The sequence below is a fragment of the Toxotes jaculatrix genome, chromosome 9 (genome assembly GCF_017976425.1).
Source record: "Toxotes jaculatrix isolate fToxJac2 chromosome 9, fToxJac2.pri, whole genome shotgun sequence".
Classification (NCBI taxonomy): Eukaryota; Metazoa; Chordata; class Actinopteri; family Toxotidae; genus Toxotes; species Toxotes jaculatrix.
Window position 1 is genome coordinate 12,384,169 of NC_054402.1, and position 140,661 is coordinate 12,524,829.

Consider the following 140,661-nt stretch of genomic DNA (forward strand, 5'->3'; position numbering starts at 1 on the left):
GCTTTCATGCTTTAAAACTAAATGAATAGTACCTTGCTGAACTTTGCTGTAGAGTCATGCCATTACACGAATAAATCCACCTTAAATATATGGTGAAATGTCTGTTTTAAACTTCATTAAGTCAAGTTAATGATCTGCTTGGTCAAACCTTTTATGTCACTGGTCACCTCTCATCTCTGTTCTTGAATTAGGTGGGAAAGTTGAGATTTTTGTGCAACACTACAGCAGCCAAAACTGCTTTCTCTGTTTTTGTCACTGCAACATAAGCAGGGCTGCTAATTGGAGAGAGCAGGTTTCCATGAAGCTGAAACAATGTTTTGTCTCCCGTGTGGCTCTCTCACACAAGAAATCGCATGATTAATTCATAACATAAAACTGAATTTCTAATATTTACAAATTCCAGTTACACTAGACAATTACTTGAGTTTATACTAATAATAACTATCAGATAGGGTGATTTAAATAATTAGATTGTGCACAGTTGCTGAGCCTATATGCAAAATGCTATGGAATGTTTTTAACTTATCAACAGGTATATGATCATAAACACCTACACCACAGAGTGATGTGTGCACCTGTCGAACATTTTGCAATTCAGGGCCTACCTTTATTGCAATAAGGCTGTTTAAATCACAAAAGCATAACACAATTTTTGCTTCATTTGCCCAGGCAGTCTTGTTCGCTTTATGAGAAACAGGCTAAAGCATCTTCAGTCTCCCAGTGCTCCCACTCAGCCCACCCACGCACATCTGAGCCATACAGCACACTGCACAAACTCAAAACTGCACATGCATTCTCACACAGGAAAAACACAACCCCAACTTTAGTATGCAGCTCCCACTGAAGTCACTCATTCTCACACACACGCACACACACACGCACGCACGCACACACACACACCGCTTCTTGGTTGTGTCACCAGCTGCAGAGGTAGGACAACCAACATGAGCCTTGCTCTCAGTGGTTTTGCAAAGCCAGAGTGCAAAGCACTTCCTTCTCAGACTGACGTCCCTCCTCCGCCACGCTCTCATAAACATCCTCTATGGGTTTTATATGGACCTATTCTCTCTTCTCCTACTCAGTCCCAGAGGTGCCATGGCCACGTTCTCCTGTCTCTTTAATGACTGTGGGTGAACAATCAATATGCTGCACACCTCCAAACATAGCACAACACCCACTTGGTGCTGTAGATTGAATTCTGAGAGTGAGGGAAGAGACAGGTTCTCAAAAAAATGAGCCTGAAAATCATGTTAGTGAGGGTTTTAATAGATCCTCGTGTGAGTCATGTGAGCGAGTTTGCAAAGCACACGTTAGCCTTAAACCTACCAGAGAACAACAGCTCAGTCCCTTCCTTTTACAACTTGTTAGACTTAACTGGACTATTTTAGGTGCAGATCATAGGAAAGATCAGCTTGGCTGGTTCGTTTTCTTTCTCAGACAGCTTGTCAGTGAGATAAGATCTCTGTGGTCTCCTGGGTGATAATTAGAGATGGATAAGCCAGGACAAACAGTAGGGGGCGCAATTATCTACTTTCCAGTTGTTATGCCTGTGGCCTCGCCATCTTAGGATACACTATTTCTGATACACCTAACAGTAATGAGACGATGTAAAAGACAGGGCTTCACTGCCACAGTTGCATAGACACCACCTGACAGACCATCATCTATCATGCTGTAAAATGGAGGAATCCCAGACAAGAAATGTGATATCAGTACCCTGGTGTATCACATTGTAAAGATACACTTTGTCACATCTGTATGTCTGAGTCACCCAGGACGGCATCAGTCTTGCTGTGGACTAAATGTGACAATGGTTTCTGTCATAACACATGCACCCAAACTGACAGAGACACACAGGCCCCGTCTGTGCCCCGTCTCTCTTGCTCTATTGACTGGAAAGTGTCCCCCTTGATTTAGAGCGTGTTAGAAGATGATAGGAAGAGGGAGGCGCCACTTTTTGCGAGGGCAGAGGTGGAGGGGAGAGGTTCGGCTTTGATGGCTGACTACACAGGAGTCTGAACCCTGGGAGAGTGGTGGCGAACAGCAGCTGTTCCCACAGTCCTGGAGCTTTCTATCAACCATGCGTCCTCCTCTGCATAAAACCTCCCTTTGTTGTCAAACAAAATGCTCTAAAACCTCAACAAAAGACTGCTTTCCTAAACTGGGAGAGATGACTTATAAAGCAAATGACTCATCAGTGCACACAAACTAATGCCTTAATCTTCAAAACACAGAGAAAAATCACTGATGTAATATAATGAGGTCTTTACACACAGCATCATGTCTGATTTAATTAAAAGTGACATTGTAACTTACAAGAAATTAGAACACTATGCTAAATGGGCAGTCAAGAGAAAGATGTACAGCTCTAAAATCTTTAATTCAAACTGCTATATTTTGTTTTCATTGTCAGACTTTCTATCTTCTTGTTGAAGAGCACCCTATCTTTTCTTGGAGTTTTATTTACTCCTTTTGACCCATGTGTTGGGCTCCTTTTTCGTTTTTCTTGTGCACAATGGATATTTAAATGACAGGAAAGAAAAAGGAGCAAAAGTGTAGCAGTGTTACAAATCACAACTTTAAAGTCACAACACGGTCAACACTGTGGGGTTGGCAGTTTCTCTCAAAATTTTTCCTCCTTCTCCTCATTTCTTCAACAGTACATCAGTTTGCTGCCTCAGTGTAGCTTCTACACCACCTAGAGGACAAAATATATACATATATATATAAGTCTTTTTTTCTAATTTTTTCCTCTTATTTTTTGGCATTGTTATCAAGCAGCTCTCAGCCAGGTACAGTACCCCTGGATCATAAACCTGACAGGAAGTGTAGCAACAAAATGCTTCACGGCTGAATGTGTTTGTGTGTTTGCGTTAACAGCAGGGTTGGTTGCTAAGAGACATATTGTGAGGCTCCAGTCCAGAGAGAAGTTTGCACAATGCAACAAAAGTGGGCCAGGGAAGGGGGGCAGCGAGCTGTTTTTCAAACTCAGACATTTCAGAGCTTTAAGTGGGCTCCTAAAGTACAGTAGTTCTTCCCAGCAAGAATTCTTGCAAAGTAGCTCAACTCAGTGTTGATTTAAACTCTTTAATGGTTTATTTAGGGTATAAAAAAAGAAGGTAGTATTGTAATGCTTTTGTTTTTGTTTTTTGAGGAAGCTTTAAAAAAAAAAATCAGACGCTTTAAGATAAATAACCATCTAGAAAATCAAGCACTATTTTCTTTGAGCTCCTTTCTGAGCGGGCAGTGTGGAGTGGAAGAGGGGAGCTCATCTACACTGTGTCTCTGTCTCACTCAAACATACTCACACAATCACACATGCACACACACACACAATCACACATGCACACACACATACACACACACAGTTGGCTGTTGTTGGCTGTGACTGAGGTGCTGTGTGGAGCTCAGTGTGACCAGGCAGAGGCCAGTGTTGCAGGCAAGCAGGCAGTGGAGAGAGTGTTGAGCCACAGAGACGTGCCTAGGGTGGATAAACCATGCTCACTAAGTGGGAGAAAGACTCTGCCCAGGACACAAGATGAAGGTGGAGAGGAAGACCTCCTCTACCAGAGACAGTTTCACTGACATTCCTGCACTACTGACGCTCCTAGGCCTCCTCCTCCTCCTCTTCCCAGGTAAGTCCAGGCATTTGTTGGGCTATCCAGAGATTAGAACATGAAGAATTTCCTGGAGACTGTTAACTGCATGTTTCAGATAACGACCAAATAAGTGGATTTCTCTTAAATTGTGAAATGTTGGCAGTTTATTAACAAGCACCTAACTGGGGCTTTTATGAGTAATTATCACGTTTAGTAACATCTTTTTAAATTACAGTCTTTGGTTTACTCTCTTTGTGTCAGTTAAAAACCAGATCACAACCTTAATCCTTAGTCTTTTGGAAGTAAAGTTAATCCAGGTTAAATCAGTCGAAGATGCTTTTTTTTCTTCTTCTTCTTGTGTCCCTGCACAATGGATTCGCTCATGGGTGGTGCTCTGTATTGGGCCCCCATCAAATGCTCAAAGGAGCGTGGAGTGGCTATTGAAGGTGCGTAAGGAGGGGACATGTAGGTTAAGTGTGATGATATCAAGTTTTGTGAAGAGCTGTTGAAAAGGGCAGGGCCTGCTGTTTGTGTGTGGGAAGCTTCAGACGAGTTGATTTGAGAGAAAAAAATGATGTCAGAAGTTTAACATTTTGGTTTGAAAATGTTTGATTTGATTCCTTGGCCGTACCAAGGGTCCAGTTTACCCAACCAGGCCAGTTCTGGTAGAATCACTGGATCCTGTGTCTATCTCCAACTTCACCAGTGACAAAGAGTTTTTCTCTCCCTCTCCCTCTCTAACTCTCTCTCACTCCTTTCAATGGAGGAAACTGGTTCCAACAATCATGCCCTTTGTCTTATTGCCTTGGCAACCCCTGTCAGGCGGACCAAATGGTTTCCACGGCAATGAGGCGATGCCCTGCTAACTGCCTCGCTGCAAAGAATAGTGAACAGTGCAACTCTCTCCTCTCTCTCTCTCTCCATCCTGGGTCAATTTTTCCATCGCTGAGGCCTAACAGTAGGATGCCCCTCACAGGCCCGCAGCCAATGTTTAGACCTCCATGTGTCCAGCTACAGCTGAGTTATAGGAACCTCCACTGTGAACATAATGGCTTTGCTGTGTTTGGTTTCCAAGACAAGGCTCCTCCATAAAGGATGAAATGTGGCTCACACTGTAATACCTTATCCCTGTATCTCTGTGGGAGGTGGAGAATAATTGGGGTGTACAAATCAAAATTAGTTATTACTTGTTCACTACAAGGGGTCATGAGGAATTCCTGGGGGCAGTTTCTGGGAAACAGATTAGTGATCAAAATATGACTAGACCTCGTTGGCCAGGGTGAAAGCAAAGGAAAGCAGTGTGTGTGTTTGTGTGCATGTGAGTTTGTTTGTGTGCATGGTATAAGCTGACTAATGGCTGTTTTAAGGCAAAATTGCACAGAATTTCTCAAGAGGAGGAACCTGAATTGTAAATGTTTTATTATTTACAAGCAAAATGAGTACATTGTTTTGCAGTTAGGGAGATGAAAATATAATGTGTACCCATGAAATCAATTGGTTCATTCAAAGAGTTTGTGGAAAATATTTTTCATGTAATCTAAAAGAATTGAATTTAGTGACATGTAATAGAAAATTGTTTATAAAGTGGATTTTGCTCAAAAAGCAGTATTTAATATATTACTGTGTCTTGTGTTGAATATAATATATAATATAGGGTGACTGCATTCACACTCCTTCCCTGCTCTGAGTTTTCTTTGTGCTGTTTGTGCTGGTAGTAATAGTAGTAATTAGTCAAGCAGTAATTAGTGTGTTTTTTGCACAAGTCCTCTGTTGTTTCACTGTGTGTGTGTGTGTGTGTGTGTGTGTGTGTGTGTGTGTGTGTGTGTGTGTGTGTGTGTGTGTGTGTGTGTGTGTGTGTGTGTGTGTGTGTGTGTGTGTGTGTGTGTGTGTGAATAGTTGATTCCTCTGATCTCTGCTCTGTGGCAGGGCATCAAAGGCAGCATAGAGGCTGTCCTCAAACAACCCCACACAATCCTTGTACTCCCCTATGTCTGCTCTTCAGTTTCAGACTTCACCACTGTCTCTTTGCCTTTTATCCAGGTGAGGTGTCAGGGGTGAATGTGACCAGCCAAACCCAGGTGGTGAGGGGCACAGTGGGTAAAGAGGCCCTGCTGTCAGTCAGCTACTCCAGCAGCAGCTCCGACAAGCCAGTGATTAAGTGGCAGCTAAAGAGGAACAAAGAGAAACCTATCACCGTTGTGCAGTCCATAGGAACAGACATCATAGGGAACCTGAGGCCAGAGTACCGCAACCGTATCCTGGTGTTGGAGAATGGGTCACTGCTGCTTCACAACCTGCAGCTGTCAGACGAAGGGGCGTACGAAGTGGAGATCTCCATCACAGATGACAGCTTCACTGGAGAGCACTACATAGAGCTCACTGTGGATGGTATGCAGAATTACCTTCCTTTTAAAGAGCTGGTTTCTCTCATATTTCAAAATATATGAGCAATCAGAGCAGGACACTGAAGAGGAGTTATGAGCTAAAACAGAATCAATACAAGTTGAAAATACGTTATGTTTCCCAAGAGAGTGTAATTGTAATACTGAAGTTTACTTTTTCAGAGCACGATGCAGAGTGATTCACAGTGTTGGTGGTGCTCTTTTTAAGACTCTATCTGGGATTCCACTTACCAGTTTTTCTTATATAACTAGACGTCAACCACCCTCTCAGATTTTCAAATTTCAATCTCAAGCCCCCTGCCCCTCGTGCCTTTGCCCTGTCATCCTCAGTTCCTGTGTCCAAACCTTATATCCAGATGATGGCTTCGTCTGTCCTGGAGTACAGTGAGTACTTCAACCTGCACTGTTCCCACGATAACGGCACAAAGCCCATCTATGGTTGGCTGAAGGGAGGCAAGGTGCTGACCAATGACTCACGCCTGCTGCTTTCACATGACCAAAAGGTGCTGACCATCTCACGTGTCCTGATGTCAGACGATGACATTTACACCTGCACAGTGGAGAACCCCATCAGCAGCATGAAGAGCGTGCCTGTCAGGCTCACTGTCTACAGTAGGTGGCATGTTACACCGGTAGGATCTCAAGTTATACACGTTTACATTAAGGAAGAAGAGATGATGGTGTAATAACGTCAGATGGGTTTTAAGCCAGGGTGGAAGAAGTATTTAGATGTTTTACTTGAGTAAAAGTAGCAATACCATGGTGTAAAAATACTCCTATTGTACCTAAAATGTCAAACTTATTATAATACTTGGTTATTATTGCTGCAATCATCTATAAGGAGCATTTTAATTTTGTACCTGATTGACGTGGAGTCACGATAAACTACTGTACACACTGTTGCGTAGTTTTGTTTTATAAAAAAAATGCATCATATTTAATAAGAAGATGTTTTGTGTGTATAATGTCATATGTAGTGAAATGCATACGTAGTTGTCAGACAAATATTACATTATTACCCTTTGAAATGTAAAGTGTGACAAAGTTTAAAGTAGCATAAAATTTAAATACTTAAACTGGAAATAAGTCCAGGTACCTCAAAATTGTACTTTAGTAAAATACTTAAGTAGAGGTACTTAAATTCTGTCACTGGTTTCCAGTTTTGATCATTTCTTTCAAAGTACCCACCAAATTTAAAATGTTTTCCATAATCTCATTATGAAAACTGTAAATATTTGGTCTCATTGTTCAACAGCCATCCATTTTCAGAAGCAAGCAGAAGCAATTATCATCTCATGCTGACCCATACACAAGCACGTCTGCCTCTCTAACAATGTTGTTTACAACAAGTGCAAATCCAGGCTGTGAGTGCAGCAGAGTTGGCTCAGAGCGGCTGTTACTGGGCGCCAGTATAGAGCCACATGTCAGGCTGAGAGAGAGGGAGAGGCAGTCTAATCCAATGAATGGACAGTTATTTATGTGGAGGGAGCAGAAAAAGAAGGCAGGTGGGGGGAACGCTTTGCCTCAGTGGACCTCAGTAATCCTGACTTCATTATTGCTGTACTGTGATGTGCTGCATGAAGAGACAGCTTCAGGCCCTCAAACTGCTCTCTGTTCCCTCTGCGTGGATAGCGGCACGGCACAAAGTCTCAAAGTGACTACCCTAATGTGCTACTTCACAGCGCCTTATTCATGCCTAGCACACTCAAAAGACTTGGCAAGCAGCAGGGGGGGGATTCGAATGTTCTGCATGCTCCATATTCTGGCCATGTTTCATTGTAAAAGTCTGAAAGTAAAAATAAGAGATTTGTTGCCTTGAAGACACAACTTCATCTGCTCCTGCAAATGTTACTTCCCAAGTGTCAAAGACAAAAATAGGAAAAAAGTTGACAGAAGCTTTGCATCCTATATAGTTGTAAAGCTTTGAAGTTTATGTATTCAAAGCAAAGGTATGAGTCAGTAGTTCAGTGGAAGGGAAATTGCATTGCCCTGCTGTTACTGACACAAGCCTCTCCATCTTTCTTTCTTTCTTTCTTTCTTTCTTTCTTTCTTTCTTTCTTTCTTTGTGTTCCCGTCTACCTCTCTGTATCACTCTGGTTTAGGACGGAGCTCGCTATACATCATCCTGTCCACCGGGGGCATATTCCTCCTAATCACCCTGGTGACAGTGTGTGCCTGTTGGAAACCCTCCAAGTGAGAGCTACTCTTTCTTCTTCTCCCTCTACTCGCTCTGTGTCTCTCCCTCTCTCTCTCCCTCTCTGTCTCTCATTGGCTTTGATTTTGCACTTGAAGATGTGACTAGAATCTCAAGTAGCTCAGCAGTTTCACAATATTCTGGTACTCTGAACATGTAGTGGAAAATTGGTGAACACAGAGACCTACAGCTTGTATAAACCACTGTTGTGGAGCAAAGTTTAGATTGTGATTTAAGAAGTTGTTTTTTCCTTGCTGTAGAAAGAAGCATCGACCTGTCCCCCAAAGAGCTCCAATTTATATAGAGCAAAGTGAAAACGGCCATGATGGTGAGAAACGGTTCCAGAGTTTATTAGATGATACGTCTTCTTTAAATGTGTTCAGCATACATATATCCTTTAACACTTTTTAACCTTGAACATGTCACACAATAATAATTTTACACATTTATTTAACTAGTCAGCAGAATGTCAGCCATTTCTGAAATGACTGTTTCTTTGCAGTTGATGTTGTACCCAAACCAACTACACTTGGTCGGAGGAGTCCCATGCCTCTCTATGTTCTAAATGAAGATGTAAGTAACTTTTTGTTATCTCTGAATTTCCATTTAGCATATGAAGCACTAACTGCTTTATAACAGTGAAACAAGACTAAGAGTAACTAAACCAATGGTTGTCAAAATATCTCCCTAAAAACCAAAAAACATTCATTTCAGTCGTTAAGATTCATCCTCCTTGGATCATGAATGTCTGTAAAAACTTTCAAGGCTAACCATCAGATAGAGATAGTTTATGTTTTGGTAAAAGTTATGGCTTCATTAAAATGAGTATCATAGATAAAACACTACAGATGATTGTAGCACTTGTATCTTCTTTTTTCAGGAGACTCTGGAGCGTTTGGAAGAATGTTCTGGCAATGCTGTCAGCCAATCAGAAATGAGTATCCCTGCTACCTATGCTCCAGTCCTCCCCCCCTCCTCCAACAGAACTGAGCGGCCCATCTGGTCTGCCCCACGCAGGTACCCCCGCAGCCCTTCTCCACTGGCACAACCTCTCCCACAGCCCCCCCAAGGTCCTTCCCTACGCCCTGTTCGCTCACCTGCTCACTCCCCTGGTTCATCTCCACGCAGTTTCAGCCCTATAAGAAAGGTCCGTCCTCCAGTAGGCATCCCAACCAGCCACCTGCCTGTAGAGGCAGAGCATCCAGATCCCAGCGATCAGACTCACTGTCCATCACAACAATGACGACAGCAGGTTTCTAAACATTCCTGGGACATATTCTTTCATTCTGTGAAATGTAAAGTATATAGTTTGTTGGTCTTGTGTTACATCCTGAGGATAACGAGGATTATGAATTTGATGCACTAGGACAAGAGATGAGTTCCTTTCAGCTAACCCTTTGTCTCCATATTCCATTATTTATCATTGATTTCTCTATGGCTATGCACAATATTTCTGTAGTTTTTTTCATGATATCCTGTGATATGAAAAATTATATCCTGTCTGCCAGCATGTAGTATATCATGTATATGATGCTGAGACAGTAAAGCATTTCCAGCTTTGGTAAATATTTTTCTTCTTGTTCCAATATGAATTTTTCTGGACACTTTTGATAAGTGCTTGTACATATGTAAGTTAATTGTTTTAAGGGGTTGGGTGTTTGTTTGGGTTTTTTTTGTTTTTTCTTTTTTTCTTTTAAAGAATTAAACCACACATTGTATTCATATTCTACATTAGGTCATTGCATAACCTAAAGTAATAAAACAATTGAAATAGTTTGTATTTTGTCATCAATTTTGCAACAATGACTAGCACATTTTTTGTTGCTTTTTTTTTTTTTTTATTTCTAGGGTAACATTATGTTGTTACCATTGTTATAAGCACCACATAACAAAGTCATAATACCACAAACCTTCCGTTTACTCTCTCTTGTCTTTCTTTTCTTGAGAGTGAGCGCAATTCCTGTTTAGACCATTAGATGTCACCCACACATTTCACCATAATACTGTATTTCAGTGCACACTTGACAGAAAACGTTCCAAAGAGATAGATTTACTTTCAAATGTATATTTACTTTTTTTTTTTATCCATAAAGTGTAGCTGTTGACATGTGACCTGTTTGTTTTACCTAAATAAACACCCATGAACAGGTGGTTAACTAATGGCAAACTGCCTCTTGCTCTTAAATTACTTGATATTAGCAGATCAGTGAGGATCAAGCTGTGCTCAAACCCCCAGTTATACTTTAATCATCAACAAAAAAATATATACATATAATCTAAATATAGAAAATGTGAGCAATGGATGTCAAGAGGAGGCTATTACGTGCGCTCAAAGAGTCAGTCTGAATTAATGCAGGTCATTCAGTCTAATCATGCAGCCTCCAAAGGATTTCCTCGAAATAATCTCTTCTTGACTATTTATTGACAAACCGTACCTAAAAATATGGCATCTGTATCTATGCAGAATGGTGATTACTTAATAAGGGGTTGATTTTATCCTCACTATACTGCATGATGTTTTTTTTCCACTGTGCAAAAACACTGACAGACAGCATGGAATATAAAGACCAAAAAAAGATGAGAGATTAAAGGACGTGCTGAACTGTATTCAGTTCTGAGACACAAAGTTGTGAAAGAGTGTACTAATGCACAAAAACACACACAGAGACACAAAGTGGCTTGGTCCATCACGATTCTCAGGATAATGTACTCCCTTCAGACGACCAGCTGGACATCTTTTGTCATGAAAATCTGCATGATTTTATTTGTTGCTTTTATCCTGAAATGTATCTTCCGTTACTGAAGGTGTGATGAGTCTTCTCGTTACATAAGCAAATCAGGTTCCGCCTGTTTTGATCTGGGCTTTGTGGTCTTTGTTCTATTTGAAACACCATTTACAGACTCATGAATACACATGCAGCATCATGGGTACACACAAGCACAAGTAAGCAAGCACACAAACATGCGCATAATCACTTGTGGCTTACAGTAAGTGGAAAATGAAATGTCCTTAGATAACGAATGTGAGCTATTCTTACTGAGGTTGGACATGGATTTTAATATATTTTGATCTCACATTTTGTATGTTAGTCATACAGTCTATTCCATCATGTTCCACCTCTCCTCCATTGTGGCAGAGGAGCCTGGAAGCCCATTCAGTAATTAGACCCTGGGGAGCATCATCACATCTGTGTGCATACAGTACGTGTGTATGCGTATGTGTATCTGTGAGTGTGTGAGGAGTAGGTGTCCTATGAGTTGAATCGAGATGATGTATGATGCTCTCCATCTCTAATTAATTACCTCCTCCTCCTGCCTGGTCGAGCCTTCTCACTAATGTCCTTGTTCACACCAGCCTGTTGATGTGAAATTCCCAGAAGAGGAGGGTGACTTTATTGTTGGAAAGCTCTTATGTAGGCTTTTTGTGTCTAGGCCAGGACCTGTCAGTGTGCCACAACAGGTAATTCCCCCCGTAGTGCACCGGCTTTGGTCTCGATGTAGGTCAATAAACAAAAGAAGAAGAGAGGAGATTTTGTGGTTTTATTGGATATTTGTGGCAGAAGGAAGTTACTTGATGTCTTCTCTGATTCACAGTCTTTAGGGTCTGAAAACATATGACACTTAATATTTACTTAAAATAAATGTCTCTGCATTTACTGCTCTACGTTTTTTGGATACTTTCCTGAGTATTTCCATTTCACTCTACTGTGTATTTGTACTGCAATACTATGTTACATAAGCAAACACTTTTTCTTCAACTACAGTTATTTCACAGATACAATTGCTGGTTACTTTTCAGATTCAAATTTCATCAAAAGACATAAGTTTATGAAATAAAATGCTTTAAAGTTTGTGACACTTTATAAAAGACAGCCATGTCTAGTGGGGTCATTCGTCATGATTCAGATGTCCATTTTTTTTTTTGGCAGTTCTGCCAAACAGAGATGTCTCCCCTCTAAACCTTTCAGATGGTTTTATGAATATAAATTTCACAAGCTTTCGGATTTGCCTCATAAAGGTTTATCGCCCTTTTTCCCTTAAAGGATTTTTGTGAAATTTTCATTCGTTAAATTGAAGGTAGGGCAAGAGGTTGCCATATTTTGTGCGCACGATAAAGAGATTAGAATTGACCTTGCAAGTCTTTAACAGTTATTGTCCTTGTTCAATTATAAATCAATGCTAAAAATAAAATTAACTCCAACAAAATCTCCTCAAGAGCTCTACTGAACTCATCTGACCAGACCATCTGCTAGACCTGTTCTCAGCAACAGAGTGGGTGAGTGGACTGGGGAGGATAACACACACACACACACACACACATACATAGAAAAACAAACATATCTGATGAACATGATGCACTTCCACACATATGTACATTCAAATTTAGCAGTCACGCAGATCACAGTAAGAACAAAGCCACTTAAAATTAGGCCCCCCCTCGGTTAGAAGTGGGGCCCCCCTGATAAGATATAATTTTCCAAGTGCTGTCGAGTACTCTAATCAGTGTTTTGATTGTGCATGGTGTGCCTTTTAGGGCAATAATAATTGCTGTTTTCAATAGAACACAGGTATAATATAATTCTCCAGCCAGGTTACAATCAGATAGATATTTAGTAAACAAGTTATGCTCAATATCTGATAAAGCCATGTTCAGTCTATGTAGATAAAACGCCTGTGACCAGTACAGGTAAAAGGCCTGCACCACTTAAGATGTTAGAGCTGTTTTTTTTCCCATAGTAACAGTCCCCTAGCAACCAGTAAGAGTGCCAGTTATATTCGTAGTACTCCATACCCCTCTGGCTCCCTCACACATACCCTTCCTCGCCTCCTCTATCACCCACAGCCTCTCTCTTTTCCCCATAGCTTTCACTTTGCGTATGTGTGTTTGTGTCTGAGTGCGTCTGCATGTGAGTCAGCTGCATCCTCAGCACCTGGGACATTACCTCCAGTCTCCACAGGGGAAGCTGCATTGCCAACACTGTGAGTTTAACCGATGTGCTGTTGCTTTTCATAAATTAATTTCACTAATTATTTTTTTATTTAACTGTCATGTAATGTATATAGTTATGGGTTTTTTTTTCATTCTAATGAAAGTAAATGTTTTACTATTTGATTGCATCATGGAGCTGTGGATTAAATGCATGTAAATGCACAGTTTCTTATTATTGTATTTTATGCATGAGTTAACAGCTTCCTTGGTAATGTTTGGCAAACGGACACCTGTGAGTTTTTATTTGTTTTTTCATTCTTCTTAGCAGGAGACTGGCAACAGCAAGAACATGATAGTTGTGTAATTTAATTTTTTCTGTAGTTACATATGATTGTGTATGTTTATTATCCTCATTTGCTGATGTTCTCTTCATTTCTTATGTTTTTTTGTTTTTACTAAGACCCTTGTGGTCAGTTCTTCAGGTTGTCAGTCGGGGCTCCAAGCCGGAATCTCTGCTGGTTTGTAAGAGAGGAGAGGGAGGTCAACATGGGCTCCAGCTCCTCCTCCTATGCCCCTAAAACCATTTACCTGGATGTGGATGGGAAGGTGCAAAAGGTAAGTCCAATTCCACTGGAAATGTTTTAATTCTTGGTTCTGTTTCACTGGCAAGAATGCCAAAAAATATGGATTCATCAAGATTTGGATATATTGGACAACTACAGATTTAATACACTCTAATAGTAATAATCTTTAACATATACAGATTCAGTTTTCATTAATGTGGCTATAAAGATGTCAGCTGTATTAAACTGTAACTGTATGGACATTAATAGCACTTAGATTATTTCTTATATTCATCAGAACTGTGTTTGCACAGTGTGGAGCTATGTTTCTTTGGTTGTTTATGGGGGAAAAACATGTTAATAACTGTCAGTGTTTGAACTCAATCCTGTAAATCTAAATTCTTTTTTGCTATTTCAGGACATTAATCAGAATTTGATAAGGAGCTTAAAGAAAATTAAACTTTAACCACCTTAACTATGGCAATTGAATTGTTCAGTTTTTAATTAATCTCATGCAACATATATTCCCCCGTGGACTAAACTCACCTGAGGAGGAGCTAAAATTAAACAGTGATGTAGAGCAGTTTGCCTTACAGGTGTCACTGACAGAACCAAACACCTGTTATTAGCAGCTGACACACCAGCATTAACTTCTGCTGCCTTGCAGCTCCAGGGAAATTACAGATTTGATCTATTTCTTTCCTTACGCTTAGGTTTTTACAGAAGCAGCAATCAAGCAACTAATCAGAAATACAGAAAATTAAAAATTTGGAGTACAACACTCATTTATTACGGGTTTTTAATTATAATAACAGCAGAGCATCAGTTTAGTGATCATTTATGTAATCATGGCAAATGATTTCAGGTTCCAGATTCGTGTTTCAACATTCCAAACATACTGAGGTACAGATAAATGAAACACTTGCTGATCAGGTGATGTAGAGTGCTTCAAGTAGAGAGCTGGCAATGACACATGTCTGTTCAAGAGCCCCAAGCCCAAGGCCTGAGGCTGATTGTTTGTCTGCTACACCTGCTCGCTTCAAGATGTAAGATGACTGTTTTTGCTCAGGGCATATGCGCCCACTCTTAGATACGAACCCTCCAGAGACAGAATTTGTACACTTATACAAGTCATGCAGCGTACTGAGTCTTGTAAACTGGGCTGATTTGTTTTCTCATGACAGGCGTGGATAATGTTGCTCCATGAACTCTCACCCTCCAGCTGTCCTTTTCTCTCCCTCATTGGTCTTGCTGCCGACTTGACCGTATTCAGCCACAAAACAAACCAACCCTTACTTTACAGTCCCGTGTGACTTGGTTGTCTAAAAAACACATGAAATTTGATAACCTTCTTACCCTGTCAGAACACCGAGGCCTTACATCAAAAACCACAGCAGCTGTTTGTGTGCAGGTGTGCCTTTGGAAACCAGATAGACACAGACTGCACTATGTTGGTTTTGTGGGCCACAGAAAAGGTTTTCTCAATAACGTATGCAATGATAGTAATTCATACCACTACTATCTGACATTATTCCCAACAACCAACGCATTCAATATAAATCTGCTTCCTTCCGTAATCATTTCCATCACATGTGTATGAATTAAAACAAACAGGAACCAAGTTTGTATCTGAATTAAGAAATTACTAAAGAAGCTATGTGTATCTCACAGGTGCTGTTCAGTCGGCACTGCAGTCCATGTGACATCAAGGAGCTTCTGTGTTCCTCGTCTAACATCCCCAGGTTTGTTGTTTTGTTTCCTCACTTGTTTATTTGTTTGCTCCTCAAAAACTAAGAACCATCACATAAAGCTGCACAAAAATATCATACAGCACAGCAAGACTATCATGCAGTCACAATACACCATGTTAAATTAAAAAACATAAAAATAAAAACATGTTGAGAAGCTACACACGGTAAAGCAGAGACTGATGTACTAGGAACACATGCATGTAATAATCAGACAGAAATTCTAGGCACTGTGCACATTATGTAGTGATGTGTGTGCTGCCCATAAACTAAAATAAATAGTCAATTCCAAAAACCCTGTAGAAACAAGGAAGTTTGTACTATTCAAATATATTTTTGCCCAAATAATTTTATTTTCAAAATTGTTCAAGAAATAGTGTAAGAGGCGAAGGGGAGTGATTACAACTCAGGTGATTCTATTTTCTCTCTGTTCCTTTCACGACAGGAACACTGCCATCATGATGGTGGACCCAGAAGGTGCCTTGGTCTCCATAGATCCCACGATGCCCACCAACTCTCCAAAGTAACAAACCTGCACTAATGTGTTGTTTTAGAAATAACATCACAGCATTTCACTTAGTTCTGCATTAATAATTGCACGTCTGATCTCCTCACAGTTCTTTGTACAAAGTTGTCCCCCTGTCTACTGGTCAGCTTGGAGGTAACCTGTCTGTGTTGTCAACAAACTTGTGAACACCTGCATTCAATAATCAATAACACATCTACTGTTCAAGTAATAAATGATTATGAAAACACCAAACTTGACAACATGACTGCTGTTCACAGTGATTCATCAGGATTGTGTTTATGTCTGCAGAAAAGGAGGACATGTTTCAGAACGTGTTGTCCCAGGTGGCTGAGCAGTTCAGCAGGTAACACCTCAGTTGTTTATGTTATGTTATGGCTGAAGCCTGCCCTTCCCTACCCTAACACATAACTCACACACATGGCTGGCCCCAGTGCTTTTCAGTGCTAATACCTGCTGCAACCCATGGAGGCAAGTTAAATTAGACAAGTTCTTCCTCCTTTGTCATTTATTTTTGCAGGTTGAATTCAAGTTTAATTTTGTCATTATAACCAATGAACCATGTGAGGTACATGATGTTCTCTTGTTTTTTATTCTTATGATCTGGTTTTCTCTCACAGAGCCTTTCGCATCAATGAGTTGAAGACTGAGGTCACCAACAGGCTAGCCATGCTGGAGAAGAGAGTGGAATGTGAGTTGTACGTTTTATACAGAGTATCGAAAAGGACTTTACAGGAAACCCTAATTTAAAGCACTATAAGCAGTGATATCAATAAAAAATGAAATAGTTCTAGTGGAAACATATTCCAAAAGTAAGCTGAACTGTGACATGACTTGTCATTTTGTTCCAGTGGAGGGATTGAAAGTGGTGGAGATTGAGAAGTGTAAAAATGACCTGAAGAAGCTACGAGATGAGATGACTTCAAGAGGTGGTGGCAGGTGAAATGAAGTTAACACTCCATGGAAACTCAATTTCAAATGTAATATCAAAATCAAATAAAATTCCCCAAACTTTTTCCCTTCTGACCTCAGAGTAAACTGTCCATGCAAATACAACTTCTCAGACGATGGGAAGAAGGTCACTCCTAGACGAGACGTCCCCAACTACCCAAAGGCATGTCCACTGTGATGGATCCTTTCCTCGTTATTATAGAAAAGCTGAAGTCTGATTTTCTAAAGCTTCTTTTGATGTTCTGATGACTTTTTTTATTTGTCATATCCAGTACACGCTGTCTCAGGAGACTGTTGAGGCTCTGAAGAAGCCAACATTTGATGTTTGGCACTGGGAACACAATGAGGTTTGTTGATGTCGCCACTCAGCTCCATCAGCCGTTTTCATTCCATGCTATCCAAGTGACTGATTTCTTTTCTTTCCTTCTTTGTTGCTGCAGATGCTGAGCTGTCTGGAGTACATGTACCATGACTTGGGGCTGGTGAAGGAATTCAACATGAACCCCATCACACTCAAACGCTGGCTGGTAAAGTTAAAGCAGCAAAGGACATTCTACAAACTGCAGTGCATGTGATACAGATTTCAAACCAGCTTTTAAAGAAAAAGCAGAGGTTCTTCTCAGAGGAGTATCAGTGTTCTGACACAGATAACATATAATTTATCAAAAGGGTATGAGGCTAGAAGCACTTTTGATTAAAGATTCTACATCGAGTGCACTGAATGAATAATTCTCTGTCTTCTAGTTGGCGATTCAGGAGAACTACCGTAACAACCCATTCCACAACTTTCGTCACTGCTTCTGCGTAAGCCAGATGATGTATGGCATGATTCACCTCTGCAACCTACAGGTAAACTGCATGTTTGTCAGAACGGTATGAGTTCATACATGTCAAAGACATAATTCACTGTGAACTGTCCACCATTTAAAATGCCACCTTAAAGAAATAATTGATAGATTTGGTTAAGTTACAAGTCATATTTTTTGGGATAGAATCATCTCTCTTTGAAATTACCAACCAATGAATTTCCAGACCGGACATTTAGCATTTTCTGATAACACTGTTCCTATTTGCTGTTGTCCAGGAGAAGCTGACTCTCACAGATATGGGCATTTTAATGACAGCTGCAGTGTGTCATGACCTGGACCACCCTGGCTACAACAACACGTAAGACTCACTATCCTGTCTGTAGGGGTGTTGACAGATGTGTAGTGCAGTGCAGATGTCCATTGACCCCTAGTGTGTTTTGACATCCTCTGCACAACACTGTTGTCAATGAACTGTGAAACTAGTTCAGCATGGAGAGAGTTCTGGTATGAAAACACACTGATTCAGATTATCATGTTGTTTTTGGTTGGAGTTTCGGGCAGGCAAGGACCTCTCTTATCAGGGAAACTTCATGAGAAAATACAAGCAATACATCATTTATCATCTGTCATCCATCTATCAGGTACCAAATCAATGCCCGCACAGAGCTGGCGGTGCGCTACAATGACATATCTCCGCTGGAGAACCATCACTGTGCTGTGGCCTTCCAGATCCTTTCTCTTCCTGAGTGCAATATCTTTGCAAATGTGGATCCTGAGGCATTCAAACAGATCCGACAGGTGAAAAGTGCAGTTAAATCCCTAATTACTGAGCAGCACAGCTCTTAAGTAGAGACAGGGCTTTCACAGGGATCTGTTCATGACAATTAACCTGAAGACTGTTTTGATTTTATGACTTAGAATGAAGGCAAATGTGGTGCAAACTTCTCATGCAAGCTTTGCCTTTTATATTTTCAGGCAATTATCACCCTCATTCTGGCCACCGACATGGCCAGACACGGGGAGATACTAGACTCCTTTAAGCAAAAAGTGGACAACTTTGACTTCACCAACGAAGAGCATGTGACATGTGTATGTATATGTCTTTCAAGCTCACATTGCATCCCCTCCTGACATCAGCTGTTTGCAGTACTGTACATGCAGGATTTGACCTCAAAACAAAAGGGCCTTTATTTGTTGTGTGTGTTGTAATCAGCAGAAGCCAAATGGATTGTATTAGTGTAATTGGGAAAGCAGTCACAGAAATACAGTAGATGCTGTAAGGCAACCCCGTGTGTATAACTGTAGTGATGAATAGGCGTCTTTGTCTTCAGTTTGTGTGCGTATTGGACTTGTGTTTGTACATGTGTATGTTTGTGTTTTCAGCTGAAGATGGTTTTGATCAAGTGCTGTGATATTTCCAACGAGGTGAGGCCGACTGAGGTAGCTGAGCCATGGGTGGACTGTCTATTGGAAGAGTACTTCATGCAGGTGAGCCCAGCTGAAGCCCTGACTTTATTTCACCCCTAAATCCATGATCTAATGTTGTCACCTTGAAGAAATGGGCCAAGTACATTGAACTGAATGACAATATTTACACTATTGTGCTTTATAGAGTGACAGGGAGAAGTCTGAGGGTCTCCCAGTGGCTCCTTTCATGGACAGAGACAAAGTCACCAAGCCCACTGCTCAAATCGGATTCATCAAGTTTGTCCTCATTCCAATGTTTGAAACTGTCATGAAGGTAGAACTCTGTCTTATGACCATATCTCCATGTCTCATATCAACACGCTCTCTTTGATTAGCAGGTAATGTTCATACTGGGGTGTATTTCCAACAGCTTTTCCCTCAGATTGAGGAGATCATGGTTCAACCTTTGAGAGACTCTCGTGACCACTATGAGGAGCTGAAACAGATTGATGATGCCATGACAGAGGTAGAACCTATTCTATCTATCTATCTATCTATCTATCTATCTATCTATCTATCTACCTATCTATCTATCTATCTATCTACCTATCTATCTAGCAAGGGGTGGGGGTTTGAGGTGGGTGGGTACGATGTACAGTCAAGCTTTGTTCAAACCTATACATCTTCATGTTAAATTCCAAGAGGTGTGTGCGAATGCATCCTGTATAGACACAGATGGAGCACTGAAGAAGCTGCTGCTGCTGCTCTGATAACACGCTGCTCAAGCTAGGCCTCCTGTGTAGACACAGTGTGAGGCATCAGCCAGTAGCCTGTTAGCGTAGCTTAGCATAAAGAGTGGAAAGAAGGGGAAACAGTTAGCCTGGGTATGTCAAGGAGCAACTTTTTTTCACCAACACCTCTAAAGCTCACAGATTAAAACTGAAGGCAAGAAATAACAGTTTTGGGGGGGTTTGTTCTGGACTGTTTCTTGGCTCTGACCAGTTGCAGGGAAGTGAAGTTTATTCATACATATTTTACATACAGTACTTTCTATCCTTAGACTCCTGAAGACACTAACAGAGACTCCAGGAAGTTAATGGTCCCAGCCAAGAAATAGTCCTGTACATAAGCTCTCACAAAACTGCAGTTTAGAATAAAGAATGAATAAGTAGGTTTTGAATTAAATTATTACTTTTTGATTCTAGTAAAATTACCACAGTAACAGAGTATTATTGCTATTATGATATTTTTGTTAACAATCATACAATAAAAACAGTAAAAATTTCATAATGTGACCTGAGGTGATGCGTTGAACAAGGCTGGGATCCAGACTGGTTTGAACCTGCAAACACCTGCAGCAAACAAAGCTAAAAGTGCTCCTTCTTTATGGTCGTAAACCTTTGCCTGTGAGGACTTGCCAAATTAGGACTGCTGAAATTAAAAGGCAGATCAGAATGTAACAGGGTTAAAAAAAAATGACAGTCATATATAATTCCTTTGGTGAGAAAAAGGTAAACACATCCAAGCTGCAATTTGTTTCACATGGGTGGGGTTACACACATACACACACACACACACACACACACACACACACACACATCAAACCACTTGCTAACATAAAGGTGTGTCTTTTGTTCAATGAGGCACAGAAGAAAAAAACTGAAAATATGTCATTAGGCGGGAAGAAGAAGTAAGCTCTGCAGTGAGTGAGTGCAGTGGTATCTGTGTAAGTAAAAGTAACTGACTCCTTGGTTGTGCTTTAGTGTTTAGTGTTAGTGTCACAAGTGCTCTCTGTCTCTGCCTCTCTCTGGCCTGTCCACAGCAGCTGTCCTCTGTACTGAACTCTGTCTTCAAAAGCCAGACCTTTAGGAATGTGCTGCACTTTCATCACTTTGGATTCTCTTTTAAAGTTAACACAGAGGAGTTCATGTCAACTAACAAAAAAAAAAAAAAAAAAGAAAAACCAGCTGGGTTATCCCATGTAGTCCGTTCAAGAAAAATTGTCTTAGCAAGTGTGTAGCTCTCGCCTGTCGTCTTTGTAAAAAGAAAGAAATCCCATGAAAATTATTTAAGTTAATATAGTAAAAGTCAAGAATTAAACCAAATCAATGCAATAGCATAATCAAGCACAATCTTCAAACAAAAGTATTGTGATTTTTGATATTATACCTTCTTTTGATTTCTGCAATGTCATGCCAAAATATGACTATGTAATATAAATTTTATTTTGCTGTTATCGTTACAGAGATGCTGAAAACAAAGTGGTGAAATTGTCGCTCATCTGTTTCCCTCTTAAACACCATGTTTTTCTGAATTGAAACTAAAACCTCTTTTCTTTTACATTGAACTTCTCCGCAGAAATAAAATGAAGTAACCGCTAGGGTCTGAGTAAGTTTTGACTTTCCACAGAGGGAAGCCAAAGTTCACTCACGGCTCTATGGCAACTTCAATCAAAGAAATGTTTTATTTTACATGAACGCTGAGGTGGATGATAATGGATGGTTTATGCTGATCAAGCCACAGTTCTCTTTCAGTGACTGGTTGTTTAAAACTAGTTTTAGTTTCAGCTTTCCTCCTTAAGGTCAAACTGTGTCTCTCTGCCTAAACCCAGCTCTTATTATTATTTTTTTATTTGTTTATTTTTTGCAGGAGTCTTCTTTTGTGATCAAATTCAGGAAAGATTAAACACTGAAGCATCTGTGAAGACATTCTGCGCTGTGTTCTGAAGATAACAGATGCAGCAGGAGGGAGAGAGAAAAGAGACAGACTGCTTGGCTACATACTGAACTATACTTAGGCATCAAGGTGGCATATCTTGAACTTTGACTTAGACTTTTGCACTGGATGTAACAGAGAGGGACCTGTTGACCTCACTGCATATTTATGTTGTTTCTGTTATTCTCTATACGCTTTTTTTTTTTTTTTTAAATTTCATAGCGCCTCGATATTTTTTGAATGGTCATTGTGCATTTTAAAATACATACACCAGCTGCAGAATTGGCATCAAAGACCAAAGGTTCAGGAAAAGATTTCCCACAAATAACAAATGATGGACCCCCCCCCCCCACCCCACCCCACCCCACACACACACACACAGTTTTTTCATTAGAAAAATAAAATGCACCAAAGTGGGAAGTTTTCACCTGACTGTAGCAATACATTTTTTGACTAACATGGCACCTTTACTTTTTTGTTCACACATAATGAGCAGTTCATTAAACCAACACAATTCTAGATGTATTGTCTTTTGTTGAACACTTTTTAATAAAATAAAGCCACATAGGGGCATGTACTTATTGTTTAAGGTGTTTGACACAATTTGTCCTGTAAAAAAAGTTTTAATACCTCACAATACACGTAAAACTGTGTTTTGTATGTCTGTTCCTCTGTCACACCCTGTGAGTCCTTATATATAAAGGTTAGATAACACACATTTCAGAGTGTCTTGTATCTTAAAAGGGGTAAATGTGCATCCACAGTGAGTCAAGTCACTTTGTGTAATAAAAACAGATGTAAAAATGTTGCCAGATGTTTCCTGGAAAAAAGTTGAAATACACCTTCGTAATTTAAATTACCATAGGAAGCACTGGGTGGGTGTGGGAAGCCAACACAACGTGAAGACCGCGGGCCAAGGGGGTGGCTGGGTGGGTGAGCCTCCTAGCCCCCAAATTGGGAATTGCTGTGCGGACGTTTGAGCTATGCACATCTTCACCGCCTATTGCCCTCATTGAAATACATTTTATTGCCACATTTTGGACTTGAGGGCAAGAATACCGTGAACACGTGTTGAAATATGACTAGTTATTTAGTTATGTACCACCCAAAGGTGCCACTTATCTCAGCCTGCAGCACGCCTCTCTCTCTCTCTCTCTCTCTCTCTCTCTCTCTCTCTCTCTCTCTCTCTCTCTCTCTCTCTCTCTCTCTCTCCACAGCTTCCCTTTGAGCCATTTCAGATCTGGGTGGTTTTCCTCCAGCTACTCCACAGTGCTTTTATTACTGTGTTTTTTGGCAACATACTCCAATTACTCTGGAGCAGTTATTGCCTCACCTGCTGGCCTCATCTCACACTCATCAAATACCACCAACATAGCTCTAAGGAAATCATATTAATAACACAAAGTAATGCACAGTATGAATCACCCAAGATATTATTTGTGCTGCATCTTTTTGTTCAGGTTTGTTTGTGCATTCAAAAACCAGGTAGGAGAATTATTCAACTTCTGTTTCACTCCTCCATACTCTGTAGCTTCATGTGATAAATGTCACCATTTATTCATATGTTAATGATCTGATGGCTTTGTGTGTGTATGCTACTGTAATTGTCATTCCATGATCTCAGAGCAACGGGAAAAAAAAAAGGAAACAGTAGACCACATGTTATTGTCACAGCTGAGATGGGAGAAAGTGAGTAAACACATCTGAGTGCGTGTGTTGTTTGAATGAAGCTAATTACCCATCACCTTCTCCACATAGCGTGACAAGGGTGTATTGACATTAACCTACAGGAATGCTCTGATTAAACAACATGCTGTCTTATCATAAAAGGATACTGAACAGCTCTCTGCTGCACGGCCACTGAGCTTCAAATAAATAAAATCAGTTTCTTACTGACAAGTTGGGACAATGTGCCTTACGTATTATATTCTATTTTAGTCTCTCTTATTGACTTGCTTGTTTTAAGAGGAACTAAATAGAGAAAGTTTGTTAAACTGCTTAATTCTTCTCTGTGAGTGACTGACAATGTTCTTCATCAAGCAGATTTTCTTTTGAACGCGTCCAACATGCGAACTTGTCACTCAGTAGACCGTTAGATGTTTTCATGAGTCCATCACTATTTAAAGTAACTGATATCTAAAACCCTTTATTTATTCTCTTTGCCTTGAGGCTGGGTGTTACATCATGTTAAACTGCCACAGTACTTCAACAGGCCGGTTTGTCAGTGTGCAAGTGAATACTGTATCTATTAGAAAGGCACCTTGATGATGGTTGAACGAGCAAGTGTTTAATTTTTCTTTCATTTGACTTGCATGATATTGGACCTCTGCATGCAACAGAAGGTGTGGCAGTTTTTCCACTGACATTTGATCAGGGCCTTGGTACAAAATCAATCTGATTTACAGTCAGTATTGTAGAAGTTTTATTTACTTATTAGCATGAGTGCAAAGGTTCATTTTCAGAAATGCTAATCCATGCCAGTGTTTTTCCTACATAGAAAAACTCCCACCAAAGCGAATCCAAATTTTAGACGAGCAAAATAAATACTTTCTTAATGTATTTTGTTGACAACATGTCAACACTCACATTTTCTAGACTTTTGGACCTCTAAATAAATAAGTATCATTGTTTTATTTTATTATTCTAGTATATCCTCATGTGTTATTGGACAGGCCAGTTCACTTTGGCTCACACTGACATTATACTATCATTTCCACTGACTCATGAGAGAAATAATGGCTGAGCGCTGCCAGCAGCAAACCATCTGCCAAGGAAACTCTATATTCTTTGATGTCCCTGAGAGATCTGCTGGTTACAGGGGCGCTCCAGCAATTTAGCATCTCAGAACATTAGGAGACTCACAAGAATCACTTTAAAAGGGAATATTCCAAATTGAAGCAGGATGACAAAGCCATATATGCTTTGCTAAGCCATGCGCCCTTATGGAAGGGGCTGTGAAAACAGTATTCGCATCTATGCAAATGACTTGCTTTATCTATATGAACTGTGCAGCTACAGTGCCTCCCACAGATTTAACCGCACTCCAAATCATTGATCACAGATCTGAACTGTTGGTCTATCAAATCCTAAGGCTTCAAGAGACAGGTAAGGTAATTTGAGCAAACTTAAGTCTTTCCATCTAGTTTTATCATATACAGGAATGCTGATCAAAACTGATAAAATGCTCAGTTTGCAAAGCGGCTCAGAGAAGAGAGAAAACACACCTAGTGTCTGTTGTGTCTGCAGTGATACTGCCCTGTAAATGTTTGTGCTGTGCTGTGAGCCTGTTTTGACTTGACCACTGTCATGTTACAGTAATGGGAATAGAAGTGGACAGAGCTTAATGCAAAGCTTAAGGCATCTTGGAGAAATATCTGAAAAGCTCTTTTCAGTTTAATTGTCTTCTCAAAAATTCTCGTTGAATGATATAGATCTACAGGTGAAGTTAAGTTTTCTTCCTTCTCTCACTCACTACTGTCCCAGACCAGATTGCATGGTGTAGAATTCCTCCCAGCATGTACACTTCCAGGGGTTAAGGTAGGGGGCATTGAGTGTGTGTACATGTGTGTGAGTGTGTATGTGTGTGTGTGTGCTGTCAAAAGGCTTTCCAAAATTGAAGTCTTGCAGCAGGAAGCCATGGATGATCCATGGCCTAGTTTCATGGGAAGTTGCGTAAAATACAAAACACATGGCGCAGAATAAATTCTGACTGTACCACTACCTGGCAGTTTTATTGCCTTATTGTCCATTAATCTGTTCTTCATTATGCTTCTTCTAACTAGTCCAACAGTTTTTATAGTCATCTGAATGAACTGTGTGTAAGCAGAAGGATTCTCTCTGTGTAAACACATGCAGATTCGCCATCTTTTGTCGGACCACAGATTTGACTGCGGCGTTGGTCAGAGGAATGAGTCAGACACACAGCCTTTTCTCTGCTGACCAGACTGCTGCACAGCCCAGACCTGTTTCATGTGAGCAAACACATCACACAGACAAAGCCATGCTTGTGGGAAGAAGCAGTTAAATCATCATGGATGTCCCCTTCCCCTCACTCCCACATTCACAAGAATGCCCAGTTCCTTGTTTGACCACTGGACTGTGAGGACACAAGCTGGATTTACTGAAGACAGTTACATCCCCGACAAGAATGGCAAGAAGTCAAAGGTCAGAAGTGAGAGTAAACCCTAAATTCCTGCATGTTTGTGTCAGCAGCTAAAGACTCTGTGGCAGTGGAAACAAAGAGCAGTGTCAGGAGGTGTAAATCTGGGCACCAAAATTGTTTTCTTTTCTTTTTCTAGGAGAACTCCAAATCAATGTCTCTTTATTTTAGGTTCTTGCTCTCTCCTCATTGAGAATGTTTGCTAGTTAACAAAACAACCTGATCCAAAAAACTCAGAAGAGCCTGCTTAACAGCTACTCTTGTTTTTTTCTTTTACAAGGTTAGGAAGACCTCACACTCTCTGCCACGAGGCTCTGAGACACCTGCACTACATACTGATGAAACAGGTCTTAAATTTAATGTCCATGTGTCCATGAAGTGCTGTCATCAGTAAATAACTAATTTAAGTGAAAAATAGAAGGCTTTCTACTCTTTAAAAAAAATTAAGCAAAATCACAATACTTTCATATTTTAAAAAGAATAAATTTTGGTGTTTAGTTTGTACGAATGAAAGAGTAATGTTCTTTAAAGGTGTGGGAGTTTCATTACAGATAAACATTGATTACAATCACCGTTTAACACCACACCTGAAGACACTGTGTACATGTAGCAGGTGTAAAGAGAAATGTGTTTTTATTTTATGTACCTCATAAAAACTTTCAGTGGATTTTTCTTCTCCACTTCCACTCTCCACTTTCTCCACTTCTTCTACCCTTCCATTGTCACATTGCTTTCATTGTGGCACATAAGGGCACCAACCATCGGCTGATGCGTGATACTGCCCTCTTCATTCAGATTGCATTACACCACCCTCATGCTCGTCGTGTACACGTGTCCACCTTTATGTGCTGGTAAAGAACAAGGTACAAACAACATAGGGGCAAGCTCATCACTGAGTGGTCAAAACCTCCACAATGTAGCTTTAATTTGACAAAAGCTTTACTTTCTACTATCTATTTTGCATCGTTGTCCGGATTGTGTTATGGCCAGCTTATTCAGTGACTACATTACTACATTATGAAATCCCTTATCAACGTCAATCCATGTATTTTGTTCTCTTTTAGGTCACAGCAGCTTAACTATCAAAGGCAACACTGGCTTTATGTAAATATTGAAAGATCTGATTTCCAAAGAGTTGTGCACATAGAGGTTATCTCAGCTCAAGTATCCATTTCCTGCATACCAGCATCTTTTAGTTAACATTGTTGCTTCCTCAACTGCCTGATGCAGGCTAGACCCCTAGAACAGAGCAACTGTTGCTCTGCTGTGGTGGTACATGTGGTGGTACATGTTGTGAGATAAATGCTAAGCCTGAATGCTCTGTTTGTCTTGGCTTTTCTTTTTCTTACTGTGTTGTTTTTGGTTGGCATTAAGCAAGAACCTGAACTTTAAACTGATATTTGTTTTTTTTTGGAAGAAAAACAAGAACAGATTGGAGATCACTGGTTTAAAGCAAATATTAGAAGCATACAAACAAAAATTGGGACATGGAAAGATATTTGTTTTCCACAGGCTGTCAAGGCTATTATGAAACACTAGGACACATCTTGTTTCACAAACTCTGTACAAGAGAACAGTGCAAAATCTTGCATTTGCCGTCCCTGTGGTTATTTGTTCATACTTAAATATTTTGTATGTGTTGAAACAGGAGCAATTATTTTAAATTTACCATTTACAGGGTTATGTTTCTTTAGTTTAATTAAACTTTGCACACATAAAAACAGAGGCTCAGAGTCATAAAACACAGCCTTAATGTTTCCCTCATTTACAGTTTACAGTCATCCAAAAACAGACATTTTACTGGTTTACTGCTCTTCTCGGGAGAAGCAGTGAGATTAATAGTTCCCCCAGTCAAACAGAGCACCAGGGAACCAGAGATGAATGATGTGGATCCAGAAACAACATCAGAACCATATATATATACATAATATATAATGATGATTACAAACATGCTGATCAGTTAATACTTTCATGGAGCAAAATGTTTGGCCAGGATACTTGTTTTTGTTTATCTAGTTCTTTTGTTCTAGACATATTTACTCAATATGTCAAGAGAAAAGTAGTGAACCCAATCTGACAGCAAATGCTAATCCCAGTGCATGAAAGAGGCCTGACAGTTCTCAGAGGTTTGTTTACAGCGTGATAATCTGGAGCAGGCATCTTGATTGTGTGTTGGCAGAACATCGGCAGCAGTGCCGTGACTGTGAGGCCACACAGCAATTACACTGGCCTCTTATCTGTATGAATAGCAGGCCTGTTACTTCAGTAAAGCAGGCCTAATGACAGATGGGCAAATGGAGTATGGCTACAAGAAAAAAAAAAGCCACTGGCACAAAGTACCTTAAAGTCTTTTCTCTGTAATCTCAGTCTGTGTAATATCATGGGGATGGAGTAGAATTATGTTAAAGTGGGAACAGACAAAGTTTTTTTTTTTTTTTGCTTTAACGTTTTATAATGAATTATGTGTCGCTGAATAATTAAGTGCTACAGAATAATCACACCATCAGTGTTTATATAGGTTCCCTATGCAGTTCTGTCTGCCACCAGGTGTGAAATCTTCCAGGAAAATGAAGGCTTGATTTACGGCACAAGGGAAGTGTGTCTGCCATTGTGCAACCAAAACAGGAAGAGGATAGCACTTTTGTTTTCCCTCGATAGCTTTCCCCAGGTAGCAGAAATGCCAGACGGGGGAACAACTGAGGAATTCTACCCAGCAAAAGAAAAAGCAAAGCAATGCTGTCGGTAAAATGTCTGCAAAGAGGGCAAAGAAGGAGAGTGATAGGAACCCAGGTAAAACAAGAACCTTCCACTACTAGATTAGTAAGTAAAAACTCCCTTATTAATACAACCAGGTGTCTTACAGTTTGTTTGCTTTGGACAGCAGCTTGCAGAAGCTTACAAAGGAGACCAGGTCAGAAACATACATTGTCTGTTAACCATGTGGTGCTGAACAGGTAGTGTACAGTTGTATTTTTCACTAAAAACAGCTGCTCTCTGTGGCTGAAAACAACATTGGGGGAAGTGAACCAAAACACTGAAGTTGTGCTGAAATGCTCCATAGAGCTGAGAAGAACTGCCTGAGTACAAATAAACACTTATTTAGAAGCCAAATGCTCATGTTTTGGTTGGCATTATTTTTCTCTCAGTTTACGTTTGAAGACACTTTGAAGTCCATGTTGTGTCATGTTGGCACACTCAGTCAGAATTCCCTTTGTGCTTTTGTTCACAACAGAGTCAGAGTCAGTCACAGCCCACACTGTGGCTCAGTTCACTTCTGTTAGCTAGCTGTGTTGGTTCAAAGTAATGCTCTCTTTTTTATTAACCTTTCGGCCCTTCTTCTTCCCAGTTTGAATGGACCATTTTCCCTGTACTGAGATCCTTTTCACGGCAAACTCCACTGTTGCCCTGTATAGACAACCACATACCTCCTTCAGTAGCCTATACGTTGAAAGATGCTTCGCCGGGATGCTGTAGCAAACAGAGATCAAAACTATGAACTAATCTTGAAATTATGAACCTATTATATGCTGTGGAATTTTCCACCAAATATGTTTTCATTTTGGTGGAAAAGACCTTGAGCAAGTAAGTGATACTGGCTCAGTATTTGTGTGATATTGGCATGATAATTGTGTTGAACGTCTCGCTTCACTTCTGGAAAACAGTGGGATGACATTACTTAAAAAACATTACTTAAAATGAGCACAACTGTACGGTCATGCAAAAATACGGCATAAAGAACTAAATTCCAGGTGATGTTCTGGCATCTGATAGAGCGGCACAGACTGCAGAACATGTGTGTTGTAACCACAGCTTTACTCACCACAGGACACTCTGCTTAGTGATTCACCTCTGAATGACTCAGAGCAACCTTATTAAAACCCCACACCCCCACCCCCACCCCAACTGCGAATTAGCAGGAATTTCTATTTTAACCCCAGCAGGCCAAGAGTTGGATTAATTAAATACCAAAGAGACCTTCCCTGAATTCTGAACAGATGTTTTCTGAGTCTTGTGTTTCCTTAGAACTGAGACTTAAATCACCATCTGATGAGGGAAGAGCTGCTGGAGATTATTGGCCAAGCATCATCATCTGGAAGCTCCACATTTTACCACCAACAATATGTACAATGGTTACAGCTTTCATTTCTGGAAAATTAAACTATTCATGTTTGTAAATAAGGCTTGGCAGATGTTTGCCTGATGTGTACACACAGGCAGTATAGGACAGACTTCTTCTGTTCTGCAATTACCATGAGTGCATGCAGTAGATGCTCAAAGAATTTGTAAATGTATTTTTTTAGAAAGAACGAGAGAGGTAGCTCCACCTCAGCTATTAGATCATAACAGCTTTGACCTGCCATAATGGGGAGAGATAAATGATATGTTCCTACGCCTGTGTTTAAAGTGGGATTGTCTTTCATCTCCTGCTGGGACTCTGCCAGGAAAGATTTTCACTGTGGGGTTTAATGCTCCGAGCTATAAGCCCAAACCTGTTTATTTATTATTACAATTCAAAAGAACCCTTTTTTTTCCTCCTGTATCTCGCCCTCTCTTTCTTTCCCTCTCTTTCTCTCTGTCATTAACTTTATGGGAATTTCCATGGGTTTCTTTCACAGTGCGAGTGATTGTGTGAGACGGGGAACCGTTTGTGGGGGTGTGATGCTCTTCTTGGAAAAACAGGGGTTAAGTGATCCCTCCTCTGTTATTTTACCAAGTTTTGACTCTGAACTGTGCCCCTGCTCCTGAGTAATTTTAAATAATATAGAATCATTAAACAGTATACAAATATTTGTGCACTTGAGATTGTGTAACATAAAAGTTCATCAAATCATCTAATGTTTGTACAAAGTAAGGTGTTGTTCTGTAGTGTTTTTTTTTTTTGAATTCCTAGATTCTGGAATAGCCTCTGGAAGGACCTGACATGTGCCCTGTCTCCAGTGGTGGTGGGAGTATTCAGAGCCTTCATTTAAGTAATGTAAAAATACACCATTACAAGTAAAAGTCCTGCATTCAAAATAACTCCAACTGTAAGTAAAGGTCTCTTACTATCATAGTCAAATTGCACCTAAGGTATCAAAAGCAATGCAGAGAAAATGCACTATATTATAGCCCTATTATTGGATAATTTACACTGATGCATTAATGTACAAGTTAGTTGCATCTATTCTGTTTTATGTACTGTTTGAGAGTTTCATCCATGACATTACATCTTATTATATAAGCTGATCATAAATTTTGTGTGCAAAATTTTAATCTGTAAAGTAACTAATAACTAAGGCTGGTAATAAATAAATAAATAAATGTAGTGGAGTGAAAGTATAAAGTGGCGGGAGATGAAAATACTCAAGTAGAGTACCTAACATTTTTACTTAAGTATTTGAGTAAATGTACCTAGTTGCTTTGAACACTGCCTATTTCTTTTAAAGTGCTTCTTTTTTTCTGTTTCCTTTCAATAATGTATAATACATCTTTTGTAATTCGTGGGAGTCTTCCTGTACACGTGTTGTGAATGACTTTTACCAGTAGTACTATTAATATTATCACTGCCAGTGGCGTTACCATGATTTTTTCTTCTCCTTCTTCAATCTTCTCCCTGTTATTTCTCTGCTCTTCTAAATCTTCATGTAAAGCACACTGAGGTTTTTTTTTTTTTTTTTTGATGAAAGCTTCTCCTGCTTGCTTCTAATTTCTTGTCCCCCACAACCCCACCCCCCACCCCCACCATCATCCAACTTTCCTCCTTCCGACTCTCTTTCCCTCCATGTGAACCTGTGTTCCTTGAAGGGGTTACTGTGGCCCCAGAGCCCCACATGTGTAAGGGGATATCTTCAGTCAGCGGACAGCAGGGAGCTCACCGAGCAACTGGCTGCTGCCCCAGCACACTGTAGGCAAAACATTTAAACCAAGGAAAGAAAAGAAGGGGTGCAAAGGGATGAAAATATCATCAGAGGGCTGGAAAGCAGCTTGATTTCAGCTCCTGCAATCCTTATATAAATACTGTTCACATTCTCAAAGAGCATGCACACACACACATATCTGCACACAAACACTTCTGGCATCTGTCTGGAGGAGAGATCAACTACAGATCAATCCCAGAGCTTGGCTCTCCCCCACAGGCTGTCTTCATTCTGTAGTGCTGTAGCAGTGAAACATCATCAGCTTGTTGGTTTTGGAGGCTTTCTGATTACCTCTGAATACTTTGTTCAAGCAAACCATTATGGAGGAAAATATTACGGCCATAAAGGGGGTATTAGGGGTATTACTGTGGGGTTGCATGTGATGGTGATCAACCCACAATGCAAATATTGTCTTTCTCTATCTGAAGTTTTCAATCCCTACGATGAAAGCAAAGTGCTCCAGTTGGGGAATATACTCTTATTCCATCCACTGCATTTATTTCAAATATGACAAACTTGACGAGTTGCAGAAGAGCTGGACCACTCTTTCGTTCATGTTCTCTGGCAAAAAAAATTGCTGTTTTGGTGAAAAGCTCTATCTGGGTGGCACAAATCCCCTGTCAAACGCAAACCGTTTTAAGCTAACTTTGTGCAAGTCCACGCACATGCACACACATAAACGCACACACGACTGGAATGCAGTATTAACACCCTGGCTGTAGTCAAAGCCGAATACCTCGCAAATAAGCACAATTGTCCCTCATCAAAGGGCGGAAATACTTCTCATTTCTAACAGTAAAAGTGGAAGTGTGCGCAAAGGCAACAGTTGAGGATTATTTCACAAGCATGTCACCCACATAAAATCCCACATTACTGTCCTCAAATAACCTAATATGCTGCTGCTTTCTAATTCTACATGGTTTCACTTTTTGAATAGTAAAAACTCTGATAGCATCTTTATTATGTATTTAATATTTAATTCAGTTGTGATTCATTTACAGCAGACTAATGTTTGAGCATAATGCCTTCTTTGTTTTTGTCCTCTTTAAGAAAAGCTAAATAGTTACTGACATGCTGCGAAGTAAACAAAAATAACTTAAAAAAGCCTATAATTCTTTACCACATCATAACTAGAGAGTCAGCAAAGGGTGAGATATAAATTTGTTTTCTTATTTCACATCTACAGGAGAATGCAGAGATTACATGTGTTTAGATAAGGAAACTTTTGCAGCTGTGTTGTTCGGATGAGAAAGCAAACACGTACAGGAGGCTACAGGAGACTGACCAGACGAGACCACGGTGTCTGTTTCACAGGCTTTTGCCTTTAGGAATGCAAACATCTTCTTTTCTTTACTTCAGCTGGAACAATCAAAAGAATATTCCAGTGCATTTTGGAATTGCAAAACCGCAATGAAGACAGCACAAATCAAGTAAACAATGAAAGGAATATGATGAAATTTAAATTCTATTAAATTGTTCTACTATGATTTGATGATGTGGAAATGCAAAGCAGATTCCATGCAAAATTGAACCCTCAGGGTGTTTTCACTTTTGCTTTTCCTCTTCTCCGGCCCATTGTTTTATACCCGTTGAGAACAGAACACTTCTCATTTTGTCTGTAATTTTACGCAGTTGCTAGTTAATGATTAACTCTGCACACTGCAGCTTTGCTCTATTTCTATGTGATACAGGCTATCTGCCTGCATCACTGCAGCCTCACAGTGCTACTGCACTTTGGACTGCTGTTATGGGTGGATACAGCATGACAATTCAGAGTGAAGCAAATGCAACAAGCAAGCACGTGATTCAGCTCTGAAACGGTTGTTGCTCCTGATTATGGAACTGGAGAAGGGTGGAGCTGGATTTACATGTTTGCTGACAGTTTAGGAGGTATTAAATTGTTGACTTGTGAAGATTTTGTAAAATATTAGATGCTGACATGGATCCCATAACCTATTCTTGGCTCCAAGTTTGGCCTGAAGCTATTTAAATGTTCTTAAGATGTAGCCGGAGAATACTTGAGGACTAAACTCCATCACAAAGAGGTGTGTTTGCCTGACCTCCGCTCCTCCAGTCTATCAGGGTCCAGGGCCCAGTTTGGTTTGTCAGGCCCAGCTAACAATGTTTGCTCTGCTTTATGGCCTCTCTGTTTGTTTTCCCCTTCACTGAAGCGACCACCTCTTGGTCTCAGCAGCACTCAAGTACTGCCACATTTGGGGTCACCAGCCGGGGGCTTAGCCCACCCAGAATGCAGTGCGTCAGGCGATAGAGATAACACACAACTGCTCAGGTGGTTTTAGTGCAGCAGGGATGTCACACACACACACACACACACACACACACAGTGGTAATCTACCATTTAATGTGGCTGTGAGATCTTTCTTCAGATAGGCAGCTTTTTTTCTGTTTGGCAGTTCTCACCTCAGGCTTGTCAAGCTTTCCCTTGAGGATATCATAAAATTAAATAACATATGTCAGGAGAATAAAAGAGTGAATATATTTTTTCCTTCAGCTGGAACCTGTGAACCGACCATATGCTGTCTACAAAGGTAACAATTACCTCATAGATTTATTTCAGAGGGGTGGTATCGCAACTGAACTCATAAACAAAAAGTGTCAGAGAGGTTAGATAGATGTATTAGATAAGCAACTGAAAAACAACAGCGTGAGGTCATAAAAGAAAATTGCGACTTACCTTAATTTTTATTTTTAACTTTGGTTCTTAAAAGTGGTTATTATAGAAGTTATGGGGGAAAAATGCAGATTGACAGAACACCCTGCATCTTTGTTTTCCTCATTAAGCTGTAGGTGGTAGACTGTAGCACGGATTTTCACAGCAAGAGGCTCCATTTCACACATTTTTGATCCAAATATACCACGATAACATTTAATATGCCAAGAAAATGCTTCAGAAGAATTTATCCAGTGACATTTCTTATGACATGGAGTCAAACAAAGTTTTGAAATTAAAGAATTTTATTAATCATATTTATCTTGATATGATAGGGGTTGTAAACTTTTTATATAAATATACAGCATGAGCTAAAATCTATTTTCCAAAGATATAATTGTTTTTGTGGGATTTAAATGGCAACTGGTTGTTGTTTGCTTTTTGATCACCACCATCTGCAGGTTATAGCCTGATCATGCCTTTTATTTATCCCTACATGGCGAGAACAACATCCACAGAGCTATGATTTACAAATCCTAACAACACCTTTGTTATAAGTGTTGGGGGTATTATCAGTTCAGCCTACTTGCGGGAGTGCAGGGGGATCACATGAGGCCTTTAAGGGGGATGGGCAGAGTTTCCAGAGGGTGGTATGGCTTTAAGAGTTTACTACCATCACGGCAGTCACTCACTCACACACTCACACACACACAACAGAAAGTTTTGAGGCCAGGCGAGCAGTGGGATACCGACGGATAGGAAGTGACGGGAGTGCATGAATTGCAGAGGGAGGAAAAAAAAAAAAAAGAAGACGGGAATATCAACACAAAGCAGAATGAGAAGCAACGTGCGATCATCGGACTGCTGGCAGTAGTGCGGTGGAAACTGAATTGCGCATGATCTTATCACCGGAGAGAGAGAGAGAAAGAGAGAGACTTTCAATGGAGGTGAACTAAACTCCCAGAAGTGAAAAGCAGAGATTTTAGTTAAGGGGATTGGCGTCTGATTTCCATGACTGTGCTTGTAATTCTGGAAAGTGCTGGCACACAGGGGACCGTATGGAACTTGCGACCTGTAAACTATAACCCCGGTTTGAATATGAAGGGAAAGACTTCACGGGAAATCCACCAAAATAGTTAGAGGATATGAACGCAGATCTTTGGATTTCACCTCGATTTTTTCCTCTGTCGGGTTCAGTTTTGCGTCTTTGGGGATGTTTGCGAGTTGCATCTGTGCGGCTTCAGTTCGGATACTGACCCGTCTCTGCGCCCTGGTGCTGGTAGTCGCTTTGGGACTCGGTTCAGAGCTGCGGGTCCGGGTCCGGCTCTCTGACGGACTGGTGACCGAGGAGGTTTTGGAGGCGGACAGTGAGAGAGACTCGATATCTCTCGAATTCAAGCAGGGAGATGGGACACTCATCACTTTTGTGGCGGACTTTAAACAGGTGAGAGGTGGTGCTGTTTACCACTTGAACTAAACGCTGTTGTGCCTTGAGGGGACGTTTTACCCCCCGTTCACTGTGACACTAGGATGAGGATTTGGTAGATACTCTTAGAAAGTCTCAAGTTACTGTACAACTGTACATTTTGCCAGAACTAGAACTTGTTGCAACTGAGCCCACTTTATGGTTCCCAAAATACAGCCTGAGGCCCATTAGTCGTCCTTGAATTCTTCAGGAGGTCCACAAGAAAAACAAGAAGATGGTTATACTGTAGATAGAGATGTAAATGCAGACACAGTTAATTCGACCATCATTGATATTGGGCAAAATACAAAATTTCATTGTTCCATGTTTTACTTGGGAGACCTTGGAGACACCTCAGGGACCACTGATGGGCCCCAGCCTTCACATTCACCTGGTGGTTTCCCCCAGGACAAAATCTGATCAAAGAAGGGTTTATATGTGGTTCACATAATCAGAAACCCCTGCTTTACCAAATCCAAGTCATGTATTGAGATGTAAGTTTGCATCCCCAAAAACCGTTTTGATATATGGGATTAGGTGTCCACTTATTTACCTTTTCCTTGTTCAGCATGTTTTTTTTTTTATGTCATGGTATCAGCCTCAGATCTATAGCCTAGTCCATCAAAACTGAAATCAAGTAACTACAATAGCCTCTTGGTTCAAGCTAAATTGATACCTTCATCTAGGATGCAGGGTCACAAATGTGAAGCTTAAAGGAAATTATTCCAAAAGCCTAAAACTTCCTGGTTTTTTTTTTAGGTACTGTGACTCGCACATAAAGTCAAGTAGAACTTTCATTCATCGTTTTCCATCTTGGCATGCGCCTCACAGAGGTCAGGGCAGCTGCCGCTTCTCAGATGTGGATGCCCAGAGACCCCAGTGGCCTTAAAACCCCTGCTGCGCATGGGTCCACCCCAGAGCAGATCATCAGCAGCCATATTTAGCATTCTTCTAAAAGTAGACAAGCTGATCAAGTGTCACTCCCTGACCACCACTGCATTCGTGATTTTTTTGGAAAGATGACACTGTTTTCGCTTTTAACAATCACTGCTCGGGGACTTATAAATGTCAGTCCTGGAAGGAAAACTACAACTGCTGAGTGTAAGGTGGGGTGGGTGGGTGGGTGTGTGTGTTGCGGGGGGGACTCACAGAGGCGCATAGAGCAAAGGCATGTGTCTGTGATGGTTGCTGTCACACAGAAGCTGACAGGCTGGCAAGATGTGAAGGGGGAGATTTACCAGGATTAAGTGGGCATGTCTGACCTTTTTGATCTGCACGTCTGGTTCACTAACCAAAACAGCTAATTTAGAGTTGAAAGAGAAGAGGCCGTCACCCCCAATCATTGGTGACACACCAATATAAAGAGACATACACTGATCTGTGAGCGGGGAGCCTTTGCTTGGTTGTGCCGGCGCCCCGCGTTGCTGCGTCCCTTCATGCATGCACACGTGTGGGAACACACACACACATACACATGCACATATGGTTTTGTTTATTTGAATAAAGCCAACAGAACCTCTTAGATCACTTTACTTTTCCGCTGCCTGATTTATCTGTTCCAGTTGTAGGTCAGCCTCTTTGCCCCCCTCTCTTTCTCTGTCTCTTTCTCCCTCTGTCCCCCCCTTCTCTGTCTCTTGCTCTCATTTCTCCTGCATGTGGTTTTTATTCAGCTCTTGTGCAGTATCTCCAAGATTTATGGAAAGTTGGATGAGCTGTCACTTCCAGCTGCCATGAGTATACAGTCCAGATGAACACGTGTGGGAAGAAGAGTGTTTTAACAGGGATGTTACACACTGGAGAGTTATAATGAACTACACAGCCAAAGGTGGATTAGTACTGTACTCGTACAAACCCTCTTTGGAGGGTTTGTTCTTGTTACTTATCAGGGAGTGAGTTTTTTTTTTTTTCCTAGAGTACGAATCTTCACTGGGATCATTTCCAAAGGAACTCTTTATAATCTGACAGTCAGCTTCTTGCCTCTTGTGCTTTTTGCTTTGTGAATACGTGGCAGAGATGCAGTGGTAAATGTTATAGCCATTAGACACTGACGGAGCGGTCTGCTGGATGTGAGAAGGAAGTTCAGCCCCATTCAAGCAATGAATCACTGTGCGAATCAGCCATGCTGTGATTTCAGGAGGGTTATATTTGCTCTGAAGGCATCTGTAGACATATGGAAAAGATGATGTGGTTTAGCTTGCTCAAGACACCTCTGCGTCATGTTGAGTTAATCTCAACATGTTGATAACACTGTCAATTAAGTTCAAGCCACTGAAGAACAATATCATTTTTTTTTTATGAAAGAAGGGCATCGTGGGAGGGAGTTAATCCTCCACTATTTATCTTCTGAGTCTGTTTGTAGGTTGTTAAACTTGCTCAAAACTTTTCAGTGTTTGTAAGTTCAGTATTTCCCTCCTGGCTGGTATCACAGTGTAAGTGTTTACAGTTGAATCCACTCTCATTTATGTAAACTCGCAGCAATCTGTCTGCAGTTCAGTGATATCCTGAAAACATGCTTAATGTCAGTGTACAATTTTGCAACACGAGACAAATCTGAACACAGATGTGCTGCTGCAGCCTTGAAGTGACAATTCCTCTGCAGTCATTTGTGAGTTGCCAGTTTTTTCCTTCAGCAACCACTGCAACAATTTATGGTCTAACACAGTCTAAGACCTTGAGCTGAACATAAACCATGTCTTGGAGATTAATCCAAGGGAAATGTCTCACATATTTGAGAGGCTGTTTTTGGGCCTTTCCAGATGTAGAGACTCTGTTAGAAAAGTTAATCAGTTTGTACTCTGTGTGTCTTACTTTCATGTCCAACTAGTGGGTTTGATCAATTCAGGAATGTGACTGATTTCCCATGCCTCTTGGCTGAGTTAACGCTTGAAGAACGTTTCATTTCTGGGATGCAATGGTGCATATCCTTTTACATGCACCTTGGCTCTATAATAAAACATCTGAGAGCTTAGTCTGAACATTTTTTATCTGTTTTAATTCATGTAAAGAAAAAAATATACCAGTAAACCTTTGATCACACTAGTGCAGAATAATTTGAAGAGGCTGTTTTAAATTTGAAAAGCTTTCCGCCCACACTGGTGTTTTCAGATCATGATCAATGCCAAAATAATGGAAAGGTGCTCAGATGTAGTCTTTTTGGGATATATAAGCTGTTTTAGCCAATAGCTTTATAACTGATGGCATGACAAATCACTGTCCATGGTATATACAAATCAGAAAATCGTTTTCAGAGGTATCCACTTTGGAGAGTTTTTCTTTTCTTTGCTGGAAAACTTTAAATGTGTCTACATCAGTGTAGACACGGCATGAGTGGCCCACTGCTGTGCTAATGGGTCAAGGGATCAACAGATGTTGGGAAGTCAATTGACACTCACACTATCTCACAGTCATGTTAAATGGGTCTGGATTTTGTAAACAATGGCACCATGGTGTGAATGAGCATCTCAGCCGTTTTTTAAAAATTAATTCTCATTTCATTTCAACCTGATAAACCGGATTGGGTTTCAGTGTTCAGTGTTTTCAGTGTTGTCCTCAGGTCATTTTTCTATATTCTGTTTGCCTTCATTGTACAGAGGCTTTACGCCCAACAATAAGAATGCATTGGAGATTCTTCACACACCCTCGTGCTATGTCAAAAGCAGAATGAGAGGTGGGGGTGGGGAGGCAGGTTGGTTGGCCTGTCTGTGTGCCCTCCCGTTGGGATACACACTATCTGTGACCTATTTTGGCAGGTGACCATTTCTACTACTCTCACAGCCTTCACATGCTGGATCACTCATTAAAATTGTTCAAATGAATTTGGACTGTAGTTTTTATTAGCCACTAAGCAAACTCCCCTGTGTGGAAAACTTGCTGGCAAATCATTTTGTTTGCGGGAAATGCCAGTGTTTGCCAAATGAAGCAACTTCCAGTTGTTTTTTTTCCCTGATTGCAGCCACTGTACATCAGTTGCAAGTCAGTACAGTCACCACATTTCATGCCTTGCTTTTTTTTTTTTTCCTCTTTTGGCTGCCACACCTTGCCTCTCACTCAACCCTGAAACACCATCCTACTGTGTCACTTGCACAAACTTGTAAAGCCTTTTTACAGGTAAGTGTCACCTGTTCCAGGAAATGTTGTTGCTTCAGACACAGTGGAGGACACATGAAAGGAGCGCATGAGTCTTACTCTCTACCACTGGGAAAGGTCACAGTGAGTCATCTGTAAGTCACCATCAGTCAGTGAAATCATTCATATGATCAGTTGTCCTTAGAGTGAAAATGAAACCCAGCGGATTTCAGTTCTTCTTCCTTAACCACAATAAATGTTGAGATAATCAAGCTCTTGTTTACATTGAGCAGTTCATCAGAAAACCTCCACTGCTGTGGCTCTTTTCCATGTAGGACAGATAAATTCCCCAGATAAGTTACTGCACAGTAAAACAGTTCAAATTTGGGATTCAGAGGAACTGCACTGCTCTTACTTGTCAAGAGAATAATCACTGTTTGGGAATACACTCTTGACTTGAGATATATATGTGCGTGTGTGTGTATATATAAAACAAGCTGTTTGTGTTTCTACTCCATACATCTATTCCATGTGTGCAGTCAGTGGACCTTTCCAAATATGAACCCGTTTAAGTCTTTCTCCTAGCCACCCTTTGTTCCTTGCTGACTCTGAATCCCAGGAAAATAGCTTCTCCTGTGGCCTTGTTGTGGCCCTTCAAGGCCCCACATGGCCCCCCTTTGGCCTCTCGTGGCCCCTTGGCCCCCGTTGATGTCTTTATCCTTTATCCTCCTCCCACCAGCAGACCAGATGCTGATCTGTAACGTTTCCCATTCCCATAGCCGTGCAGAGAGAGACAGCTATCATTGAGATTTTTTCCAGTGATCAGGGACAGTGGACTGCATGGTGCTGCAGCAACAGCCTTTGATAGACAGGGAGACAGTGGCTGTGGCTTGCATTGTGCATAGTTGTGATCACTTCTAACTACCTCAGAGGTTTTAAGATCACATTTGGCAACAACAAAGCTAACAAAGGGTTTCCTCTGCCAAAGCTTCCGTTCTGTTCTCCACACAGTGTCCCGAAATGTCCTCATGTCAAATTCATGGCTGTGTCCTTTCGGCTACCTCAGCCTGGTTACTTTCAAACTAATTTATTGCATTTGACTTCACTATGCAACCCTTGTGACAGTAAACTCAGCTCTGTTGCTAAAGTTAAAAGGGTCGGCACTGGGGATGGTATTAGACCACCCTTTTTTCTTCCCAAATAAACTGCTCTTGTGTCGCTTTTCCAGTCATAAAACATAGTTTCTATAGTAAAAGTTCTGAAAAAGAGCAAAGAAAATAACAGTTTTTCTGCTTGGTTTCCCCTTTAAAAGAAACTTTTGCAAGTGACATTTTCCAAATAGATTTTTTTACTTTTTTAACTCCGATTACTTTTTATGACAGTTTAAATGTATGAATAGAATCATGCTACAACATTATTCAAATATCTTCTTTTACAAAAATTAACAATGATATATAGTTTGAATTATAACCATTAATTTTTTTGAATGCCTTGCCATGAAATAGCTGTTTGTGTGTGCCTTGCAACAGGATATGAAAGCTGTGGGACAACGGTTAGAGGCTGAATGGGGACTGTGACTGTCTCTATTGTTTATACCTTATCTATCTGCCTCATTTCCTTCCCTGTTAGCACTCACTGTTTGTCTCCCTCTCATTTCCTGAATGCAAAGTCTCCATAAACAGTTTGGGTGTCTGGATAATTGTATCCAGATTCTGTGTGAACAAATAGTTCCCTCATTGTGGCCTGTACACATTTTGCACAGGTTTGAAGCCTTCAAAATGTGAATCAGAAGCTGTTGGTGCAGTTTTTACAGCTGTATTTGTGAGTTCATGTGAGAAACTTAAAAATTAAAACTGCAGCAAGTACGCAAAGAAAGTTACCTTCCATTGTTGTCAAGTAAATAGCCAAGCCGAATACCATTCTTTCTGTGGCCTCCAGTGTTTTTTGTTTTTTTTTTTTGGTCCATTCACTGCCACTGTTTACTAATTGCTTCGCTCTTTGGACAGCCAGGTGTGACCAGCCCCAAATGTGACTCCACATTCCTGCCTTTAGAACCTCTGTAATTAGCCTCAACTCAAGCATTTCTTAGCACAGCAGCTTTTCTCCCGCTCCTTTTGTCTGTGCGAGTCTGTCTCACCCTCTTTCCCTCTGTCTCCCAACATGATCTTTAATCCCTGCCTACACCTGTGCTTTTTGACTGGGCTCCTCTCATGCACCAAAGCAAATATCCTCCCCATCACCAAACATGGTAAATCCGTATGTTGTTTTTAGAAGGGAGACAGAGGCATTCAGGTGGGTCGGAGGTCTTAAAAGTAAATACAGTGTTTCATCACTTTTGTCTCTACAAATAAAAACCAAATGGATGATCTGGAAGGCTGTATAATGCTTATATACTTTATGAGCTTTTATGTTAGATTTTTGCTACTGTGTTACTGTGCATGCTTGGGAGCTGTTGACCAGGAAAACAAAGCAATATGTAGTTGTTGGGCAGTTTTTAAAAAAAATATATATCAGCTATAACAACTTACTCTAAAAATAATTTCAGACCACCTCAAATAGTCACATAGACCCACAGTGATCCCAAATGACTCATCAGAGTGTGGCTGACCAGCAGTCCTCCCCAGCCAGCCATCAGCCTTATCAACAGACAGGGTCTTAGAGGGGATTGGAAAACAGGAAGAACTCACTGCACAGGGGATAGCTGCTGGCACGCTGTTTGTATTTGTGTGTGTGTGTGCGTGCTTGCATTTTTGTGAGTTCTGAAGTCCAGCCATGCATGCAAGTGTGAGTTGGCACAGTTAGTATGGCATCCAAAGTGAGATTTACATGTCTTGCTGTATTTCACTACGACATTTAAACTGCTCTTAGCTGCAGAATCCTTATAGAAAACAACCTTTCAGTTTTTCTTTCAGTATAAGGCTTCACACAGCTCTCACTTTCAGAGCCAGTAAACCAGGTACACACTCTGTGAAGAGAGCTTATTTGGCTAGGTGGGTTACAACTACAGTGATGGAGAATGTTCACTGTAAATGGCACCCTTTGAGTTTCTGAATAGGCTTTTGTGCACCTCTTAAATAATCTGGCTCACCAAAGGTTTCTACCAGTGAAACCAGCCCCCACCTTTCTCCTGTTTAACAGGTCTTAGTATGACCCACTAGTCCGGTTGCATGAATACAGACTTGTGTTTGGCTGTTGGCCAGTGGTAGTTTGTCTGCAAATGGACTAAGTCCCGGGTGTCAGGGAGCAATGCTGAGGAATCTGTACTTGTGTGGATTATTTATAGCCATGCTGACATTTACACTGCTCTGGTGGGGAAAAACTCAAGGCTACACTGTCCTTTGATTATGGTATTACCCGTTTTTTTCAAGACGGGGAAATGTCACTCTTTTAATTCTTAATGTCTGTACCTGGTGATTTTCTCAAAATGTTGGTCTACAGACCTTTAATTTTATGTAGGTCTGTGGAAATGCACTTTTAGGGGGTGAATCATTTTCCTGATTTAGGCTTCAGTTCTTTAAGCGGTAGTTGTGAATTACTTCGGCTTACTCTTCATTTTCAAGCTCTGGCAGGTCCACTTCACTATGATATCCTAAAGTCGCATTCATGTTTCCCTTTTCAGATGTATCACCAGCTTTAAGTTTGTTTATTGTTTGGCAATCTGATGTATTTGAGCAGCATTTAACTGAATCTAACTGAGTCTCTATACTCAGTGCCAGTATGTTACCCCCCCACTGCTATTCCATAGGAGCCTGACACCTGCCTCTATCACTTTTGTCTATCAGAGTCTGTTCCAGTATCTACCCACACTTACAGTCTGCATAATGCTCTGACTTTAAAGAAAACATCACCAACCCACTTGGCAGATTTTAAAAGAGGTAGCTGTTGTTTGATTAGTCAGTTCAGTACTCACTCTCTCCTTGTGTTTGGATCCTGCCTGTCATCATAACAACAGGTGTAAACCCTCCTTTAATCATACCACTGCACATTTCACTTTTTGAGGCGCGTTTTCTTTTATCATACTTCGAGTGTATCTGCACAAATGAGTCGGTGTGTGAATGTGCCAGTGCTGGTTTTCGGGCAGGCAAGAGTGAGTCTAGTCTTGTACAAACAAACAGCTGAATCCACCAGCTTCTGTCTGGATCTAGATGTGGAGATGATGTCATTGTTTTGACTCTATTAGCTATTAGAAGCCAAGCTGATTATTATCTCAGCCGTACCTAAATCACTAGGATATCAACACTGATTTTTTATTGTCATTTAAAGGCCACAATTGAACATAATTTCTCTTAACAGGTGGTTTGAGACTGGCTGCAAACAGAAGTATTTCATATTGTCTTTTATCTAGTGTTACCAGTATGATGAAATATCACCAAATACGAAGCTACTATTAGCAAGCAAATGCATTTTTGTATGTATTAAATAAACAAGATCTAGCATATTAAGTAGTGAACTTTAGAGGTGATGGTAGGAGGATTTTGTTGCCTTTGGACAGAGCTAGGTTAGCTGTGTTCTCCTGTGTCCAATGCTCATGCTAAGCTAAGCAAATCAACTGCTGGCTGTAGATTCATAATTAGCATACAAACATAAGAGTGGTGTTTGTTTTCTTATCTAACTCTCTGCAAGAAATAAATAGAAACTATTCCCTTTAGATTCTGTATTATGTACAGGCGATGTCAGTTTGACACAAAGTTACATGAGAAAATGTTGTTGCCACAGTCAGCACTGGTGCCCTCCCTTTGCCCTTTTGGCCTAAATCCAAATTCAGGGCGCAAGAAGTAGGCAATCATTAATCTGGACACATGATGACACAAGAGGAGGAGGAGGAGATCTCAGCGTCTGCACTTTAGCATTAAGTAAGTTCCAAAGAAGCAGAGTTGGTGGAGCTATACCCTGCTTCTCTGTAATTACCCAGAGGGCCCTGGGGCAAATCCATGTGGCTGACATGAATGCCTTCCCCCTTCTTTCTCTCTCCCTGCCTACACACACGTACACACACAGTGTCCCAGTGTAGCGCCATGTGTCTGCAATATGGGAGGTCTTGAAGTCGTGGCCTCTGGTTCTCCCTGCACTTGAGGGGAATTGGAACTCTTGCCCATCTTTCCGTCTACATTGTACTATCTCTCCTTTACATCTCACTCTGTTCACTGTGCTATATCCATGCCTCCTCCGGCCTGGACATTCTCTTTAATCAATCAGATTTTATTCTTTCTGTAAAAAAAAAAAAAAAAGCTTAAGTACTGGGTTATTATCACAGTATGGGAACATCTGAGGTGTTTAATTTCAACTTTCTGTGTTTCTACAGTCTCCAAGTCCACATTTTCATAAGAACACTGAGCAGTTCACAGAGATGTGTGAGGGAAAAAATCTGGAGTTAACACTGCATAAAGCCTGTGAATCAATATTTGCTCAGTAATTTGCTTTCCAAAGGTCAAATAGTATCGCATGATTGTCTTGTGTAATACCCAAGCTTGTATTGTACGCCTGCCAGAAACTCTTTTCACAGACAAAAGTGGTTCTCAAAATGAGGAACCGGTGATCATGCAAAGTAGTCTATAAAAAACTACAGAGCATTGACACTTCTGAGGCAGGTTGTATTGCTTTCTTACCAGTGTGTACACTTTTGCATACAGGAAGCAGGACCAAAGAGCTTAAGGAGGACTCACTGGGGTTATCACTGGGCTTTTTTATCTGTCCCAGAGTTCCTCCGGCTCAGGGAGTGAAAGCCTTGAAACTGCTACTCCTCTGCAGCCTGTTTGCTTCAGACGGGTGTGTGAAAAGCGGAGGAGGGGTGTTTGGGACTGTGTGTGTCTGTCTTGAAGCTGAAGCCAAGGAGGGGGGTGGGTGTCTGATGAATAGGGAGACAGGTCTGCTGCTTTGCTCTCCCCACTGCTGGAGCTTCCCATCATGCTTTGCATGCCCTCTCACAGAACTCTTTATGGCCTTGGGTTTGGCGCCAGATCTCTCACACACTTGCCAACAGCAACAAGTTTTCTGTGAATTCTCCACTATCACCATTTTCCCACTTCTACAGTTCCACATAAAACAGCGTGGTAAAATTTTTCTGACTTTTATAGCATGTGAGGATCTCTGATAAGTTTTTCAAGAGGCAGGTCCAAATGACAGCAAAAATAACCAGAGCATGACTACAGCTACATTGCACAGGCTTACAGTGACAATAAAAAGTTTCAACAAACTTTCAGATGAGACTCTTTGGATGTGTTTACTTTTAGCGGAAGGTTGTTTGAACATCTTTGAACTCCACATATTGAATTACTTTGAGTGTCTGGAAAAGTGCTACAAGTACCAAAATGGAAAGAGTATTTGTTCTAATCTGTATGAACCTGCACATATAAACACTGAGTTATTATAACCTCGCCTCTTGCACCACTTCAATGTCTTCTGGGAGTCGTCTGTTTATCCGGTCAGTCAGTCATCTCTCATCCCTTGTGCCTTGCAGGATGTGAAGATATTTCGAGCGCTGATCCTGGGCGAGCTGGAAAGAGGGCAGAACCAGTACCAGGCCCTGTGCTTCATCTCTCGCCTCAACCGCAATGAGATCATCCCCAGTGAGTCTATGGCTCGTCTCAGACAGGTATGACATGTCAGCTGGTTTATTATGAGCACTTTCAGCTCAGAAAAATTAATTGAGTATCATCCAAAAGTTGAAAAACTGATTATTTTTACTGTCTGCTCAGAAAAATCCTCAGGCCATTCGCTTGGCAGAGGAGCGGAGAGGATTGGAGCAGCTGACGATGAGCGCGGCCGTCAATCTGAGTCGGGCCTTGCAGCTCAGCTCCCACATTCACAACATGTGCAGCGAGGCCCGAGAGGCCATCTACACCAGGGAGGCAGATGTCAAACACTGGCTGGACAAAGGTCAGTGGTCATCTTATCTTAGTTCTTTTGTTTAAACTAGAGTAAGTTCGTGGTTTGGGCAAAATGTCTGTCTATTCTCACATCTCTTTTTCTTCTCTCCCATCCATCCTGATTGCCTTTGTACTCTGTACCTCTGTGCTGACATTCTTTATCTCCCCAACACTGTCTATCTTCCCTGTTTCTATCGCCTAAACACCTCTTTCCACTTCATTTTAGTGATATGACTCCATATATTATCACTGGGTTTTTGGTGATAAGGCTCTGTTACTGTTCATGGTATCCATGTTTACTTTTTTAAATAGTCTCTTTACATTCCTTAAAGTTCCTTACTACATTTTCCACTTTTACCTTGAAAAAATCAGATTAAGTACATTTTGTTTATTTCTCTAAACCATCTGTGAGATACTGTACTATCCTTAAGTTATTATTACAGACTTATTTAACTATTTGGGTTTTTTTAAAAAGCCTTTTGCACTGTGATCCAGTATCTTCATAGCAATGAAGTCCAAATTGTCCAGACTGAGGAGAATCCAAATGACAGCACTATTGTCTGCTGACAGCACTGTTATAGAGCAAACAATGTTGATCGTCATGGCTCACCAAGCACTCTTTTGCATTAAACAAGCTCTGCACCGTTATCTGCAGAAGGAATCATCTCCTTTGCATAACAAAGCTCCCATTTTACTGCACCATCTCCCCTCTTTTTAGCCACTTTGTTTGCCCTCTCCAGTTCAATATGGTATTTAATTGAGTGAAATCAGAATGAGAATGATTCACACAACTGTGTGATAACATGCTTTTGTTTTTAATGCCACAAGCTCTGATAATAACACCCCTCCCCTGTCTGTGTTATAGGAGTGGACGGCTCCATATTTGAGGTCCTGCCCCAAACAACAGAGGTGCCCAGCTTTCAGGCCTGTCACTCTACTAAAGACTTGTGGCAGCCCTGTCTCTGCACATACAGCCTGCGTCTGGAGTGGTATCCGTGTCTGTTGAAATACTGCCGCAGCCGGGACACCACAGGCAAAGGGTCTACCTACAAGTGTGGCATAAAGAGCTGCAGCAAGGGCTACCATTTCACCTACTATGTTCCCCAAAAACAGCTCTGTTTATGGGATGAGGAGACCTAGCATTTTGTTCTGGAAGGTTAAGAAAAGAGAAATGCATTTTTTTTTTTCCCAGCCAAGCCAATGCTTCTCCACCCATGCTATTCAAAGTAATCACAATAACACTGGACCTCAATTTATATGATGACGAGTGAAGCTGTCTCAGGTGGGGAGTGGTGAGATCCAGATGTTCAAGCTGAAACAGAAATGAATTCAGGTTCCAAATGAGACCAAAACCTTTAAGGAAGGAGGGATGCACATCGTTCTAAGGAGACCCACAAACTTTAAACCTGTCCTGGGAAAATTACATATCATTGTCAGCTATAATGTGACTTTGCCAAGAAACTGTCACTTTTGTGCCTTTTTTGGAGAAATGATTGGAGCAGATGACAGAGACCAACAACAATAACCTCTCAAACAAGCTACAGTATGCACAAAGCTGGACAGTGCATTTCTGGTCAATTAAACACCAGCAGAGGAACAACGGAGTCCCACTCTAATCTTCCATCCTGGTGAAGGAAAATTTGGATGGTTGGATTTATCTTTATTCTAAAGGTCTGTGAAAAGCAGTTTATTGCCAGCTCAGCTAAATGCCTGTTTATTTCAAAGTAAGCTGGCTGACAAGGAAAATGCTTCACCAATGCTGGCTTTATTTATTTTAGTTGCAAAGTGAAATTATGGAGGACTATTTTTGTATAATTTTGTTAAAAATAATCTCATCAGTTTTCTCTCCTTTTTCAATTTAACAAGCTCTTAAATTTACATGTCTATACAACAGGTCCTCAGTAAGTAACAAGAAGTATTGAAACAAATTTCCGAAGATTTTAACCTCTTGGATTTTGGATGTTGTATCTAGACTCATCCATATGTCATCCTACTTTGTTGCTACGTTTTCATGGTTGTACACGCTGTGTGGATAAACAGGTTTATTAACGTATTTAATAGGACAGTTTTAGGTCTGCTTCGTCTCATCATGCCCACCACTCACATTTTCAGTCTGTTTTTAAGTGTTAAATAAACCAAAGTCAGAAGAAATACCATTAAAGAAGAAGTTTAAGTTTCTAGAAACAGGCTCTTCATTATGGTGATTTTCCATGTTAGGACTCACTAAAACTGCAGTGTAGCCTTTTAATAATCTATACTGCCATCTTCTGGTTATACAGTGCCTCAGTTTCTTGTGTTTTCTATGTTATCCCAGTGCCAGAATTCTGGTTTTTGATCTTCTATTTTGTCTGTTAATGCCAACAGTTAAATGTTTATAATTTATGCATCTCAAATCTCTGATCATTTACAAGCATAATTTAAGGAGCACTTCTTGAACTTGTGGGACCAAATTTCATCTTGTCTGTCCGTTCCATGAGGCAATAGATTACAGAATGATTTTGGTTTGTTTTTACGTCCATCTTCTTTTCAGATTTTACTGCCATATCAAAAGTTCATTTTGTGTTTTGTGTGTTGGTATGTCCTGCTAACTAAAGAACCAAATGAGTGAAACATTTCTATTTGTGGCCTTTTCTGGTGATCAAGTGCCTTAACATTTCCACTGATATCTTTGCTATGTAATTGTAGATTGAGTTGTTAAACATATTTTTTCTATGAAAGAGTTTGGAATATTCTGTTAAAAAAAAAAAACAAAAGTTGCCATAAGGAGAAAATGAAGCAATTAGGTAATGTACCATTTAAGAGTTGTTTTACATGAATTGTTTCAATAAAGTCTTTCTTTGCACTGCATATACAGTTATAAATATTTATTTATTTTGGGGGCACTTTATACATTTATTAGACAATATACAATAGAGACTTGACAGGAAATTAGGGAATACATTTAACAGGTTAGAGGCTGCATTTGAACTGGAAATGTTCCGACAATATAATCCGAATCTTAAACCTCTTGGCTACCTTTAATGTTTAACTCTAATGCTAAATTGATTATTCATTGTGCTCATGTGGAAAATAACTGTTTATTGACCCACTCCCATGAGGTCAAACACAGGTACAGATGGAGCAAGGGCTGGGACTGAATGTCTTGCTTGTGAACAGTATGGGAGGGCTTGCCACTTGGGTTTCAACCCATGTCATGTTGGTAATGTGTTCTCTGCAACCCTAAAGCTACTGTGAAGCTCCCTATGGCACACGTTAGAGTATTAGTAACGTTATTTCTGTGTAGTTCTTCCATTTTGTCCCCCCTGCTGGAGGGAAATGTGTATGTAATTTATTCTATTGACCACAAGGTGTCGCCATTGTTAACAAAAGAGGAGACACTCTCCCATCGTTGGAGGAAGATATCAAAGGGGGATGGAAACATGCTTTTTCTATTAAATATTTAATAAGCCTGCCATAATCTCTAATCTACGGTATAGTATGGGAAAATAAAACTAGGGCGCAGCTCTTGTTCGTCTTACTAGTTGCTACATTTGCATGCGCAGCGACTGATAACGGGAATTCAGGGATGCTGAGGGAGGCTGTTGTTGCTACCGGCGGAGTTCAGATAAAGGACAACAAATAGCGGCTAGTGTGTCTGCAAACAAACCGCCACCAAGAAACGCATCGTCACAGGGCACAAAACACCCAGGATGTAAGCGAAGAAGCTGCCACAAGTGCGCCTTCGAGGTAATGGTATTTTTTACTGTGTTTGTGAACGAGTTACAGTCCCATAGGAAAATGCTTTGTTAGCGCTTCGACGTTAGCCTGCTATCTGATCCAGCTAACTGGGCAGTGAGCATCTACTTAAATGAGGGATAAGCTGTGGCTTCGCTGCCACTTTCATTTTACAAACATCAGCTGCCCTCGATGTTACCACCTATAAACTAGATCAGCAAGGGAATAAAAAAAATACAGCTTGTTGCCAGCTGCTTTTCATGGAAATGCGATTAAAGCCTCATAAATGTGCACTTTTAGTTTTGTGCATCTTATAAACCTAAAAACTACCCCACTTCTCTCATTCAAATGTAAGTAAACATACAAGAGAGGTCACAAAACATACTAGACAGATTTATAGTGAATTATATAAAATCTGCAATCCATCTGATCTGTTCTGAATGCTGCTGTCTAAAGAAAACTAAATGGCAATGTACCCTGACTGGGGTGTCCAGCCTTTATGCACACCATTTCCCTCTGTGTCATATGTTATTTATTGCATGTTCACATCTGATTGCCTGCTTGGATCTGTGCCTTCTTTGTTATGTGAGTGTTTGGGAAAGTTTGTTATGACTAGATGTTTGGAAATGTCCCCATAGTGAGATGTCCCACTACATATAATGTCACTGCTTCATCTCCCCATGCCATCCCGACATCAGTGCGCCCTTACAGCCGTTGACTTGAGTTGCACGTAACAACCAAGACAACAATAAATTTCTAGGGCACATGTGATTTGGTAAGAACCCTCTGTTGCCCCTGGGAACTGTCTGGGGGCCCAGCACCTAGTAACCTCTTATCTAGTTTTGAAACTTGCTTGAAGTTGTTGAGAATCAAGTGTACATCTTGTTCCAGTCCAGTGAGGGTGGGCTTGTCTGTCTGCATGGTCACCTCCTAGTACAAACGTCACAGCAGAAGAAGAGACGTCCCCCTCACCCCACCAGACCCTTGGCCGGCCAACTATAGTGCTATTATAGTTCAAGCAAAGGCTAATTGTTGGTCACTTACAAAGGATTGCACAGTCCAAATCTTTGGACGGTAGTACTGTCTTGTTCTACTGTAAGCGATATTGCACGGCAAGATTTGCCACCATTGAATTTTTCTCTCACCGTGTAATGTGATTCAAAGTTGGCTTGATGACTGCTGACTGGCAAATTTTTGAAAGAAACTGTAAGTTGGTTTTACATGCTGTTCTCGTCTGTTTTTGTCTTCAGAAGAGAAGATGGCACTGCTTGTGGTTTGTTCACTCCTGTGCCTGTCCTGTTGGGTCTCTTTCTACTTTATCTTGTGTAATGTTAATGGGACCAGAAGCTACGAGTGGAACTGTCGCCTCGTCACCCTGGTACACGGCATCCTGGCAGTCTGCATCACAGCATATATAGGCTATGTGGATGGACCCTGGCCTTTCACTCATCCAGGTAGGACACTTGCCTTCTGTGTATTCAAATTGTGACATTATAACATTTTATGTTATAATTATTGTTAAATGAACATGTTCATTTGTGCTATAAATGTTAAGGGCTATTGTAGTTATATAGATATAGTATAACTGCTAAACTGCTGACAATTTTCTTGAATAATCATTTGGTTTGTAAAGTGTAGGAAAATCTTTAATGTTGCTCATTAATTTCCAATTGATTGATTAATCCTTTTGGATCTCAATTGCTTAGCATGTTACTGTGTATATTGATAGGACCTAGCAACTGGGACAATTTACAAAGTGTGAATAAATCGTTCAGCAGTGACCAAACAATTTTACCTTTCTCATCTTTGTTCTGTATTGCACAAAGTTCTTAATCAGAAGTTTGTTCCTGTCACAGTAATAGCTTGTTTTATTGCATGTATTATCTGGTTGTTTTTTCTTGTATTTCAGAAATAAGCTAGCTAAAACCTGTTTCTGTTTCTGTTTTGTGGATGCCAGGTACTAAGAACACTCCTCTGCAGATAAGTGCCATGGTGGTGAGCTTGGGCTACTTTATTTTTGATATGGGCTGGTGTGTGTACTTCCGCACAGAAGGACCCGTTATGCTGGCCCACCACACCATGAGCATCCTGGGAATCCTTTTGACCCTATGGTTGGGGGAGTCTGGCATTGAGTCCTGCGCAGTACTCTTCGGCAGTGAAATCACCAACCCACTCCTGCAGGCACGCTGGTTCCTCAAACAGACAGGACATTACAGGTCGCTGCTGGGGGATGTTGTGGACGTCCTGTTTGTGCTGCTGTTTGTGGTGATGCGAGTCTTCGTGGGAGGCACAATGCTGTACTGTGAGTTGATCTCCCCAAGACCCAGATTCTTTATCAAGTGCGGGGGAGTGGCCATGTATGCGCTATCCTGGGTGTTCATGGTGGACATTGTTCGGTTTGCCATTCGAAAAAGCAAGAGCTGGCACAAACAGCAGAGAGACCAGCTAGAGACAATAGCAGCTAATGGCCACGAAGGGAAGAAGGACTGATTGGCCTCTGTTTCCTTAAAGGAAATCAATTTACATTGAAAGGACAAAGAAAATCAACTTTTTGTATCTTATATCGAGATTAAAGAAGGGATATTTCAGAGTCATCATTTTCTATGTTGAGAGATATCCCGTGTGACATCTGTCTGTAAGGTCGGACACCTGTGCATTTTGAAAAAACTAATTTTTAATGCAGTCCCTGCTGCTGAACACATTAGATTATTACGTAAAAGGTGCATTTTCAGAAACAACACATGTAGTTTATGTTATTGAAAACCAAAGCACTTTCTATAAACACATGAACAGATGTTTCTTTCAGTTGGTGCGAACTTGTGCCTAGTCGTATCTGGTAGTGGGAAGTTCACTATTAGGAATGAATTTGTTTACATGTAATGCTCCATGATCCTTGTGAAGCATTTTTAGTTACATTGAAACGTTTCTTTGGAATCCTGAGTCTTTTTTTGAGGGGGGGAGGCTTTTATAAAAACTTTGAGCAGATGTGAAAGGTATACTCAGGGAGATGAAGTCATCCTGGAAAGTTGGGGTGAATTCCAGAGAAATGTGTGTGATGTGTTTGATTACTTTGTTGAATATAGTTTATAGTAAGCTTTTGCCTGCTGTCTGAAATCATATTCCAGAGCATATTCCCCAAAATAATCATTTATTTTACTTCCCTTATGTTCAGGGATACATGGAGGGGCACCTCTCAGTTACATAGCTCTACACTGGTAATACTATTTATTTTGCAGTCCATTTGGATGTATATGAAAACTATACATATCTTCAAATGCTTGGTGAATTTATATCAGAATTTGCACTTTATATAGTTGAAGTGTCTGATTTCACACTACCATCTGTGTGAACATGCGTGACTTACTTAAGACAAAAGACAGAAAAAATATTCATTCTCTGTACTAATTGCTCCCAGTTCAAATCAATAGAGTAATGTTCTGGTCTCACAGAGAACTTGTCAGCTGAGAGTTTACAGTTACAATTAAATTTATTGTGAGCTATCAGTACAGTGTTCTGACTTTTTGTCTGACTTCTGCTTCAGTCACATTATTTTGAGCCAGCACCTGTAAACCTTGTGGAGATGTACATGGTTCACACACCTGCAGGAGCACCTTTTTGTTTCTAGCCCCTAAAATGTTAGATTTCTACATTTAGTCTTTAAACAAGACAGAGGGCTGGGCAAGAGTTATCATTTAATGACTTTCAGTAAAATCGTATTGAGACGATATAATCACAATGGGTTATTGTTTTACAAAATCGTGTTGTCTAGTTTATTAATAACAAACATACTAGCATACAAATTACTATTATGAAACTTCCTCATTTTTAATTTACGTGTGTGAAGAGTTTTGTCACAGTGAACATCTGTTTTACTATTTTATGTATGGTTTTGGGTACATTTGCCATCTAGTAATATTTATAATTGGGAAAAAATATTCTTAAAGTTGTGATATTAATTCCCACCATATTGATCAGACACAACACACAAAAATATTATGGGACACTAACAGGTGGCTTGATATTAGAGATTATTATGACAGCCCACTCCAAGACTGCATTTGTTCCGTGCTATGAAAGTTACCGAACTACCAGCTGCTCAGACTTCATATCTGTTTTCTCATTATTATGACAGCATCGTATTTGTTATTTGAGTGCACATGGTTCTCTGTAGTAATGTGACAAAACATCTTACATCCCTTTGTTTCCACCTTTATGTTTGTTTGAAATTTGATGTGATGCTCTCAGACAAGGCCTGTTTACCTGGCTGCCACTATTAAAAATCATGTGAGCAACACCATTACATCCAAGAGAGAAAAAATCTAACTGGTGTGTGCCTTAGTTATCTGAATGTACTTTCCTAATTTCTTGTGTTTGTTTGTGTGTGTGTTTTTTGTCTTGTACTGTAAAGCCTGCAGCACAACAGCAGGTGTAATGAAGAACCGTTTTCAGTTTTGGGTTTCATGATTTGCCTTTGTAATCCCTGCGTAAAACGAAATAAAGCTCTGATATGTTGTTTGTATGCTTCTGAATACAATTTAAACAACAAAATTATGACTAAAACTAAAGGATAGGCCACATCTGCATTAAATGCACTGAGGCTGAAGTTACCTAAGCTGTCCACATGGTGGTGTCATATCAATTATATATGTATGATCATGAGGAAACCTGAGGGCAGTCATCTGGCAATGCTAAGATAAAGATATCAAAAGGGGAAAAAACACTTTTACAGCATTGTCAACTGAAAATAATGCCACATTACACATTTAGTTGAGTAAAATGGCAGTTTTAATTGTCGTTTATAGCATTAATTCAGCTGTTTAATTTTAATATTTTATCATTTTTATTATGTTTTCGCTCGCTGTGGGATACTAGATGTAATGCACAGTGTGTTGTATACATATATTGCAGCATTGTACAGTATGCTGTCAGCTGGCCAAAACGTAAATGATGAAGTAGGACTGCAATGCACAATACAATAAAGAGATAATCATATACAGTGTGCTGCTTCTTACATTTGGTGTGTTGAATGGTTACAGGCTTCAAACAAAAAAAAAAAAAGATCAAAAGAAGGTAGAAGGGAATAATACATTTTGCTATTGTACACAAGCATTGGCTTTTTATAAGTAAATAAGATTTGGTCATTGTGGTAGTACAAAAAGTCATTTTGAACACCTACCACCAACTATATCCTAAATTATAACATAGCTGATGTTGTGATCTTAAATACATTCTCTTTGCTCAGTTTGGTTAAATTACAAAAACAAATGTTGATCTTGGTCATGAAATCTTGTCTCCCCTGACTGTGTAGTAGTTTGCAGACGGTTTTCAAACTAAATAAACACTAAGACGTGAATGAAAGCCTCCAGATAGACTTAAGTATCTTTTTCACTTTCTCTCTCACACTCTTTCTCACGCACAGTCTGCCACTCGACTGTGTTTTCCCTCTGTTCTTCAGTGTCTTCCAAGTTTTCTCTGTGGATGAGTCAGGGACATTTCATCAGAATAGGAGTGTCTTCTTCTGTATTGTGGACAAAGGACTGGACTGTAAGCTGTAAATAATGACATAATGACAGTTCTCAAGTCCCAGACCAACCACAGACAGGGAGAGAGCCATGGAAAAAGAAACAATCACACAACAACACACTTTGTTATCAAGTCAATCAAACAACTAAAGGAAAATGCTTCCTTACTGGTAAGAAAACAAAACAATACAAAAAAACAAAAAAAAAAAACAAAAAACAGACAGGTTCGCCTGCCATGGAAAAGCAAACAATCAAACAATATCTCTCTAAACTGGGGCTGTAACTAATTATTATTTTCATCATCAGTTCATCTATTGAGTGTACAGTCGACTGGTTAATTATTTAGTTAGTAAAACCAAAAAATAATGAAAAATACCTTAATGGCTGTTTTGTCTGACCAGCATTCTAAAATCAATCAACTGTTATTGATTAATTTACTGTTGATCGACTAAAGAATTAATGGACTAATAAATATAACATCTCTTTCTCTATCTCCCTTTGGCAGAGAGACATTGTGTATGTTAAATAGTCGAATAATCAATGTCTATTGACCAATTTACTAACAGTCTAACATATAACTATGCATATTAGTGCTGCAGCTTAGAATTATTTTCTTTATCGATTAATTTGCCAATTACTTTCTCAATTCAAATGTCTGTAAATAGTGAAAAATGTCCATCACAAGTTCTCAGGGTCAGGTGATGTCTGGCCAACAGTTCAAACTAACTGTTGTAAACGACCAAAACAGCAGTTCTGTAAGAAATGCTTCAACAACTCTTAGTATGTCAAACTGTTGCCAGTTAATTTTCAGTCACAACCACTACTCGTTGCAGGTCTAATCGACTAACATTTACTGACTCTTTAGCCTACTGTATATAGTTATTTGCTATACCAATGCATTTAGAACTATTAAAATGATTATGACACTAAAATTACGAGCAGTTATTGCGTGATTGTTATTGTTGTTAACATGTTATTATTTTTCGTGTTAGTTCCAGCGCTACGCTGAAACAAAATGAGTTTTCCCATCTCCCGGCGGAAGTGGTTAGTGGAAGCGCTATTAGACTCCAACCGCTAGCTGGCTAGGGCGTTGCTAGCGGCAGAAAGTGGGATTTTTTGGTACCTTTCCGCAAGTTATATTCCTGTACAAATAACGTCTTGCGTTGGAAAAAACACGTTTGATGTTCGCTAGAAGTTTTAAGCGCCTCGGTGGTTTTTTTGTCGTTGTTTACACACAGGACTGGTTGTTACTTTCTGTCCCGTTAGCTGGCCACATAGCTAGCCTCCTTTCCATCCACGGGAATTCTGCCGAGAAACGACTGAATTCTGGAAACATGGAGTCAAGGAGCGCTGCGCTGTGCTAACAGACTTCACTGGATTTTCTTAGCTCAAGGAGACTTTTTGAAGGACACAACACGGAGACTTATCGCAAGCCAGTCAACATTCATGCGGCGTTGTATATATATTTTTCGGTCGTTGGCGGGCTCATTGTTGTGAACGGGAGTTTGCTTAGTTTGCACTCGAAACAAGAGCACACGAAGCAAAGTTTTTTGCTGAAAGAGCTCATCTGTTTTGTTAGCTGGTAGCTGGCGAGATTCAACGCCAGCCAGCTCGCCGTGAGAAAGGATTGTCTAAAAAGCAATGTGCTTTTTCTTTCTGTCTTTTTCTCTTTTTTTTTTTAAATCGACCGTCTAACCAGTTCTGTTTTTGAATCTAACGTCTTAACGCCGGTATAACATTAGCTGCCGTTGTTTTGCTAATTTGTAACACGGGTCGTTTAAACTCGGCGTTGAGCGATTCTCATGGTCACGGGAGACTCGTCCCCACAGCCACAGACAGGCATTTCTGGGAGCAGGGAATACCGAATGGGACTGGAGGAATTTCCAGCATCTTCAAAGCTCATTTAGGCACCGAGGCCATTCAGCCGAGCAGGGGTGGTGGCAGACGGGACTACATCGCAGGGCCAAGGTGTCTGTTACATTGGAATACAGATTGTTTACACATTTCACATCGGCGGAAATCTGGGATGTGAATGCAAAGGATTCACACAAGGAGTTCATACATGCACGACAACTTGTGCCAGCTGGAGCAGTATATTTATTCTTGTTGCCAAAACATTGTTTATTGCTGGGGTAGGATATCATCTGACTGTACAGCTAATACGACAGAGGCCCCGATTATTTTTTAAGGTCTGCACTGTAGATTCCTTGCTGCTGTTCAATTTTGACAAGGAGTATTAATTGACAGATACGGTATAGGTATAGTATTTTTGCTCCCTCAAGAGTTTGGACGTGCCTCGCAACAACCAAACAGTTTCCTCATATTAATTTATTCTCAGCACCATTTTCAAAATCCTTGCCTACTTCATACGGATGCCAGAGAAGGACGCTCCAGGAAATCGCCTCATCACACTCTGGAAAATGTTAATCGGATATAATTTGCTGCAAATCTAGAACCGGAAGCCCAATGAGTGACACACAGTCCAGCTTCACTGACAGGTATGGTATACAGCGACTCTTTATATTCTGTGAATGCACTGTCTGCACTCCACATTCATAAACTGAGTGCTCAGTGTATTTAAACAGTTGATTCAGTTAAAGTTTCTTGATTTGGTTATGATGCCATTAATCTGAAACACAACCCAGTCTGATTAAAAATATGTTTTACATGGTTCAAGTGAATTTTTTCTTTCAAGCGATGTGCTCTGTAATAACTGTGTTATACAATCTAATTACTAAGGGAAGGACATCAGATCTTAATGGAAACTCTGCTGATCTCAGCATGGGTAATGGAGTTCTCTGCAGACAGTAAAGTACTACTTGTCCAAGGAGTGAGAAGGCCTGCTACTGTTTGTGTGCCAGGGAACAGTCATCTGTGATACCTCTGCACCTTTCAACATCACTATTACCTCTAAGCCTTTAAAGCTAACCTTCTCCTACACCTATTAAAACAATCTCTGGATTTAGACAAAACCTTAGCTCCGTCAAGTAATCACCTTATCTAAGGCATGTGTCAACTTAAACCCAAAGGTTGGACACTGTTGCTAAGACCAGCAGGCTAAATAATGTGTCACGGCCTGAAGAAATGGTAGAGTGGGATCAGTCTGTATCTTCGTAATCCACTGATATACTGCACGTCAATATTCTTTGCGTCAATATTCTTTGCATCATTACAGGAACAAATTCCTCCTTTATTTTGAACCTGGAGAATGAAGGTTATTTTCAATCTGATGTATTCTGGCAGAGAAACAGAGGAATGAAGCTGTTGCATTACGTCAGTTCTTCCTACCTGAATCCCACATACCTGCGAGGAGAGCAGGTTGATACAGTGGAATGTGGCCGGTAGATTTAGACTGGAGGGAAGCTTATTTCACAGGTTGGGATATGAAATATCCTCATGGCTGAAGCTAGAGGCTAAAGCCCAACCCCATTTTTCATGACCCCCCTCCCCCACTGCAATGATGGCAACAGTGGCTGGCACCAACTGCTGTTGTGGTGCTGTTTATTGTTTTGGGGGGTTTTTTTTTGTGCGTGTGTTTTTTAAACAGTATTATCGCAGCACTGTGATTGGCAGCATCGACTAAACTGGCCTAGATATCATGATGCCACTACTTGCTTTTATCAATAGAATTAGCAAATCAGTACTCCTCAGTCACTTCAGTAAACCTGTAATGAAATTTAAACTGCAGATGATGACAAGCACAGAGATGCTCCTGATTCCAAGAAGCAGCTAATCCTAGGTCGCTAGCACAGTACAGTGTGGCTCAGATTTGCTGCTGCACATGCAGGCTTGAGACAGTGCTACACAAATTTGTTGTCTATTTATCTTGCTTTTTGACAGAAAAAATGTGGGTTGATATTTTTATAGCAAGTTTGTTCATCTGTTTGTTTTGGTTTCAGAAACTCTGTGTCCTGAAAGTTGCAGTTGTTACCCTACCGGTAGACTGTGGACATAACGCCATGATTTTAATGCAAATTTAACAAATGCAAAACAGTGTAGCATTAGTCTGTCAGTGTAGGTCAGGCACATCTAGATGGGCTGGTTGGAGTCTGTGGACTGTGCAGGCCACTAGCCCTGTACCTCTGTTGCACAAAAGCTAGAGTTGGTCTGTGATGTGAATCATTGTTTAGGATGCAGCAGTTTTTGAGGGTGTTTTCCACTGTGGCTGGTGAGAATGACTTTTTTGATTAATGGTGTTCTGTGTCTCCCCCACTCCCTCCTTAAGTCTGTCTGTATTTCCCTGTCCTTGCTCTCTCTCCCTCAGTCTGTGGTGTTGTGCATTTTGTTTTTGCTCAGTTGGCTATGGTGGGAGTATGCACCCAACATCCATCGGGGTTGGGCCGCCAGCCGATGGGTCAGTTTAGTGTGCTGTTAGCTCTTTGTCATAGAGTTCTGCTGATCTCCACGTTTTTTTTCCCACCACCCCCCTGAGGCCCTCCCGGGAAGTGGTGCTGGTGACATCACTAATAGTAAACAATAGCTTTCAGTGGGAGCAAACTGGCTGCCGGCTGTATGCTCCTCTCCAGGTCTGTCGGTGTAGGTCAGGTACATCTATAGGGGCTGGTTGGAGTATGTCTTTAATGAAAAAGCACTGAGTTATTTCTGTGCAACCTTAATAACAATAGGTTGCAACTAGCAAGTTTGCCTTTGATTGATTCATTGTCATGGGTTCTGCTGTAATTTTGACGATGTTAATCATTAGACATTTATTTGTTTAGTCATTATACTGTCAATTATAATGCCAAAATTCCCATCATAATTTAATTAGATCACAGGGTGATATTTTTGGATTGCTTGTCTTGTCCAAAAACAGCATTAAATTTACATTAAAATGAAACAAAGAAAACAAAATTGAGATTCTGCAACCAGTAAATGATGGTGGTTGAACTGGATAAATGATGGAAAGGATTAATTGATTATCAGAATTTTTATCAAACAATATAATGTCTGTTTACCATTAAAGTAATTGTGTCAACACCAGCTGATAATAATATGGCACTGGAGCTGATATTTTCCTTAGTGAAATTTGTTTCCTCATGATAAATGTTTTCATGAGTAGTTCTGACAGCCTGGTCTGCTTGTATGCGTCTCATGCATTTGGCATCCCTCCCTGATAATGCAGTATGCTTCAACTCCATCTAGTCAGCACTGATGCAAGGGAAGCTGTGTCAGCTGCTCTGAGCTATGCATTAAAATGAGTATCCAGAAGTCATTTAAAGTTCGTATCAGAAGTGCAACGGCTCCAGCCCAGCATGCAGGGAAGGATTTATAAACTAGCACGTGTCCTGTCACTAAAAGGATAACATAAAACTTTTGCAGCTTGGAGAAGTTGGACAAAAACTCAAGTTGAAGTCAAAACGAACTTCTGAAATTAATTGATTTTGATTGTATGCTGAGTAAGATAACTCATGTACAGTGTCAATGTGATGATTTAGTGTTATTTGTAGAGCTGCAGCGATTAGAAGGTTAATAGTTTAGTCACTTGACAGGACATTAATCAGCGACTATTTTTGTGATTTTTATGCAAAAATACCAAATATGTAATGGTTCCAGCTTCTCTCACATGAAGATTTATCACTTTTCATTGACTTATAGTAAACTGAATAACTTTGGGTTTTAAACCCTTGGTCGAACAAAAAAACAAAGACACTTAACATTTTGTAATATGCCCTATCCCACTGCTGTGGAAAGATTGATTTTCCCCAAAGGCAATTATGTTTCAAGATTGTGAAGGATTTCATTTTCTTCCTTGAGCGAAAGTCAAGAGCAGAAATGTAATCTTCTGAATAATTTCTAACAATACCATAATCCCAGTTATCATAGCTTATGGGCCTGTATTATCCATTAAAATCTTTGTCACAACATTTTTTAGATCACAGCAAGCTCTTAGGTCAGCCTGAATATCATCAGGTTGTTGCCTTCTGATGCTTCTGATCAGTTCAGCAATGTTATTTTTTACATTTCTTAGTGGAAAATAATTATGAACACGAGCAGGTGTGCCAAACTAACAGTCAAACAATACATTTTACCTACAAGAATAACTTTACAGAACACCTCACCAGTAAAACAAATGCCACCAAAAGCATACAAATTTTTTCAGTAATGCACATTAGTTCAGTATGACAGTGCATATGAACACATCAAAGCTACAGGAACACCTGTATATTCTTATGCAATCAAACAGGTAATCATGTAAATCCTGTCTTTACGAAGAGTCATGTCATATTAACAGTTGGTTCAGATTGTGTCAGAGAGATGTTGATTGAGTCCTACTCCTACTGATAGGCGTTTTCTAATGTTTTTGTCCTCCGTGGGTAAGATATTAGAAAAAGTAGTATGAAAGTTCTAAGAGATCCAGGTTCATCTGTTGCAACTGCAGAGTTGTCAGTTATCATAAGCTGATCTTGCTGTGTTATGATACAACATGAGTGGCTGTGCAAGACTTGTGTGAAAATAAAGATTTTTTATTTCCAGAAAGAAGACAGTAATATAGCATTCAGCCGCAGACACATTGATGTGAAGTCCACCAGTTATAAGTGAAATGAGCTGAGCCATAATACAGGTTCTCTTACTCCGTTCCATTATCATTTCCTTCTTACTTCAATGGTTTACCTGTATTCTGTGTTATGTCAGACTTGGCACATTAACTCCTTCTTCATAGTGATGTGAATTATAGTTTTAGAATCAACAATCAACTGGCACGCCATCCTACTGTGTACTTTCTCCATGTGCCACCCCAGAGTTATTCTACTGTTGCAGTTACAATTGTTAGTGATGCATTTAACACAACGCCCTGGAAATATGGTTTTATTATTGTTTTCATGGTGACGGTGGGAAGCTTCATGTTATCTTTGCAGCAAAGCTGCTATAATATCATCTTGACTTTTCATATGGTTCTTAGAAAAGCTCAAGGCACAGTTCCTTCATTTATTAGTTGAATTGTGCTAAAACCTAAAAATCTCAACCTCGAAAGTCTGCACTGCATGACTGACCAGATTCTTGGTCTTGTTTTATAGAATGTAAATGAGGACCTTAGGAAGTCTCGCACTTGGATGTCACTTTGGCAGGCACACACCAACTCTCACCATACTCCGTTCATTCTTGCCAGGTCCCATTTCACTCTTTTTCACACACACTCTCAATCGCATCCATCTTTTATTCCCTTCTTTGCATCAATCAGTCCCTTTCTCCCATCATCACTGCATTTTTATTATGCCTCAAGGCAGGGAGTGTTTATTCCATCAGATTTGCCTTCATCAATTAGCCAAGTACAAGTGAAAAGTGAATAGGGTAATTATTTGGAAATTATTGACCCATTCTGTGGTTTAGCCTGAATCTTTTTTGCATGTGTTGTGAGGGTGTTAATAATTCTTCTTTAGTCATCTTAGCCAAGTCAAGCCTGACTAAAAGGAAAGAAATGGACATTAAGATAATAAAGGAGAAGGAGACAGCAGAGAGGAAAGAAACAGGCTATGCCTCGGGGGTAGTGATGTTGGAGAGTGGGCGGAGTCTGGACCTTAGCTGGGGCTCAGAGTGTTGGGGGAGTTGGGGTCTATCACCCAGTCCTGTGATGCTGATGCTTGTGGACACCCTCTACAGTCCTGCTCTGTTAGCCAAGAGAGCTTCAGGGCCCAAACATTACTTTCACTCCACAAAAGACAGTATCACAACAATAGAGGCAAAAGGGGACACAGAAAGAGAGCTGTCTTGCCCAAGTGTCATGTCCTTACATGTCCATCTAGGGGCTTTGTAGTCATGAACTAGGCTACTGCCTTCAAGCTAAGTATGGCACTTGTGAAGCCATTATATTCGGCAGTGGCCCAAGAGATGTGATGGTGGCGATTTATCATGGCGTTATTGCTGAAATTGATTCTGTAAATATACAAACAATACATACATACATAGTTGTTGTAGTTGTAAGTGGCACATGTATATCTGCTGAATCTTTGATATAGTAGTAAATAGATGGTCAATGTGAAAAAGCAGCATCACTGCTGTAGCTGATTAGGTGTGATTTATGTGGTATGTTGAGACTCCTCTTCCTGGGAACGCAGAAGGAGAATACTCTAATTGAATTGAATGTTGTCACGGTGTGCTAGGAGTGGCTCTGTTGTAGAGAGAGACCAGCAACTTGCTGTTGCACTGTTATTAATCTTATGCTGCCCATTTCTGCTGATTCAGGGGTGACTCGACAGACAAACACACCCCTATTCTTTCTCTACAAGGACCAGTGTCAGAATACAAGTTCTGTTAACAACCTGCAGCCATGTTGAGTGGAAGACACTGCTTTCTGAATGACATAAATTCCTCTGATTGCCAAAAGGATAGACAAAACGAAGGTGAGGAAGAGAAGGTGTACATTATTACACCTTTGCTATAAGAATCTTTGGTGTAGGTATTGTTGTTGTCCCATAAATATCTTAATGACAAGCTGTTTCCCTTAGCAATGAGTCACTCACTATATTAAGTATCATCTTGCTTTCACCAAGCTAGTTTTTTTGTGGTAAGTATAGTGTAATAGATGGAAAATTTTATAGCTTTGGGGAGAATGAGGTGTCGGTTATGTGCGTTTACTTCAGGTTGCATCAGCTTAAATGTCATCATACGTCTGCGTCTAACAGCTGTTAGTAAATTTTTGAGATCACTGCGGGATACCAAAGAATACACACAAAGTGCTTCGTTTCAGGTGTCGATGTGTTCATGGCAGACAATTCAACATAACTTATACTGTAGTGCTAAAGTTAGGACAGTCTCCCCCAAAACCAGCCAGTACTAAAAAGGAAAGTGGTGCATGAGCAAGACTTCTGTAATTTTCTCAGTTCTTAGAAGTTACTTGTTGATTTTCAAGAAAGTTTTCAGGTTTTGTGGCAGGACTCGCGACCAGCAGCAGCGTGGACAGTGTAGCATGTTGAACCACCTCCTTTCCTTTCCCAGTGCTGGAGGACAGCAGACAGCATAGCGTGAAGAAATGTCTATCCCCCGGCCCTCATGTCAGGAATCCTGATGAGGTTTATTGGGGCAGAAAGGGCACTGTTTTCCCCCTGAGGCTGTAGCTTGAGCTCCAGAGCTATTGCTCTTGTCTCTCTAACACACACCACACCTCTCTCTCACTCTCTGTCTCTCTCTCTCTCTGTCTGTCTGTCTCATACACTCAGTTGACGCTTTCTTTCTTTAAAACCATATCTCAGTGTATACATCATGCTATGCGGATACACTGCTGAGGTCACATGCTGAGCGCGACATCAGTGTGTTTGTTGTTATTCTACACTGTAATACAGAAGGCGGTTTAAAGAAGGAGTATCACTGCGTGGGTGTAGACGACTTCTTTCTTAGTGGCAGGGAGTGGAAAGCCGTGACGTCATGCAGGCTGTGTGTTTGTGAGTGCACCCACATTGTGTGACTCAGGTATATAGATTAGATAACAAGCAGTGTGTGTGTGTGTTTGTCTTCTCTCCCATTGGCAGGCTGCAGGCATGAATCAGGCTGTTGAAGAGACTGTATCACTGCACCATTGAGATAGAATCACAGACCAGTTTTAAAAGAGCTGGCATGAATGGCTCGCTGGCTGAAAAGGTGATTGCCTGTTCCATAGGGTACTTGGCAGGCCAATGGCATGACTCAGCACAAAACCCAGCAGAGGACATCATGCCGTCACCACAGAGTTACACTCCAACTCTGCCAAGTTTTCCGTTGTAATCTAACATCTAAAAATGTGTTGCAGTGTGCAGGTTTATGTTGTATTTCACCTCTTGGAATGGAACACACCTTGGTCTGATCTCTGCAGCCTGCAGGCAACTCCCAAAACTGTCCAATCCTCTCCTAGTTTCAGACCAGGCTCCACCTCTCCCTGCCCCAACAACACCTGTGCAGTGATTTGTGTAGCCCTACCTCTGGAGGGAGTGTCCAGATTACTGCAGCAACTCTGTGTAACACAAGTTACAACCACAGCATTGTCTGAAAGAAAAAAGTCAGGATATAGCTCAGTGTATCAAGCATCCACCTACTTTGTTTCTTAGCTTGGGTACATCGGATGTACCCTGCCAGCTCTTATGGCGCTTTCACACATAGGGTTACAAACTATTTGGCAGGATCTGGCCCATCATGAATCTGTAGTTTAGGGGTTGTGTTATGTTGAGCATGTAATCTGCTTACTCTAATCTGACTGGACAACCGTTTTCTGACATACCTACTGACACACCAACAATTTTTTAATTTTGCACTAACTCATTAAAGATGTCATATAGAATAAGGAAGCCAGAGACTGTGACCATGACCTTTTCCTCCATTTTGTTTAAAGTTCCTTGGCATTGTGGACGCAAATAATAAATAAATGTGTTTCCACTTCCAGTGGAATCAAGGTGATCACAATTGTGTGGTCGTCAGAACCTGGTTGCCACTAGCACTGCATCAGCGGATATATGCATAAAGTTGAGACTTTCTCAACTCTTTTCTGTGGTGTGGCTGGGTGCTTTTTGAGCCTGTTAAGCTCTGTATGGAATAGCAGTCATTGCTGTCCCAGCTTTTTAAATCTGTACGTGTCAAACCACCAGGATCCTCATTTTTCATTCGAGGTGTCGTTTTTTTTGTGTTGGCTCTTTTAAAATATTAAATTAGTTGCCTATAATTCATCTCAGAGTTAAACTTGAGTAAGCTGTCTATACCGGCTTAGGCTGATTCTCAGAGGAAGTGAGAATAACCTGAAGTACTTCCCCTGAATCTTGCATGAGTTTGTCTACTTCCTTATTGTTCACTGTTTTCTTTCCTCTTCAGTTTGGGAGACCCTTTCACAGAAATGGCTGTGTGTCAGAGTCCTGCTCCCTCAGGGCTGTTCGTCCCTCCCTCTTTCACTACTTTTTCTCTCTCTCCGTGGTCTGGTCTGGTCCCGGCCTCTCTTGCTGCCACTGTTGCTGCAGTTGGCCCAGCTCTGCCACAGTTTTCCATCAAAACACCAAACCTCAATGGAGCATTCAAGCCCAGGCCCGCTCCACTGCTGCCCCTCCCTCCCATCCCACCCTGTTCTGACTCTGCCTTCTCTCTCCCTTTCTCACTCCCTGCACATTTAATGGCTCCGTCCAGGAAGAGGTCCTAGCTTAGACTTGAAGACTTTTACAGCCTGATCTTAAGAGTTGAATGACATGAGAAAAAACGATTCTTAAATGCTGTCTGTATGTTCTCAGAGGGGAAAATACTTTTGATCTAGCATATTGTTTTCTGAGTTTCTCTTTGATCTGCATATCATACCTGGTCAAAAAATTTTAAACCTAAACTGATTAAACTGAACACAACAAGCCCTGCAGTAGAGCTTAGCTTCCATCTTGACTTGACCCACACAATTATTTAGGCCTATAAATACAATTTTACTGTGATATCAAATTCTGAAATCATGTGCGCAGATTACACTGTACTATAACTATGTACTATTCACATTCATAAAAGATCATATAAAGTGTGATGTATTTTCTAGGGCTGCAACTAATGATTATTTTCATATTTAATTAATCTGATGATTATTCTGTTGTTTAATCATTTCATAATCATTTTTCAATCATCAACAGTTTGAAAATTCACACAAAATACTGCTCACGATGAGCACAGTTAATCAAGTAGAATAAATAAAATGTTAACCAAACATTTCTTTCACTACATTAACATTTATGATGGCTTTGCTGCATCTTTCAGACCAGGCTGAAGTCTGTTGAGTCGTGATTTCTTTTGATATTAACATGTTACTGTTTGTTATTTTAATTTGCTAAAACAGATTACAGAGGAGATTGTGTTTGTCTTTTCAGGACTCTATCAGACTTTTATACTGAAAGCAGTCATTAAAAAGTGCAGTCCCCTCTCCCTCTTATCCATTGCATTGTTTACGTTCTTGGAATTTTAGCATAGCAAGTAGATTTGCTAATCTTTGGTTTACTGTGTATATAATGCACTAGTGACTGTGTTTTAGCTTTGCAATATATCTCCTTACAATCACTGTGGTTGCCACAAAATTAAAAAGTTCAGGGCCGTGCATAGTAAAGTAAACAGGGAAATGCAACTGATGTGATAACTGCGTCCTATTCTTTTTGAATTACCAGCATGAGTTAACATGTCAACTTTGATCAGCCTTGTGTAAGTGTGTATTTATCAGGCCTTTTTGCACATGTAACGGAGAAGAAAGCCAAACAGCATGGAAACTCATGGCGTTCATGAGCCTTTCTGTTTGTCTCACCATTACCAGGCATTATCAGGCATGACGACTTTAGTTGTGAGGTGCTTTGCTAACACGCATGTTCTGTGGAGTCTTTTAGTTTGCTCTTTTTGTCAGTGTCTTAAAATAAATTTGGTGTGCCTCATTTGTAAATTCCGCATTTTCAACTAAGAGACACTTTTGCTTCCTAAATGAAAGTAACAGCTTTTCTTGATTTAACTTTATAATTTCAAAATAGCTGTCTGTCTGTCTCACACAATGCACACAGTAACCTCAGAGGAGGCATTCAATCTGGTTGGTTATAGAAAGCGCAAATCATATTTTTGTAATATTTTTTGTGTGTAGCTATGAAGACACTGGATAGATTGTGCTGTGTAAAGGCACACACGGGGGTACGTGATAAATGAGTTGAACTAAATGAAATTACGATTGCCACAAAGCTGTGCTTGTCAACTTTTACATTTTACAATTGCATATTATGAAGTACAGTTTCTAAAACTAGTGGGCCTGTTGTAGCATACTCTGCCTCTGATTTTTTATTTTCTCTACCAAATTGTGATGAAGTTTCTGTGTCTTTTTCAGACAGGTTTGACTGTCACTGTCAGTACGGCTGTGTTGTGTAGTTAGGTTGTGATGCTGGTTTGTCATCCTTTCTCATTTTCTCAGTTTCTTCTCCATGCTCAGTTTTGCTGGACAGGAAAAGTGGTTATCAACAGTGGCATCCAGGCCTTAAAGATGGTTACAGTGATCCAGATTCTGGTGCGGAAGCAACTAGGGAACTTTAACTGTCAAGCTGTGGAGTGGTACGTTTATGTGTTTTCACCAACTTCTGGCAGAGGCCTGACAAATTTCAGGATTCTGTGCAGCAGGATTTTTTTTTGGTTGGCATTTAGAAATGCTACCTGTAACCTAGGAAATGTTATTATGTCATGGTACTTTTATTATAATGGTGAAAGTATACCATGTATGATATCCTTGAAACTCACACAACTGCAGGTCCTATCACTTCAAGTACTTGTTTGCAAATCCTCATGTATGTATGCAAACACCTCATCAACCACTACACAGGCCTCCTTTCTCTCTGTCCTCTTGCTGCGATCTGTCTTCATGACTTCCTTTGTCTTCCTTGTCTTGAACATGTCTTAGGCAGGTCATTTTAAGCTATGTGTTGTGAGTACAGATGCTATTAAAACTTTGTATAGACGTACAGCATTATTTCTGAAAGCATGAGACAAGTCTTCAAGGTCTAGTTCAGCATAGACATTATAGACAGCTTGATGCATCATCTAGCTCCTTAGAACTTGGTTTTCTTGTCATGTTTTCATTTGTTCCTGTATGAGTTACCAAGAATAACATCTGAATACTCAGTTTTGCCATCCTTGAGTTTGTGTATACGCATGCCCCAGTTCAGTGTGTGTTTATGTGCTGACTTTTCCATCTCTCCAATGCAGAGGTTTCTTAGGGAGTGGGCTACTTAAAGCTAGTTTTTTTTCTGCTTGAGGCTCTGGAACTTATTACAGGCTGAGGCATTTTCATAAACGGGCCATTCAGCTGCCCCTGCATGGGTCTGAATGGGACACACTGTCGCCAGGAGAAAGAGAGTTAATGTGGACTAGTTAGTCGTGAGACCTCCCCATCACGGAAGACTGGTGTTCTGAAATATGTAGTTATTCATACTAAAGTTCTGTATTACAAGACTGTGAATTTAAAGTTTAAAGAGCACTAGTGCGGTTTGCTGCTACTTGTTTGCTATTGTTTTTGTGTATTTTACATTTCTAGATTTTACGAAACATATATCATGTAGTTAAACTTTTACTATGGCAAATACAGCTTGAAACTGATAGTGGCTCACAAAGTGAAGATGTCCTGAACAAAGAGGTGTGGGCATTATGGTGTTTGAAAATAGATAAATAAATAGCTTTTATGGGATTATTTCCTGGCTGAAACAATGAGTCAATGTTTTCCATATTTTCTACCTCATCACAATAAAAATAAATGCTAAAAGAGTCTAAATTTAGGCTTTATGATAGCTATGTAACAATATGACTTTCAGCCCAGTGGGAAGTGGATTTTTATACTACATGAAGAAGAATGGCCAAACATGGCTCCCTCTGACTGCAGAAAAACGAGCTATGCTGACTGTGCAAACCCCACCAGGAATAATGTTGAGCTGAGGGGCCACCCAGATAATTGGCGCAAATTTCATGAGTGTTCAGAAGATTTTCCATACAGTGGAAAGTGAATTACAAATAAAATAGATGATTAATATTACCCTTTAAATTGCTTTGGAACAGATCCTCTTAGATTCTGTCAGTGACTTACAGAGAGAACCTAAAACATAAATGGGAATTTTGCCCATTTTAAAGTGTGGCTTTTATGTCTTTATTCATCCTTCATAGAGTACTAGAGTTAAAATTGGTTCTTGTGTAAGAATTGCAAGGTCCAACCAGGTCACATTCTGTGAGCAGCTTACTCTTGCAGATGCTAATGCGTGTGTGCTCTTTTCAGTTCAATACAGTGTCAAAGAGAAAGACCTTTGGTCTTAAATGTAGAATTCTTTAGAACCTTCTGGGTATATAAATTTCACTCTGATCTACCTTTGAGTCCATAAGACTTAGTCCTAAAGAGGAAATCACACTCACCTACTGTGAGTATTAACAGTGTAGCATCTACTGAAATCTACATTTTCATTCATGGTGCCTCTGCCAAGCAGCAAGTCAATACACAGATCTCTAACTTCCAGGAAAACATTTCCTTTTCCAATATGGGGATGACAGTATCCCTAAATTGTTTCATCACTACATCACTCTGTGGCAGTAATCGGTCTCAGGGCAGGCTGCCTCGAAGGAAACAGGCCATGGATGTGATTACGATATGATTATTACCGTCAAGTCGTGATGTCTGTTCGGAACTAAATCACGGCACACACAGCTCAGATCTGAGGACATTTGACCTGGAAAAGGCTTTAATCTGCAGCTGAAGAACTCTGGTGTTTGATCAGGATTATCATGTTTACCACTATGTGGGTCTCAGGAGAAGCTGTCAGCTTGGCATCTTGTTTTTCACCCTCCATATAGGCGTAAACAGCTCAGCATTTGTTTACCTTATTACATTGATAGCCTGTCAGTAATTTCTGTGAGATACTGATGGTCATTCTGTTTTATCTTGCAGGTTTCCCAAGAAAGCAAACAGGTAAGAATCTTTAGTTTTCTCATAGTGCAGAGACATGCTTACTTATGAGTAGGTAATCCTGTGGCAACACACACACACACACACCAGTGGTTTGCATACACAGAGCTCCAGATGAGGGAAATGAGGCAGGTTTTACTAGGCCTGGTGTGCTGCAACACAGAAGTCTTCAGAGTTTGGACCAAACACACCCCCCCCCACCCTACCCCCCTCACTCATGTACACATACACACACAGAGTGACGGACAAAGGGGTCCCTCTTCTAAGGGCGGCCCATCACTGCCTTTCACTGTGAACAGAACAGTGGCCTTTCACAGTTGGGGCCGGTATAGGCAGAGGCAGCCATACATAGCCTCCCGAGGTTCAAGCCGGAGTCTGGCCTTGTGGCACCTCCTCTGAGGAGCGTCCTTTCTCTGGCTTTGCTCTCTGGGCACTCAGCAGAGCGACTCCACATCCTCTGTGGCTGTCACTTTATACAGTAGACACACTCAGCATGATTCATACACTAGGAGGTCCTCTTGCCACACTATTCTCAATGCTGAAGTGAACAATTGTTGATTCTGTGTGTCGCTGTAATTCCTCCTGAACCTTCACTTGCACTTGCCTGCAGCTTGTGCGTATACAGGGTAGTAGTACAGCAAGATGCATGCATTACAATGACATTGAAAAAAAAACGTCATGTACAAAAGATTACAGTGTTGAATGTGACAGCACATAAAGAACAAATGCCGTCATTTTGCTTGTTTGTGTCAGGACTGCCTTTTTCTCATGGGTGTTCCTCTTTCTCTAGAACCAGCAGCATTCTCAGTAAAGATCATCCCCCAGACAAGAAACCAAAAAGTGACAAAACCTCACTTCCCTCCAATGAGTTTGACCCTACAGGTAACTTCTCACTTTCATTTTCTGTTTTTCTTATTCACATTTGTTTTCTCTCTGACACATACTGTGCTGTTTTTCCATCCTGTCCCTCTATCTCTGTATGCCTCACTATACCTGACTGCCTCTGTCTGTGCCTCTCTCACCCATTTATTTCTCACTCTCTTCTAACACACACACACACACACACACACACACACACACACACACACACACACACACACACACACACACACACACACACAAAAAACAAGTGTGCTTGAGATGATTTGGACAAGGCATGCTGGGATGGTGAAAGGCGGTATCTGGATCTTGCTCTATGTTTTTGTGCTATATATCCATTTTTATTTGTGTTGTCTGATCTGAGATAATTGTTTGGGTCTTTTCAGTAGAGCCTAACAACTTATTAACTTATTTTGTTTTATTCAACAGTTTATGTAGGTGCTTCAACTCGTGGACATTATTATATATCTTTATTGTCTGAGTCCTAGTTTCACATTGCTGCAACAGTTTGGCAGAATCTTATGTTGCGATGCACGTTGCAGGTTTTAAGCCGATAAGCACAGGATGGTTTGATTACAGGACCTTAAAACCTGCAGCTGCATGTTTAATGTCCACATGGTTCTCGCAGTTTTATATAAATCAGTGCACTGTGGGTTTTGACAGCTCAAAGTGGTTGTGTGGTCTCAATGCATACTCGAAGGGCACAGAAGCCACTAAGCCTGTTATGCACTCCGGTTTGCAAGTTTATTGCAGGGTGAGATTGTTAAGCTTCAGAAACAGACTAGTTTGATATGGTGACACTCCCTGTTGTATTTGTCTGCAATCAGGACAGTATGATTTGAGATATGACTTCTGTATTCAAAACAAAACAGAAAATCCTCTGCACCCCATGGTGGCTTATCTCTGTATGATGCAACAGAACATAGAAAAGATGTGTTCTCTCAGTGGTTACACAAGACATGCACTGTCAGTGGGTAGCACCACACTAAAACCTTTTCCGTGTATTCGTCTGATGGTTTTTACCCATGTTGGAAACGATGCAGTGATTAAACAGTAGCCACAGAGAAGCAAAGGATGCTTTATTCCATTTAAGCCTGCGTCTTTAGGTCCTCATTAGATTATTAATTCTAGATGTTTCATTTTTGAATTTGGTGCCATGACCTTTTGCATGCCTGCATGATGTTAGTGAATATTTCTGTTCGTCTCTCTTTGCTTATCTGCACATTGCATGAACCTTTTTCCCAGTTTTTCTCCCGGTTGCCTTTTCTGTCATAATTTCAAAGTGGTTTGAGTTTATCAGGGGTGGGCAGGAGTTGTCAGATTCTCTGGAAATGGATGTTGAAACTAACATCTGAGATTCACATTTTCCAAAGAATGGATTATGTGTAGTAATTCAGTCATTTATTACATTTAATGGCATTTTTCAAAAGTATTTAGACTACTTATTTTAGTAATTGGACCAAAAACGGTTCCTCATCTGTTATGAGGTGTAACTTTGTTTTGATCTTTTTTTTTTTAGCATCATCTCCTTTACGAGAACTTGTAAAACCACCCTGGGGAGACAGCCTCACATGAATTTGCAGTTATACTAGCTGCATATTCAGGATGCTAAAATTGATTGCAAATTAATTATACCAGAGCCCTAATTTAAAATCAAAAAATTAATTAATTAAAAAAAAGGGCACTTTAAACGAAAACCAAGAAAGTTCATTTTTAGAGGCTGCACTTCTGCCCATTCCAACCATTATGTTTTATTAAACTACCTATTTGTTCATTTAATTTTTTCTTCTCCCATGATTTGTTTCTCCTTCATAATTTTCTCTTTCCTGTTTTGTGTTTCCTTTCCTTGTGTTGGTTCTTGTTTTGTTTGTGCGTGTGTGTATGCGTGCGTGTTTGCTGCTGTGCTGTCTGCGCTGTGGTCTGCGTGGTGGGGGCTGTTAGCAGAAGCTCTGGTGGTACAGAAGAGTGGCAGCAGCAGTGTGCTAGCAGAGGGGAAGCCTGAGTCCTGTGGTAAGATGCTCCTGCTGGAATGGCTGGTGTGATAGCTGCATCTATACATGCTTCAGACCCTGGTGTGAAATTGCCCCTCGTTGTTTGTTTTTATTAATCTTAATATTAGACTGCGTGGGCAGATGTCTGAGTTGAATGCCTCTCTGAGTTTAGCTCAAGTGGGATACATCAACATATTATTTACCTGTTTTGTATACAAGAACAATTAAAGTGACATCGAAGAAAAATCTATACACAATTTCAGTTAGAATAAATTACTATATTGTGTCTGAAAACTGAGAGGCATTTTATCCGTGTTCACAATGTGGAAGCTTAAACATGACTGGATGTGCTGTGACATAGGACTGCAACTAGTAGTTATTTTCTTTATTAATTAATCTGCCTGTTATTTGGTCTATAAATTGACAGAAAATAATAAGGCCCATCACACATTTGTAAAACCCAATGTCGTGTCTTAAACTTTCGACTTGAGGACATCACTCATTTTGTTTTACCCAAACTGAGAAATATTTAGTTTACTATCAAAGACAAGACATCAAGACCAAGAAAAGCAGCAATTCCTAACATCTGGAAAGCTGAAACTAGGGAATGTCTCACATCTTTGCTTGAAAAATGTTGATTGAAGTCACTCAAATCAGCTCAGCTTTGAAATATCAGTGGTAAATGGGATTATGGCTCAAGTAATTATATTTTTGAATACAGCACCAAAGTGTAACATCTGAGCAGTGCATAGTGAATCACTGTTACAAGGGTTGGCATCATCATTTTCCATATAGGATGACAGTGGTTCAAGCCAGTGCAAAACATATGCAGCCATGATTATGCGTAGATGTCTTTTCTGTTTCCAATCATCAGATCTTTTGTTTGTATTCTCGGTACAAATGGCTCAGTGATTACTTGGCCAGGTTTTAAGATATTTGGCTTTTAAAAATTTCAAAAGTAATTGAAACTATTCCAGCCACATCTTTTCTGCTGTCCATCTGGAAGCTCAGTAAATTCGAATCATATTTTTTTTTACCAAAATACAGCTAAACACACCACTTCCATCTTAACCCATGGTTGTTTTGGTAGCTGAGAAATGATCACTATTGGAATCCATTGTATAAGACCTTATCAGCTGTTCTCAGTACTACTTAATAGATAGATTTTGTATTCCCGGGATGCAGTTTTCTTTAAAACGCAAGCCCCCACATTCGAGTCAGATCCCAATATTTATGTAAATTTTCAGTTAAGCTATCATCTAGATGTGATTAAAAATCAAGCTCACACAGAGAATACTGCATACATGCTTACATGGACTTATTTTCGCTTAGAGTAAATCCAGGCACCCACTGAACAATGAGTTTAGTGACTTGTTTTCGGAATCCACACGTTAGCAGGGTCATTATGGAGCCTCTTCGCCCCCGTGGTGTGAGAGTGTCATTATAACCCTGTTCAACTGCTCCCTCTCGTGCTTCTTACATCATCAGGGACACTTTTTTTTTCCGCATTTTCACAGTTGTCGGCCACAATGGCACAAGAAGGTATTGAGACAGAAGTTGTCAAATAATGTGAGATTTCCTACCAAAGGACTTCTAATGGGTGCCTGGCTTCTCAGGCAGTGAATTGACAAAACAAATTCTTAAGGCAGCTGTCAGAGATGCCAGTTTCTGCTGATGACTAATCTAATCTCTGTCTAGGACAGAGTTTATCAAGATGAGCCTCTACTGTTATATTCAACAAATCATATTTTTGATCTCTCTGTTTGAATCAATTATCTCTGTTGTGTCTGGCCTTGCACCAAATTATAACTGAGGACATTCACAGATGAAAAGCCGTTTGAAGCTCTAAACGCTCAGACTTTGAAGAAAAATAGTCTGACCTTTGCATGTGGTATTCTAATGACTTGGGTTTCTTCTTTTTGTGATTGTGTGGGGCTAAAGGTCTGTCAGTATGAAAGGTCAGTTTATTCTCTTGAGTACATTTCCTTGTGTTTCAGCAAAGGGTGCTGATTACGGATAAGTTAAACCTCTGAATAATACATTAGCTTATATGGATTAACCTGATCAGTGATCATGTCAGCATTCCCACTCCCAATGGTTTATAAATATCAACCAAAGATCTCTAAAATACTGTTGTGTGTAGGAAAAGGCAAAAGATCAACATCTAGAGGCAAATTCACACCAGCCCTTTAACCCATATGGCTTCATCTGTTTTCTTGACACCCCCGCCCTCTCCCCCATTCCCTTCCCCCTGCTCCCTTAGCTCTACCTAACCCCCTCTCTTCTCCCTTCCCCCAGCCTGGGGCTTTTGGCCCCCCCTAACAACTCTCTGTGTTTTAGCTCCTGTTCTTTCCACTCTCCAACCCCCACCCCACCACTGTCCTTATCGATCGACTCACCTCTCTGGCTGATGCTGCACTGATCAGGAAATCTCGGACACAACAAAAAAACAAACAGTTCAAGGGTCACCTCACCCCGTCTGGTTCTCTTATGAATAGATACTCACATCTTGTTCTTGATAACATGAGACAATATTTTTTTCTGTTTAAGCATTTTGCATTCTTTGCATTGCGTTTCTTTTTGTGTGCACTGTCCTGTCAGTCTAGTCAGTGTCGGCCAGGCGTTAGATAAGCTAATCTCTTCTTGCCACGCTAATGAAACATCACATAAAGAACCTGAAAAGTAACGTTCCTCCTTCTGGCCTGTGAGACAACAAGCTTTATGTCTGGGACCATCAAATACATTATCATATGAAAGAGGATTTATTATTCCTTTATTTATTAGTTATTCTTTTCTGTTGACCAGTTGAGTTTTTTTTATATTATGTCAAAAAATGCATAAAATATTTGAGCTCTTTAAATTTTAAACTTAAATTTTTTCTGGCCAACCTTAGAACAGGCTTTCTTTACAGGCTGCTTGTTATCCTGACAACAATGTCTAGCCTACAGGAGATGAGTTAGCTGCTGATATGTTAAAGGATAGATTCACATTCACAGTGTCTCAAGACAACACTCACATGGCCGAGTGTACACTTAAAGCATTAGCCTCTTTTCTATTGTCCGTACTGGTTGCACAAACGTCCCGTTTTCAGCAATTTGTTTTTAAATGTGTAGTTGATGCACTGACTTAACTGAGTTAAGTAAATTTTTACTTTGTGACTTTTTGTGACTTCCTTGTCCCTTTGAAGACACTGTTATGTTTTTCTGTCCTGTCTGTCTCACTTGCAGGTCTGGTCCAGCGATGTGTAATCATCCAGAAAGATGAAAATGGCTTTGGGCTCACTGTGAGTGGTGACAACCCAGTGTTTGTGCAGCTTGTCAAAGAAGGTAAGGTGGAGCCTCGAACTTAAAAGGAAGAAGAAAAAGATGTTATTACAATGACTACTTTTGGTCTGAGCCATTGTAATAGAGATGTGGGCTCCCTTTTCATGCACTGACATCAAACTGTCATGGTAGTTTGCTCAGGACTCACATATATGAGGGGTAATTGGGACTCAGCAACCACCATCACTCAGGCATTTACTAGTGTAGTGAAGCCGTTTACTGTGCAATTCCTCCTCAGTAGTTTCATAACAGCCGCAGCTTGTGCTTTATCATGTTGTCTTTTAAAGGGGGGAGGGCTGCGGCAGGATACTTACATGGTCCCTGGGTGTCTCTCACTGTCTGTAGAGAATGATGTGGGCTGTTATCAGGCCACAGAAAACATTACAATGTCTGTACAGTAGTGGAGAGAGACAGAAGAGGAAGGAACTGATCGAGGACTTTAGTTGCACTGTCATCGGTGCTTGGCAGTGTTTAGCTATCCCTGTGTGGCTCTCTATTTGTGCTTTTGTTACTGACTCAACACAGAGCGCAATCTACTTAGTTCCATCTGAATAATTTATACAACTTCTTTTTCATTTCAATGTAAATTGAGAAGCAAATCAGATGTATCTTGTATCTTGCTGCAGCTTTTCCCATTTATACTTGTGTTTAGGTCACACGCTAGTTGAAGTCTTTCTAAGCCTTTGTCTGTCAGCTCACTGTGATGAAACACAATGTTTTGGTTCCTCTGAAACAGATAAAATCCAAATATCTAATCAGATATAGAGATATCATTTAGTCGCAAGTTACCAGTCACACCTGTCCTTCTGCTTTTTAACTGACGGATTACGTCTTTAGTTCAGTGAAACTGGTTCAAATTTCCATGCTAATACAAAACTGAAGACCCGAAATGCACATCGAAAGTAGTGTATTCGTAAAACTGTATGTGGTTTACAAAATACTTTAGCTGTATACTGCTGACTGTAGAGTCAGACCTGGATCTCATAATAACCTGTCTCATGCCTAAATCCTTTTGTTTGGGGTGGAGCTGTGAAACAGGTCCTTCTCGTAATATAACCACTGTTATGGTCTTTCAAAATAGCACTCAAATAGTCACTTTGCAACATCTGCTCTGTCAAGGCTATATGGTGTATTCACTGTGCAGAAATATCAGCAATTACACCATGAAGCTGCATGTCTTGTATTTTTCCTCCAGTTTCCCTTCCATTCATTTCATTCTTGCATTTGTTTTATTTCTTTTCTCTCCTATTCTGTTGCTTTAATGCGCGTTCTCCTCTGTGTTTGCCAGATGGGGCTGCTATGCGGGCAGGTGTTCAGACAGGAGACAGGATCATCAAGGTATTGTCTTCATCTGCCTCCATGTCTTTAAACTGCTGTTGAAACTGTTTTCTAGTCTAAGGCCAATGCAAAGGCTGTAGGCTGCCACCTTCTGGTCAGTCACTGTTCCTGCTCTTTCTACTGTATCGGAAAATGGAATGAATGGTCAAACTGTAAATGTGGGCCTATAATTGGAGGTTTTGGGCTTCCATACCTGTCTTTTAATTCTCATCCTAGTACAATTGCTGTCTTCCAGGTTAACGGGACACTTGTTACACATTCTAATCACATTGAAGTGGTGAAGCTAATCAAATGTAAGTTCCTCTGTATGTGTTTAAGCAAAATCCACCTTTTGAAAATAAATCATAAAATAAAACTGACAACCCTTTGTTTTCCTTTTCTAGCGGGCTCCTATGTGGCCCTCACGGTGCTGGGGCGCCCTCCAGGGCTCGCCCAGATCCCTTTGTCTGAAGCAGAGTCTGAAATGTTGGGCGTTAGCATTTCCTCTCCAAACTCTCCAGCAGCAGAACGCCCCTACAGTCCTCAGGACCGCCTCTCCTCCCCACAGCCGCAATGGGTACTAAATGGCATCAGTTACTTTTGTTGCCCTCTTTTTATTTCTTGCTTCTTCACACTTCCTTTCCTTCTTCATCCCTCTTCCTCATCATCATTCTAAATATGCTCTCATTTTTGCGGTGGCTTCAATACTCGCTTGAATGCTTCTCATCTGTGGTCTAATTCACGGTTCCTCCATTTTTCTTTTCAACTTCCCTTTTCTTTTTTCCCCACAGGATGAGTATAGCAGTGTCTGCAACCAGAAGGTTGATATCTTGCAAAAGATGCTCTCAAAAGAGCAGCAGGAGCTGGAGGTTAGCATAACAATCACTGTCATTTATTGTCTTCTCCCTTTTGTAACGTATTTTTTTTTCTTGGAAATAGCAAGGCCTTATTCCACGGTTGTGTATATCTAAACCATGTTAAGGAATCTCTTGTTATTATCTGTACTGAAAATGAGAAGATCATTAGGTAGGTAGGTAGTATGTGCACAGACCGACTGTTTTTCTTGCAGCCTACACTTCATACCAGAGTATACATATGTTCTATTTCACTTACCTGATTGTATACACATAACAGAGTACTACTGGTCCTGCTTCATTGTTTTGATTTCACCCCTCTTGTTGTCTAGGCCATGAAGAACGAGTACAGCAAGAACCCCTCCCCCAGACTACTGAAAGACATCCAGGAAGCTAAAAAACACATTCCTCAGCTGCAGGGTCAGCTCTTCAAGGCCACTGGGGCAACACAGGTAAAGCACATACCCCCCCCTTAACTAACTAATTGTAACTAAATTTAGCTCACAGAATAGGGTATCTAGGGACACTAATCTACCACCAACATCCAAGCAGTCTTTGTATGATTTTGTGTAGAGCATTTAGGGATCGTTCCAGACAAACATTAATCCTAATCTTATCAGAGGATTAGGCCTTCTCTGTGGGAAGCCACTCTTTTGTGTCTGTGTGACAGCTTATTTTATATACATCGCTCCCTGAGCCTTGTGTTAAGTGGTTATGTGCATCCGCGTAATAGTCTGCTCTCTGAATTTTGAAAGAAAGTTACATTTTATGAGATTACACTCTTAAAATACTGATAAATTCACGACGTGTTATTGTACTGATGTATTAATTATTCCCACTGTAGCCTGTAGCCGGTTGCTCTTAACCTTTGTCTGCGTTAAAGCAGCATGCTGGGCTTTGTCAGTCTTGTTATGTAATAAGGTTGCTTATAATTAGTAACAAATGTTGCTTGCATGAATCCTTAGGAGGCTGTTCCAGGTGGTGATGCAAATGATGGTAGCGTGTTTGAGACACAGCACACTCTCGCCTCTAAGGGAGACAACAGTACAGACCTGTCCTGGAGCAGCACTCCTGTAAGTTGTCGCCTAAACAGCACAATCTAAATTTCCCTCTGAACTTCATATCAAACTTCCAAGACTAGGAAAGTTGTAAGATATTAGATTCCTGGCTACATGTGTTAAATCAGTTTTAATTAGCCCTGCTGAGCTTTGGCTAAATTAGGTCTAGACAACACCAGTGCTGGCACTATTGGTGTAGGTATTGATTCTGCATTCAAATTATTGTTGGTTATTTATAATAAGTAAATGAACAATTTTGGGAACAGTTGTTCAGTTTTCTTGGTGATTTCTTTTGTGAAATTGAGAGTGATGTGAGAATGTAATGTTTTGTTCCATCCTACCTCCAGATGTCACACAGATTTGGGCCGGGATCTCCAGACAGTATGTGTCCAAGAGAGCCATCCTGCCCCAGCCCAAAGAGCACACCCAGGAACAGCTTCAACTCCTGCCACTCCCCAGAGGCAGAGGACGCCACTGACCTGGTATCTATATTTTTTGCCACTGTACAAATTCACCCCAAAATATTTACTTATTCACTATTTTTTGCTGGCGTAAGCAGGTGCAGGTATGTTTGACAAAAACTCAAAGTGCGTGGCTGTCAGTGTAAGCGTACCAGATCAGGGGATTATAATTATCCAAACTGAGATTTTATTGCTGAGAAAAAAAGAAATTTCACAAGAGATCAATTTCTTGTCCCCAGGATTCTCTGTCCCCTACCACAGTCAGCAGTCCCTCTTCCTCTCGCCTCGTCTCACAAATCATTGGAGCTGAGGACGACTATTTTGATTCAGACCAGGAACAGGTATTTTATCACAGTGCAACATTAACATTTATGCCTTATAATAATAATATCACTAAACACAGCTCACAGATAAAGAATATTTTATAAAAAAAAGACTTGTCCCTCTTTAGTAATCCTACCTAATGTTGTTGTCAAACTGTTGCATTACATGTGTTTCAGACAAATGGCCAGTGTAACAGCTTTAACAGCATTGAGCAGCTCAAGTCCCGCCCCGCCCACCTCGCAGCCTTCCTTCACCATGTCATCTCTCAGTTTGACCCTGCTCCTGTGGTAAGACCCCCCTTCCTTCACACCTTGTTAAAACCCTTTTACATATCACTCACCTGTTTTTATACAGCCCAGCAAACTCTCCAGATCTTAAATCCTATTTTTGTGTTCTCAGCTCTGCTACCTCTATGCTGACCTCTATAAGCAGACCAACTCCAAAGAGACCAGACGGGTGTTCATGGACCTCCACTCCTTCTTCATTGACCGGGGAGCAGTAAGTGCAGTTTTTGTTCCGCAGAGTGAAATATGGCAGGTCTCAACACTTATTGTTGTTGTGTGCTGTGCTGTGTGTGTGGGTTTAACCACATGATCAATAAACTTAGCTTTTTCACAATTACCACATGATGTCATGTTTTATAATCTGCATTCATATTGACATTTCATATCATTTGAAACTGTTTGGCTGGACTTTACTATTTTTAAAGTAATTTCATTTTTGTTACAGAATTTGAAAGTTGCTGTTCCTGAATCCATCTCTTCTGATCTTGGTAAGTATTTCATGCTGTGTTTTTGCTTTGCATTTGGTTGTCTGCCAAGTGTCATTTTGAGTAGGTGGGGTTTTTTTTGTGCTTCTGTTGGCTCATATAAACCATTTGGCCTTCCTCATTATACGGTCACTGTAAGTTGGACCACTTACTCAGCCATGCACATTCCTGACTAATCAGTGGTTTGGAAAGTGTTGTTTAGGCTTAATATCACCTATTTAGTGTGCACGTCCCACAGTCCCTTGACTTTGCATACAGTTTATGTGAGTGTGTGTGCATGTGTTTGCAGACCGGCGGCGGACAGAACTGATACCAGAGGAAATAAACAGACAACATGTTCAAACTCTTCAGGACTCTCTGCTCTCTGACATTCAGAAGAACCTTGAGGATTTCAGGTACACTCATCAATTATGAATTTTTTGATGGTGTGGTCATTTCTGAATAATTGCAGAACTTGAGAATTTGGTTAGTTCAAGAAAAAATAGTATCTCGCCCAGCACAGTGTCTTGTGTTTAGCCATTTTTTTTGCTGAAGCATCATCAGCCTTATTTCGGTACATGCAGGCAGAAGCGCAGTATGGGCCTAACAGTGGCTGAAGTAGAATTGACGAGACTGGACCAAGAGCGAGTCAGAGACCGTGTCACTCTGGAGCGAGAGCGCTCATATGCTGAAAACATCATCACCAAGATCGAGGATATCCTGTAAGTAGCACATATTCACACATTCATAGAACACACATGTGACACGTGCAGACATATGATGCTCAGATGCATGAATTCTATCAATCTCATGTTTTTAACCATTACTATAGAGACTTAATGTATGTCTCTATGTGTTGTTTATAGGTTAACTACTCAGACCACAGAGGAGGAGAAATGGTAAGTAAACTAATCTTGTGGAGCTTTTGGTTGATTTGTATGAAGAGTATCTCTCGAAGCATATGGAGATCACTTAAGGCTGCAAGGGCTCTCATGGCTCCTCAAACCATCTGTGCGTTCATCTCATTTACTGTCTATAATGTGTTTTATAATAATCTAAAAGAATTACCATGCCACAACATGTTTTTATGACTTTTTGGCTCTTTGAAATTATCGGTGTCATCCAAGCTCCATTCTACCTCCCCCACAGTTTATAAATGAAGCACTTGGGCAGCCTTTTAAAGAAAACATGCAGTATGTTTACATTAAATAATTCAAAAGTGTGACTGATTGAAACAGTCTAGTTTGAAATGCCATATGGTCGCAGCACAGCCCAGATGGTTTGTGTAGAAATTGTATGAGAACGACTGGTGTGACATATGGTACAAGTCACAATATGGACACTTATTCTCTTCAAATTTTTGCACTCTTTTGTTTTGTTGGTAATAATTCAGAAACGTTTGATGTCATTTAGCACTACAATACAGTATGTCATCTACACATACATGAAGCACCTTGGTGTGAGGGTCAAGGAACCTCGCAGTTTGGAGTCCAAACGGGTTCGGATCAACTTTCTCCCCAAGATCAAGGTACTTTATTTCCCTCTCTGCTCTGTGGGCCTTCTCTCTTTCTCTTTGTCCCCGGCCTGACACATTGTACTCTCTTGTTTTTAATGAAACACAGAAAAGCATCAAGACAGAAAAGGAAGGAGAAGAGAAGGTGAAGAAACCCAGATTTCCCAGCATCCTTGGACCCCAGCGTCGGCCCAGCCGCATTGAAGCAGGACCGGGTGAGTTGGGACTTTGAGGTAAGCTAAAATTATGACCCTGCTTCTAAATCTTTTCCTAAGTTTTGACTGTTCTCTCTATATTCAGTGGGTAAAGCCTTGGATGGTCGCCCCCGGCCTCAGAAACAATTGTCTCAGCCTACACTGGGGGCAAGTGAACACATGGAATCTGGTCGTCTAAGAGGCAGCCAGTCGAGCGAGGGCTCTGAACTCACACACTCCATGTCTGTCAACACTTCATCCCCAAACAGCACCATGACTAGCTCAGACACTAGCCGAGATGCTGATATGGGTGAGCTATTGAGTGAATTAAATAAATTAAAATAGAAGAAAAAGACACAGAAAGTGATTGCTTCTGACTTGTCACTTGTCTCTCAGGTGGGACTCCAACCTCAGGCACCCCCAGGCTGAGTGACGGCCTTCAGTCCGACCCTCTGGATGGGTTGCAGTACCCTACTTCGCACTTTGACCTTTACAGCCTGGACCAACTGCAAGAGGATGACAGAGAAAGCGACAGGTACATTTACAGTCAGATTTTCAGCAACACATTTGCCTCCTCACATAGAAAATATTTATGTTTAACATTGATTTTATTGTTAATATTTTTTGTAGAGCCCACGAGGGAACACCAAAGGCCATAAGGAGGTAAGGATACCTGATCATTTTGACTTTTCTAACTTAAATCCATCTTTAAAAAAAAAAAGAAGAAGTGGTGATACGTGGTGGAGAATTTTTGTTAGCCTGAGGTAAAGCTGACTTTCTTTCTTGTCCTAGGCTTGAGGGACTGGGTACTGCTGATGTCCAGAGTGAGGACGACCAGGGAACAGATTCTGAGCATGACCCTCCAAACTGGCAGCAGCTGGTGGGGCGAGAAGTCCTAGCGGTTCTCCGACCTCATGAAATCAAGAGACAGGAGGTCATCAATGGTGAGAACGTGATATTGTACGATTCATTGAATTTGAATTTCTAGTGCTCAAAAAATATGTGAGGCCCACCCTCCATGGGCTTTAAAATGCTGTTATGATATAGCACATACTGAGTAGAGGGGAGAGGGGAGATATGTTGTTACATTATGTTGAGCTACGCAAATGATCTGCCATCTTGAATTAACATCTTGCATTTTGTCTGCAGAGCTGTTTAACACAGAGCGTGCACATGTGCGGATGCTGAGAGTATTGGACCACGTTTTCTACCAGAAGCTCTCCAGAGAGGCCATCCTGCCTCCTGCTGACATCAAGAACATCTTCACCAACCTGGAGGAGATTCTGCAGCTACATGGTACACACACACACACACACATTCCTGAAATTAATTGAAAAATGATTATCTGTGCAGGACTGTTCTTGAACATTTAAGAAGCAGTAAAAAAAAAAACACTCAAAAGTTAGATAAAGTTAATAATAGTTAGAATGAAGTTTAGACAAAGGCATTTAGAATGTAAACTGCATACACACAGCACCATCACATTTTCATGCTGTCACTTACACACACACACACATACACACACTGACCGCCCATTGGTGCCTCTCCTTTGAATTTCAGTTTCAATACTTGACCAAATGGCAGCCATTCGAAAGAGAAATGAGTCTTCAGTAATTGATCAGATAGGAGACGACTTGCTCTCTTGGGTGAGTACAATTCTCAGGCTGAAATTGTATTTCCTCTTTCAAACATCTTCTGATATTGAATAAATTTCAAGATGACCGATGTGGCAGGAAAAAAAACATATTGTGCACAAAGAAATTGAACTGTTGCCGGAAATTGCTTTATAGCGAGGGGGAAAAAAAATGTTGATATTGGCATGAGATTGCTTTCCTCAGCCTCACATCTGTTTATTTTGACATATGAACAAGCAAATAGTCATGTATAGTTTTTACTTGATATGGAGGGGATTATTAGCTATTTTTTTCACGCTCAACATTACATCCTTAAATCCTACATCAAAATTCTGAACAATAAAACCTTAAACATGGCACAGAAGAACAACTGTGCTCTCCTCAGTTACAAGAAATGTTATTGCAGTGGAAGCAAACGGGTGAAATGGAAGCCATTCCTCAGTAAATGTCAAATAATACCCTAGATTTGACTGACATCTCCGCATATCAATATCATGTTTGATACATTAGATGTGAGGTCACCACATATCAGCTGGCTCCCTTGTCTAAAACATCTCTATGGGGGATAAGTAGGGTAAACGGCCCCCTGAGGGTCCAAGCATTGAGCTAGTCTGCGTTTAAACTTGAGCCGTCTCTGCTGTGAGGACTTAAGCCTGGCCCCCTTCTGGGAGTTACTGCTCATTGTAGTGGCTAAATACTAGGCATTTCCATGGCAACTACCCCTGACCTAGATCGACTAAGTGACTGATGTCCCTCTCTGTCCGTCCTGTCTTGGGTCGGGTGACTACAGTTCAGTGGTGGAGAGGAAGAGAAGATCAAGCAGGCGGTGGGGACGTTCTGCAGTAACCAGCCTTTTGCTCTGGAGATCATCAAGACCAAGCAGAAGAAAGACTCAAGGTTCACTTCGTTCATCCAGGTACAGACATTATGCTCACCTATTTAAAAAAAGTTGTTATTCAGCAGAGATAATAGCTTAGAGAAAATTAGCTTTCAATGGTCCAGTTAGCTACTGTGTAGAATGAAAAGCTCAGAATGTAGATCAGATTTATTCAAAGAATTCAACTGAAATGTCACTTTTCTCAATAAAAATCCATGCTACATTTAGTTTCTCTTATTCACTTTCAAAACTTGTTCAATGATACATTTTGTTGACTGTGTAAGTGTAACTTGTAATTTTCATTGCTTTGCAGGAGGCAGAGAGTAACAGACAGTGTCGCCGGCTGCAGCTTAAAGACATCATTCCCGTAGAGATGCTGCGGCTCACCAAGTACCCTCTGCTACTAGACAACATCGCCAAGTACACAGGTGCTGTAGTGCCACATCACGAATCACCACAGTTGACAGTGATTTGGTCTCGTTGTAATCAGCTTATGTTCACAACATTGTTTGAATGCAAATATTAGTCCATTTATAAATCACATGCTCGGTCTTAAATGAAAATAAGATGTTTGAATTAACCAAAAATATAGCAGAGATATTAGTCATGTTGAATAATTGTAGAACATGGTAGACATGACACTTGATATAATGTATAGCATACCATGAAGCACCGGCTAGCCACTAGAATTAGGTTGATGAATGGGCCAGGCCAATATAATTGCTGACATTAGCTTATTGCAGATATATTTGCGTGCATGTTGGCCGAACTAGAAGTTTCATTACAGAAATCCCAAACTAGGTTTGAAGTAATACAGAAATTGTGTCACCCTTACGTAATTTGTCCACCAGAGGGCACTAACATGAAAAATATCCATCACAGTATGTGTCAGTATTTAAGTATTAAAATGATTATCTGCCAATATATCATTTGTAGATTTTTAAAAACTGTTTATCAGTTGGGCTTTATGGTGGACACACATGGAGCCTTTAATGATGTCAACATGTCTGTAGGCAGGGCCACAAAACAGATTTGTGTATTCATAAAAACACTCTCAGTTCAGTTCATACAGGTACAGTATGAATCTCCTGCAGTCTTATTCAAACACTTCAAAGTCTGTTCCACTCAGTCACAAATACTTAGTCAATCCCTGACTCTGTCACAGGGAGAGAAACTTACTCTATTTTATATCTCGTAACCTGAGAGTGATGCTTTTGTCTGCGTGTAGTCCAGTTCACACGCTGGGTGGACAGCTGTATGGCTCGCTCCAGAAGCAAGGGCATATAGCATATCTGCTCTGATGGTTTTCATTGTCACCTAGACAAGGAATTAATTCTTGCTGGCTGCACTGCTGCAGTATCTCTGCATATGAGTGCCCTAAGTAGGAGTCCGGTTATTGTATCCAGCCTTTCCTCTCCTGTGATCTTCAAATCAATGAGATCCTGGGAGGCAATTAACTGAATATGGAAATTAATTTACTCATGTTGCGAGAAACCATGGAAACACGTAGGCCAGGAATAATACCTAGTTTGCATTTTAAATTATGAACGTGGAATAATACAATTGATAAAAATGGAAATCAACTCATGGGATAGAAGAAAAGTGGATAGAAATGGACCAAATGAAGTCTTAAGCAAGGTTCTGTGTGGCAACATGCCAGCCATTAGAGAATTACAGAGACAAATGGAGAGATTATCATTTTAATGGTCCTGGAGCGGTAGAGCACATTTTGGGAAATGTCTCGCCCATTATTTGGTCCATCATTTCAGTCTTGGCTGGGGTTCGGGTCTCACACAGAGAGAACGCACTAATGATAAAGTATAACCGGCTATTATAGGATCATAATGCCCCCCTGCTTTATCGTAATTTTTGAGAATGATGGTGTGTTAATGGACAGAGGAAATATCAATTTGCCGGACAGCCCCCTGCCGAACTAAGGAGGCCTTACTTCCTATTTGATGTCATGATATGTTTCAGACAACACAGTGGAGAAGGACAAAGTGAAGCAGGCGGCGGACTGCTGTAGGAAGATCCTAAATCACGTCAACCAGGCTGTGAAGGAATCTGAGGACAAACAAGTACAGTGTTTTTTTTTTTTTTTTAAATCTCCTTTCCATTTCATTCCATCCTTTAGACTTTTTCCTCTTCCTGCCTTCACTCTCATTCTAAGTCCTTTCTTCTTTCTTGCTCTGCCACAATTCATCTTTGCTCCCCAGGCAGTAGCTTCCTTTTAAAAGAGCGAAGAACTTACTTATCCCTTTTCCTCTATCTTTGTTTCTTTCTTTCCGTCCTTCCTCCAGAGGCTGGAGGACTATCAGCGACGACTGGACCTATCATCTCTAAAGCAGACAGATAACCCCATGATCCTGGAGCTAAAGGTAAGTTATCTACACAACCCTTTTAGCTTGAGTTAAGGTGCACTCACTTGTTTTATACCCACAAATATCTGCTTGATAAAAAAAGAAAAAAAAAAACAGAAGCACAACGTGGAAATGGCTCATGGACCCGTGGCAAATACTTATAAGAACTTGTTTTCACTTATTTCCCTGTTCCACGTCCCTCAGAACCTGGATCTAACCAAGAGAATGATGGTGCATGAGGGACCACTGTCATGGAAAGTGAACAAAGACAAGACTATTGGTTTGTAATCAGCGCTTTACAAGAGTTGTGATTATTGATAAGCAGCTCATAAAGTGCAGTATGTGACATCAGTTCTGCTGCCCAAGTTTGGCAGTTAATACATGTGTCCTCTCTGTCTCCTTTCAGAGTTGTATACACTCCTCTTGGAGGACATCCTGGTTCTGCTACAGAAACAAGATGAGCGTCTGATCCTGAAGTGTCACAGCAAAAACCTGGCAGGCACCGCAGACACCAAACATATCTTCAGCCCCATCATCAAGCTCAACACTGTGCTGGTGCGCTCTGTGGCCACAGGTCAGTTCACACCCAGTCTCTTACAAGACACAAGTGAAAAGCATCATCTTTGTCTTTCTTTTTAAAATTGCTAAAATGGCTTGAATGGCAGAACAACACTGATAAATCTCACCCCAAACCTTTTGTCCACGTTCTCTCCGGCCAGACAACAAGTCCTTCTTCGTCCTTTCCATGTCGGACAACGGAGCCCAGATCTATGAGCTAATGGCGCCCACAGTCTCAGATCAGAAAACGTGAGACCGACCACCTTTTGATTGATTCGTTTAATTTTTATTGCTCCAGTTGCGAAGTGGGCTAATAATGTTTTTCGTTTTCCTCGCACAAGGTGGCAGCGTCTAATCACCCAGAGAGCCGACACCATGAAAGTCAAACCTCACAGCGTCATACCATTACCTCAGACCGAGTATGTTACTTCATCACCTTTATAATTTGATCAGATCAGATGGTTCTCAGGGTTTGTTAATGTTACTAATATAAGATGTCGCTTGTGTGCCAGTGGGGAGAGAGACGGTGTGGAGATCATTACAGCAGGTGTTTCCAGGCTGAGTAGAGACCCAGACCGCACATCCACCGGTAGCACCCAGTCCACAGGTAACTGGAGCCACTCATTCCTTCAGTTATTCGTGGAAAAAAAAGTTTTTTCCTTATTACTGAAATATTCTGTCCTTCTTAACTGTGTAGATAATCCTTCTCTAATTATACCTTCTCTGATAACTGTAATCATACCTCCTTAGATAAAGAGAGCAGTCCAGCCTCTAGAAGTGCGATGCAGAGCTCTCTACCTTGTACTAGCCCATTTGAGGGAGTGAAGGCGGAGGAAGAAGAGGAGGAGGAAGGATTTGTGGACCCGGAGATTCCTTATCAAGTGGCTGAAGATGGCAGAGAAGGAGACTCGTTTAACATATTTCCCTCCAGAGCGGACGAAGCACTGAAAACATGTAAGCATACAGTACAGATAACTCAGAAACATGTACTACGTAGGCAGTGAATAAACCAGACCGTTGTATTTGCAGTTATCATTAACCCCTTGTCCCTCACCTGTCCTTCAGTGGCAGCATTAAAGCAGGTGTTGGTGACCCAGCTAATGTCCCAGGAAGCCGCAGAGCACACCAAACGCTCCACAGGGGCTCGTCTCCTCAGGACCACTTCTCTGCGGACCCCCGTGGACAGCCGAGCACGGGTGATGGTCCACAACGGCTCAGAGAAGAACAGCTCTCAGACAGAGGACCCAGCTCAGGACCTGGGCTCTGGGGACACGGGCTTCTTTGACTCTCCTGAAGATTATGGTGAGCACAGACAGTCAACATTGCCCTGTTGGTTTAAATAGATTGTACTTAGAGATAAATGTTTCTTAAAGCAGTCGTTGTAAGGCTCATTTTAATCTGTGTTCTTGGTTTCCTCCTGATCCTGATTCCACAGCATTAGAATTAAATGGCTCCTTTTGATCCTCTCAGCAGGATACTTAGTCCTGGAGGGTTACGGTGGCCCAGGGGAGAGCAGCACGGATGATGACATCTTGGCATCGACCACAGGGAAACAGCTGAGCACCTCACAAGGCTGTGCCGCCGACTCCGGCATCAATTTGAGGTTTTCTTCTACGTCACAGGCCGGCAGCCTCTCCTCTTTCAGCAGACAGGTCCTGTCTCACCTTAGAGTACTTCAGGCCAACCTAAACTATCTGAAGGTATCTAACATTTACACACATATAATAATAGTATGATATATATATATATATATATATATATATATATATACACTTTTTATTGTGCTGTCTGACACCAAAATGTTTTTCCCCCGCAGGAGGTTGAGGCCGAGTACAATAATCTTATACGCCAAAGGCCAGAGAGGTCAGCAGCAGACACGGATGGAAACAAAGGTATCTGAGCTCATGCTCAGTGTCAGCATACAAACCACTAGATCTTAATATATGAATCACTTCCTGTATCTGTCCTTCGTCTGATCCCAAACCTCATTTTTCCCCCCAGATAAGAGATAGTGGAAGTCCATGGCGCAGCTTTTGGCTGTGGTCCCAAAGAGGAAGTACCGACTTGTAGTCAATTCCTACTTCTTGTGTCCTGGACTTTCTGGACGTCCTATAAGCTTGTCCTCTCACTGCTGAGCCCCCCTCCCCCCTTTGTTTTTTTTCCCATCGCCGTTGCCGTCGCCCGCGGTTGCCACAGAGAATGAGAGACTTGAGTGTGAGCAGAAACATTTGAAGGGAGGAGTCATCTTTGTGATGCCGCGCCCCCAACCCTCACCCCACCTCCGTCAGCACAAGGCAATCAGGGGATTGCCCCAGAACCTCACCCCTTTACCATCTTAACACCCGTTTTCCCCTGAACTCCCTGCAAGAAAGAGAACTTATACCAAAATGTACAAAGATGTGTGTTTAGAATATATATATATGAACACAAAACAAGAAAAGGAAAATTTTAAGATAATGTATTAAGATTTTTTTTTTATCCCAAGATGTATTTATTTTCTTTCATTTCTTTTTTTTTTTTTTTTTTTTTAAAGTGTTTCCCGCATTGCTTGCATGCTTTTGGCCATTTTTGGCTGTTACCTTTTTGGCTGCTCTTCCTGCTTCAGTCACACAGGGGTTAGTTTGAGTGTTGAGTGCACGCTAGCATACAAGCACACTAGCCTAGCGTAACCCTGATGAAATGGCAGGAATATATTCAGACTGATTGAGGCCAGAGTTGCACTGGTGATGGATAGATCCCATTGTGTTTAAAAAAAAAAAAAAAAACTCTTGAATTGTGTTAAAGTCTAGAATTTCAGATGAATTCTAGGTGTGGTGTTAACTAGAATGAAGAGTCTGAAGGCTCTGATCTGGTCCTGTTGCATTTCTGTGCTGCCTCCTTCCTCCTTCCTCCTCCTCCTCCTCCTCCACTTGCTCCCCATCTTCTTCGCTGTGAGGGGTGTTTTGCCTCTCGTCTGCTCCTCTACTCCTTTGCGTGTGATTCTCCCCCTTCTTCTTTTTCCCTTTGAACACTTACAGGTGTCATCCTTTTCCTTTTCCTCACAGCCCAGTGGCTTTCATGCTTATTTATCCCCTCCTACACTCTATATGTCATGCTTCCTCACCTGCCTTTGGGTATCTCACCCCTTTCCCTCTCTCCTACAAGGAGCGGTCATGCTCTTTCTGTGTTAGCTCCTGACAGAAATGCTGCTTCTTTCTGCTACTGTTGGCAATGCTGATCTGACTGCCTGCTATTCTAATAATGTCATGAAGTTCAACATATACTGTACAATGATCAAGTTGGAAGGTTATGCATAACTTTAATAAATAAATGGTGCCATGACACATTCAAAAAGGAAAACCTTTCCTGTTTTGCTTTGTTTTGTTTTTAGTTTTTATTTACATTTGGTCTGTGACACCACAAATGTTTTAAATCTCATGAAAAGATTTAAAATGATCACACTGTCAGGCTGTTGCTTCAGTTTTCAATAATAGTTTCAGTAATGGAGAGATGATCGAAGACCAATATTTTCACTTGATGAGAGACATCAGGGTCATCTGAGCATTAGTCGTGATAGATCTGCTGAGCGTCTTTTAAAAAAAAGCAGCTTAACCTTGAATTCTTTGTTGTTACAATGACTCCAAATGACAGGGATGATATAAATCTATAAACCTGAAATTACCAAGACATCAGATCATGACTTTTTTTTCTTTTTTGTGGTTGAATTATAGTTTCTGTTGAAGAGAGTAATTGATATCAGTCAGTCTATTTATTCTTAATACATCTACAGGTCATAGCATATCAGTAGTACATGTGCTGCCCTCTTGTCCTTACATGTATCACATCCTGTAAATCTTTGAGGTGTCAGTATCTCATCATGTGCTTATGTTCCCTTCTGATGAGATGTCACCTCCATACAGTGCATCTTCATGACTGATTCTGTGTTGTTGTGTTTAACACGTTTCTCCATGACTTTAATCTCCTAATCTTTTTTTTTTTACACATTGTCACAAGTCTTAACTAAATAACTACTTAAGCTATGTGTGAGCTTTTCCATGATGTGCAGGTGCAGTTTGGCAGAAAGTAAAGTGTGCCTGTTTTCGTGGCAGCTGGCAGGGATTCAGTGTGTTGTTCACAGATACAGACCTTGAACCCTGGGCATTTGAAAGATGACCTCTTGTGCGTGAGTAACCAAAATTTGAATGACACTTGAAATGTTGGGCAAGTTTTTGCCTGCAGCCATTTTCGAGATCGAAAACGGGGGTTGGAAATTTGGACAACTTAGACATTTTGGAGCGTTTTAATTTGATCCTCATACTCAAACGTCAAGAATTTCCTTTTGACCTTAACATAATGAAATGGTTTTTTGTAGACATTTGGCAGCAGTAAATGTCAGTTGGGGCTGGGGAGGGCTGGGGGGTGCTGGGGAGGGCTGGGGGCGGGGGGTGGGGGGGGATTCAGTGTTTTTAAAGGAACCATCAGAGAGGTTTGATCAAGGAATCAAGGACACCGGAGAAGGGGATGATTGTTTCCAGCAGGTGGCAAACTTCCACCATTAAACATCATGTAGAGAGGACCCACCCTGAAACCTGCAGTGACATCAGTGTTTTAAATAACCCAGGGTACCTATTGATTTTCCAGATATATTTGACTCTAGCGTCTGACAAATAAATGGATGAAGATATTTATCCATTTAGCCTCAACAGTGAGACACAGCCATGGTCGAGAGGATCCCAGAGAGGACCGCGCACAGCATTTACTGTGACTTTGTCTGGGTTTACTGCTTCCTGAAGTAGTGGAGTCACATCAGTGTCACGCCTGGCAGTGATTTTTCTTGGTGGAAAGCAGGAGGAAGCCTCACAGTCTGTGTGACATGTTCCGTCTTTTTCTCTCACCGTCACCCTGACTGTAGGCATTCTGCAGTGAAACGGAGAGGAGAGGGATACGGAGAGAGAGAGAGAAAGAGAGAAAGAGGATGTATTATGAGGAGACAATGAGCAGTCAGACAAGGTATGAATGGGAAAATGATTAAAAAAAAAAGATGGAGAAAAGAGGATAAATTAAGAGTAATAGAAAGGAAGAGGTGAGGGACAGAGTGTGATAAAGACACAGAGAAGACCGAGAGAGGACAGAGGGAGAGAAGAGAAGGGGACGGTAATTGATTGTCTCGTTTCTCCACATGCACCTGTCACCGAGCTAATTGGAGTGGTGAAGACAAAGAGGAGAGAGGTGTCAGTCACATCAGAGCCTTTCAAGAGGGCAGTTCATGTCAAGCTCCGATGAGACGAGCCTCCTCCCCTACTCCCCCCCTCCTCCCGCTTCCCCTCTCCCCTTCAGGTATGCAACAGTTCTGTGATTCAGGCAGGAAAATAATGAAGCTTTATCCCTTTTCGGAGGAATCCAAAATTAGCCTCATGTACAACCAAAAGCAAAGACCTACATTGTTGTTTTCTTATTTTCACCCACCAGGCCTTTCAAGTTGTGTCATCCTTTAAATATAGTATGAAAACAGAACAGAAAGCATTCACCCACATGTTTTCAGATACTGATTTGCATAAATTTTGGGTACGTATTGAAGCCTGGGAAAAAAAAATCAAGTTGAGGATTTGATGTGTTTACCTGATGCTGTGTGCCACAAAGAACCGCTGCGGATGATTATGGTGGCGCGCATCATTATGGCTGTTGCCATGGGGCTTAATTCCAAGATAAGGATGCTTGACTAAATAACTCACCTGTGACAGGGAACAAACAAGAAGAATTTTCTGCGGAGTATAGGCTTCAAACTCAGAATCATCAAATCATCAAATCGTCAGTCTCTGAACAGCACAGCATATACCTAACCAGAAGTTCCTCAACGCACACACACATTGATTCATTGATTCATATATGTGTGCATGTTTCTTTCTCGAAAGAGTGTCTCATCAATATGCTAATGCATCTACAAGTGCCTCTATTACCATTCTGATATTCCATTTTTTATATATTTTACCCACCAGCTTGTCTTTCTGCAGCACCTCCTGGTTCACTATGTAGAACTGAATAAAACTCTATTGTTGCTGCACGACTGACTGTCTGCTACAGCTGGTGTTGTCACATAGACGGGTATTCAGTGTCACTACCCATGACAAAACTTGAAATTGTCGCTCAGCAAATCATGCACAGAATGGACCTCATTCTCTATTCTGTGTGCTTCATATTACCGGTTTGGTGGAGTGCTCCGTTCATCAATATTCATCCGCGTGTTTGCAGCAGCGTCTGCACACATGCAGAATCCTGAGCTGCTGCTCTTACACAAACACACGGTCAGTCACAGGTGCGACCGGCGGGATTTTTGTGAGGTGACACTCAGGATCAGTCAACAAAAGCACACCAAGTGCACCGAGTCTGCACGGCTTTTTCTAGCCAGTAAACGCCTTTTTCGAGTCACAGTGGGGCTGTTTGTTTTTTTTCTTATGCAATTAATCACCATCTAGTTGTGTGGTGCTCATCAAAGACTGTTATATTTCAAACTGTGGGGGAAATAAATAAAAAAAAGAAAATATAGTGGAAGGCTCCTAAAAAGTTCAAGTCGGATTAAAATAAATCAGCTATTCAAATGGTGATTTATGGCTGTGGCTGTTCTCTTTTTTGGAGGGGAGGAAGGGGAGATGTTTGTAACTGCTTGTCAAACTAGAAAAATGAGTTTGTTTTTCTCTCCCTTCTGTAGACTTTCCAATATTTACCTTTTGTTGTAAATAAAAAACGTTTACATTTAAGAAATTTTCTTATAAAAATTGGAAAAAAAATTTTTTTTGGTATGTTACTTTGCCAAAAGCCTGTTTCCAATCAGGTTGTCCTGTCAGAAGCATGTCATACTCAGTGAACGACATCTGATGTTTCCATGTAACACGGTCACCTCAGTTATAACCTGTTTCCCAAACGGGGACCCCTGACCTTCTGGGATTGATTTTCATGCTGCACGTCTCCCCCCTCTATTGAGCAGAAGCCAATATCAGATGGATTGGACTGAAGATCAATGTGCTCTTCACAGTGTGAATAATCCATAGCCTCTCTGGAGTAATCACTGTCCCAAGCACAACAATGAGCCAGGCGGTGCGATGTGGAGAGGATGTGTTAAGCCGAAGCAGCAAGATGAATGAACTGACTCCTTCAAATGGGAGGAATATGCTAAAAAAAAAAAAAAAAAAAAAAAATGCAGCTGAAAGAGCACAGAGTCATGTATGCCAAATAAACAAAAAGGATACCTGAACCTGTTCAGTGGCTGTTGCTGTGGGACACTTTATAATTAACCTGTCCAATAATAAACAGACACCTGTGGCTTGGCGTTAACCCTGTCTAATTACCACACCGCACTTTGATGGAGTATCTGGGTAAAAGGCCTCAAGCAGGCCAGCTGGCACTGGGCTCCTCAGTTCAGTCTGCTGTGAAAGAGAAACCAGAGAGAGCGTCGCACAGGCGGTGAGCTGTTGAGCTGTGACCTGGGACCGCACCCAGGCTTAACGTACCTCAGAGCCGCAGCAGAAATCGATGACACTGTTGGCAGCCTTTCTTCTGCTGATTTTGGTTACCGGCGCTGTCAAGGTACACAGCTGCTGCTTCTGTTCTGCCAGGCTGGTTTGGGCAGCAGAGAGTGGGTGTGTGGTTCTGTGTCCAACGCTATGCACAAACTGAGAAAAAAAAAAACAAAAAAAAAAAACAGGGGGAGAGATAAAATCTGAAATGAACAAAGTGAGATGTTTAAGGCTGGAGGGGAGTTGATGGACATATGGTTGGAGTCAGCTGCTGTGTGTCGTCCTCTGGGCATGTGATGGGTCCGCAGTTACAGTATGTGGCAGCGATGAATGAGTGGAGACTGCCTCGCTTCTCCTGATGCTGGATTTGGTTGAGAGGAGAAATTGATTAGTTATTTATCATCCTCAATATGTGACTGCCATGATCAAGACACATAGAGAGAGGAGCAATGCAAAACAAAACACAACACAACACAACACAACACACAACACAGTGCAACGTGTTTTTCTTTGAACTATTTAAAGGAGTAGATTGACATTTATTTCCTTTCTTGATGAGACTTAGATGAAGAGGATTAATGCCACTGTCATGTCTGCATGGTAAAATATGTAGCTGGGGTTAGCTTAGCATAAAGGCTGGAAGCAGGGGGGAAACAGCTGTCACACAGGTAGCATCCGCCAACTAAACATGTTCATCTGAATAAGAAGAATGTTAAAGTTTTCCTTCAAAATATGAATCTGAAAATAATTACATGAATGGATGTTTCTTAGCTGAAGGAAGAGAAACATATACTATGAAGAGCTACATTTGGGACCATGGAGATCTTACTTAGTTGCCAAAGGCACCTTGTACAACCAGCAGGACAAGAGGCATAAACACATCATTGTACAGTTTTAAGCAGCTGCTGGCATAGAACAGCTCACACTGGATTAAAAATATATACCTGATGGAGACCCACGGCTGAAAGATTAGATAATTGTTGCATAAATCTGACAGTACTGAGAGCGGTGTGTGGCATCCTCCCCTTTATTTTTTTTGAATTCCTCCTAGTACAACCACAGTCATGAGTCACTAAGTGTGAGTCATCTAGGAATCATGAGTCTTCCTCTCCTACATAGTGTCCTTAATTGTGTGATCATTCTTGGTGAACATGTACAGTATAAACAGGCCTTTGTAGTATTTAAAAGCCCACATCCATAATTACAACATGCTGTCTTCTTATGAGTCGCTCATGTCCCACCGCTGGCTCAGTTTATGTTTTAAGCATGAGCATGAATTTTACATGAGCTCTGAAGATGAACAGGTTTGTTTTACATTGTACAGTATTTGTAAACAGTCAATTTAAAGAAAAGGTTTCAATCTTGAGATGTGAGGGAGCAAAATTCACATTTTCCTGGTACGGATGAAGCTTTTCAAGGAGCCAGAATGTAATCTCTTAGGCTAAATTAATTCAACAATGTTGTGCAACCACAGAGCTTCATTTAAATGGATGGGAACAGATAAAGATTTTATTGATACCATTGGCATTGTTGATTCTGCTTATTGGGCCTCTTCTTTTATCGATTCTCATAATGATTCCTGATCAATTTTCTGTGTGTGTGAGTAGGGGGGGGTAGATAAAATCAAAATACAATCAAAGTAAATGCTTATGTATGGCCTTTACTTCCCCTCCACAATGATTCCTTCCTGTTGCAGGTTTATAGCATACAATTCCAGTGGTCTTGACAATTTGGAACCAGTTCTCAACTGGAACCAGTTCTCTATTCCCATCCCTTTTCATCTGACTGCAATCTAATCTCACTTTTTTTTTTAATTGTCTCTCAGATAACATTTCATCTTTCAAAATAAATGAAAATAATAATTATTAACACTGCATACTTTCAGTTTTTCAAAATAAAACTAATGTTACAAAAGTTGAAAAACTATACTAGGTGATAACTTTTAAGATTTGAGTGCCTGATGCATATGAGCTGCAGCAGCATTGTGTCTGGTGTCCAGTGAGGTGCTGGGAAGGAGGACCAGCGTCATCTCGCTCAGCTTTCAAAGTTCCAGCTACATCTCAGCATTAGATAAGGAGCAATAATGCATGCCTGTCTGGAAGTCCTGAATGGATGCTGAGAGACCAAGCCTGGGTCAGGCGATTTAATCTACCTGACATGCTCCTGCAGAGTGCTGATCAATAATGCTCCAATGCTAATGTCAACATCAGGAAGGACTGAGTCCACTTGAAAAAAAATGGGGAAAAAAACAGTGAGCAAAGACAGAAAGAGAATAACAACAAAACCTGACTGGAATTGAGTATGACTCTTTTGTTTGGTCGTCTGTTGCTGCTCTCTCCACAGGCTAAACTAGTCATTTAGAACATCTGAGTGGGTCTCCTGTCGTCCGCTTTAACTCATCTGACAGAATCCTGCTGTCTTTTGAAAAGGGCACGCATTCAGTGGACGCTAATAATCCCTGGTAAGGCCTGAAGGTGAGCTGTCTCTCCAGACCTACTGGAGCAGAAGTTCAACGAGAGGGGTTCTGCAGAGAATGACTCCAGTCAAGGGCCCTGCTAATCCCGCTAAACCCGTTTCACAAGGGCACTATTTGGCAGAGGGGCAAAATAAGGGAAGGGCACCTATTAAGTGGTGCCCCACAGAGAGGCTTCAACACTCCTGCATTAACATCCTCACCTTGAAAATTGGATAAAAGGTGCTTCTGTCTCTAAAACCAGCTTTTACAGCATATGGGCTTTTGTCAAGTGTTAAGGTATTTTGACCTATCGAAATAATACCTATCACTTCATTCTTCTCTGTCTGAATGGGAGCACCTGTTCTTGAGAGAAAGCTCATTTAGGTAATAACAGATCTGAAATGGCCTTTTCATTTCCCCCTGTTTATAGAGGTCACGCACTGACAGTCGCCAGTGTGCCAGTGGCTATGATGTAGTCACCTGATTACTAAAATGCACTCGGCTAATGTATAGTCAGTTTCGGAGGAGGAGGGGAGATTGAGATATGTGCTATTTAACCCCTAATAAAGTCAGAGCTGGTGATTGACACCTGGGCCAGATTACTCCTGAGCCGAAGGAAATGAAGATAACAGAGGATGTTTTGTATGTGTGTGTGTGTGTGTGTGTGTGTGTGTGTGTGTGTGTGTGTGTTAGCCTGCAAGTGAATCTTCCCAAATTCAAACTGACTTTCTTCATTTGGGGTCAAAGATGCATCTACTTGAGTCATACTCTGACTGATGTTTTGTTCCTGAAAGGGCAGCTAAGGCAACGCCTGCTACGTTTTAGCAATAGGAGGTGAACAGGAATGTGCACTCTTCAGTGGCTGCACTGTTTTTTCAGCGATCAGCATTTGATCTTGCTTATACACAAGAATAGTCTTTGTGTTTGTGTACCAACTCAAGTGTAGCCTCCTACTTGGCAGCCAGATGCCTCACAAACAGTGATTTGAGTCCTTCCTCAAACCATTACTGTCACTAAAATGCTCTTCCTGTCCTCATTGCTCATTTCTCCTGCCTTGGAATGAATAAGAGAAACACTTACTGCCCATTCTCCTTAGCTGAATGCATATAGCTCTTCCGTGTTCCTGGGTAATGGTTTGCTACGAGTGACAAAACTGTCCAAACAAAGCATGGAACCCTGGGTTTCCCTATCAGGCACTCATCACGCTCAACAGCAGCTTCTCCGCAAACAGACACTTGCACTGCAGTACACACAAGTCAGATCCAGGCAGAAACTAATTGTATCATAGCTTTCAAAACTGTCACATACAGTTAGTGTTTGGGTTGGCCTGGCTTTGGCACTAACATGGAAAAGGAATTCTTGGTTTGCCGCTCCAAATTCATATTAGTCTACTCCTCTTCACTGCTTTATTCCTTCTTACCCACTCTCTCTTTTTTGCTCATTCCTCATGTTATATCTTCCCATCGCTCTCTGGCCACTGGAAGAAAGCCAGAGCCATTAGCCTGCTGTCGGTCTGAGAGAGGACGGGGATCTATCCTGTTAGCTGATGCAAAATGAGCAGCACCACAATGCACAATACTGGAGGGCTTTTTGGGGATGGAAGGTGATGCGGTAGAGGCAGACAGAGTGTTTGTGTGCACACTCACACACATGGACACAGTGCCACGCAACCTGACCTATCAGCACAACATTGCTGCACCAGTGCAGCAGTGGACTGATTCACAACTAATGAATATTTACCAAGCAGCCAAGCCATGTCTGATACTGCTCCGGCTCACAGGGGAAACCGAGGTGCTGAACCACTGGTGGCTGAAAGTTGTAAATCAATCTTGTAACACAAGCTGCTACCAAGGTGAAGGGTTTACTCTCCATGTACATGTGGTCATGCATCAATGCCTATTGAGGGTTTTACATATATGTACATGTATTTATGCGTGTGTCCATATTTATGTGGTGTCGGATACATGCTCCATCTTTTATCCCCAGTGGACTCTGACGGGGTGCGGTGTGATTGAAAACTGTTCATCCCCGAGGACTCTGAAATCAACACTTGCCGCCTGTGCTGTTTGATGCTGTTTGGCTTCATTCTGCCTTATTGTTTGATCATACACCAAGATTATAGTGTGACAAATAATGACAAACATGCCTCACTAATGCACCATCTCGCATAATAACCCCCTCAATTCTCCTGCCGCTGGAATGTAATCCAATAAAAGCGACTGCTCAGTGTGTGTCGTGGCCTTATATGTGAACAATGCAATTGCATTTCAGAATTATTTTAGCACCAGAAAGGGAGGCAACTTTATAAACATCAAAAGAAGTATAGCAGAACGGGACTTTTACAGTGCATTACATTCTCTGAAAACGTGGTTTTAAATCTGAAGTATTTAACATTAAATATTATACTACTGAAAGTGCAATAGTCAGAGTTAAAATAAAGTTTTTAGGAAAAAGCACAGTTATCATTCATTATTAGTTTGCCAGTCAAAAGTTCAGCTTATCTGCCTTATCAAGATTGTGTAGGTGTGTTTTGATTGCGTTTGATTGACCATGTCCTGGCACCATAAGCCAACAAACCCACAACTGTTGTTACATTTTGATTCAAGGATTTCTGAATCCTGACTGCCGCGGAGACGTGTGTAGTATCACGTTTTCCACACTCACTTCAAACAAGTTGGAAGAGCAAAATTATGACAAAATGGAAAAACTCTGGCAAGCTATGGCAGAAAACTGTGAAATTGTGTGTCCATGTATGACCCTCATGGTCGCTCACAGTAAGAAGCTGTTTGAAAAGAACAGATTTCAGAGTTTAAACTCTCAGAGTTGTATCAGCAGAGCTGCTGGGGAGCAAATTTACTCAAAGTCATGAGTGATGTTTGATTCTGGTTCGCAAAGTTCAGCGCAGAGTCAACACCAGACCTCTTGTCGAAAAGGAACCTCTCAGGTTGACGAGTGAATATGGGAGTCAATGCCAAAATAGCTGTCAATAGAATAATGCTTTGAATGCTAATGAGGGAAATTGCTGACAATCCATGTTCTGATTTGTCAGTGAATTTTATTCCCTGTTAGTGCACCTTGCAAGCGTCCTTCAATCAATATCCCAGCAGTGATGCGCCCACTCTCTGACTTCAGCATAAATGTGTCATCCCTTGTTCGTATCATAGTGAGGTGACTGTACCCTTGTCCTGCCATTTCAGCATCAGCAGCCTTGTTCACATCCATCCTGCCCACACGTTGCTGTAGCTCATTAGGGATTTACGTAAGACTTTGCCAATAATGCCTATTGCAGTGTCAGTGTGCTGCCTAATTAGAAAAATGGCTCTCGCTCAAATATGGTTTGTTTCAAGTCAGACGTGGTCATGCAAACATAAATTGCGGGATACAGAGTTCACTCTTACAAATGGCAGATGGCTGAGAGACAGACTCTCGGGTGTCACGGCTTGAATGCAACATATTTATGAACACATCTATTTTTATATGGTGCATTTTCCATCTTGCTTCATTGACTTGTTCCACAGTTCCAATGCAACTCACTACTAGATGGTGCTCAGTAAAGTATATATTGCACAGTGCCTCTGCAAATGCTATGCAGCTGTCAATGTGCCAGTTCCACAAGTCAGATTTTCAGCCACAGTTAAGAATTTTCTCCATGCCCCATTAACAACTTATTTCACATCAGGAGATGCACATTTCGATGACTGTGCCTGAAATGGGACATCAGATATGCTCGTTCATATTCTAGGCAGTCTTAAGCTGCAACACTGCACAGCAAATCAGTCCTGCTCAGTGGCTATTTGGACAGCCCATCTACCACTGCACTGAGCTGTGGAAAAGAATTGACAGGGCATTTACGTCTTCATTGTTTGACTGCGTCAATAATATAGGAATTGTTTCTTCTCATATCTGGTGATAGGTAGTGTGTGTGTGTGTGTGTGAGTATGTGTAAGAAAGTGTTTAGTAGTTTTGAAGTAGTGTCCCTAATCCTAACCCTAAACCTTTCAAGACGTTTTAGCGCTGTCCTTGTTACCCCCGTCTGTGTTTTCTGATTTAGTTTGGCCTACGTTTCGAAAGTAGCTCCTCTACCGTGATTTGAGAAGTTCTACTTGCAGCCAGCAGCTGATAGCCTGATAACTAACACAATATTAACAAAACTTGACTTGCATCAACAATATGGTCAGCCAGGCTGATCTACGTATTGGGTATACTCACACTCATCCTCAGTGTTAGTGGATCAGGTGCTTCTCATGGATTAGTTCCTTGTGCATTGTAACCTTGCTCCATTCAGATGTCGCTCCACTTACAACAAACCACTGGATTACATCGGGGTATCTCACTGGATTGTGTAAGTGTGAAGGCCTGCACCAACAGCATGTACAGCAGCGGACAGGGGCGATAAGGTCGTCTCAGTGCGCCTTATCGGAATTGGCCTACTAAGGAAAGTCTGAATGATTCTCCTGCTTCTTCTATCAGGTAACATCTACCACCAACCCAGGCCCTGGACTGACTCAGCTTGAAAATCAGGGCGATCTCAAAAACAGCAGTGGATTACTGTACTTCTCTGGGCAAAGTTCATTGACTCTGACATTGTAATTTTGTGACAAACGTGGCTGAAGCCATCACTCACAAACAATATGAGACACACTGACGGATACATTGTCTACAGGACAGACCACATAAACAAAGCCAGGGTTGTGATCCATGCCAAGGCAACATTGAGCTGTTCTTGCATTGAATCGAACGGTAAACCAAAGTGCTTTCAACTGTCTGTAATTAAGTTGCATCTTTCTAATGGTTCTGATGTAACAGTAGTAGGATGCCATCACCCACCATCATATGAAGCTGTAAGACTGCTTTCAGTCCTTGTTTAAGTTATCAGACAATGAGTATGTTTTATTGTGAGACTTAAATTGGTACTGGGCACTGTCATCCTCAAACTCACTTAAGGACATGTGCCACCCTCTAAATCTGCTGCATTTAATTAACCCTCCAACTCATTTAAAGTCAAATGATTTGAAGAAGTCTGCACTGCTTGATGTTATTCTTACAGATTTTCCACAAAAATACTCTGCGGTTGGGATATTTAGCAATGATGTAAGTGATCATTGTATAGTTGCCTGTGCTAGAAACCGCAAACTACCCACAACTAAGCTCCGGTGCATTTTTAACAAGAAATTTTGAACATTTTAATAAGCAAGCCCTTTTGCGTGATCTGTATAATAGTTTCTTGGACCTTGTCTGTGAAGTGGCAGACGTTGACTTGGCGTGGGATTCTAAAAGAACCTTCTTGGCCCTAATTACTGAGCGTGCACCTCTAAGAAGATTCAGAGTCTGTGGTAAAGGCAGCTCATGGTTTAATAAATCTATCTCATCCTCTATCAGAGCAGAGAACAAGGAAGGATGCCAGGGACTGGGTTCATTACAGGGCATCGAGAAACAAATGCACTAAAATGATAAAACATGCAAAAAGTAAGTAGTGCTTAAACTTAATAAATGAGAACATTAATGATGCCAGTAAATTTTGGAAGTTGGTTAAATCATCCTCAGGATCTGTGACACCCTCTACTCTTCTGATCTTTTATCAAAGTGAAATTAAGGTTAAACATTACATAGCAGATGCTTTTAATAAGCATGTTATCAGTGCAGGCTTCCTCTCAAGTCTTCCTCCATATGTTAGAGAGTAGCCACCACCTTAAGTTGCCCTGGAGATAGTTTTGAATTTTTTTTTATTTTTTTTTTAATCACTCATCCACTCAGTCAGTTAGCAGCAGACATTCGTGTTTAGAGGGGTGGTCCCGCTCTTGGGTCAAAAACTGCTCTGCAGTTTGTCACTGGTGTCACTGTAACTTACCTGAAATGGTTCAGTGGATTTCACTGTGTCAAAGGAGAAAAACTAACTGTGTTAATTTTCATTGCAGAAGCTTTACTGGGTAAATTACTGTAGCTATAACTCCCTATGAGATCATCAGAGAAAATTCCCCTCAAGTTCTCAACCACCTGAACAGAGCTGGGTAAATCTGCCTTTTCCTTTCATGCACCGCAAGCTTGGAATAAGCTGCAAGGCATACTTAACTTGAAATCTTTCCCTTCACACGACAAGTTTAAAAATCAGTTTTTACAGAACGATGTCATTGCTTTTAACACGTGCCATTGTTTGTCATGTTTTGTCGTGTTTTTTTGTGTTTTGTGTCTGTGTTGTGTGTTTTTTTGTGGTGTTGTCTGTCCCCATTTGTATTTTTATATCTTCTTAAAAAAGGATAAATAAATACGAAAATTGACATTTACAAAAAATTCACTCACGATATCTTGTTTTTAGACAAACTGAGAAAATGAGCAAAAATGTTTAATTCAAACTTTGTGTTGTTTTATTGCTTGTTTTATTGCATTTTCAGCTGCTGAATACAATATGAAGGGGGATGCATATTTCACTGCAAAGACATGACGGCAACAAAATAAGCAAACACATCATAAAAGAGCAAAACTCTGGCAGAAATGAAACTACTGCTGAAAGTGCTGAAAGTACTGCTTTGTACTTTCACAAGTTCAGGCTTTTGGTAATATTTGTTCAAAGAGCAATATGAGTCATCAGTCTCCACTGTGGCAATTTCTATACACCAAGTAGTTGTGTGGACATATGGGACTCAAGGTTTGGAAAGAGGGTACACTTCCAGTGACCGAACAAACTTTTTTGGGGGGTGCGGGGTATATTTGCCCTTTTGGCTGCTTTCTACACTTCTGAAGTGTTTAGATTGTTTACGGAATCAACAATTAAACTCTTGTTTCACCATTCTACCACAATAAAAATCAAATTCTGTATAAGCTACACTTTCATAGGCACTTCATCTACACTGGACCTCAAACCCACCAGCTATCATTAATTAATATTAATACAAGACAAGACACATTACAAATTACAATATAAAACTAAAAGGCAATAATAGAAGATTAAAAACATTCCTGTTCTCCTTTTGCTTTTGACAGGCTGCCTCAAGTGAGGTTCAAAGGTCCGAAATGTAGCGAGACCAGACAGAGCCATGCAGTCTAAGTGATCAATAAAATAATAAAATTAGTTCTGACAGCATGGGAATGTTCTGATAGAAATTTTGCTCAAAAAATGTTATGGTTAGTTTCAGCTGCTTTTTCTGAAGTGTTTGATTAGATGGACAGCTTTGAAATGAGCCAACAGTTATTAAAGATCACAAGGTCTGCGGGGGGTTTGATCAAGAGGAGGTCGACCACTGTGTGTTAAAAACCAGCCAGTGGTCAGTAATGTATTACTGACAGACAGAATACGAAATCCAACAATGTCAGTGAAAGTTATTTTTAAAAAGTATTTGAAATCTATAACACTACATTATTATATTCCTGCAATACATTAAATTGCTGTATTTTTCAGGTAATTTTTTGTTTACCATTAATTTGATTTATGTCTTCTGATTTTCACACTTTTCTCACTTTTTTTAAAAATTATTATTATTATTTTTTTGTGGAAAGCAGCAGAGGTGTTCTCCAGCCCAGATGTTTTTGTTTGTTGTTGTTTTGTTTTTTTAAATTTCATTCTTTCCCTGTGTGTATACACACTCACACACCCACACATATACAAATCTAAAGGAGAACGCCACCAATTTTACACATCAGAGTGTCATCATGTGTGAGTAAATGTGTGGAAAAAAAGTTGAGTAAAGCCTTTTGTGGCTCCAATGTTAGCTGTGCAAAGTCTGTCAACATGAGCCTGAAGACTACAAGTACGAAAAAGAAAAAAAAAAGAAAAAAGAAAAAAATGGGGGCGTGGAGTTAGAAAGAAGTGAGCTCAGCACACCAACATAGCCTGCTCCTCATCTCTGTTTTAAGCGATCAAGACTGGTACAAGCATGACACACCTGGATCTCCAATGGGCATTCAGGTTACACTGTGGGTAATGCATGCACCGGGTTCTGACAAGAAAGAAGAATGCACTGAACAGCACCGGAGATAGTTCTAGTTCTGCTGCATCTTTACATCTCTGTATAACTTGATACCTCTTCCTCCTTGTTATTGAGTGACAGCAAATCCAAATCCATCTGTTATGATTGCAGTTGTGATTGCCTTTTGTGTCAGCAGGGACAAACTCCTGATATGCAAGATAATAATAGTAATTTGTCCCATAAGTTTAGAGAATAGCAAATAGCCAAATACACATTTGGCAAAGCTTTGTGATTGTCCCAGGGGGCTTATGAAAAATTAATATCAACTCTCGGCCTGCATTACTAGACACAAATATCCCATTACATTTCCATTTTGGCCACATATAATGGAATGTGGATGATGGGTACAACTTAATTGAGTCCCACTTGAAGCTTGCTGATTTCATTTTTTATAATAGATCATAAATTACTCAACACATAGCTGACTGTATGGTACACAAATTGCATTAGTGATAATGCACTTCAGGATATGGCAGATCTGCTGTCGTGTTTGTGCATATTACAGAATAATTCAATCATTCACTGTTATTCCTGAGGCTGTTTCTAAACACGCCTGTGGATTCCTTCCAAATGCAGGTGGTTTCTAAGAAATGAAACCCACCCTGTGTTTTTCCCTCCCATCTGCTTGTGTGTGACACAATTCTTCGATCCTCCAAGCAATTCTGCTTTGGGCACTGTGGTTGCATGTGGATGGGAGGCTCTTCAGTATTTCTCTGCAGCCTCTCTGCTGTAATGACACATATGGCATGACTGATGGGTGCATTGAGGGTGGGGGATGTGGGCTGGGGTGAAAATGTCAAGACATTATTCTCTGATGTCCCTTCGCAGAGCTCATGAGCAGTTACATCAACCTTCACCTTTTACTACAGTGTTTGGTGTTTAAACACACATTTAAGTCCACTGCTACTCAGTCTGTAATTCATCTGTGTGTTACAGAGTGAGCATCCCTCTCTCTGACTGCAGCTCACCGTTTCTTCCACTGCATTAATGAACTGTTGACCACTCCTTGAGTCTTGATGAGTGCAGGAAATGTGTAACCAACAGCCAGTCAAAGGGCAAAACGTAACAGCAGTATGACCTTATTGTTCACCCATTAAATTCCCACAGATCTTGACAGATGTAAAAGTGCAAGCTAAAGCTGCAGGCCGTTTGTTGATTTGGCGATAAGGTCAGTAAGAACTCTTCTCCAGAGGTTACGGCGTACTTTTCACCTGCTCAGGAGGGAGAACACCTTGTTGCTGCTGTATGTGCCCTCCATGTTGGATTGGTCTAGGCTAAAGATATATAAAAAAAAATGTGTTTACATTGTAACCTGCCCTGGAGAGGAAAGAGGAAGGAATAAATTTAACCTATTTATAGCAAGTTCAAAGTGATGTGCATTCAAAGACATCATTCCATTTTGCACATACTGTTTTTATTTTGTTGATTCAGTGTCTTTTGATAAAGGTCATAATCTTATCCATGTATTCTTAAGCACTACTGCACCTTCCAGTATACAGCAGCATTTAATAAAATGGACTTATTGCCTTTAATATGTCAGTTTTTTTAAATGTCAGAATGTCAGAGGAGCTTTTTTCCGTTGCAGGCTGCCGTCACATGTTGGAGAAACGCAGCTCTGGAGTTTTTTTCAAACGCTCCTATAAACGCATCAAGGGTCCGGAGCGTCTTCCTTGTCACGTCTTGGTGAGCCGCGGTGCGGGGAAGGCACCCAAAAAAAAAAAAAAAAAAAAAATCCCCCTCTGCCTGTGAGTGTGTGCGCGCTAGAGAAAGGGACGAGACTTCGCCTGCACCTCAGTCTGCTCTGCATCCTTCCACCGGACCGCAGTGGAGGATACAGCCGACCGTGCAAGGACTACATCTACAGCACACAGATGTAAAGGAGGTTTTGCTTTTTGGACAGAGCGTGTTTCACGGGTCCGCTTGTTTTGGAGCAGCACAGCACAAAGCGAATTCTCTGCCTCTCTTTTTTCTTTGCGCTCTTCGCTCACTGGTAAGTGGGATGCGGGATACGCAGCATCACCGGCATCGTTAGAACAAGCCTAATAGAGAGAGACCTTCCAGTTCAGCAGGCCTATCAGATTTCAAGGCAATTGGGGTGAAGATTAACAGGAAAAATCAAACTCTTCGCTCAAAAGGACTGCTTTTCTTCGGGGGGATAAAGTGAAGAGGGATAATTTTTTTCCAACTATTTGGGATGTGGATGTTTTTGATTCACCGGGCGCTCTAATGCCCCATAAAACAGGAAATGATTTGGTCATCTAAAGATCAGATTTAACTGGACTGCTGTTAATCCTATTGGTTACGCATTTCATCTGCCCGTCTATCCTTCCCTGAGAGTCTCGGTGGTGGAGGGAGGCGCGGAACAAGATCCAGAGAACTACACAGAGGAGGTTGGGGGGGGTGGTTGAGTTATATTGCAATTACGCTTTTCTTGCAAAACGGCGTATTTCTGCGGACACACACACATACACGCACAAACCCTGTGCCAAACTAAGAGAGAATTTATTTTAAACCCGGACGAGAGGCAGCAGAGATAACCAGGTAAGACAAATGAGTTTTTTTAAAGTCGAAATGTGCACTGCATTAAAGAGCATCCAGTGGAAAACTGCAAGCACGCTTAAAGGCTTTAATGCCAATTAGAAAAAAAGAAAAGAAAAAAAAAGCTATACTAAGCTGCGTCAATGACTGACTAAACCTCCTTTGTAACATCAGGCTATTGCTTCTTTATGCAGCAGAAGTTGAGACACTGATTATCTATCAAGTGGTCACTAATGAAGTGATGTTTAACCTGTCTGATTCTGCCCCCAAATGCTTGACCAGTCAGATTTCCTTTATATATCTATATATCTATATATATATTCAGTTGGTAAACTCCTGCTGTAGCCTAATTGTTGCACGTTGGGCTGAAGGGGGAAAAACTGTCCTTGTGCAACAGTGACTGGAGAACACGTCTCAGAGTCTCAATAAGGTCTCAAAGATCATTAATTGGGAGGAGGCAGAGGCCGAGGACGTTCCAGTCGTGACGGATGATAGGAGGGCATTCAGTGATAAAGTATTCACTTTAAGGGGAGTGATACAGATCAAGCGTAAATTCATTAAGGAAATGATCGATTGCCGTCTTGGTTAAGTGTTGATTTAACACTCCTTACAGACTTGGAGTTTAGACTTTTACTCGTTAAATTTTTTCCACTAAGAGGACACAAAGAAGGAGTGATTGGACGTGATGTTGTAATGAGATTTAGAAAGAGAGAGAGAGAGAGAGAGAGAGAGAGAGAGAGAGGAAACTCATGAGCTCATTTTTGGCACCACCTTGTGGCTCAGTTTAGTGCCTCTTTTTGGCTCAAGTCGTGGCATCCACAGGTTTTGCTGTTATTATTTATAGCCTGCCTTGTTTACCGCCTGATACAATTAATGCGATGTGCATCGGTGCATTGGTAAATTGAAATGTGGGCTAATTCTGACCCGAGGAAATTAATGATCATAACTACAACTGAAAAAAAAGGAAATAAAATAAAGATTGTATGATGATAAGGCACACAGCCAACTACGAATTAATACCACATAAAATCCAGAGGTATTTTCTGATTTTTTAAATTATTATTATTATTATTTTTTTAAAATACAAATCTGTGATGTGACTTTGGCTTCCTCTGCATCCATTTTTTCAGCAAAACAGTTACTGGGAACTTTATTGGCAACTGCCTAGTAACCACCTGTTAGGGCTGCACTGGTGCCAGCTGATTCTAGCATTTCTGCAAGCTCAAGTACTTTGTGTTGATCCCAAAATGAATAAATGCTGCATCCATAAACACAAACTGCTTTGCTGGCTCTGTCTTGTTATAAGTCAGATATTTGCTCCACCGAATCAATTTCATGTTCATAAGTTTATCTGCAGCTTGGCAATTCAAATTCACACAGGATTTGATGCCAAGTGCTACAGCTGATGCCTCAAAGGAACACTTAAAGTTCGTCAGCTCTGTAATTGGGAACGGTGATAATGTTTGGCTTAATGCAGTTATAAATTGGGTGCATATCAGCTATTTACTGTCCTGTAAATCCAGTTGTAGCAGAGGTTTTGTTCCTTTACAAAAGGGGTTTTGAAAACCAGCATGTGGGGATGAGTCAAGAATACACATTTAATCTCAACATGTGTGAGTCCGTTTCACCCTTTTATGTAAAATCTTAACCATTCTGAAAACCACTACAGAAAGTCTGCAAGCTACTAAATCCATGGTCCAAGCATTTAGTCTTGGTCGCTGTATTGTATATGTTTGTTTGGTTTTTGTCCGAGGCCCATTGAACACATCACAAAAGTGCACGTTTTCATGGCCGGTACTTCAGTGGGGAATAGGACACTTAAAACAAAGACAGAAGCGGCTGAAAGGTGGTCAGGTGAATTTAGGCAATTTATGTTGGCTTTAATGTAATTTTCTGGCGGTGGTGGTGAAGAATAATCCAGCTAATAGCCAGTTTCCACTTCATTTAGGAATTAATATCCCGACCTGTTTGTTTGTAGTAGCTACTTAGTCATCTGTCGGTTGAAAGTTCTGCTTGTTTTCTTTGGCGTCGTTGTTCAGCAGCTCAGAAAATTAGCGCAGTTTTATACATGGATGAATAAATTAACTACATTTGAGACAGAGTTAGCGTTACGCAGCTCACCAAAGCATCTAATTACACGACAAACTAAACTCCATAGATCGTTTAATTTAAAAGTTACTATTAACGCTACTAACTAGATAACACTGGCTATCTGTAGGTGTTCAAAAGTTCCCGATATAAACAAAACAAAACAGGTTTTCAAATTATTACTTTTATATTATTAAGTCACCCATCTGTCTTTTCAAAGGCCAAAGCAGACAGGAGAGAGAGGAGCTTTTCATGACCAACATTTCTGAAGGATGAAGTTATTTTATCAGCCAAATTGATATTTAATGCAATAAACTCTTTCACTGTTATGCATGACCTTAGACCAAAGTCTGCATGCATGTAAAATATTCTTTAATAATTAATTTTGTTAGTTTTCAGATATAGTTTGCTCAGAATCGTTAATTTGGATACAGCTGTCGTTGTACTGATGCTATTCCACCAAAAGGCAATAAACCCTGAGCTGAAACAGATGAGACCTTAAAACTAACACCATTTATTCATAGTGTTTTGTGTTGAAAGCCCTTTGAGACAAATTTGTGATTTGAGCTGTATAATTAAAACTGACTTGCTACAGATAGGTGGTGCCTTCAGTTATCTCTACCTATGACAGACTTCAGAAAATTATTATTTGGCTCTTAGTAGAGTACGCTAAAGAAAGGAAGGAGCATCAGTTCAGCCCAGTTTTACACATTTCACCTTGACCACCGCATCACCGCCACCACCGCCACAGACAGGGCTAGTCCAAGTTCCAGACCAGCAGCAGACCTGTTCTCAAGCAAGAGGGAAGTTCAGTTAACAGGACCTGTCCACAGGTAAAGTCTGTGTCACTTATGTTCAGCCTACAGGGATTCCACTTTTGGATGATCACTCAAATACCAAATTTCTATTTTTAGTGGCACCAGTAAAGTATTATGGCTCTGTTTGTGTGATGCACTTGGTGTAGGTGCAAATGCCTGGTAGATTACCCAGTTTTATTTGGTGCAAATTCAATTTTTGTGTCCTCCTGTGCCTGTTTGTGAATTTCATGGCTGTGTTTCATGGCATCATTTCTGAGATGAGGGGAGTGCTGCTGCTGCTCACTTCACTTGCTGCCTGCTATTTATTTGTTTGTGCGCTCCAGAGTTCACTCATTTGCAATGCTGTGCTTTACAACACAGTTCCACTGTTTTAACAGAGCACAATGGGGCATTGTTGACAGCTGGCGTACCTGGAGCAGCGGTTGGCAATTAGGTTCAACTGAGGGCCAGTTTTTCAGCACATTTGGTGCCATTGCTGGCTTATTGTTGCAGTGGAGGCACAGACCTTAACATTTTTCATTTTTTTGTTTTGTTTGAATACTATTATTTGTGAGCCCCCACATCGTCCAGTTGAGACATATAGCCTCTAATGCACATACATTTACAGCTAGGCTACGGGCCAGATCTGGCCCACAGGCTGCCATTTGCCAACTTGTAGTCTAGAATAAACAAATAACTGAAAGGATCAGGCTTTATATACTGTATATTTTTTTATGTTATACTCATTATAGACACCAGCCTTAAAAAAAAATCCCAGTTGGTGCCAATACTGAGCAGATTGTCTCTGGAAATCCCTAATTTTATGATTATGGTAATTCAAGTGCCATGCACTACCACTGTTTGTTAAGGGTTATCAGATTACTAGCTAAACAGGGTAGAGGCTCTTAAAGAGGGAGGGTGAACCTCATTTGTTATCTAGCAGAGAAACATCTCCACATCTCCGAACCACAGTTCTGTGAGAATTAACAATGATGTGGAGGGGTGAAAGGTCAGAAAGATGAAGCAAATATGACATTTGATGAGAGATTTTTAATTCTCATAGCAGTTTAATTAGCAGTGTGTGTTGTCTCTTGGTATGTTTCTATCCCTCTAGCATTTCACACTCTGGTCAGTCAGAGTCAATATGCACGGTGCTTTAATCCATCACATTGCCGTCCTTAGCTGGCACCTTAAACTGCCTGCTTTAGCAAGCAATGGAGCCAGTTTTTCTCTGCGTTCAGTGAAACATCCATTATAAGCCTGACTAAGCTAAATATATCTCAATTGCACAAAATAATGAAGTCATTTTAATCAGGTTCACTGGACTAATTAAGGCAATTTGGCAAAGTCAGTTGGACACATGCTGAACAAGCTATGACAAGTATGAGTTTTATTAGCTTATTCCATAAGTACATGTGAAACAAAATGAGGTAACAGTATGTATCTTGTGCATTCAGATAACTCAAAATAAGAAGACAAGGTCAGTCTCATCTTTTTTTTGTTAGTTTTTTTTGCAGGTTTTGGTCAATCCTGTGTTCTGTGCAGTCCATATCAACTCACTATAGGTTTTTCTGTTTTTTTTTTTTTGTTCTTTTTTTTAACCATAGATGTTTGGTTTAGGTTAGCAAATGAAGTGGAATTTAACATTGCTTTTTAGTTTATTTGGCATAAATAGCCAATGAAATGTTGGCATCACATTTCCTTTAATTACAGGTGTGTTACATGAATGAATACATGGCCACCTCTGAGTTCGTGTGACATTGCTTTCCCGAGGTCTCGGCTGATTGTGTTGAGGGCTAATTAACATCAGCTGCTCTCTGCCTCACAGTGAGGAACAGAGTGACAATCACTAGTCCATAACAGTCTCTTTTCCTGTGAGTGGGAAAGTGCTGTCGTGCTCTGCATCTGTCTTTCGTCATGTAGCCACCCATCACTGCAGCATGCTCACACTCATGACTGAGTACTCGCACACATACTCAGCATACATTAAATATGGAATTTTTTAAGTCTAAGCTTATTTTGCCTGTGTGCTGAGCAGGCTTCCTGTTTTCATCCCACCTGCCATAGGTCACGTTTAGCATATTCATTGCTAATATAGCTGGTGGAGTTGTTTGCTCAAGGTTACACTAACAATGTCCTTCACATGATAAACTCAGCATCCTAATGGCACTCAGGTATGCCTCTCCACCTTCATGATTTCCACTCGTACTATACATTAACACACAGTCTTCAAGGTTGAGTGTTTAGGGCACATCCTTGGAGGGCTGCAGAGAAGTGCTGGCTGGCATAGCTCCACAGATGTTTACTGAAGTGGGGGAAAAAAAAATCACTTACCATCTTTTGCCTATAGGTACTTTTTCCTGCCACTTTCCCCCTTTTTTCCCCCTCATCCTCACCATTTTTAATGACTTCATCCTATCCTGATAATGAGATTGAATTGTCATTTCATTTCACTCCATTGTTCAGTCTGACATTGGGCAAACAAGCTTAGAAACACATTTTACTATAATATAGTCCATACACCATCATTTGCTAAGACCTCTCTGGAAGATTTAACAAATAATGGCCACTGTAAACTTTGTAAAGAATATGTAGCAGAGCTGTTAGATTGTATTTATGTACCTAGTCAGAAGTCATCAGTAGTGAACCAGTCTGCCTGTTTGTCTGTATTCGTCCAATGTAAAGATTGCTACAGCTTCAGACCTAAGAGTAAATAAACACCACTTCACTCAAAAGAGAAAAAAGTTAGAGAAGTGGAAAGCCAAAGAGAGTTTTCTGCTTCTTGTCTGAATAAGTACCAGGCTGAGCAAACATGATGTTATGTCTGCAAGGGGCCATTTGCAATGTTCTGACAAGAAAAGTGAAGTAAGATTCATGGTCTCATTGTGTTCTTGATCAGTTGATGGATTGGACATGGGAGCCCAAGTCTCTAAAGTTGTGAAGGTTAACCAGCAACTGCATGTCCATCCTTTAGCCTTTGAAGCATGCATACAGCAACTAGTGTCAATGCAAGGCAAAGACATGCCGTTTGCCCGGATGCTGGTGTACTTCAGGGGCCATTTGCGCAGGACATTTGACAACCTAAGAGTACACACCAGGCAAATCCTCTTTCAGATACACTTTTACAGAAGGAAAGGGAGTGACTACAGGGTCCCCATTCTAAAAACACAGAGTTGTAGTTTTTGCAGAGGTTGTCTACTTTTGTCACATGTCATTGGCCAAGCTGCAAGCTCAGCACAGACTAGTACCAGGTCATGGCCTGGTTGTTGAGAATCACTGACCTACAGTATGTACGTGATTCCTCTTGGGCTTATTTCTTTCCTCATTTTTCTTATGACAGTATGTCTGCGTATGTGTGCACAGTGTGCCTTTGGGAGTGGTTCATCTGACTGTCTAAGATGATCCATGTCCACTGCATTACTTGTCAGCTGTTTAGACAGTGATGAACGAGAAGGAGAATATGTGCACGGCAGGCTGCCATAGATAAAGCACCTGCTGGGATTCTGACCTACCTGTGGTCAAGAGAAAAGAGATGGACACACTATAGATATATGTGTTCCCTCCCTACATGAACAGCCAAGTAAAGATACTCATAATATGCACGTAACAAGCTGACTTTATATCATTGTAGGGATGATATGCGTACTTTTAGGTCAAAATTTAAATTTAAAAGTGTGCAGTTTTTCACGTCAGAAGAGCTAGATTTTAAATAGGCTCTAGGTCTCAGTGTCTTAACAAGTTAAATGAGATAAAATAATTATTCAGTGACCATTGATTTCAAAAGCCATCATCAGTGACAACTGTTGGCAGCAAATTCAGTCAGTTGTAGCTATCAAAAAGAGAAAAAAAAAGCCAATTCTTTGAGTTGGCCAAACTACAGATTGAAAATCTTGGCTGTCTGGTTAATGTACTCTCAGCACGTCTGTGTCAGCACTAGTTATTACACTCAGCCAAAGATCACTTTGTCGAGAGAGCAACGCCACTCTGTATCATTTCGTTAAGTGTGCCATTAATGTAATATCTCACTAAATGTCAGCTCAATTTTTCAACTTTTCTATAGAAAATTCACCAACTTTCCTAGAATGCAGACCACCATTACAGGCCTGGAGCCAATACAGAAAATAATTGCAAGTGCAACTGCGATGTTTGCTGGAATAATTAGAAATCTCCCATCAGTCATTCAATCCTACTTCACTGTACACAGTATATTTTTCAAGTGATTTATGTCATGTTAAAGCAATGCTGGTTTCTATATCCTTAGACAATCTTTGTAATTTTTTTGTCCTTTATATTTTAAATACAAACTCTATTAAACAGTGAAAGAAGATACAATACAAGCATGTTAATAATACACATAAGACACATACTGTAAGTACTTACTAAGAACTTTTTAATGAAGGAGGTGAAGTTAAGCTTAAAGGAAAAGTCTGTTTTTATGCATTGTCTCCTCAGTCCCCTCCTCATATACCACTTAGTGGCGTGCAATGTACAAATGAGAGGGCATATTGATTGCTATCTACAAAGGTAAACGAAAGCTGGTGTTCACGCAGTTTCACAAAGCCCTTCAGGTGACTGGACAACAGGGTGGATTTCAAAGAGGGTCTAAATAATGGACTCTGAAATGGCCCGAGTCTCAGTCTAAAGCATAAGCCAGACAGAGAGATGACACAGATAAATGGTCTGCTTGCTGTAGCCTCGCCCTCATTATTATGCTACAAGGGAGGTTAGATTTTCCCCACTGCAAATCAATAACACATTAAAGTTGTAAACGAATAAATGATATGCACGTGGACTGGACAGATCTTGCTCACTTTTTTTTGAGGTAATCATCCATGATTAACCTCTAATTTCACAGATGGCTGGAACTGCCAGGGATTTGTTTTTGAGATGAATACAGCGCGGTATCATTTGCATGTTGGCGCTCTGCTCTGCTCTTTTTGACATCACACTGTCTCCCAAGAAGCTGCGTTTTGACCACACTTTGTCATGTCTGAGGGAAGTGTAATTTAGTTTGCACAGGGAAGAACTTCCATAGCTTTTATCCAGCTCTATCCTGGCTGCATGATACTTGTTGCCATAGCAGCTAGTCCCTACCTTCTACTTTGTGTCATCCTGGTGATGAGCCATAAAATGTAAGTTCATGTTGGCCTTGTCACGTTGCCAGACTGTGGCTGTTGTTCAGTTAAATCAGGAAAAAGTGCAAAAGGTTATAAATATTCTGACACAATGTCCCAAAAACAAACAACAACTTCTACTACATGATTAAAAATTTTCTCCATTGGAAAGTATTCGTTTGTTTTTTTTTAAAATAAGTTCATAGTCCTTTGTAAAACATTATCTTCCTTCCAGCAGCATTATGCCAGGGCAGGATTTACTTTAACATGTAGAGCCATGAATTGAATCAGTTGGAGATATACAGCAGAACTTTTTATTATGAAACTCCAGTGGCTTCAAGATAAACTAAACTAACTCAGGAGCAGCAGCGGTTGTACAGGCTGTGTATGGTCAGCCACTGTGAAATCAGACAATTTTTGTAAGAACCTGCAGCAAGTCTCAGCATACAGATATTTCCATTCCTGATTTAACAGCCACAAACAACAAGTAGTGCAAAAAATGCTAGATAAACAGCTTTAGCAAGTTTTGGGACGTGTTTTTGGAACCCTGTTTGGAACTAGACCAGAAAGTGATTAAATCTACTGGTCTTTCAGGACTAGTTGCTAAAAGTATTCAAAGACCTTAGATTGTGACAAATTAAAGGAAAAACCTATATAAATGAGTGAAACATAACAAATGCAGATACTTCCATACAGGGCACTAGGTGTCACTGGATAGTCTGATTAGTCTGATTATTATGATGATGTGAATGATTATTGCTATGTCCTTGGCAGTCATCTGATCTCAACCCAATCAAACACCTGTGGGAGATTTGAGTTAGACAGCACTCCCAAACAACCATCATCAAAACACCAAATGAGAGGGTGGTTTTTTTTTTTGGTGCTCAAATGGTGCTCATCCCTTCCTGAGACTGGAAGAAACTAGACATAGAGGCTGTTCTGAAGGCTGGTGAAGGCCCAAGGCCTTACTATTTTTCTTTTAATTTGTCACCCATGTGTGATAACATCTGTAGACTGACAACAAAGTCACTACACAGCTCATTTTTAAAATATATATTAATGTCATATGATTGGATATATTTACGGACCGTTTGAGATGCATACAGTCAGTAGGTGGGTAAATTCTCTACTCCATGAATAATTATTCAGCCAAAACTCAGACATCCTGCTCCAGCTCTCAGCTCTGAAGACTATCATATTAATCTATCTCTGTTTGACTACTTCTCCCATTGGTGCATGCAGAAAATGAACATTGTTAGAATTGATCCTGGTACATCACTCCTAAAGCTCCCCATCTTGTGAAGCAGCCCTTGGTGCGTTCCCAATTCCCCCTTGCTGGCTTGTATTCCAGCCAGCTCGACTGGCAGTCTTGCACTTCACTTTGATTTGTGAATGTGAATTTTATCAAACATCAATATTCTCTTTTGAATCATCTCCAAATGGGCGTTTTATCGTCCTGCAGGCAAGAAACGAGCTCGCTGCTCAATATTGTGCCTCTCTTAGCATTGCCAGACCACCTCTTATTCCCTCTCCAGTTCTTTAAGATGAATATTAGAACTCTGCTTGCCTTTACTTGGTCATGACAAAACAATCTTTGTGTAGTAGGCTTCATATTTCTGTGGATTGAGGTTTTTAAGTGCAACCTTGGTGCCTATGACCAGAGCCCTCTCTCATTCTTGTCTTGGAAGAAGTTCGCAATAGACTAAGATGCTTCATAGTGACTGAGGGAGACTTGTGTTGTGCAATAAATTCCTCAGCCCCCAGAGTGTAATCCACGGCAGAAGAATTGCGCTCATTTCTCATGTAGCTTTTAAAAACTGCTGTGATTTGTCTTATGGTGACAAAAGACACGAGTTGGTCAGGTCAGGTCCCATGGTGGTCTGAAGTGCGTCGTCTTGCTCTTTTTTTTTCCAGTACCTTTTACCTTTCAGTATCTTTTTTGCTCATTCAGTTTTAGTCATTTTATAAAAGTTCACATTACCTTTTAACGTTTTTCATTCTGCTCTTTCCTTGCTGTGGTCGCTTTGCTGTCTCTTTTCTCTTCTTCATTCCGATTAGCCAATGGGAACCAACCAGTTTCCATACATTTTTACTCTGTGATTATTTCAGTGCCCCTAGTCCAACTTGTCTCTATGGAGAAACACATGCTTTGCTTTCCAGGTCCATAGCCCTAGATTTATCAGCTTGCATTGTGGAGTCTACTGCACCTTGCATTTTCTCTCTGTACCCTGCTTTTTCTTCCACTTATTGCTTTCTTCCATCCTGCCTCTTCTCCTCTGCCTAATCGGTCTCTCTTTATGGAGATTTGACCTTCAGTGGTTTACCCCAGACTACTAGAGATCGGTTGCCATTGACTCTTCCTTTCTCCTTGTCATGCCTTAGTCTTGTAGAGCAGCTGAGCCATTTCTCCCCCCATAGTCCTCCTTAGCATACATTTGTTGCTCAATGAGAGCCCACTATTTCTGCTAAGACCCCTTAATGCACGGTATATGCTATGTGGCTTTCCTGTCATTCTAATTGGGTAGTGGGGGTCGTGAGTCAGCACACATCTGCACCTCGCAGCTTGATTGACATGCGGCAGCAGGGACTAGTCATATCCCAGGTGCAGAGGCAGTATGTCCCGGCCACTTTTTAATCATGTTCTCCAGGCCTGGGCTGATAAGAGATGTAAGGGTGATTATGGTTCAAGGAGGACGTCCTTGCGCGGGGGCCTTGGGATTATGGCTCTGACTTGGGGAATGAATATATCAGTATTCAGATGGTAGCTTCCTCAGGGGTTACAGAGCTACTGGAGAGATTTGGAACAGAGAAGAGAGAACCACTCCGTCAGGAAACTCGAATCGAACGCCCTAGGATTGCGTGTAATCTGTGAACTCATTCCATTCCGATGAGCACAGCAGATGACTGTATGTGTGTTAATAGCATTTTAGATATGATGAGCTCGGTTGACCTCGAAACTCTGTTCTCACTTCATTTTCAATACATGAATAGCCCAGATATGAACTGAGGCAACGCTTTTCTGTAAAAGGTGTGAAGAGAAGTCATTTTATGCCCTTCTCTGATAGTTTCTATCAGATTTCCAGAAAAATTGTATTAAATAGAGTGAGATCAAAAAATGCCCAAAAAATAGCAGAGCCATTTTTGCATGTCAAGCCATGCCTAAATGCATAGTCTGGCAAGGCAGAACAAGGTGTCGGTTGTCTTGATGTTCAATGTCGAATAAATTCAAGAAGCACTTATAAAAAAGTACTGTATTTGAAAATACACATTGATCTGATCTTGCCACAGCTTAAAAACATTTCACCTAAGAAGATAACTTTACTGGTCAGGTATAAAAAAATGGTAAAGTTGCAGTTAAACTGATCCTGTGTTTTGGGTTTTTTTGGGTGGATTTTTGAGAGCTGGACTGATACATCAGCTCAGGTCATCTCATGTCTTCTGTGAACAGTTGCACACGAACACACTACAAAGACTACAATCTGACAGCCAGCTTACCACGGACTTGCACAATTGTTCTGAACCGTTTGTGACAGCAAATAAATAGATAGCAGTCTGTTCTTGTACTCAATGTGAAGAGACAAACAAAACAACCTAGCTGACCATTCTCATGCAACTGTGAATCAGATTAAACAGTCTGGTCATATGCTTTAAATTCAAATGAGAATAGGCCATATCTCATTAAAAAGTGGCACTGGCACCGGAAAATTTTGCTCTGCTCTGCTTTGCGATGGCGTTGTCAGCCTGTGTGTGTTTTGCTTGAGGAAGAAGAACAGAGGAGGCAGGGCTGAAAATTAAGGAAAAAGAGAGAAAGAGCATTAAATGGTTGAAATCAGTGATTCACTAGGCTGAAGAGCCAGTAAATCAAGCAATGGTCAGTCACACATGGCTTAATGGTGCCCAATGGCTGACTGGCCCATTTACTTATGAATGTAAGCTTCTTTGCATCTATTTTTCTATAAATATGCTACATGGGAGGTTATATTGCTTCTGCGTATCGCACTAGATTTGATTACTTTGCATACATTTACTAGCTGCTGTATATTTCATATGTGTATAGTGACGTAACAGTATGCATAACGTGTAAATATATTTATGGTTTATGTAGTAGCTGCATGGTCTGCCACAGTATATCTGACAGATATCCAGTATGAAGTCTAGAAGTGGACGTTGCATGCTCCTTAAATTGCTTGTGTTGCAGTGATGGGATCAGTCAGTTCAGAATATGAGAAAACAAAGGGATTGGAAGTGGGTAAAGGGGTAGATATGATTATCTCCACAGATCCTGAACCCCAGATTTCTGCTCGACATCTGACCCTTTCTTTCTGCACAGTGACAAGGGCGTGTGCTTTCATTAAAATCTGTGATACATACAAATCAGTGTCTGAGTGTATCAACAAATTTGGAGAATAAATTGGAAATACTGCATACAGCACAGTGTGACCGCCATACACCTGAAAGATCTCACACTTACATACACTTACATACATCTATGAATACACTTTTTTTTTTAAATTGCTCTTTTTGCCTTAACTGTATGAGTTGGCACAGCTCTCTATTATGTGTGCAGAGAACAAAAGGTGCAGAACAGATTGCTTTTAATTACCTGGATGCTCAGTCTTGTTGCCCGAAGTATCTCATTTAGCCCTTAGTCCACACCTCCAACTCCACACCCTTACACACACACACACACACACACACACACACACACACACACACACACACACACACACACATACACACACACACATTTTCACTTTCCTCCACTGCTGCATGAGATCCTTCATCATTACAGAACCATCTTTTCTGACCTTTTTAGCTTGATAGTCATGAATGCATGGATAATTTTTCTCTATAGCCCGCATTAAGTCACTGTTACATTAAGAAAAGTATAGCGTTTCAAAAAGGGATTCTGCACTGTGTACTTGTCAGCTCAATAGCTAATTGGGCTCTTATTCATTTCAAAGACACTGTCAAAATTACATGAAGACAACAGTACAATATAAAATATGGCTAATATGGCGTACTGTATATGCGTGATTTACACAGTTAATGACATCCTTATTATGGTTTATTAAGCTTTAGAATGACACCTTGATTTGGACATGATTTAAATGCAGGTATAAATGCAGATCATTAAACCAAATCATTTTTGTGTTTTATGCCAGTAGACTGTATTGTCTCATTTGCAGTCAGCAAAAGTGCTTTCATTTTGAAGCTGAAATGTGGATCCTGGATCACATGGACCTGACAGTTTGATTTTACCAGCAATGGCTTTGTCATGAACAGTCTGAGTCTGACTGACTGTGAGGATTCATGATCATCACACGGGAGTGAAGCAGGCTTTCGATAACTGCTGGTGTTTAGAGGTGGAAAAATGGGAACAATGGATCAAACATTGTGAAAGCAATATCCCGTCATAACTGGACTGAGCTTCAGTGCTTTCGGGCACAGTATTCATCAGGCTACGGGTGAGCTGTGTATTAGTTACAGCTTTTATAAGTTTTTAAACACACAGGAAAACATTTTTCAAAAGTGCTCTAAATGGTAGACAACTGACTCAGCTGAATTTAGCGTTTCATGGTGTGTATGAATTATTAAACAACAGTGTGCCCTTTACCAGTAACTTATTCTCATGTTGCTTGTATTGACTGAATGAAGACAACATGGATCACAATAAAATATTTTCATTAAAATTCCCTAAGAATCATGGGAAAAAAAATTATGATCTCAGTTCTCAGTGGAAAAAAAATCCCATTTTGAGTTATGCGACGCTAGTGTCTTCTGTGTCTAAAAACCAAAGGGCTGATAGTCCAGACTAGTGTGAAATGCCAGGCTTGCTGGAGTAGCTTGGCCAGTTCACTGACACAGGGAGAGGAGAATGAGGGAGACGAGAGAGAGATTGTTCATGTTCATGTTCACATTCAAACCCTGAAGCCCCCTTGGCTAATCAGTTGATGCACTCAATCCTGTTTGGCCTAACAGTTCAGACCAAAATATAAACTCAGTGAAAATATCCAACTTTTTTTTAAAGCAGGTTAATCAAAAGTTTAGTTCCCTGCTGGTCTTAAAATGTGGCTTTCCACCCCCAAAAACAATAATTAAACTGAGCCCATTGATGTTAACATTAAGATAGAGGTTGTCACATGTAAGTTGCAAATTATTTGCTTAATACCACTTCAAAGTGTATCTCCATAGGGAATTAGATTGAGATAGATTAGTGAAAAAAAATATCCAAGAAGAGTTAAATGGAGGGCAGCTGGACTCGGTTGTAGATTTTGAAGACGTTTCACCTCTCATCCAAGGGGCTTTTTCAGTTCCACGTAATAAAAAAAAAAAAAACAGTTTGACAAAAGCTTCACTTTTTTTCCTGCGCCAAATGTCTATGTTTCAAAGCTGCTGTCTGATGACAGTCTAAGCCACTTGCAAGACTTGAAGTGTAACGGAGAGAAAGAGAATCTTAAAGGAAAAAAAAAAATACTGACAAATTATCATACCAAGACACAACATCCTTATCTGAGTAAACAGTTGGCAGGAGTTGTTGGAGCATTGAGTGTGTAAGAGGTGTTTTATTTTTATTCCTAAATTAAACAAAATAAAAGTTGGTTGAATGAGAAGAGCTGACAATTGCAAGCCTTAGATTTTCCCAAACCTTTATTTTTCACAACTCTACTCACCGATCCCTGGGTTTATACCTTGTTGTCGGTCAACTGTTAAGCATATAATTATAAAATAATAATATAAAATATAATTGTCCTGAGACCCAGTGACAGAATTTCCAGCCTTAGCCAAATGTAGACTTAAATTGGACAGCTTTATGTGTGTGGCACTTGATGGAGATGGCTGAAAAAGCACTCTGTTCAATGATTACGCGTTATCTGATGTGCTAAGGCTAACAGAGTTTCACAGTTGTCTCTTTTAGTTTTTATTCTTTGAACAGTTTTTGTTTTCCAGAGTGCAAGGAGCGTCACAGCCACACATGACCGCTGGTCATGGGTACAGAACTTTCAACCATCTACACACAGTTAATTTGTCCGGAGTTTTATTTTCTCCAGTCTGCTTTCACACCTAATTACTGTTGGTCTGATCTGTGATATGTTTATATAATGCTTTCCTCATCAAAGTGCAGGTCTTTACCACCAGTGCCATAACGAAAGGAGCTAAACTACTTACAATGGACAAGAAGTTCAATTATTCTTTGCTTATACACCAGTGAGGAATTTGATCTCTTCAGTCTGTCTTGACAACAATAAGGCAAAGATGACAGTAATTATGTAATCAAACTTGAGCCTGATTGAGAACAGCCCCCCTTGCTTTTTTAAAATTTCCCTCTCCAGTGGGACATTTGTAAAAAGTGGGCTGATGCGGGGAGGCAAGTGCAGAATTACATCTTGTTTTAGCTTGATTATATGGGTGCACAGAGAGATGCGACTCTGTATTGTTGTTGAAATAAGTTATACCATTCCTATCACAGCTTGGGCCCACTCCATTCACATCTGCTTCGAGCAATACTCAAGGCTGACACCTGCCTTGTGTACAAGTTACAAGGCTACACCTGTTACTACGCTTTATCTTTATCACCCACAGAAAACATCTGCTTCTTCACCTCCAGAAATTCAAGTTGCTGCTTCACTTTAGAATTTCATCCTTTCAGGAGAGAAAGCCTAGCTCCTCCACAGAGTCGCCAACATTTGGTTTACCAACTAAAACTTCTGTGGTGATTAAGCAGGGCCTGGAGGAGGCCTGGGCAGCAGAGGGAAAACCTAGGCAGCTGAGAGGAAAAGACACGTGCCGGAGCGAGTGGCAGATTGGAGGCTGAAGGGTGTCTGTGTGACAGAGAGAGATACTCGCAAACAAATGGCGTCCAGTTGTATTTTATCTGGTCTTTAGTGGGCTCTGAGTAGCTGCTGGGGTCTAGTTTCACTAGACTTAGCAGGTTTTCTCAGATCTTCTCTCCTCCCTATTACTTAATTAGCCTAATGAGTTGAGCCGGGAGGAAAAGTGTCGAAAGCTGACGAGTTTGTTGCGGGCAATTATTGTACTGTCCTTCCTGTACCAGCCTTATCTGTTGAAGGGCGGAGATTGTGATCAGTGGACTAGCAGCCTCTTCGAACCTAGCGTGTGCTGTGGAGTCTGGTATTGATTAGAGGAGCAGAGGAAGAGGAGGAGGAGGAGGAGGCTGCAGACAGAGATTACTGAAACCTGATGTTCTTTGCTTGTGGGATGCCTGCAGCTGCTGCTTTTGTGGTTTCTGTACCAGGTGATTGCTTCTGTGCAGGTGGTGGACACTGTTAGCCTGTCTGACAGTGGAACGACCCATTCTTCCACCTGTTTGGCCTCTGCTGTTTTTGGCTAAATTTTGACTGCATGACTTTTCGATGTAAATGCACGCATTGTGTGGCCTTTGTCTGGCAGTGTTCATGCTGCTTTATCATTGCAAATTGCCAGGGTTACATCAAAGACGAAAGCTCTTCCACTTTAATGTTGGTGCATGTATGTCACCAAAGCTTCAGCTTGTTGCTCTGGTATTTTTGTGTCTTAATTGATGTGTGTCATTTGATTTGATGCAAGTCCTTGGCACGTGCATAGTACCTACATTTACTCAGTTTCTTGCTCACCCACTGCCTACCCCCAGGCTCCAACCCAACCCCACACCCACACCACGTTGGCAATTTTTCTATGCAGATATTGGCTAATCGGCACTAACATTGCCTACACAAATGTAATTCCACCACAGCTGCCTGCATATTTCCCCACAGTGCAGCTAAAGAAACAGATGACCAGCACTAACACTTTCACACTCATCGGTAACAGGTGAATCTCACTGATGAAAAACTGAACTTTGTATCCCACTGATCCTCCTGAGATGAAATTTAAAGAAAACTTAGCAAAGCTTTGAATTTTGACTCGTTTACCACTAAAATGAGACTGCACTTAGTGCTCTTCCCAACTATCCATAAAAGAAACACAGAGTTATTCAGTGGTAGACATGACCCAGGCTGCTGTGAGTCTTGGTGTTGTGCTGATGTAAAGTTCTAATATCTGTGGCTTGAGAACCAAAAGGTTACCTGTGCTGTATTCAGGAGTCATAGCATGCTGTAATAAAATGGACAACAAACAGTACAGTAGTGGATGCTGTGTCTCTTTGTGTCTCACCTTGCACTTTGCCTGTTCAGAACTTTAATGACTTTTACATTAAGTTCTGTTTTATCATTTGATAGTTTCATGTTCATTGCAGGACCTCGTGGGAAATATAGAACACATACAGTTTATTATTAACGCTAAGGATACACTGACATAATACATGTGGTTGGTATTGGTGACCACACTAACCTTATTAAGCTGATTTTTATATTGGCCTTGGTTTGACACATCTTCTTTGTCAGTGTCGTGCTGCGGCAGTTGTTGCTGCAACCCCTGGCTTAATGTTACTTTAAATAAAAAGGGTTCCAGGGAGTTGTATGTACTGAGGCATATGCCTTTCAATTTGCTGATATTGGATTGGTTCTTGGTGTTGGCACAGTCAAGTTACTGGAATCGGCAGCAAGCACCGGCAGAGGAAAAAGTCCCCAATAGGCTTTTTTTATGGCAGACATTTTGACTTGAGGTAAAACAAAATTTGGTTAACAATGTCTTGATGTCCCATCAAGTGTCCCAGTTAGTCATGCTGCACAGTACCAGAACCATTGGGACTTGCTCACCTAAATGGAATATCTCAATTTTTAATGTTATCAATTACATCTGTGCTTTTTCTGTTATGGCATGGCAAAATCTCTGCTATGAAAAAGATCTGTTCGTGTGCCTGCTGTGCATAAAGCAGTCCTACTTTATTATTCAGTCAGAGTTGCCAGTTCCACTGATATTGAACTTTTTTCATCACTATTGACAAATGTGTTTATCAAACAAATGTGAATGTTTGTCTAATTATTGACAAGTCAATAAACTTATCAGACATGCAGACAGCCAGGAGAGGTGGGAGGACGGCAGTGCAGCAGTATTTCAGGAACAGCCATGTTTTATGAGACTACAGTTTTACAGACTTCTACAGATTTACAGATTTATACATTAGCAAATATCCAAGCAGCATATGAGGCAAGGTAAACCATCCAGTAAGACTTGGCTTCTGTGGAGGCAGGAAAAGAAACAATCAGGCAGATAAATTATCTGGCTTAATAAACACAATGGAAAGACAATCAAAATGGCACGTGAAAAAAGTAAAGCAATTGCTATAGACACAGAAAATAAACAGTTTAAAATTACAAAACAGATCATAGTGTCAGTTCATAATCCCAGGACAAAGATTTAAAAAATCTTTGCTTGTCATGTGGTTTATCCTACAGCATGTCACACGTGAAGGTTTATTGTATAGTCCTCAGTTGTGACCTGCATCAAACTAAAGTAGCTTTAATACTTTGTTTATTGTATTAACGAGTGTTTCATTTTGTATCGATCAATCAATAATGCATTGTTCTAAATGTTCCAACGCTTGTCAGCATTCATCCACCGCATTCATCCACGGTTTCTATTATGTTACTTGTTAGCAATATAATAGAAACATCAATAGAAACGATTTAAATTGGCTACAAAAATGTTAGTTTTTTTTATTTATTCTACTTTGAGGATACTTCTTTTTTGCTACTTTTATGAACAGCCGATTGAATATGTCCTTTTTTTCCATGTCTCCTAGCAACATTAAAATGTTCCAGTGAAACTATTGTATTTGAAGGGTTTCCATGGCAACAAGCATCATTGGTTTCATTAGCAAAATTGATTGATTTGAATTCATCAACAGGGAGCTTATTGCCTATCTACAATATTTTTTTAACTAGCTTTCTGTGCCGTGGGGGGATAACCCCCTTTTTTCATTTAAAACTTTGTTATTCAGATTGGCGTTTGCACAGCTCTCCCTGAATCCGTGATCCAATGAGATTTGCATGTGAATATAATCTATCTTGTTTTGTATCAGTAGATATCTGATATATTGTCATCTGTTGCCTGAAGACCCTGAAGACTCTGCAACTGATTCTTCTGAAGGGATAAGGCCTCTATTTTTCATCCCTGGCCTTTCATCACAGTACAGAGGTTTATTAGCAATGCCATAATGAATCACTTTTGAGTGCGATGGCCTGTGGGCCTTCTGGGAAAGGTAGTGTGTTGTTAAGAGGGCATCTGGCCAAGTTGTGCTAAAATAGAAAGCACACTTAATGAAAGAAGAGTGCAATATGGGTCAGGTGCATTGGACAATTGCTCCCCAGAGACACAGACCCTTCACCCGTCGACATTTCGGATTGCCCTTTGAGTCTTGCATAAACACTCATAAGCAAGTTTAAATTCTCAAATGTGCTCTTTTGTTCGCGCACTTACACAAACATACAGTGAGACATTTAACATTTTCTGCCCACATCTAATTCAACATTAAAGGTTCAGTACATATGATAAATGCGTTGAACATCTTGACAAAATAATTAAAGTGGGTGATGATGAGGTTGTCTGCATGAAGTATGGCTCTTTATCAGGATAGCACTTCATTTAGTACAGGTATTGAGGCAAGTGTACACCCAGCATCTTTCTCTGCCTCCTTTTGCTGACATCTCATTAGAGGCATGTCAAGTCCCTCCGAACAATGTTACGATGATTATACTGCAGGGATGGTATGGTTTACTGTGATGGAAGGAAGAGGGGGAGAGAAGCTCCTAGCTGCCTTCTGCTCTCAACATGTGCAGTGATAGGACCATGGGGTTAATTGTGGTGCCAGTGCAAGAAGGATCAAAAGCTTTATAAAGCTTGGAAAATAGTAATAGTAGATGTCAAATAAAGCTCTCGATCATTAAAACCTTTTCAGCTTTAACAAAAGGCCCAATTTTGGTACAATGACACGCAAATACCTGTGCAGCGAGAAGACACATGAACACATTTTGCCAAATTAAAATCCCTTTTTATATTTAAAATGATAGATCCTTTACGGTCATGTGCTTCCTCTGATGCCAGATGTTCCTTTTCACCACGGAGGAGTATGCCCCCATCATATAACAGCTAACTGTTGACACACTTCCATGGTATCAGTGCTGTTTTCAAAGACCGTCCCACAGTAGTTCTAGCCAGTAACGCACTGGTGAAAACATCACCCTTCCCTTCTCACAGCCAGACCTTCTATTCCAGATATCCTGGAAGTACCCAGCAGCAAGATAAAAATTCCTGTGCATCTCCTGGCCAGTGAACAGCATTGACCAGTGGAGATCCAGCTTTGATCTACCAGCCCCCCTGCAGTGAACTGCCAGCACCTAAGACAATTCAGTTCAGTGATGAGGCTGTACTATAGAATGTATACTTACTGTATATGGTTAAGTTTCGACAGGGGCGTTATGATGCTACCTCATTGGTGCCGTTGTACTCTAATTCCCCAGCCAGCACTTGAGATGTAGCTGGCCTAACTACATTTATCTGCTGATGAATGTGCCGTTTCTAAAAGCTCAGGCTTCGAGTCTTAGTGTTTATGTTTCATAGCTTTCTACCCAGTGGTGTTTCTTAAAGCTGCTCTTTACTCTTTTACACTTCTGCAGGCTCCCAGCCAAATGCAACAGAATGCTTTTAATTAGCTAGAGTCTCTGCATACAAAGATAATTGTGAATAATGCAGTTTCAGTACCCAAGGGTGAGGGAACACAGCATTTGGCTCATGGCTTGGTTTCTCCACGGGACACTTAAGGCCTTTTTTTTTTCAGAATTGAAGGTTAAGTGTTATAAGGACGCTGCACAGAGGTGAGAGAAGGCAGCCTGATCATATTGACCCAATGATTCATCTTCCCTTCCCCTGATGTTTTGTGAATTGGGTTTGGGTGTGCAGTAGCTTTGTTGTAAGTGGGTGGACAAGGTGACCCGTGCTGTAGATCAAACTGCTGAACAACTGCTTGGGGACAGGGTCCTGCCCGCCTGACTGGACATCATTTTTCTCCATTTAGCCCCATCTCACACCTGTAATAGGGTGGTCGTCCACATGAATGCTCATGGTTCCACTGGGATAGAGCCATGTTTTCACTCACATTGCTCTGTCATTAACAATAGGAGTCAACAGATTCACACCACTTCTCTTTAGGCTTGAGAGGACATTAAGTCTCAGCCCAGTGTTTAGATTTTTCTTTTTGAGGGAATTGTTGTTTTCTGGATGGAGAGTGGGGGGTTATTAGGTAATTTAGCCTGATGTTTAAATGCTCCTCGTTAAACGATTATTGCTCTTGTCATTGTTTTAACATCTTGGATACATGTTCAGTGTTGATTGCGTTGCTGTAGCTGTGATAATGTAGAAGGATGAAAATAGCCTGCACTTGGTGTGGCCGGCATTGTAGAGAGACAGTACCTCGGTATTTCTGTCTGTCAAGATACATTGACATTTTCTTTGCAGTGTCGCTGCCTGACCCTCTTTTACTGAAGACCAGTACACACACAAACACACTGACAAGATAATGGAAACGTGCCTGTGTTTGCTGCAGGAGAGGTGTTAGTTGGTGGGTGAGGTGTGTTGATAAGGTTGAGTTTTGTTTACAGTGGCTTGAAATGTTCATGACTCTATCATCTTATTTTATTTCTTGGTACCCAAGCCCACACTCTCCACAATAAACCTTCTTCTGACTTAGAGAGTTTGCGAGTTTAATTCCTGTATTCAAATTTGAAACTTATTTAGACTCATTATATGCAACAAAATCTTAATTTTTTAGCCGAATCTGTAGTTTCTGCCAAGGCAGTCTCCCGTGGCTCTCAAGCCTTACAGGAATTGCAGCATGGTTCAAAGGTCAGCATATGAAAGAACCACCAAAACACAAGTCTCTCTCAAAAAATACTTGCTGCTCTATTTTATTGCAAAATGGCACTGTATGTCCCTGCAAAGGTTAAGTTGGAAATGTAAGTTTGCTTTATATAACCTTTTCAGAGGAGTATTGATGGATTTAATGTTTAACAAGTATCAAGCTTAAACTATAAATAAACCCAGTTCTCACGTTACATGTAGCATTATTCTGTGTTACAGTATGATTCATCCTGACTGGTTTTAGTTTTAGAGAATTAGCCGAGCATGACAGGATCTCATCTGCAGCAGCCCACAGCAATGTGTCCAGTCATCTAGAACTCCACATATAGATGCAGAGAAAATGAAATTAGTATGAATCACTTGTTTATTCTTTGTTTTATCATTTGTTTACTTTGTTTTTATTGTGTGCTTTTAGGACAAAGTCTCTACTGAGGTGCGGAGGAATATTGGTCACTGAGGAAAGTGAAAATATAAAGCTAATGCAATCCAGATGTTCTGTGCCTAGGCTTATTCTCTCTGGCAGCTGTAACAGACCCTATGCTCGTCCTGATAGCTTATATTAGTGAGTGTCCAACTTGTGGACAGTTTATGGCTATTTTCCAGTTGGGTAAGATTAGGTTGGTTTTGGGCAAGAGGCCAATCATGGCCTTTGACTTTGTCTTAAAGAAAATTATAAATTACTCTTGGTCTTTTGTTTGAGGATATCTCCCCGTGTTTTCAAGGTTGTATGGCATCTGTTGGCATCATACGAATTTTTCCTCAACCATCAGTGTTTTGTGTGTTTATTCTGTCCAGAGTGGTTTTCTAAAGAGGGCAACTTTCTGTAAGTTTTCCTTATATAACCTATTGATGGTTTTAATGTTTAACAAGTATCAAGCTTAATTTATACATAAATCCGGTTCTCACATGGTCCATGCAGCCGCATTCTGTGGTACAGTGTGATTCGTCCCGACTGGTTTCAGTTTTAAAGAATTAGCCGAGCATGGCAGGATCTCTTCTGCAGCAGCCCACAGTAATGTGTCCAGCCAGCTAGAACTCCACATATAGAAACCCCCACACACACATGCACACACACAGTCACACACTCACAACAGAGTTAATGACTTTTATGAGGAGTGAATCATACCAGTTAATGTGTGGGTGAGCAACATTAGGTTGTCCAAGTTCAAGAGCTGCAGGTCTCTTTAACATGCCAGTGAAGAGCATTTTCACAATTGTCTAAAGAATCACTAATTATAAAGAGCAAAACAAGGTCCTGATTGAGAACGCTTTAATGACATGTCACTATGGACCATGTGACCTGTGTTGACCTCAAATCCAGCATTTTTTTCTCTTTTTTTAAACTGCTAATTGTTCTCATTTATTTAAGCACGGTAGAATAGGATGTACTAAAAATATCTTTGTTTTGAAATTAACATTATACAGACGTTCATCAATTTATGGTTTCCAGATTTAAAAAAATCCACTGGAAATCATGATTTGGATTCTTTTCACCAGCCAACAGTGTCTACAGAAACTAGCGTCCTCACTAACAAGAAAGCCAGTTAATGTCCCTGTTGAAGTTCATTTTAGGTGTAGAGATGGCTACCTAATATATTGGTCTAATTCGAGTACTCACTTGTGTGTTGAAGTAACTAATTGTATGTACATGAATTAGGCCGTTATTACAAGTAGAGATGAGTGTTGTAAATGGCTGCGGTGTGAATAGCCAAGTTAAGCTGGCATCTAATTAATGATATGTCACAAAAGACATCGCTGCTGTGGGAGCTAATTGAATAAAAGCTTTCACTGAAGGTCAGAGACTTTATGTGAAGCAGATCTGATGTTAAGAGTCTGGCAAACGTGTGGAGACAAGGTGATTTTGTAGAATACAAAGTCCTGTATGTGTGACGGATGCTAGTCTTTGTTTGCAGTTGCAGAGGTTTTTCACCAAGCTTGATGAAGGAATAAGATGATGTTTTGCAACACTCACAAAAAACACTTTGACAGAGTGGTTTTGCTTGTTGCTTCGTGACCCTAATGTGAAAACCAATAATTTTTTTTCTACACAATAATACAGGCAAACGTGAACCAGCACGTATTCATGGCCTTTCTCTGTCTGTATTTGTATCACATACAGTGAGCCCCCTTGTTAGCTCTTGATGCGCGGCAGTCCAGGGCATGTGCCTGGCCTTGTGGGAGCATTGATTGAATTGACACTGTAGCCAGGGCTCCAATAAACACACTGTGCATGGTGCCCTGACAAAATAGAGCAGGAATAACCTATGTGTGCAGTGTCTGTGTGTGCGGTGTCTGTGTGTGTGGGTGTGGGTGTGGGTGGAGGTGAGGTGGGGCGGTTACGTGTTCGTGTACACACTCATTTATACACTATCTGTGACTTAAAAGCACACAGATGTCAACAGAGACAGGAGAAGTGTGGAGAAAAACACCACAGTGCCACTGTCCTCCACTTGAGTGACGTCTGTGAGTGATTGCGATACGTGCTCTATCAGAAGATCAAAGAGAGCTGGAGTTGCTCTGCCATTCAAGTCAAGCAGAGTGACTTTGGTACACACTTGGTGTGATGTGTTAGCTGATGATAATTGAAATTTCTCTTCTCTTCATTTCAAGCTAGCGCCTGTTCTCTACCCCCTCTGTGCTCCCAGCAGTTAGTCCCCTCCCCGCCATCACTCCCTCCCCACCTCCAACCTCCTTCCTCTCCTTCCTCACCACCCCTGCCCTTTCTCCCTGACTGAGTTGCTCTTCATTCCCCACTTTCTCCTTTCCCCCTATCTGTTTCCCGCTTTTTTTGGCTGCTGTCTCGGAGCAGAATGTCAGTGGTGCTCGAAAACTGTGTTTAGGATTCACACAGTGTGCCTGGCGTAAGCTCATAAGAGTAATTAGATGTTCTCTTGCTGTTGTTCTTCCCTTAACACGGAGGCTATCGTTTTTGTCTCTTCTCTTCCCCTATCCTTTGACATTCTGACGTCTGCATGGGCACAAAGAGAAACCAAAGGCGAGAGAGGCAGAGAGAGAGCGAGAGAGAGAGAGAGAGAGAGAGAGAGGGAGGATTACAGATATAGAGAGAAACATAGAGGAAGGTTAAGGGAGGGAAAGAGACCTCTGAAGGGAGCAGAACACAGAACTTGGCTAGACGAAAAGAAAATGGAAGCCTGATAGCTTCTATATGTAATGATTTATTTAAGGACTTAGACAACAAACAGGCCCACTGGTATATATACAAGGACGGTTGAAGAAATAGATACGCAGGAACAGAGCATGTCAGTGTTGTATATATGTGTGTCTGTGTGCGCGCATAAACACTGACTGTTTCTCGTTTTGACCAGTGTCCGGGCCTTTGTCGCAAACACACACACGCACACATAGAGTACATTCATATGCATGCACCAAGACAAATCCTTTATTCAGTGATCAAATATAGTCTGATGTGTGTGTCATGTCCTTGTCAGTGTCTTTTCTCGTCAACAAGACTTTACGCCAACTTCAAGCTTTTCTACACTATAAGAATTCTAATCCTTAAGTGTTGCTGGATCACGTTTGGCAAACAGACAACCGAAGCACAGCTTATGGCTCAAGGGGCTCAGAGTAAATTTGAAATCCGTCTGCCTTTTTCTGCTTTGATAATATGAGCTTTGATGGGACAACTGCATTTAACTAAGAAAGCATAAGTGATCGAAATAGCATGTTTTCACAACACCAATAATGCTCAATTAACATTCAAATTCATATTCATTAATAATCTTTAATGTTACAATATTCTTTTTTTTTTTTTTTTAAATGTCTTCGCAGCCGCCCAGGAAAAGATAGTAATGAGTTCTCATTTTCAGACCAGTCAGTTTCAAATATGTCTCAGCGTAAAAATTCCAAATATAGATACACATGAACCTCTCACCTCAGCTGCCTCCAGTGACTATCATTCAGCACTTCCTGTGGCAAAATCACAACAGCAGCCATAATTAATTGTCTTTCCTGGGAGGCTTTAGTTGTAAAACAACAACGGGAAGTGATGATTTTGCATTAACAGCATACTAACATTACAGAATGTTTGTCTTTCTCCTTCTCTCTGGCATTCTTCAGCAGCATTTTGTTCTTGTAATGTGTCTTTTTAATCAACCCTGTTTTAGCTTAACATACTGCGCTAATGTAAACCCTGAAGCAAGAGAATAGAAGAAAAAGGTACTCATTGGCATTAATTATCATCAAATCTCAGTTTATACCGTCTTTGACGTGTGTGTGTGTGCACTTGTTTGCGACTACAAATGCTACTGTCAGAATTTGTGCAGAGTTTCTTTTCTCTTTCTCTTCTATAACCAGATTACTGCTCTCAGCCAGGCCAAGTTCATCACAGTGGGGCTGGAGAAGTTAAACAGACTCAGTGCCCAGTTTAAAAGCTAAAAGAAGCTGTGTTTTGTTGTTGACTGTGTGGCCTCTGCAGGGATTCACCTGTCAGTCATTTGTTCCTTGTTAGAGATGTACTGGCCCAGAACTGCCAGGCTGTGTATGTATTTTATGTGTCTGTCTCTCTGGTTGGCTCTATACTGTAGACAGACTTTCTCATTCCATCTTGGGCTATCCTTCAATTTTTAGGAATGAGTCTCAGTCGTAGCTTGAGTATACAAACAGAAAGAGGTGTCAGGTGGGATTTAAAACAGAAACGTTATGTGCTTTATGTAGATTGGCTGTTCACAGCTAATTCTTGCTCCAAACAGTCACAATCTGAAATCTTAAGTCCAAAACACTCCACCACCACCACAGCACAGCTTGCATTTCTTGATGTCTCTAGTACACATTGGAGCAGGACTGAGCAGCAATTAAAACAATACATTAAGTATATTTGGAGCACTGTCCTGGATTCAGGAGTTGTTTGTATGTTATTTTGTGTGATTTTCTTTTTCCAGAAGAGACTTATCTCTCAAACTACTGTTCACCTGGAAATGTCTCTCTTACTATTATCTTTAGAATGCTAGGAGTGCGGGTCATGGGGGCCTGGATATTTTTATACCTCAAAAACAAGTTTCTCCTCTTCCATTATAATAGCTACAAGACCACAGAAGAAGACGTGCTGTTTTTTGACAAGAGAAGAAATCAAAGTACAGGAGTTAGGAAATGCCAAGCGAGGGAGAAAGTATGAAAACAATGTTGCTTTTCTGAACCGGTTGCCAGAGTCGATACTGAAAAATAGGACATGAGATATTCTGTCGAGGAATGGCGTGTCCCTCCTTGCTGCTGAGCCTTTGCGCTGCTGATATTTACATAGCAGTAATATTGGTGACTGTATTGATGACTATGCCAGTCCAACCCAACAGTTCAATTCCATTCACTTTGCTATAGAGCTGTGTAGGTGGTCAGTTCATTGAGATAAAGGACTGTTTATATCATTTAAAGTTGACTTATAAAACGGACATAAAATAACACAACAGCATAGTGAGTGTGGGTAAGATGTAAAAGACAGAAAGACGTCACAGTCATATCCACAGAGCTGCTGTGAGATTAAACAATATTCATAAAACATTCATGTTTTCTACAGTACAGTGTAGGAGTGTTTAGCCTGAATTGACTTGTGTGATGGCGTTTCATCCTGTCTCTTTTAAGGCATTTTAAGGTGACTAGGGTGGCATTTAGATGAATGCTGCACTAAAAGCATTATTATTATAAAGTTTTTATTAGAAATAATACATGACCGTATGTGTTCTTCTTAGGTTGTCAAATTGTTCCCTCGTCAAGAATTACTCATATGTGAAGGGATAATAATGGTGAGGTTGACATAGCATTTTCTTGGCGGGGCGCTTTGTTTCTGAGAATGAAGACTGATGGATGATGAAACTCTTGGCTGGCTGAATACATACTGGACCATTCCAGTGGAGGAAGGAGGGACACTTCTCAAGCTTATCAAGGCACCTCGAAGACAGGCACCCGAATCTGTAGAGAGAATTCAGGGTGAGTGAGTTTCAGTTGTTAATTTTATAGTAACATGTCGTCAAAATGTTCATATCCTGAAATGTTACTGTAATTGTTTGCGAATCGTGCCAGCTGGCATCTGTTGACATTCCTTATGCATGTTCAGAAAAGGCTACTGTTGTCTTGTTTAGGCTAATGTAATGATAGGTCATAAGGTTAGTGGGCGACTTTCATTGCTGTTCAGTCTGTCAAAATACAGAGTTGACTTTTAAAATGTCACCATGTTAGTCAATTTAAAGAATGCTTCCACACTGACTATATAGAGCTGCATGTGCATGGAGAATCCTGGAATTTCAGTGGTGTTGGTACAGACTAACATACTTCTGCTATTGTGACATCCTTAAACAACGTGCAATATTTGTGTAAAGTGTTTCCTGATAAACTCATAAGACATACAGTACTTGTAAATGCTTGTTCCAGACTCTGTTCACCAACAAATGATTCATCACAAAACAAAGGCGATCATAGAAATTGTGCTCAAACGGCTTTTTAAATTGCACGAGTAATGAATACAGTGATTCTCTGAGTTAAAAAATGAATTTGTTTTCAATGGTGTTTTTCGGAGTTCCATTCTTTTTAAATGACTTTATTTTGTTGTTCATCTTTTTATTGTTATGTTGTTTACTATATAGAATAACACTTAGAAAAGCAATTAGCAGTCCTGGAATTCCTTGGCATTCATTCAAAATCTTTCTTTCTAAAATCAACTGAAAATCAAAGTGTACTTGTATTAAAAAACTTTGAAATACATATATTTTTAACTGCTGTGCTGTGTTGTTGTGGTGCATATTCTTTCAATATTGCACTTTGTTAGTTTTGAACTTGCTCTGATTTTAAATTCTTTTGATTCTTTTTTACTATTTTCATTCTTCCTGTTTTATTTTAGCTGCTCTATGCTTTTTGTACATCACTTTGTAAAGCTGGTTTTGATGAGTGCTGCTATAATATTATTATTCACTCTGTGCAGATGTAATAAATCCATGGCACATCAAAGGACCATTTGATTTTTTAGAAATCAAACAATCCATTAGCTGTTCTAGTGGCCTGAGTGTTCTGTGAGCAATTAGTTGGGCTTGTTTCTCCCTGCTTTAATCCAGCGGAGCACTTACTCTTCCCCAGCCTTCTCTAACCTGTCTTTCCTCCTCTCTGTCACTGCATCAGTCTTTCCTTAGCCCACCAACCCCCTCTACTTAGTGACTCAATTACACAGAGCTCTTAAAAATGACTACCAACATTTTTCCCTCAGAGTTAGATTGTGTCTACAAATCCCAGATTTTCATTATAGATAAACCCCACATATGAAAATACTGTAAATATAGTAAGGTTCTGCTACACTTGCTCCTTCATAAAACCTGAATTAATATGAGAGAGGCGGAATGATCAAAGAGTGAAAGAAAGACTGTCTGATACAGAGAAAAAGAGGGAGCTGAAATGAGCATTATGTGGAGGTTCCAGGCTGCCACTTCTAATCCCCCACAGTCAGCGCTGCCAATCGACGTAGCCCAGCTAGTTGCTGCTGATGGGGCTTGATGTGAATGTGGTGGGAGTGACTGTACACTCCCACGGAGAGGCAGAAGCGGCGGCGGCAGCCACTGATTAATCCTCACGCTGCAGCCACTAATGATTTATTTATTTGGAAATTACAGAGCCCTGGGAGAGCTGGGCGCGATTGATAACAAAACCCAAGAGTGAGGGTGGGGAGGACGGAGACGTAGCCTTGGAGATTTAACACTTCCTCCCACCTCAGTGCCTGGGTATGCATGTGTATACTTATATGCATGTATGTGTGTTTGTGTCGGGGGATCTGTGCCCAGGGGGTGCATCAAAAGGCTAATTCTCATATTGACATCAGTGAAAATGTTCCAGTAGCATATTTCTCTGATATGAAATGTTACATGGGTCTTTTCAGCTGCAGGCAGGAGTTTAGCAGCAGCACAAGGCTCCTGCTGTGAAAATATTGATGTTTGATCACAGGGTGTCTTGCTCTAAACATGGGGATATTTTTTGTGTGCAAGAAAGGCAATTAATTCTTTTTTTTTTTTTTCATGTTTGGCTCCCACTGAAATTGAAGTCCTTATGCTGAAGTTGGGCAACAGTGTATTTAAACATCTGCCAGCTGTCTTTGTGTGAAGCAGAATGTGGCTTTGGAGCCTGGGGTGGCAGATTCTGTTGAGACTCATTATTACACAGACTCTTTACATCCATGAAAGCGCAGACAAAACATACAGCTCAAATTCACACCAAATGAAATTAGTTATGATCAGCATACCGTGTCACGGCGCTCTCTGAGGTGATGGTGTATTCTGCGGTAAGCTATTATAGCACAGAACATGTCAACATGAACCGGGTGCTCGGTTGATGATGAGCTCTCGCGCTCAGTCTGTGTTAATGGCCCCAGTCAGTGCATCATCACCAGTGAGGCCTGCTAACGTGATTCATTTTAGCTCATTAACGTTAATTGAAGTAACTCTCTTCTTCTTACTGAACCTTGCGTAACCACCGTCGGGATCACGGGGGCTGTAGGGAGGGAGTAAAGATCTCACAATAGTCTTGGGATGAATCTTAGTTTTACGCTCTGTGCCCCTGTTTTAATTTTCCTTTTTCTGTGTTATAACCTGTTTGCTAAAAGCATTTTAAAAAATGATGATACCAAGTTCCCACTTTGTTTCTATTGTTACTGGTTATTAAAGATCTTATTTGTCTTTTGGATCCCCATCCTGCAGGTGAAACTATGATCTTTGACAGATATATCATTATATTTAATGGCATTTTGTTCCAAAAGGCCCT

At 40.7% G+C, this 140,661-nt stretch overlaps 5 protein-coding genes across 12 annotated transcripts; all 5 read left to right on the plus strand.

Annotated features, from left to right (window-relative positions):
• Positions 1-3,526: 3,526 nt before the first annotated feature.
• Positions 3,527-9,438, plus strand: hepacama (hepatic and glial cell adhesion molecule a). Its single transcript, XM_041046916.1, has 7 exons — positions 3,527-3,635; positions 5,640-5,987; positions 6,332-6,613; positions 8,104-8,194; positions 8,456-8,523; positions 8,698-8,768; positions 9,076-9,438. The coding sequence occupies exons 1-7, from the start codon at positions 3,539-3,541 to the stop codon at positions 9,436-9,438; spliced, it is 1,320 nt and encodes a 439-aa protein (XP_040902850.1). The 5' UTR covers positions 3,527-3,538.
• Positions 9,439-13,101: 3,663 nt separating this feature from the next.
• pde9al (phosphodiesterase 9A like) lies at positions 13,102-20,823 on the plus strand. The gene is made up of 19 exons (XM_041046373.1): positions 13,102-13,175; positions 13,586-13,740; positions 15,360-15,430; positions 15,882-15,959; positions 16,054-16,097; positions 16,254-16,308; positions 16,583-16,653; positions 16,814-16,901; positions 16,995-17,076; positions 17,186-17,260; positions 17,354-17,440; positions 17,658-17,762; positions 17,998-18,080; positions 18,364-18,520; positions 18,698-18,811; positions 19,106-19,210; positions 19,335-19,463; positions 19,560-19,655; positions 20,773-20,823. The coding sequence occupies exons 2-19, from the start codon at positions 13,672-13,674 to the stop codon at positions 20,821-20,823; spliced, it is 1,560 nt and encodes a 519-aa protein (XP_040902307.1). The 5' UTR covers positions 13,102-13,175; positions 13,586-13,671.
• A 14,455-nt stretch (positions 20,824-35,278) lies between these two features.
• oafa (OAF homolog a (Drosophila)) lies at positions 35,279-49,814 on the plus strand. Its single transcript, XM_041046827.1, is given in 5 exon segments — positions 35,279-35,729; positions 35,732-36,015; positions 46,559-46,693; positions 46,797-46,977; positions 47,833-49,814. Coding segments are annotated over 5 exon segments (888 nt in total). The 5' UTR covers positions 35,279-35,716; the 3' UTR covers positions 48,108-49,814.
• Positions 49,815-50,366: 552 nt separating this feature from the next.
• tlcd5a (TLC domain containing 5a) lies at positions 50,367-55,496 on the plus strand. 3 transcript variants are annotated; one of them, XM_041045476.1, is made up of 3 exons: positions 50,367-50,693; positions 51,932-52,135; positions 52,639-55,496. In XM_041045476.1, exons 2-3 carry the CDS (start codon positions 51,940-51,942, stop codon positions 53,169-53,171), a joined length of 729 nt encoding a protein of 242 aa, XP_040901410.1. In that variant the 5' UTR covers positions 50,367-50,693; positions 51,932-51,939; the 3' UTR covers positions 53,172-55,496. The 3 variants fall into 3 exon arrangements, with proteins under 3 accessions (XP_040901410.1, XP_040901412.1, XP_040901411.1); XM_041045478.1 differs by having other exon boundaries at positions 52,732-55,496; XM_041045477.1 differs by lacking the exon at positions 50,367-50,693 and adding an exon at positions 51,684-51,776.
• A 1,775-nt stretch (positions 55,497-57,271) lies between these two features.
• Positions 57,272-92,480, plus strand: arhgef12a (Rho guanine nucleotide exchange factor (GEF) 12a). Of its 6 annotated transcripts, none has more exons than XM_041046259.1 (41): positions 57,272-58,701; positions 71,568-71,588; positions 72,376-72,467; positions 74,406-74,474; positions 77,683-77,781; positions 79,067-79,116; positions 79,352-79,409; positions 79,500-79,672; positions 79,887-79,964; positions 80,282-80,401; positions 80,915-81,022; positions 81,355-81,489; positions 81,708-81,809; positions 81,969-82,079; positions 82,192-82,290; positions 82,522-82,564; positions 82,851-82,956; positions 83,125-83,262; positions 83,407-83,439; positions 83,954-84,068; positions 84,163-84,268; positions 84,354-84,557; positions 84,644-84,782; positions 84,878-84,910; positions 85,040-85,191; positions 85,397-85,543; positions 85,808-85,893; positions 86,672-86,797; positions 87,072-87,186; positions 88,736-88,836; positions 89,059-89,136; positions 89,323-89,398; positions 89,525-89,692; positions 89,838-89,925; positions 90,018-90,095; positions 90,189-90,283; positions 90,427-90,630; positions 90,742-90,978; positions 91,147-91,376; positions 91,493-91,568; positions 91,678-92,480. In XM_041046259.1, exons 1-41 carry the CDS (start codon positions 58,670-58,672, stop codon positions 91,686-91,688), a joined length of 4,332 nt encoding a protein of 1,443 aa, XP_040902193.1. In that variant the 5' UTR covers positions 57,272-58,669; the 3' UTR covers positions 91,689-92,480. The 6 variants fall into 6 exon arrangements, with proteins under 6 accessions (XP_040902193.1, XP_040902195.1, XP_040902194.1 ...); XM_041046261.1 differs by having other exon boundaries at positions 91,150-91,376; XM_041046260.1 differs by having other exon boundaries at positions 74,409-74,474.
• Positions 92,481-140,661: the final 48,181 nt, after the last annotated feature.

Excerpts from the sequence above, each read along its gene's own strand:
- hepacama (XM_041046916.1), top strand. The coding sequence starts at position 3,539 with ATGAAGGTGGAGAGGAAGACCTCCTCTACCAGAGACAGTTTCACTGAC. Across the intron at positions 5,988-6,331 it reads CATAGAGCTCACTGTGGATG|TTCCTGTGTCCAAACCTTAT; the intron begins GTATGCAGAATT and ends TGTCATCCTCAG. Across the intron at positions 8,769-9,075 it reads TCTATGTTCTAAATGAAGAT|GAGACTCTGGAGCGTTTGGA; the intron begins GTAAGTAACTTT and ends TTCTTTTTTCAG.
- pde9al (XM_041046373.1), top strand. The coding sequence starts at position 13,672 with ATGGGCTCCAGCTCCTCCTCCTATGCCCCTAAAACCATTTACCTGGAT. Across the intron at positions 16,902-16,994 it reads ACTTCAAGAGGTGGTGGCAG|AGTAAACTGTCCATGCAAAT; the intron begins GTGAAATGAAGT and ends TTCTGACCTCAG. Across the intron at positions 17,441-17,657 it reads TCACACTCAAACGCTGGCTG|TTGGCGATTCAGGAGAACTA; the intron begins GTAAAGTTAAAG and ends TCTGTCTTCTAG.
- tlcd5a (XM_041045476.1), top strand. The coding sequence starts at position 51,940 with ATGGCACTGCTTGTGGTTTGTTCACTCCTGTGCCTGTCCTGTTGGGTC. Across the intron at positions 52,136-52,638 it reads CTGGCCTTTCACTCATCCAG|GTACTAAGAACACTCCTCTG; the intron begins GTAGGACACTTG and ends TGTGGATGCCAG.
- arhgef12a (XM_041046259.1), top strand. The coding sequence starts at position 58,670 with ATGAGTGACACACAGTCCAGCTTCACTGACAG. Across the intron at positions 83,440-83,953 it reads ACCACAGAGGAGGAGAAATG|CACTACAATACAGTATGTCA; the intron begins GTAAGTAAACTA and ends GATGTCATTTAG. Across the intron at positions 84,558-84,643 it reads TAGCCGAGATGCTGATATGG|GTGGGACTCCAACCTCAGGC; the intron begins GTGAGCTATTGA and ends CTTGTCTCTCAG.